The 144,179-nt window shown below is 42.1% G+C and overlaps 1 protein-coding gene across 1 annotated transcript; it reads left to right on the forward strand.

Annotated features, from left to right (window-relative positions):
* The first annotated feature begins 19,816 nt into the window (after positions 1–19,816).
* On the forward strand, positions 19,817–105,849 carry nlgn4xa (neuroligin 4 X-linked a). The gene is made up of 6 exons (XM_053854848.1): positions 19,817–20,141; positions 34,219–34,901; positions 59,347–59,499; positions 93,027–93,212; positions 95,337–96,126; positions 103,621–105,849. The coding sequence occupies exons 2-6, from the start codon at positions 34,463–34,465 to the stop codon at positions 104,513–104,515; spliced, it is 2,463 nt and encodes an 820-aa protein (XP_053710823.1). The 5' UTR covers positions 19,817–20,141; positions 34,219–34,462; the 3' UTR covers positions 104,516–105,849.
* The last annotated feature ends 38,330 nt before the right edge of the window (positions 105,850–144,179 follow it).

Consider the following 144,179-nt stretch of genomic DNA (forward strand, 5'->3'; position numbering starts at 1 on the left):
TCGTATATTTCTCGTATATACTCATGTAAATACAAAGAGCGCTTGTGTAAAATACCAGGGGAATTTCCAAACTTCCGTTGCTCTCATTGAAATGTTTCTTTTTCTCCATGTTTGTTTTGAAGTTGTATGTGTGTATTAATATTCTTGGATCAATCTTTGTCATGACACTGATCTTACCAGGACATTTTGTTTTGTGAGGACATTTTGGTCGGTCCACATAGAGTTTTATGGTTGAAGACCTTAAAATAACTGGGTCATTATAACTGGCTTTCAGAGGTCCTCATAAGAATCCATCAGCATCCACTTGATTTATATATTTATATATTATTCTATATATTTAAGTGTTCATGGGGGCTTAACAGAAATGGAGAACTTGACAGTACAACAATGATCAGAATCCAAAAAGATTGCAGCCAATCAGCAGTCACGTAGGACGCCCTCTCTGCCAAACAAATAATCCATCTTAATCCAGAATGGCAGCTGTGCGACTGTGGCCTCCCACCCTACCACTTACTGTCCAGCAGATCGAGCGCTAATGCACCTATAATGAACATTTGACATAGTTTGTTTGCTCACTCAGCTGACTCACACCGCCTGGAGACATGCGTGATTACACTAACTAATACCCAGCACTGGTGATTTTATGTGATTAAAGTGTTCCCAAAAAAAAAAAACACACACACACAGCCAGTAAGAGCTGGAGCTTCAGCCCGCCAAATACTAATGGGCTCTGAGACAGCCGGCGGTCGGTGAGGGGAGCTGCCAGGCGCGACCTGCTTTCACATGTCAAGGTCATGGACTCATTTTGGTCCCCACAGGCCAGCTTTGCTTGCTGCTCTCTTCCTCTAGCAGATGCTGCTAGCTGCTCACAGCATGTCTATATCTACGCATGCGTTTACACAACTAATGCATGAGTGGTTAGAGTCATAGCTTTAAATCAATATTTTCTTGCCAGACATTTTTTTTTTTTTTTAAACAAGAATGAGACTCAATTTTCACCTTCACTAGCAATCCTATTTATTTCCTCATTATCGATTTTTACTATTAACGTTATATGTCTGCATGGGTTTTTATTCAGAGACGGTATGCTTTTGGCCCGATTTGATATTTTTATGATGATGCTGATTCGATTTCTATCACGATTGTGATAGAATATTGTGATGAATAGTAAAAATGCCCATCACATTTTCACACATCACGGTTTCCTTTGGGTCAAAGTGCTGTCCGTGGTTGTCTCTGTGTATTTATAAAGAGTACTGTTCACTCTTTAAAAATATACATAGCAGCTGATGTGCAATAACTAGGTGCCAGAACTTATCCAGTGAATGAGAGCCTGCATCATGACAGACCAAAGTGCCGATGCTGCAGGAGAGAGACGCAGTGGGAGCTGGATTAAATAACTAATATCCAACTATTTCCCGCACAGATTTACAGCACAGGACGACCATCCATTGCGTAGATGCGGCTATTCCAGTATCTACAATCCTCCAGAGCTATACCGAGCAGTGGTTAGCAGAGAGCGCTAACATGTTAGCACAGGGCTGCCACTTAAAAACGTAACTTAAACGTAAAACTCTAGCAGTTTGTCAGGCCTTACTTCCCATTTGCTTGCCCTTTCTAGCCAAGTATATATAAGATGAATGCAGTCCGTGGGGCACTTGTGAAATGGCACTGTGGCGTGACAGTTGCTCAATGCTAGCACCAGCTACGTGAATCCAGCAACGAGTCCGTGTTTCTCAGCCGGAAAACATTGCAAGCTAATTCCATTCAAAATTGGAGTTCACAGTAAGTTTTTAGAAATATTGATCATGGGACTAAGAACAAATGTTTTTGCTTTGGGGGTGTGTCCGAGTGTCATCTGGACCCATGAATCCTTTAATAGATTTGTCACTTTCTGAGAGTTGAAGAGCAAGCTGGGGCAACTTCCTTCTTCCTCCCTGCTGTGTGCTTTTTGCACAGCGCTCCTGCCACCATTAATATGATCTATGATATTTATACAGGTGGAAACATGGTGTCTAACTCTACAGTCTAGTTTCATGTATATTTTTCAAGCTTAACCCTGCCAGCTTCACTTCTGAGCCTTAGGATCTGAAGTCTACCTCCTCCGATCATGAAACGGAAATTGTTCTGAGAGGAAGTCACCTATAACAATGTTGATGTATAACAGTGTTTATTCCGCTCACTTGCTTCTCAAGTAATGACATACTTTAATTTCGCTGCACAAAATGCAGCAGATGTGCTGCTAAAATATGTGCCGCTCACCCCCGACGGCATGACATCCCATGCATATTGTGATCCATGGCACTCCATCTGTCTTCTGTTCAATTCGCCATTGCGGCTGCCATTTACGATTTGGATCAAAAGGGCTCTTGGTCAGCAGATCACCTGGAAATCTCCAAGCAGCAAGGTCAGTTGTGAGCAGCAGCAATTCAGAGTCAAAGTCATTCATACTGAAACTGGGTGGGGACCCAGTGGGGGTGAGTGGCAGATGAAAGGCTGGTGAAGGTATGTGAAAGCAAAAACAGTGCTGGTTAAAATGTCTTTTGTTGAGTTAAACAGTGGGGATGCATCAAAGATGAGCGAGAGAGAGAGAGAGAGTAAAAATGATCCTGCCAGCTCCCGATGCAGTGATGAGCCAGAGCGAAGTCTGTGGTTTGATGTCAAGTCAACGCAGTCTTCGGCTCCTCACCACATATTCCAGCCCCATGTTGTGCTCAATCCTTCTATTAAACTTCAATGTGTTTCAAGTTATGAAATGTGTGCTCTCTGTGTGAATTATCCCCTTCATTAAAACGATAGAAACATCTGCAGTTTTACTGTGGGGATTTTTTTCCCCCCCTTTTGTTCAATTGTCACTGTGGCAAACCGTTGACCAGGGAGATGAGAGAAATGTAACTCAACAATGATGCATCCTGAGCAGGGCTGCGACGACTAGTCAACATAGTTGACTATAACTGACTAATAAATTAGTCGGCAATGGGTTCATTTGTACTCTAGTCACGATGTCATCATTCTTTTAGTACAATCCACCCTAAGAGGAGAACTGTCTGAAGCTCAGGGAGCACTGCGACTGTGAAAATTTGGACCTAAGGGACCATTTCACAAAGGACACATCAAAGGACACACACCTTTCACACCACACTTTGAGCAATCAAAATTGAAAACTAAAGTTTCAAGCATTTATCACTATGGAAGCCTTTACAACATTTTACACACATTTTTTATTTATATTTATTTAAACTGTACTGTACGGTGACTAGTCATATTCCAAAATAAACGTTAGTTGCACCTTAGTCCAGAGTTCGTTGTGTGGCACAAATCTTATTTCAATAACCAGTTTTCAATGTTTACATTTTGTACAAAATTAAAATGTTCATTTATATTATTTATCATCAAAAGTGCGGTTGCATTGAATCAGAATCAGCTTTATTTGCCAACATCAGTGGGGATCCCACCAACTAGGAAAGTGCTTTGGAATAACCTGCAATCATGAACAAAAACAAAATAAAATAAAGTAAATTCATGCATTAACGTGGTACACATCTATCATGAAATATTTTTACACGATTATAACTTGTGTCTCTATATTATGAACATATGCAAGACACTTTACTTTGAGGAAGTGAAATGGAAAAACGGTTTCACCGACACAACAAGCTCTGTAGAAGTCCACCACATGCCATCAGTGAATGGAACTCCACTGGAAATTTAGCACGTTTCATCAGCAAGTACACTGTAACTCTGCGACAAGTCATCAAGCTTGTAATCAAAACATATTTACTGGTAAAATAACAACGCAAACAATTCAGGAATATTTTTACATTTCAACGTCACCTTGAATAGGGAGAGTGGAATAACGCAACTTGACAACGTTACTTCCTGTGTTTGTTGTTATATGCTCATCACGTGTCCGAGCCAAAACTTTATTTCAAACAAAACAATATCTGTCATGTTATTATGATGCTGTGAACTTCATCACTCCAACATGTGAAGACATGGATGTACAGTGTGAGCCAAAAGACAAGTTCCTTCACAGCTTTCATTCTCCACTACTTAACCATGAGCATGTAATGTCCTTGGTCGTCATGGTTACTGTCTCAATGAGAGTGTCAATTCAGTGGAAAGGATATTTGCGATATCAACGGTAAAAAATAAATGAATGTAGTGTTCTGTCAGGAATTACAGCCGCCTGATGCCTGATAACAAAACTCAATCTGTCATGAGCTTCTGATTAATGTGGCGAGTGCAGCGCATTTCTGTTACACAACCCTCAAGCAATACAAGCCAGCTATTTTTTGGGATTTAATGCCTGTGACCATTCATTAAACTAAGGCTGAAAGTGTCGTTTTGTAAAAATTTAAGTATAAACATACCTATATCTTAAATAGATTATAGATCTACTATATATATGTGAAATTGTTTATTACCTATAAATATAAATATGAACAATATCACAAAAATAGCAAGAAGAATAGACTCATCTTCGGCTCTGTGGCTTCACACATTTTGTAAACCTCCAGAGACTTTGTATCCTCATACAGACCACTACATACTGCAGACATACATACTTTGACCGAGCAGTCAGAAGTGGCAGAGTTGAGGTTGGACATGTTTTCATTGGGAGTGACTGGCAAGGACAACATTAGAAACTTGGGGGACAGAATCTATAGGGATGTTTGGAGACAAAGATAGACAGGCCAGGCTAAGATGTATGGTGAGGAGAGACATATTAGATGACAAATGTTAGAAATGAATGTATTGTCCAGAAGAACGAGAGGAAGACAACTAGTGAGGTTCATGAATGAGATAAAGGAGAATATGAGGAGGCAAGGAGTGACTAAGAGGGATGCATGAGATGGCTGTGGATGGAGGAGACTCTTTGTCATGGCTCCGCTTCCAGGCTCCGAGTCCTGGTTTTGCTTTTCTCCCTCTGTTCCTTTGGCACACGGCTGGAGCCGATTACCCCCTGATTACTCACTTCAAAAACACCTGGGCTCCAGCACCGGGTGCCAGATCGTTGTTTCCTGCCAGTTCTCCTAGTCCCGGTGTGTTTCCATGTTCCCTGTGATGTGTCCTCTGGTTCCTGTGATTTTGGACTCCTCTCGTTCCCCTGTGGTAAATCCTGGTTCTCGTGTCTCTCCCTGTGTTCGGCTTTTTGTTCTGTTTTGTTCTGTTCTGCCAGCTAGCTCATTTAACTCCTGGTTCTCTCTGTTCTCGGTCTCTCGTTCTGTGGCTAGCTTATTTTGGATTTGTCTGTTTAACTGTGGTTCCTGAGTTAATGTTTTTTGGTTTCTTGCTGTTTGCCGTGTGTTTCTTGGTTTCTTTTGTAGTTTATTCTCGGTTTCATTTGTGATTTAAGTTCGTTTTCTCCCGGTTCGGTGACGCTTTCTGTTTTGACTTTTTACTCATGTTTGTGCACTTGTTAGTTTCGTTACTGTTTTTACATTCTGCGTTTGCTCTGTTTCTTCCCGGTTCGGTGACGCGTTCTGTTTTAGTTTAATTATTAAATATCTATAATTCCCTCCTGCCTCCTGTGCCTATAACCACTCGCACTTGGGTCCTACACCACGTCCTCTATACGTGGCTTTAGCTCCCTCGTCCCTTCGTCTCGTGACACTCTTGATGGGAAATGCCAGAGGAAAAAAGAAGCCATCTTGTCGTGCATTAAAAAAAGTGAATTATTATAATTCGGATGGTCGACCAACCTACCTACTGGGAAAGAGGCGAGTTGGCTGCCGCCAAACGGGAAAGGGGCGAGATGGCAGCCGCCCCTACACAATGTGGTCTCTGGGTGAAGGTTTGGGGTTTTCTCTGGGTCCTACGGTTTCCTATCACATTCCAAAGACATGCTCACGAGGTGAATTGGACACCCATTCCTGCCTCTTGTCCAATGACCAGAGGGATAGGTTCCAGCACTCCCTGCAACCCTGACCAGGACTACCCGCTGGTTAACTGAGGATGTATGTATTATGGTAATAATAATAATTTATGAAAACAGGATGGCTGGACTGCTATTAAAATTACAATGCTCAATCCAAATTTCCTGTAAGCTGAAGCTTGATTGCAGAGTCTTCTATGCTCTATGTAAATTTCCTACATATTTCTTTCCAGCGAACAACGACACAACGGTGCACCATCGGGATCTACAAGGGCAAACAGGTGTTAAGTGTCAGGTACACAGTGACACACACATCGAACTGCCAGCCTCTCAGTCACGGGCCGACCACACTACCATCTGAGCTATGTCGCCTGCAAGACAGTACATTGGCCAGAAATACCACCTGTTAGGTGATAACAAGTCACCCCAACACATGTCACACTCATGGCGCCTGTCACCAGTTACAGGGAAACAGTATGTTCTTGTCTAGAGGTGTTCCAGAATGATTGGATTGATGTTTTTGTAAATAAACAGTGGATCCCCACATAAAAATAAAAATGCTTTGAGCTGCTTGTTTTGATGTCTAAAATGAGTGTGTAAATAACTCTACTCACACTTGCTGAAATGTCGATTCATGATGATGAATACTCATTGGCCCACTGTAAGTGTAAGAGCCTTGTAGGAAGATGAAAATACACATTGAGTTGAATTGCTAGAATCACAACCGAGCACCCATGGCAATTGTCAGCTGAAAAATGTTGCACCAAATGTGTGACAAAACTTCAGTTACGTACATATGTTATAAGTGGTGATGGGTGGATGAGATTTCATGACACAGTATTGAAGGGGTGATGAGGTTTCATGAAACAGTGTCCTGATTTTCAGAGGCCACCAGATGGCACTGTCTGCTGTAAAACGTTTGGACTTGAACAACAAATTCAATGAAACTCCACATCATTTCTAAACCAGGAGCACCATCCAGTGGCCTCTGAAAAGTAGGACACTGTTTCATCAACGCCACAATATTGTTTCATGATACCTCATCTTCTAAAACTAGTCATCGGAACAGGCATAGAAATTCATGCATAAAGTGTTTTGTAATATCCATCAGTGCCACAAATGACCCACGGGCCCCAAGTTTGAGACCCCTTCCTAAAGTCTGTCTTATCCTAGATAAGATTGGGTTATGATTAGGTTACGTAAGCGAAATTGAGGATTTTAAATCACATAAATGTCTGTGCGGCAACAGAGCCATCCTCCCAGCAAGCTGTATTGACTTATGTAACAGACCTGTAAAGTAACAGCTCTTTTAGGTGACAGGAGGAAAAAGAGCCCTCACTTGTTGCAGAGTATTTGCGAACTTGACGCCAGCACTGAGCATCATCCTCCTGAAGAATCCCATCACTGTGCCCCGGTGGTCCCTCTCCTGCCTTTATGTGTGTGTTTGCCAGCCTGAGGCGACAGCAGCCGTCTGTGCTCAAACACGGCAAAGACGAGTCCTCACCGTCTCAGATCCCCTGTCTCTGTCTCCCGGCATGCGGTGACTGCCACTGTTTGTCTAAATCATCAGAGGCCAGCTTGTCTTCTGTGAAGTATTTAACGCGTCCTACTGCTGGAAGTGTGCAGGTCTGACAGTCCATCCATTCTGCCATCGAGCGCCATGTATCCACTCAACCATTCATTCATACATGAAGTGGAGGTTCATATTTCAATCTAATCATAACAGCTGACACTTGACCTTGGTCCAGATTTTTACCTCATGCTGTGGTGTTTTATGAGCTTTAGGAAGATGTCATGCAAAACACACAGGGTAGCCCTCATAAGGTGTCCATAGATTCTTTATATTCTCCACACTTCAGTTAGCACTCTTTATAAAAATGAGACCTCGCTGATCTTGTCCATTCATCCGTGGTAGCAATATGGTGTGCCATTGCATCACACGCTATTCACATTAGATTTGCACAGAGTGGGAGTCGCTCTGATAGCAAGCCGACTTTCACTTCAGATATGTCCGCTCACATATTAACTTTATTCCACCCATGTTTCACTTTTATATCAGATGGAAAGTGTCCATTGGCACACAGCACTTGATGAACTGTTGCAATGGTGACCATCCGTGATGGGTGGAGGAGGCAACAAGAAACAGTAATGCAGGGTTAATGGAGGTTAATTCACAGGCCACTAGATGGCGCTCTCTGCTCTAAAAAGTATGGGTTTGAACAGCCAATTCAATGAAACCTCACATCATTGAATCAATGGCACCACTGACTGCGCTCTGAAACAGAGGGCACTGTTTCACGAAGCCTCATTAGCGCCCTAGTGATGGGCAGACAGTGATTCATGGAGTAGTGTTCTGATTTTCCAAGGCCACCAGATGGCACTGTCTGCTGTAAAATGTTTGTTTCATAATACCTACTCAGGCACACTCAAGTATTCAACCAAACTACACAAAAGACGATTGTGTTCTTGTAGCTGAATTTGTTATGTCCACCTCAGTGTCAGGGACAGAAAGCTAGATATGCCCTTGGAAGTCCACAAATACGCTTTATCTTCGGATTCTAAAAAAGTACGGCAAATATCAATTTTCCCAGTTTGTTTCAAAACAGTACAAGTTGATCATGGATCAATTACATGACCAACTCTGATACGTTTGACCTGTAACGCTACTTGTTTAATTCAAAGCCTTGGAGTTCTGGTACGCTGGAATTTACATATTTGCATGAGTGATTGGAAGGTGTCTTGTCAAACTACACAATCTGGTGAGACATTATCTTTCATATGAGCTTTCAAATAAAAATGTTTCATTTGAAAAGAGCGACAATGATCAGAGTTGGTCTAGCTGGTGCACAAATTACACAATCCTTATTCACTTCTTTTGCCAATACATAAACATAATCTAACCATGAATTACCATTATACATTTCTTGCATGGACATGTCTTCTTCATTATCAACTAGTTTTAGCCTTTTTTAGGTACAGCATTCTTCTTTGGAAAGGGATATAATGCAGGCTGACCTTTAAGAAGTTTGTCGAGGATAGAAGGTAAATGAAACTAACCTGTTGAGGTTGGTGTCGCTGATACATTTATATAAATGTAGCCCATGGGATCAAAGCCCGAAGCAAAAAAAAAGTGAACTGGGTATTGATCAGAGTCGGATGTGCGAGGTTCAATGATTGTTAGAGTCAGTGGGTAACATTTTTGATAACATTCAGGCTGCTTAGGTGTTCGCTTACTGAGGCTGAATCCTCTGAATTGCTCATAACCATAATTAAAGCTGTTAGGGAATGGACTGGAAGTTTTTGCACATATACACAGCATCATTTCGATATTGATGATTTCCATAGATGTGACGTGGCCCGTCTCCTTCTTTATGACCCCAATAATGATCAACCCACCATAAACAAGAGAGTGTATCACAAAAGTCAAACTGAACAGCAGCAGTTATTCCCTCACTGAACTTCAAAATCATTAACTGTGTATGCCTTGTTTCTTCAGATGATTTATATATCGCAGCCCTTATGAACGCGCTGTAAGGAAGCAAAAGAAGGATTGTGGTTGAATAGAAACAGGGTGTTTGAGATTTGTTTAGAGCTGGAACAGAGGCAAATCAAAGGAAACTCAATGATTATAGACAACAGTCCTATCTGATTCCTTGTTCCTCGATGACTGCAAAATCTGGGTGAGGGGATGCCAAAATGCGTTGTTTAAATCTTTCGTCGTACATGATGAAATGGTGTCGACTGGCCAAAATTGGCTCGTTCTTCAATGACCTAATTCGCCCTTCTATGACTTTGGGGCAAGAGGTTACCAGTACATTATCCCCATGCAACTAACAGTGTTTTTTGTCATAATGTAACTGTAAGGTGACCCAAGAGCAGATGGGTTTAAATTCACAGAGGACTCGAGACAAGCGAGGTTTCTGTTAAACAAGAGATTTATTACACTAAAACACAAATTATACACGAACAATAACGATGAACTGAGGGCGGCGACACCAAAGTGAAGCGCGGTGGACACAACACGAACGGTGGGGGAATAACATACAACAGAAAACAAGGTGTGAGATACACTGCGCTGTAAAACGGGGACAACAGAAAACAATGCACTCGGTATAAATACTCACCAGGCAAAATATAACAAAAGACGCTCGGTAGAGGCACAAAACAGACACTCTAGCCGAGGAAAAACTATCGAACAAGCTAACAGAAAGAGCGAGTATACAAACACTCGAAGAAGCTAACGCGGAGCTAAGGAGAGAGTAAGCAGACAGTGGTATAGACGAAGAGAGAGTAGAGAGACGTGGCGCGAGAACGAGAAACAACAAACCAGGGACAAGAGAATCAGAATAATTGCGAGAGATCATACCACGTGTCGGCAGCGGAATCAGTCCCAGCTGTGTGTCACCATTAAGATGGAGCAGGACAGATGAAAACACGGAAGCGGAGTGACAGGAAGTACAACAATAAAAGCACATATGAACACGAAACCTAACATTTTCTAACAATCGTAGTGTTTTGGAGAGTGGGTGTGTGCGTGTATCTCTCCTTGAAGCTTCCAACCCTCACTGTCCTCAACAGATGAACCCTTTGCTGCTGAATGCCGTTATCTCTGTTGGTTGCTGAGCCATCCTCCGGTGGGAATGTGTCAGGGATGTCATCGTTTGGTTTTGGAGATGCGATCACCTTGCAGTGTAAAACGTGGACCGAGGTTGCTCTTTCCTGGACCTTGACTGGAGTGTGTGTCTTCAGCTGGACTTGGAAGGCACCCAGCCAATGGTATCTGGCTGCCTTATGTTTGAAAAAAGTTTTTCTTGTTCAATACAATATTTGACCACATTATGTTCACAAAGTATCAAATCCAAGCCTGTCAGGAAGTTGAGAGATGACATTGTTAGCAAAGTGTGAACCAGATTCTCGAGAATTCCCCATCTAGAAATTACTTCGGTCAATAGAGCTTTTGCCTCAGATGATGCAGAGGCATGCTTTGTAGGAAAGACTTCAACCCATTTAGAGAACATATCAGTTCAATAATGTCCCTCATTAGATGCGCAAATGGTCTGATTGGAGATTTTGGCTGACCTGGATTATTTTGTGCACAAATTAAACAGTTTTTACAAAACTCTGCTGCAAAAGTTGACTGCCCCTTGGTAAACCCGTGTTGATGGATTACAGTAAACATCCCTCGCTTTGACACATGATCTAATCCGTGGGTCAACTTTGCAAAGCGATCAAATATGCTCCTGGGTAAGCAGGGCTTAACATCAGGACCAATCCAAGTGCCACCAGGAGACCACAAGAAGTTTTCGCTCTGCAGGAATAGAATCTCAGCAAAGGTCTGTGCACACATGATCAGAGGCAGGTGAGCAGTGGCTTTACCATCTGCATCTGCTCTAGCATTGCCACAAGAAACAGAAGGAACTGAAATGATCGATGGCAACAAGATTGCGTCCAACAATGCATCCAACAAAGGCTCTCTGAAAGCAGAGCCATCTACATAAAACGCATGGTCAGGATTTAAAAGGGGAGGATCTGACAGGTTGGGTGTAGGTGAACACACTTGTTGAATGAGGATTTCCATCATCTGGGAGTGGTAACAGGGTTGTCGGATTCATAGTAGAACACATGCGGAAGTCCCAACACACAGTAGTGGAGTATCTCCACCAGCAAGATGCTGACCAATGACATACGTGTTGATCTTGCAAAATGTGAGCTACAGAACGAGGAACAAACAATGGTAGAGGAGAATATCCAACAAATTCACATGCTTCATCTGGTCAAAAGCAGCAAGAGCCTCGTCTGTCCAGACAAACTGTGACAATGACAACAAACCTTTTCCCAATACAAGCTCTCTGGTGGGGCAGTCAAGTTTAGAGAAATTGAGGATAAATGGCTTGTAGTAGGAACACATGCCCAAAAATGGCAACAACTGCTTCTCCATCTGCGGGAGTGGAATGCTGCTAATTGAAGTTATAAATGTATAAATACTCTTTCCTTGTGGAGTCTGCTTCACAAACTGCCGTTTGGAGAGTGAGGCTTTGTGACCCTGTTCAGCTCAATGTTTGATGGAGCAACAGCGTCTCTTTCACACTGGTCCTTTGTTGGAGCTGCAGGCTGGAGATGAATGAGGAGGAGTGTCCTTAGTTCAGGGCCGGTTGGGCGCCAAGCACGACAAAAAGTCTCAATTGCTGCAGACAGAGCAGTGCCTCCTTGATCCAGGGAGGGCCATTCTTTAATTACTTCTCTCATTTCAGCATCCATTTTATGCATAAGAACTGGAGCTCCGTCACCACCAGGATATCCTGTCATTGGAGCCGTCATTGCAGGAGCAGTGAATAAGTTCTCATTATCTGGATCAAGCAGGCCAGCTGCAGCATTGGGTCATACAGTCTTGACCTTTGACCTAGTGATCATATGATGGCTTGGAGTAGAGGGGAGAGCTGGTGGCAAGCCTGCATTTGACTTTCTGCTCGCTCTGGTAGATTTGTCAGTTGTGTTTTGATGAGACCTGACTGTGGAGTGGCAACAGGTTGTTGTTGAGATGGCTGTATGATGACAAAGGGTTGAAGCAAGTTTTACTGAGATGGCGGTGCCTCCGGCTGAGGTGGATGATGATATGGTGACGGCTGTTGAAGATTTGGTGGCGGGACCCAGTCATCCATTCATCGGCGTCTGGGAGAAGTTAAGATGTCTGGATACAGACCAGAAGCACAAATATCAGTTGCACTTTCTAAACACTCTTCCTGTCTTTTTTTATTTGTTGCTTTTTTCATTCTTTTTTTGTTTTTTACTTCTATGTTCACCTTTCACCACAGTTTTAAATATTTAATTTTTTTCCAACAATCATTTTTCTTTTTCATCATCATTTTCTTCTTTTCTTTTAACTTAGTAATTTGAACATCCAATTTTTCCCTCAGTTTATTCAGAAATCATTCACCCACATAGACACACATTCTAAACTCTCGCTCCCATATTTCCCTTTCATAACATTCATACAAATTGAGTCACAATCAACTCTTTCATTGGATTTCTCGCTATTTTTAGAACCAATTATTTTTTTATTTATTTGTAGTCTTTTTTTAATTTTCTTAAGCTGTTACCGGTCTTGAAAATGTTTTCACATGCATAACAGCTTTCACAGTTTTTCCGGTCTTAGAGAATCTCTTCACGGACTACACGATCTTGAGCCAGTATTCCTTATGACTTTTTCATTCTTGGTGTTGAGTCACTGAACTGTCATGTCAACTAAAGATGTATTTTAATTCTCATGGATCTTATGCACTCGGTTTTGAAATATGCTCTGACTGATTGAGTCTTCTCGTGTAAACAAAATTCTTGAGCACAGCAATCTCTCACACACATGGTCGCGATTCTTGAAGGTTGACTTTGAAGTTTGAAGTTTGAAGACGCTTGGGCTGAGCATCAGCATCCGGGGACCCCTGCCTTTGTTGGTCTCTTCCTTCTGTCTCCTGTACATAATGTCAGTTGAGTTTAATGATGTCCCACAGTGAATCCTAGTACTATTAATAATCTGTAACAGGACAACAATACTGTTAACCAAAAGTTATGTCACCTTGTCAGTGCTCAAATGACGTCATACAAAGACATTTAATAAGAAGTAGAATAGTACTAGGAAATGCTATTTGTACATACTTGGAGGACCAGCAGTGGATGAGGAGGGGCCAGTAGCAGGTGGCGGAGATGCAGCACCAGGTGAGGCAGGAGGAAGGTCCGTCAAGAGAAGTTCCATCATCAACATCATGAGTGGCTCCACCATCCGAATCTCATTAATGACGATATAGCGTGATTACATTGTTGTACTTCTGACGCTATACAGAAAACTATATGCTTTTTAACATTCAGCCAGCATTCAGATTGTCACCAATGAACTAAAGTCCAAACCTACCTCATGATTCACCTGTTGCTGCTGCTGCATCTCCAGTCAACTCCATGTTGGCCAGGGTCTCTCTTGGAGATGAAGGGCACCAGGAGAGAGAGGACGGCGAAGAACAGTCCCTTCACGGCACTAGGTGCCACTAACCACTCCGCTCCTGCGTCACCATCCTCCCCTCATATAAACAGACCCTTGCACTTTTCCAGGACGTCTCATCTGAGTTAAATTAAATCAGAAACTGTAATTATTGATCCTGTTGCATACGTAGTTTCCATCGTCGCAGCAGTACATTCACGATATAAACTAGGTAGATACTGCGTTTAGGCAAATATAACTTGAGAAATGTGAATAAAGATCTTAACTCACCAGGAACGGCACCAGTGTGGCAAACGTTTCCTACGGACAAGATTCTTCCTATTTAAGTAAAAATTACAAAATGGACAATTTGTATCACTCACGACTAGGAAATGGTATTTGTACATACTTCAGTATGCAGCGTGACAGGCCGCAAGTAGTTGGAAAAAAAACAAGTTTTGAGGTGATAATTGGGGGAGGCCCGAAGTCATCTATTAACCGCTGTCTGAGTGGCCAGAGGAAACCCACGCAAGCATGAAGAGAACATCCAAACTCAAGCAGCAATATTCCCTCAGGTTCCTTCGGGCTGCACTTAAACCTATGGCCTTCTTTTGTTACGTTGCATCATGAACAAAAGAGCACCATCTAACCTGCATGCGGACATCACTCTGGCCCACTGTTGCTCAGACACCGCGTGAGAGTAATCACTTCAGTCCACACTTCCCGTGGATCCAAATGACCGTTGTTTTCTCACTGATGGACAATTATCCACCGCGGGCCTGTCTGCCAGGAAGCAAAGTGTGGGCATGTGACACACGGCAAAAAATAGACGCTTCAATTTCACAGCAAGAATCAAATTAGTCTGTGTTTTGACTTTCACTCAATGGGACTTGGGAAGCTGTTGAACATTCTCCATGACCGTCTATGAACTTGTGATGTCCTCGGTCACCATGAATTATTCATTTGCCAAGACAAAAAGGAGAACTGTGTTTATTTTTATCCAAAGGGAGAGCATGAACATACATTCCATGAATTGCGTGTTCACTGGGGAAGGAAAGTAGATGGATCAATGTTTATTCTCTCGCTCTGTGCTTCTTTATTAAGTCTCTTGTGAGTCGAATGTATTATGTCAGCCTGAAGGGACTTCATAAAAAGCACTGTTCGAGTTAAAGAAATTGATTATATATATATATATATATATATATATATATATATATATATATATATATATATATATATATATATATATATATATACACACACACAAAGCAGTTGATGTGCAGTGTGTCAGTACAGGTTATGGACGTAAACCTCCGGCAAAAGATGCTTTCGTCAGGTCGAACTTTACTTACCATTTGTTTGGCCTTGCTAGCCAGGTCCACAGGTGTATGAAGTCAAGCACCAAGGCCTGTAGACTGTTTTGTGTGGGGCTGTTTTAATGGAGTTGGGCTTGGCCCCTTAGTTTCAGTGAAAGGAACTTTGAATGCTTCAGTTGGAGCGGGCCCCTTCCTCTTCCAACATGGCTGAGGACCAGTGCAAAAAGCAAGGTCCATAAAAACATGGATGAAAGAGTCTGGTGTGGACGAACTTGACTGGCCTGAACCTGATAGAACTCCTTTGGGATGAATTAGAGACTGAGAGCCAGGTCTTTTCCACCAACATCAGTGTGTGACCTCACCAATACGATTTTGGAAAAATAGTAAAAAAAATTCCTATAATCACTCCTCAACATTGTGGACAGCCTTCTGAAAAGAGTTGAAGCTGTAATAGCTACAAAATGTGGACCAACATCATATTGAACCCTATGGGTTATGACTGGAATGATATATAATTTGGTAATATATATAGTGAATATTATGAATGCAGTCTATGGTGCGCTCGTGAAATGGCACTGTGGTGTGACAGTTGACTGTCCGACGTTAGCATGAGCTACATGAATTCAGCAACAAGTCCGTGGTGCACATTAGACAAGGGTTGGTGGTGGAAAATAGAGGTTGTCGCCCTGACCAGGAATTGTGCTGCCCCGTGGTTTGGAAGGGGACGTATCCTTGTGATGTTGCGCGGCATTAAACTGCCTATGAGTTGTTGCAGCCAATGTGGTTGTTGAGCATCATACCAAAATTCTTGCCGACAATCGCTTCAATCATAAATAATCACTGAATGAATGTGTTACCTACAAAATTAGTTAGACAACACAGATGCACAATACATAAAACTGAGTAGTCAGCATGTACAGTACATCAATGTTTTGTTAGAAAACATATTTATTCAGACATTCAAACATGGACGTGTTATATATAAGTAGTGTAAGGTTCTTCTCTGCCTTTTGAAAGTTACTCGGTCTGTGCCGACCCTTCACTGAGGCAGATAGTGGCTTCTCAGAAGGGAAGGATGGCTGACTGCTGTGGGTTATGATGTGAGGAGAGGGAATAAATGATGATGATAACAAAGAGGGGCCTTCCTTCTGTGCTGCTCTCTGTCTGTTCTGTCCTCAGGCCCTGACTGTTGAATTCTGCCAGAGTTCTGCTGTCACTGACGTGTCCAGTCGAGCACAGATGGTGCTGTTTTCAGGGGGAAATAATGTTTGTACCGAACAGAACTTGTGAAACAATGCACCACATATGACTTCTCAAAATTTTCATACTGTCATTCTCAACAGGAAATCAACAAGTAGCTCATTTAGTTAATAACAAGCCTATGCTGAAGGAACTTCAGTTGGTGGAAGACTTTCCCACAACTGAAGGGCGAAAAGGCTGCGCCAATAGTCATAGTTTGATCAGCACTTGAGAAGCAAAGATGAGGAGTGAAACAAAAAGGTTGGTTTCTGGTAATTCATTGTTGAAATACGAATGTTAACTACCGTAGCCTTCAAGTTTCAACAAGCCAAGACGTCATCCATGTACTTCTACCCATCAAGTGAGGTTGGAAGAGTGACGTCACTGCTAAACACTGACCATGGTGCAAACATGCTGTCATGTTAACCGCTGCACTCCTGGCCGCTTCAGAAAAACATTGGTTTGCAACCCTTTTTTATGGAGCAAGAGTCCAGGACTTCCGGGTCTCGAAAGTAACAAAGATGTTACTCGAGTTTAACATCTTAAGTTCACGACATACTTCACAAATGTTATGTTTATTACATGTTTATTATCTAGTGTTGAGGCCAAAAGTGATTGCTGTCAATTAATAAGTATTTTGGAATACATGTGGCCCTCCACGTTTCCTTCACAAACTTGGCGTGTCGGGCATAAGTGGCGATAGTCATTAGCAGTCTGCCCGAGTTTATCAAATTATGGCAGAAATCGCCAAAGGCAGAACAGTCTCATGTCCCTTACCGGCCAGCGTATGGGACACAGGAAACACAGAGTTTGAACAACTGCAAATGCTACACGCAGGTGGCCTACTAGCTAAGCTTACCTGTCATTTCAGGGGAAAAATATATATAAATAAGCAACAATAATCTCCGAATCATTTTATATATAATGCATTTGATCACAAGACAAAACGCTATAATACTCATCAACAATTGCTGGCAATGTTCTCCTTTTGTGAATATTTATTGGGCATTGACGAAAATTGTAATAACAAAATATTAATAATAATAAATGACTGATTTCATTAGGCAGTTCCATACCACGCTAATGAGACGATGAATCATGAACAACAAAGAAAATAGCTTCGTAGTGTATTTAAAGGGTTATAATAAACTGTTCAAATAACAAACAGAAATAACAAGATATAAACAGTAAATCACTCAAGGCTGCCTTGAAAGGAGTTATGATAGTTATGACAAGAAGGCCACATGTTTTCAGTCTTATGTACGAGGCAGCACAAAGCGCGATTGATAACCGCTGTCGAGTTCCCGTCATGTTTAACAGGTGGCATGGGATGATGATGGAAACTTGTCATTGTGGCGTGGAAGCTCACACTCAGCAATGTTATTTGTTTAAACACGATCATGTGGCGATGGACTGACGGGCTGGTGTGTACAAGGCGGCTCTTCACTGTCGGCCCTGTGCGCTGGGATGTTGTGATGAATCTTGTTTGGAGGACAATGATGTGAGGGATTTGTTTTCTCTCCTGCCAAAACCCTCTGCACGGACTGTATGCATAAATAGCGACATCAAGGATCTGACTGAGCATTTCATCGAAGCAGGTACTATACATACCAAAAGAGAGGCAGGGAGCAGTGGAGGAAGACACGTTGACCCTTTAGACAATCCTCAGTCAAGCTTTGGCTGAGGAAACACTTGAACTCTTTATAGATTGAAGAACCAGTTCTGTTTGGGATTGAGTGCAACAGTTTTGAATAAATGTCATTTCAGCAAAATCATGTTGATAACTGGCCTATTTGTTGATTTTCTGTGGGTTGAATGTGAGCCTGTCTTTCTCTACTGACACACTTCAGAGGCTTGTTTGTTGTGTATTCCACTCATGAATAAAATATAGGCATGAATTATTAACTGTGCCTCATTCCCATCTAACTTTGGTTTTAGTTGGTTCAACTTAATTAATTTGTTTGTCTCTCTTGTGGGTGCTTATGCCACAGTGGAGGCGAAGAGAATTGCTGTTTGAATATGTGCACGACCATAGGACAGGCTTAGAGTTGTTCTTGTGCTCGATTAACAGCTGGATGAAGTGTGTCAGTCACATCTCTGTGCTACTAGTGGTGTTGTCATCTGTTAAGCTGAGTCGACCATTGATCGGCTGACTGAACAACACATCCTCACTCCAATGGCGTCATTCTACACTAGACTTATGCTGCGTTTAATAACATGTCAAATTGCTATTTTCAAACTTGCTGCCACTCTGGGTTTGAAACGCTGCATAATGTGTCGAGTATCTGTAAATGAACGCACACATCTTGGTTATGGACACAAGACATGAAGTTTTCTGAAAACTGAAAATAAATATGTTTCATGTTCACACATTACTAACGTTCTTCAAAAATATTTTTGGTTATGTTGACAAAATAATAGCAACCTAATATTGACTGACAGCTATTTGTACGTGAGCATTGCCCAACCCTCAAGGTGTTGTTGTAAATATTAAATTAGAGTCTCATTTTAACTTAAGTTCACAGTAAGATGAAACTGTGTAAGAATGAAGCACTTTTAATCTGTCATGTGTGTTAAATATTAAGTATTGATCATGTTTCGAATGTACAACTGGCTCAGCATTTTTTTTTTCACCTGCCACAACTGGTGGCGATGGGGACTAAACCAAAAAATAGATGAAACTATATTTAAAATACAACAAAACACTGAGCAAATTTTAGTCCTCATCTTTCATTTTTCAGAACACAAACTCTCATAACAACTGAGCAACTGAGACAGCAGAGAGAAAATGACACAACCACAGTTGGATGGGTGAAACCATCAGTGACATTAGTGTTCTCGGATTTTCCTTCAAAATAAATACTTCAGTCCTGCACTGAAGCGACACTTCCCAGCGAGACTTTTGTATTCTTCTACTGCACTGCTGACAAAAGAGTATATAAATGTTGTTGTTGATGGCGGGGATCTCAAGAGTTGGACGTCTTACTCAGTGCTTTGTTACACTGTGAACTGATCCAGTGTGTGGTGAAGGTCACTGACAGGAAAGAAAATCCAACACTTTATCTGCAAAAAGCAGGTGTTTAGAGTCCTCTGGTTATCAAGCTGCAAACCTTTCAGGACAGCACAACTTTCTCTGCTTCCTCTAGTGGGGGAGACTCGCACCTTTAGGACCCCGTCAGGTACCCAGACAGCGTTTTAGACGGCTGTGGACTGCTCCCCCTGCAGCAACACGCGCCAGGACGCAGCTGGTCCCGAGCTTCCAGAGCACACATGCCACAGCACAAAGGCTGATCAAGGCTGATGGAGAGAATGCGGCAATCTATTGGCTGCAGGCTTAGTAAATTTCACCCGGTGTAGTCCAATGGCGGGAGAGAGAGGGAGCGAGAGAGGGAGAGGGAAAGAGAGAGACCTGGTTTCTCCGTCACTAATCGCGTCCTCGCAATACATTCGCTGTATGAGAGCAATTAGAATCAGCATCGTCTCCCTGCAGTGACTCAGTGAAGCATCTCTGCTTATCACGCGCGCACTCTTTCTGCCGTTTCAATAATCTCTCCCTTTTTCCCTCCCACACACACGTGCACGCGGGACGTCCGTGCGTCCTCCGGTGCACACGGACTCCGCTTCTGACTTTGGATTTGCACGACAGCGGTCTGGACGTGGACTTTCTTTCTCCCCCCCTTCCTCTGTGAGAGCAGTGTATTTGGCTTCATCTGGCGACACGGGAGCGTCGGATCCAGTGGAGGTGAGTCCCACTTTGGAATCTTTGCCATGTAAAACGTTATTTTCATCCTGCGCATATGTCGCGCCGAGTCGCGGGAAAAGTGGCGTCAAAACTGGTTTAAATCACACCCATTTTTCATTCTTAAGTTTGGCTTTCATGAGTGGAATCGGTGCGAGGTTTGTTTGTTTTTTTTCTCCCTCTAATGTAGTCGAAGCCTGCAGCAACAGCGGCACCTCGCTCTTGCGCACTTTCCCCAGACTCCAGCTGAGGTGGGTTTACGCATTCCTCAATCAGTTGCTGGTGAGTGACGCGGTGATGAATGGGTCGGAAAGCGCTAACGCGATGGACTGAGGCGATTCGCGGCTCCAAACTGGTCCCTCCGGCGACTGATCGGGTGCGTGAGGCTGGACTACAGAGAGGATGAGCTCCCTCTTTTCTCACCTGTTTTCCCACAAGTCTTCAGGGTGTGTGAGTAAAGGTGCGGCAGGATGGCATCGCCTCTGCGAGCAACCACAAGATGGTGGTGTGGATGTCTGGATGTTGATTTTGTTCCACCACATCTGCGCGGTTCCTGTTGGAATTTTCTTCTAGTTTTGCTCATCCTGAGAATGTTGGATGACCTTGTGTGTGTGTTCTGAGCGCAGGACTTGTCTGGGATTAAAACAACATGTCCACTGTGACATGAAAGGTCCTGTCAGGTCACGCAGAAAAACATGTCACATTGTCTGACTCTTCTGAGGTGTGCTCGTGTCACTTGTCCTTCAAGCCAACCACAGCTTCTCCCATCATCCTTTTACCATTCCTTTGACATCATTATTCCAGTCCTGCTGTGATGTCACCGGTTCAATGGTGGGCGTTTCAAATGATTCATGTTCAGCGGCCGTGTATTTTGTCAGAGAAAGCCAAGGTTCCTGTGCTGCAGTTATCCAACCAATCACACAATCCTTTTTCAATCATTGTTTCGCCTCAGTCTAAAATTGCCCTCTAAGCTTTTGTCTGTTTTCAACAAGCTTTCAACCCAGATGAAAGTCGTGTCAGTTAAAATGAAAGGCTAACCTTAACAAGAGTGGCCCCATAATCCATCCACGACAGCCCGCATGTATGGACTAATAAGAGTCAATGTTTCGTGCCTGATATTTCAGAATATCTCCAGGTCAGCATGTAAGCTCTCAAACCTCCTTATTACTTTTGTTTGTCTTTTAATCCTCTGTTTTTTCACAGTAACAACATGTGAGCATTTTTGCTTATCTTAGTACAACCATTGATTTGACTTCAGCTACATTTTCTGTGTTTTTGACAACTTGACTACATTAATGTTTATGATACAAGACATTTAAGTTTTCAGAAGAAGATGCCACTCTTGGTTTGGAAATGATGTCAGGTTTCATTGAATGAGTTGTTCTAGTCTAAACATTTTGCAGCAGGCAGCGCCATCTGGTGGCACTGTTTCATGAAGCCTCTTGACCCCTCTAATACTGTATGATGAAACCTCATCTACTCGTCGTCGGTGTTGACTGGATCGGATTTCTTTCGACAATCTGTCCAATCTGACCCAAAAGCCCAAATATCCTCCATTTCACTTTGCATGACACACTGCAGTCTTTTTGATTTCACAATGGTGCATCAAACAAGGTGTATTGTCTCACATTTTTCAGCCATTTGTGCCACTGGTGTGGTGTTTTTTTTTAGGTGTCAGTACTGAGCAGTTTTTGAGTGACAAATAGATTGTATTGGATCAGATTGGTATCCTGAAGGCAGTGGAATTGGTATCAGTATTGTTGTGGTGGTGATCCCCAGCTCATGAACCAGGTTTTCAGGGATTGCGTTGTGCTCATCAGATGATCTCAGTGTGTCTTAGCTCCAGTCATGGGATGGCTGTCTGGATGTTGTAATGATGGATTACTATGTCCTGAATGAAGTCACATGCTTGATGGAATGGTATGGTATGGAAATTTCTGTTGATTCACTTTTTTTTGTGTATCCAATACTACCCACCGTTGCACTTGAAAACAGCATATGATCAAGCATGGATCTCTTCTCACATGAAAATGTCCTTGTCTTCAACACAAATAACACTTACAAACAACTCAATAACAGTAGATTTATTGTGACGCTAAGACCATGATTTTGGGAAGAACCACAGAGCAGAAGACATTTTTCAACCTCCACGGACAGTTTGAGACACTGACTCACTTGAAATCTGGCCACCGTGACTGTGCAGTGATGGAGCAAGAGCCTGAGCGGGATGTAGTCATTTCATTCTCCCTTCTTCTAGGAATGTGGGCGAGTAATTACTAAAATAAGCTTCCATATATAGCTCCTCACCAGATGAAGAGTTAATGACCCCACTGCCTATTGCTAATATTCCTGGTTATTACTCTGTTGTCTCTTCTGCTGACATTAGCACTTGAGGGTAATTTATATTTCATTTCTGTAATGTTCACCTCTCACTCTTATTGATATTAATGATAGGAAAATATGTATTTGAGATTTTTTCACGAGTTATTATTCTGTTACGGTAGTGTGGGGGACAAAATACACTTTCAGTAAGTGCATTAAAATTAAGTGTCTCATGTCTCCGTAAGATCAGACATCCCATCCTATGACAAAATATATTGACGCTGGAAAGTGGACTTTCGTGAGCCAGAGGTGTGTTGGGAAGTTTGGGGGCAGGCGACGCAGGGAGACTTTTGGAAAATCTCTTCAATGAACTACGTTGGATGGCGCTATAAGCCATTTACACTCAACATTATGAACGGATCCAGATGGAGCTTCCTGTCGGTGCTCTGCCTTCGTATCCTACATATTTCTGCACATTTCCACTTACGGATACGGTCCATGGAGCAGTACCACTGGAAACTGTGGGGGGCAGTGTTGCTGTTACTACCCTACGCAGCTCACATTAGACACAAAGAAGACATAACAATTGTGGAAATTCTCTGTCCTCCAGTTGCAATACATTTAACGGCCTCACCGACCACCGCCTCCTGCAGCGCTACCTTCGTAACAGGTACATTATTAATACCACTTCACAGTCGCCATGTTGGTTGTGGAGTTTCTGTTTCTGTCTCTGGGCCGGTGGATTTATTGGTGAGCAGCAATACCAACATAAAGAACTCATGGAAGCATTAGTGACGGTAACATTGTTTAAAGGGGGTGGGTACATTTTCTTATGTAAATGTATGCTACTTGCTCTTTCCACCAAAAAGCCCTGTACAAAACTCAAAATCGACCATTTACAGATGCACAAACTCTTGACCCAACACTCACGTTTTTGGTCTTCCCTGCAAGAAAGCAGTGTGTTTCGCTGCATCAAACCCCAAATCCATCTGAGCCGCCAGCTGTTTGCTGTCAGAACCATATGCACCCAAACACGTGACTGACAGGTAGAGACATTCGGAGCTGCCTTGCATATTGTGTTCGCCAGGCACAACGATCTGCTATTGATATATTTAATTTGGTGTAAGCAGAAGCACTTGAGCCGTGAACGAGCAATTACTGCTCCCAACATCCTGTGGTGTCTTGCAGACACACACACACACACACATGCACGCACACACTCACACACACTCACACACGCACACAAACAGACGAACACTAATTACTCAGTATTTCCTCCCTCATGTTTTGTCTTCGAAGCAATTGACTGAATTTTATGTTTTGAACTGTTTTGAAAGAAAAAAAAAACATTCACGATATGCATCACATTTGTGATCAAATCGACATAATCCATTCATTAAAAATAACGATCATGAAACTAAATATATTTCAGGGGCTCTGGTTCAACTCCAGCTGAATAACTGCTGGGATCAACATCATGATTATCAGGATGAATTTTTGAACACCTGACAAACGTTAATGATGTGTCTCTTGAAGGAATGTAGACGTGATTGGCTCTCCACTTAACATAACCTTCTGTGTTTTACCTACATGGTTGATCACACACGAGTGCCTTTCCTTCACTTTTCACTTCAGGCTTCTTCTGGATTTGGAGGACATTCTGCCAGAAAAAAGAAAACTCCCCACCCCCAATTTTCTGACATGTTTTCAACAGTTTCCCAAGTATTGACATCTTTCTTGCCATCTCAGGCTTGTAGCTGTGGCGCTCTGCTGTGTGCTTATTCGTCATTAATCAGTCATCTTTAAAGGATGAGGGTGACGTTCAAAACTACATTGTATGTAGTGTGTGTATTTTCAAAGTTGTAATCACATCAACCTGTGATTCTGAAAAAAGAAGCCAATTAATCACAGTTCGGTATAAGAATATTTGCCGCAATTTGAATGAATTTGGTATATTACTGAATCAAATGATGGACCCAGACATTTAAACAACACAATATTGTTTGTTTGTCATCAGTTTGACAATAGCACAATAAATCACAATGGTGGCCACATACAAGTTTTTATATCACCTTACAGCTCTTTTAATGTCTTGAAAATATTTGTATAAGAAATTCAAGTACATTCAGAGTAGAGGAAACCCTGGCCATTCTGTAGTGAAAAACCTCCCTGAACCAAAGCAAACAGAAGCTCTTGTTTGCTTTTGTTCAGAGATTCCTCCATGTTTGTTGTTGTGGTTATCATCCTAGCTGCCACGTGTCTTGTGCGACAGTGTGATCAGTGGACCAGGAACTTCTGCACTGACAAAGGTTCCCTGTTGTCAGGAGAGCAAACTGTTCCATATATATATATATATATTTTGTAATTAAATAATTGTAATTAACTTGTTAAAATAATCAATACTATGTTCTGTAATCCATAAATTGCAGTGCCATTTGCTCATCTCCAACTGAAAGATTCTTCTGTAAGAAGATGAGTCAGTCAACACAGTCAGGTGAAAGGCGAAGTTTCTGGTACACAGAGGTGACGTTGTGCAACTTTAACGACACAGGGAAATTAGCTCTCGGTTGTAATCCACCACAATGAAGGATCAGCGTCAACACTGATGGAGTTTGCTTGTCAGTATGATACAACTTCATCTTCAACTACTTCAGAAACAATAACAATGACATAAGTAAATCAAAGCTTTATGCATAAGTACAAATGTGTACTGCAAATAATTTACATGCCTTTTTGACAATGCAGACAAATGTGAAGTCGCAAAATCTCACAAAGTATGAAAATCATGGCCTCTTTTGCTTCTTGAATTAGCCTACTATCTCCTTCTTTTGGGGCCATGGATTTGAGAGTCATTTCCTTCATTGGAAGGATCATTTGCTTTGGTAAGTTTAACATGTCTTGTTTACTCATTTTCTAGCTTTCCCTAGGAGGCGGAACACTTGATTGACACTGCCTTCTTGGCGGTGAGGTTCACTGTGTGAGTCTGTGGTCTGAGTCCATCAATTTGCCTTACTGCATTGGCAATATTTCGGCGTTAGCCATGGCAACCGTATGTACGCTTGTGTGGCTTTCATACGGAGGGTACGTCAGCAGCACAGCATTCTAAAGCTACAAATCGGACATGGAGTGGTCCGTCACAGTAGTTGCAAGTTGAAATGATTTTGACTTCCCAATCTATGTCCCACATGTTTGGTGTCATTTATCAAGGAAGCCGGCTCTAACTGTCGTCATGGCGACGCTTCTGCGTCAGTGTAAAGTGACGTGTAAAGTAAAGTAAGAGTGATCCACTGCATCATTTTTCAACTGATGTGCCGCGGCCGTCTACCGTGCTGTGAGAGTGTCAGGTGTGCCGTGGGAATGATTTGTCCGGATATAGAGGTGCGGGATATGAAGACATTAAATCATGAAGAATTAGAATGTGTTTATCTACCAACATGAGGAGATCACATGGATTCACTCACACTCGTTCTATACACTATAGCTGTATAACCATGCGTTGATTCGTTCATCAGTTGCAGCAAAGCAGCTCATGACATGCTGCAATCCTCTTCCCACACACTCACAGCGAAGAAGCCAGTCAAATTGTTTTCAAACCTGATGCACCTCTAACTTGACCACACACTGTCACCACAGAAGGATGGAGTGCTCCTTGTCAGATTCGCCATGCCAACGACTGTCTGCACTGCAGAGCTAATGGCCAACTTGCCGTCTCTCTTCAGAACTTATTGACACTCGTGGACTAGTATGCTCTGCTGTGTAAAGAATAAATGTAGAACCAAATGAAAAATGGGAAGAGAGAATGAGTAATTGTAGTTATGAGGCAAGATGATGCAAAGAATGCAAGATTTGTTTGGAAATCCTCCAAAACTAAAAGTTCTTTGGCCTACGTTGTCAGAAACTTGCACATTTATCTCAATAACACACGCGCGATTTTACTAATAAATCATGGTATATTTTGCCATATTGCTGACCCCTTTCTGGTGACATTTATAAACAAATGCATTTTCTGCAAATAGTATGTCAAAACAGCAGACAGTCAGTCGCTAAAGAATTGCACAAATTAGTTTGAGGTTGGCGCTTTGTCCGAGGTTCCTTTGGTGATGAGCGTCTGGAGTTTTCAGTGATTTTTTTCAGTGTGCTGCGGCTTAAAAAAGGTTAAAACTGATTTACTGAACAGCAGTTTTGATCAATACTGCCCTGTCTAGTAATTTAATGACAGTCCCAGTAAATAACATCACTAGTTAAATATTCTTCTTCTTTGAAAAGGTTCGGATTCTCTCTGCAGTGTCTTGACTGCAGAGTGGGTGGAGTTATGACAGGGTTATTGCAGTGGACTCCACAGCTGACTGGGCACATACACTTCATGCAGTCCTGATGTCAAACTGGAAGTCTTGTGGAGTTGTCAGGTGGGTGTCATTGCTGAAACTGAAAACCAGAGCGACCTCATACTTACATGTCATGTCGAACAATAGTTCAATATTCTTAAAGTTCAGCGAAATGCAGAAACACTCTCAAACATAGGGAAAATTTAGAGTTACCGGTTATGCTCTGTATGTTTTTGGAGTGTGGGAAGAAACTGGAGTTCCCTTTGAAAAGCAGCAGAAGGCGTAGATGGAAGCTCCACTCGGAAGAGACCAAGGTTTGCTCAACGTATTGCCTGGAGCTGGAATCGAACTTGTGACCTCCTTGCAGTGGAACTTCAACGCTAAAAATGACTCGCCCTGCTGCAGATCATTTTACAGAAAGTAAATTATTATGATTCTTGGATGGTCTAAACCCATGTTTCAGAAAATCTTACTGTAAATCAATGTTTTTTTTTTAATCACACATACCTATATAAAATATAACATTCAACATCATATATATATATATATATATATATATATATATATATAAATACATAAATAAAGAGAAGTCTGTGACTCAGTGAAAACAAAGGAGCATTTCTTTGCCTTGTGTTTAGACATTAGACTCCTATTGCCCACAGCGAAAATATCCAGCAAATGTGCATGATATTCATATATGTAGATAATTACCGGCTCAGTGGTTCAAAGTGTCAGTGTCATTTGGAGAACAGGATGGCACACACAAGATCATTTTATATTGAAATGCAAATGCCAGCGAGCAACCTCATTGGTATTCAGCAGACTTATCTGCTATAATCATTTGGAGTGAGAACAACGTTCACAATCTCTCTGCCAAGGGGAGCGGGGTTGCAGCATTGAGCCGGCATCATCTGAAGGACGGTTTGTCATAAAACACCACATTATTCCAAAAACGCTGCTCACTGTCAATTCATCAAAGAAACATTAGCGAGCACATAACATTCCTCAACATTTACCTGTGTGGAAGGGTTCATGCCTCCATTCGTTCCAGCATCTGATACTCTGAAAGCAGCAGCCTGTGTTTCCTTCTTTCGATGACTCTTTCATACAATCATCATTGTCATGATCAATCCCTCTGCTGCCGGTCACAACCACCCAGGACTGGTCTTCTGTCTTAAGCATCCTCCCAATGTGGAGAACATATCCGGGTCGTTGTAGATCCAGTCGGCAGTGGTCAGAACCTGGGTGGTGCTAGACCGCATATGACAACACTTGTGTTTTACTTTACCTATTTTTAATCACGCCAGCTTCACAGTGCTTGGCAATTTTTTTCTTTACAGACCATCACTACTCCCATAGTCTATTATATTGAGGTTGACGCTGAAAGCAGGCTTCAGTAGGGATGGGAATTGATAAGATTTTAACGATTCTGATTCCATTATCAATAGTGAGATACTCAATACTTAATCATCCATACTTCTGTTCTGCGATTCTCTTATCACTTCTCAATGGGAAAAAGGAAAGAGAACTAGTTCAATTAGTATCAGAGTCAGAATCAGAATTATTGCCTTGGTCAGTGGGGATCCCACCAAGTGCTTTGGAATAACGTGCAGTATATATACTGTAATTTCCGTACTATAAGCCGCTACTTTTTTCTCGCAGTCTGAGGTCTGCGGCTTATACAACAGCACGGCTAATATGTGGATTTTTACAGGCTGAAATCAGATTAAATCTGAGGCGATGCATTCGATGAAATCAGAGGCTTTTTATTTACCTTTAAACCACTCAAAATGTGCTGTTTTCATCTGCGTGTCTGCAGCTCCAGCAACAGAGTTGATCTCCTATAGGTCTGGAATCGAGAAGCAGCCGCTGAGACCAGCAGTGGTGTCGGAACTTGAGGCACGCGGGCAAAAACAGCGCATAGTGAAATGAATTTACAACATTTCAAACACATTTTTTCAGAAGTTTGTAAGTGTATTTCCAAATTTGTCAATGTGTTCTGCATTTAGTCGATCCCCAATGGCGATCCCCTGCGATTGGTGGAACATTCCAGCAACCACTTCCGGATCAGGTCCATAATTTGGTCCCCTGTCTTTCCGCACAGTTCTTTGGAAAATGTTCATGTACTGGAAACACATTTACAAACTCTGAAAACAGTTCTAGACCTTTCTGGGTGGAGTTTGCATGTTCCTGTGCCTGTGTGGGTTTTCTCCGGGTACTCCGGTTTCCTCCCACAGTCCAAAGACATGCTCACTAGGTTAATTTGCCCCTAAATGTGTGTGTGTGTGTGTGTCAATGGATGCGATGGACTGGCGACCTGTCCAGGGTATATTCCTGCCTTTTATCCAATGACTGCTGGGATAGGCTCCCGCAACCCTGAACAGGACCAACAGTGGTTACCTGAGGATGCTTCAGGTTGGATAAGGTTGGATGCTTGAGGCTTGCATTTAGATTGTGGATACTTCAATGTGTGACGTCCCTTCCCCCTGATGGTGAGCAGGAAAACACGATTCAGTCACCTACTGGTTATCAAGTGGCTTGTTGCCATATGAATCCAGAAAATGAGAATGAGTTTCACGAACAAATAGAGAAAAGTATGCCCTGCTTTATACTAAGGTCTGTGTGTTAGTGTCCATCTTCGGACTGCTCGGAGCAAAGACCAGCAGTTGGGCTTTTGCCAGTGTTAGTTATTACATTTACAATTATAATGTGCTATAATAATTTTTGTTTCAATACCTAAATGTTATAAATGTCATATATCACTTTTTGAACTGCAATCTGAAGAAAAACGGTTCCCTTTTGCAAAGACTTTTGTCACTCTTTTGGAGGAAGGATACCAATAAGTTGGTAGATGACTTCAGGCCCGCAGACTACCCCCCCATGTGATCGCTCTGTGGTGCCTCTGGGCAAGTGTTTCATCGGGCTCGTGAATACCACAGTAGTCCTACACGCAAAATGTATGAGCTGTTTTAATCACATCAACGATGTCAATATAAATATATACAGTAAATGACGCCGTTTAATAAAGCTGTCAGCCTCCATTTCTCTTCCACACGCTGGTGTGTTTACAACCACCGCGTTTTCCATTTTAGCTGCAGGTCTTAAAGCGTTTAAGACTCATTTCAGGTCGAAGAAAATCATTTCTCCTTTATTAATATGCAAAGGTGTGTAACGTCATTAGTGCAGATAGCAGAGCCGGTGGGGTAAAAATGGAGATTCATTAGGTTTTATATTCAGTTGCACTCGGTAAACCCCAGCCGTATTAAGACTGAGTGGAGGCACTGGTAATGCGTGTTTTCCATGGTCCGAATATAAAGAAGGGCATTAAATGGCATTCAGGACTGTAAAGTGTACAGTTAAATGATAAGGATATTTAGTTCCCTCATTCCCGTCCCAGGTTAATGCTTATGATGACAACATTTTTTTGTTCTTAAATGTGTTTCAGTAGCTTCCCAGGTGAGGGCAATGGGGAGGGTATACATAAAGATACTCTACACCTAAATGTGATATGACCCAGGTAAATCTGTTGGACTTCAATCATAAAAAATGCTTGATTTTTTTGGAAGGTTGTAAAAAAAGTAGCTTGTGTTTATATCCTAAAAAAAGCTGTCTTGCAAAAAAAACCCAAAAACAAATCAAGCGCAATGAATGCACAAAATAAATATATAAATGTCTATGCTAAATAAAAACTGATGGTAAAACAAGTGCATCTTTTTATGATGATGTTCCATGAGTAGTTTCCGGGCTGACAGCGTGTAGTGAGCGCTCCTTGTTTTGTTACGGAGCTCCTCACAAGGACACTTGGGTGGAGCGGAGTCTGAGAGGTAAAGGTGGGGAATGTTAGTGTGTGTGTGAGTGGACTTGTTCAGCGGCAGTGTTGTTAAAGTGAGCAGCTTGATCACAACTGCTTGTCGCCATGGCAAAAAAGAATGTCATATGATAACAACAGTTGTTGATGTTTTTGGAAATAGGAATGCAACATCATTGGCACCTCTGCAAATGATTATTGATGACAACAACATAGAAGCCTTGCTCAAAAGAAGCGCAGACATCCGACTGTCATTAAGGCGAAGCTGATAGAGAGCAACAAACATCCTGGAGCACTCTTGCTCTTGCACACACCCACTATTTAACCCTGATATAAAACTGACAGAAGAGTCTGCGGTGTTACAAACACTATAAGGTGGTTCAGAGTCAGTTGTTGTGCCTCGTCTTTTGCTGTCTGCAGAAGTGATAAGGGGCCACTTGCAGAACTGAGACGTGTACTGCATTGTTTCTATCTTGTGTGAAATGCACAATCAAACTTTAGCTGCAGTCACGACTCTTGCTGTCCCAATGAGACTGTACTGATCCCTAGGTTTAGCTTCAGATGAGACCAAATTTGAGGGCAGAGTTGGGCAGACACACCCTTGCACAACCTGTCAAACAAAACAAAAACTAGTCAAACAAAACGGAAAGTTCACAAGATTTATTAACACAGCTACAAAAGTACGAATAGTTGGGGCCCAAAATGACGAGTGACCAATCACCAAGAATGCACAATGAACTGGGTGGAAGAACTAAAGCGAGTATGGTACAAAATGTCTTTACAAACTTTTCAAACAAATTTACAAACTCTTGGAACAAACACATTAACAATTTAAACAAATTACAAACTTCTTCAACGAACGGTTTCTTTTCCTTGTAAGAGTATATTCTAGTTTGTCAATGTGTTCTCACAGTTTTTTAATGTGTTTTCACAGTTTGTAAATCTGTTTTCAGTTCCACTTCTACCAGTCGCAGGGGATCGCCATTGAAAGTCTATGCTCTGTCCATTTTACCAACTAACTATAGTAAAACACACCTGTCGTGTGTTGAGAGCAGTTTTTGTTTTGCAAGTTTAACAGAAGTGTTTTTGTGACAGACAATGTCACGCCTATTACAACAGTCACCTTAGCTGGCAACTGCCGATTGCTGCGTCGTCCCCAGCACAACACAAAAACCTAGGCTCAACTCTAAAGGTGATTATCATTTTAGCCACATAGATGTGGCCCCAGAATATCACAGAGGTTTGGACCAAGTCAGATAAATACTGTGTACTCTACTGGAATGGAATGTGCTCAGTTACACATCCCTTGCCCTATGAAGTCCATTCACCATTTTAAATATTTCATATTGCACCTGTGTGTGTTTCCCTGCGGAGGTGTTCTGCAGAGTGTGTGGGAAAATAAGCCAGGAGTGTGTCGTTTTGGGTTGTGTGAATAATTGAGAAGATGGGGCTCTTCTGCAGGCAGTTAAAGCAAGAAAAAAAAACAAAAAAAAACTCAACCTCGCTTCTAATTGAGCCACAATGTTTGATTCAAAATCAACTGTCACCTCAGAAAGGTCCCATATTGTCAAAGGTATTTTGGTGATGTCAGATCTCTGTGAGGCACGTAAGTTTGTTTCTTAAATCCTAACTTCCATGCATACGTTTTTCACAGCTCAACTCAATTCCTAACGGACACAATTGCGAGTCAGTTAGATCCTTGAATATGAATGTTGAATGTTCGTTCAGAAATCCTCAAAAACCTACAACTCTATTTCAGCGGTTACATGCATATATGCGAACCACCAGCACCACAAATAACAATCTCAAGTACCAGATAAAGTCAGTCAACAATATGGGTCATTTAAGTGACAAGTAGATGGAACACATGAATATATAAAGCCCCAATTAACATGTTTACGTGAGAGAGATGAAACACATGAAATAAGGCTCATGGATGCCCCTGCGTGGATTTGTAGGTCTTTTTCTTTACATCAAATGAATATTCAGGAAGAATCTCTTTAAACCTCTGTTCAAGGTTTCAGCTGCTTGTTTACTGACCTGGTCACGCATGCCTCTTCTCAAGCGTGACCTTCCACATTTTCATCCAGACATGCGTTCACTTCATTTTTAGCTGCAGCGGTTGTGTTTTAAACATTCCGTTTCAATTTCTGTTATGAGGTCTGTCGACATTTTTGGATCCAAAAGCAGGAGACAGAACAAGGTCGCAGTCCAACTATGGCTTCATCCAAAACAGCAACCATAAGGGGTGCCACAGAGTGAGAATGGACAACGACTTCATTTGGCAGTGACTAGAAGAGACTGGATTACTGGACTAGACTAGATTATATGTCCTGATATGGAGACTTGACGGGACAAGATGGGACTTGACAAGACAGCCACGTGACTTGACATGGAGACTTGACTTGATAGTGCAAGATGAGACAATAACTTGACTAGACGGTAACTTGACATGGACATTTGACTTAACTTGACAAGACAAGACAATGACTTGATGCGATCTGACTAGACAGTAACTTGACATGGAGAGTTGACTTAACTTGCCAATACAAGACGATGACTTCACGAGGTAGGACTCGACCAGATGGTAACTTGACATGGAGACTTGACTTCACTTGACAAGTCTCGACTACACGGTTACTTTGATGTGGATACTTTACTTAACTTGACAAGACGAGACAATGACTGACTTAACTAGATGAGATGGCACTTGACCAGACTGTTACTTGACTTGACGTGGAGAATTGAACTTGAAAAGACAAGGCAATGACTTGACGAGACAAGACTCGACTAAACATGCCAGCAGACGAAACAAAGGAACACAAGAACAGAGACACCAAGTGGAATTAATCGAAGCATTAGTGCAAGATGCTGCACAGGAAGACCAGACTACGCTCACGAAAATAAAACAGGAAATAAGCAATCAAACTAACAGACGACAAAACTCACCCTGACGAACCATTGGTCGCGGTGTGACAATATATTTCCATTTAGTAAGAGAAAAATCTGCTGAAATCATTTCCATCAATACGATGCTGAATCCATGCATCTGACACCCACAGTGCTTTTTATCCATAACTGACATGAGAAGTTGTTCCTTGCGGGTCAGCATCAGATTTAAAAATGAATCCGCCTCGACGTGGAGTGACACACAATCTAATGCTAGTGAAAGGGTAATTAATCAAGTTTTTTGCCGGAGCACTGAGGCGTGACAGTTGCCCCAGCTAAACCAGTTAAATAAATAAAATCATACACAGATGAAAAAAAAATGCATCGGGACCCCGGGGCAGCCGAGTTAAGCAAAAGCTCTCACATGAAATTAAATTAAACTGGTTGCATGCCATCTGGATTTGACATTAAGGTCCTAGAGACACTTGTATAGCCACATTTAGAAGGATGAGTGTGGAGCTACACGTGAAATGGAATTTAATAATGTAAGCAGTTGTAGCTGTCCAATGGGGGTCGGATGTATTTACTCATCCTCCAAGTCACCAATATACAATCTTTGGTGTCATTATCCATACCTTAGATTGGCAGGTGGACTTTAGAATTCCCATGCATGAAGGGATTTCTGTCTGTTTTTGTTTATTTTATCATTTACTTTTTTCATGTCCTCTTCTCTCAGGGTTTGATCTGGTGGTGCAGGACACAGCATCCCTGGCTGCCCTTTGGTTTGGACTTGGGACTTTAGCGCCATCACCACTCCCAGAATGGGGACCTCTAAGGAAGCTGCTTGGTGTGGCTGGATTTCCGTCTCTAAGCGGGTAGTCTGAAGAGAAGTGGGAGACACACACAGTACCGGGAGTCCAGAGGTGGAGTCAGCCATCGGGACCAAAACCACAACCTTTTTGGCTCAGCACATCGGGAGCATGTCAACGCGTGGAGCCTTTCCATGGATGTATCCTGCCAGCCTGCTGATGGGGATTGGGCTCGTGTCCATCTGTGTAGCTGCTGCTCAAGCCCAGCAGCACCCTGTGGTCACGACGAATTATGGGAAATTGCGAGGTGTCAAGGTGACGTTACCGAATGAGATCCTGGGACCAGTGGAGCAGTATTTAGGAATCCCGTATGCGCTTGCTCCGTTAGGGGAGCGGAGGTTCCAGGCACCGGAGCCACCCATGTCCTGGCCGGGCATTAAGAACGCCACACAGTTTGCCCCGGTTTGTCCTCAGTTCTTAGAGGACCGTTTTTTAATCAACGATATGCTCCCGGTGTGGTTCACGGCCAACTTGGATACAGTGGTGACTTTCGTGCAGGAGCAGAGTGAGGACTGTCTCTACTTGAACATCTACGTACCAACAGAGGACGGTAAGTCCAAAATATTCCCTTCTTTTTATTAATGTCTGTTGTGTTTTCTTCTTCTAGTTTGCACAAGTTGATTGTGATTCCTGATTGGTCACACTCACACTTGGATCAAAGGGTCACTTCACTTCACTTCACGACTGTTTGTCACTTCAATTTGACTCTGAGCTCATTATTTTTCCAGTCAGCCTCCTCGAGATGTGCTCATGAAGTCACTTAAAGCAGAAATGTTCCAGATCTTTCAGCACCGTTTTGCATTCACAAGGATCAGCAGAGTCTCATTCACTTTAGTGATGAGTAAAATAAAAAAAAAAAAAATCCTACTGACGAATATTCAGTGGCCGAAAATAATTGCCTTCTAATAAACAACACAAAGTTATAGAATGTGTTTTTCAAGTACAAATTTGCCCCACAAGACCTCTGACAAAGTTCTGGCAACCCACTCCTCCGTTCTCAGAGGCACCATGGTACAAACCTGCCAATCCAATCTTCTTTGTTGTCCATTGTTGGCCATGTATCAAGCGCAAGAATAGAACAGCGGTGTTCAGCCAACCAAACTATCTAGCCGTTGACATTACAAGCCTGTTCACTGTTGCTAAGCTCATGTTTTGTTTGAGGGACCAATATAAATGAAGGACTTTGCTGTGTTTTTTTCTGCTTTCCTTTTTTTTAAACAAAGGTTGGAATGATATTCAAGAATGATGATCAAGATATTCAGTTATCTAAAAATGTATTTTCTCTGACAACATAAACAAAAATGCATTCTAGAATATTTATGCGCTATTAAACAAAAATCACACTGTATACTCTACATTTTTTGCCACTACAAAAGGAGATGCTGAGAAAATCTATTGTTCCACATTCAACTTTACTTTACTGCCCTACTTCCCCTAAATACACATCAATTTCCGGGCATCTGTTTAGCCAATCAAAACGACCCTGAAAAGTTTTATGGCCACTTTAAACCTAATTATTCTCCTTGTTTTAAATCAGTCAAGCTGTTTGAGTTTGACCTACTTCCCCAGCTTCATTTTTAAATAGGGAGCACTGATACCAGTATCGGGTATTGCTCCAATACTGCGCTTGCGTACTTGTCATACTCATAGAATGGCCGTCGATACCACGAAACCAATGCCACTTCAAGACAATTCGCAATTTTTGAATGTCTGTTTTTGACAGTTTTGCTAAATTTGATTTTGCAGTGAAACTTGTGACTGTCACCCATATACAAGAAAAACATGGGGAGGAATGCTGTTCAAATAACAATATATATGGAGAAAAACAAAAGCAAAAACCCAAAGTAACTTTATGTGTAATGTGTAAGTACTCGGTATCGGTATTGGTGAGTACTCAAATGCAAGTACTGGTGCACTATTGGTTTTGGAAAAACAGGTATCGGTGCATCCCTACATTTAAATATATACACTATTCACAATTAGTTAGGGAAATTGCAAGGTCTTCTTCTTCTTCTTCTTTTTCTTTTGGCTTCACCCTTCAGGGGTGGCCACAGCAGATCATCGTCCTCCATCTCACCCTGTCTTCTGCTTCCTCTTCTCTCAAACCTACAAACCTCATGTCCTCCTTCACCACCTTCATCAATCTCCTCTTTGGCCTTCCTCTCCACCTTCTGCCTGGCAGTTCCAACCTCAACATCTTCCTACCAATGTACTGGCTCTCTCTCCTCTGTACATGTCCAAACCATCTCCATCTAGCGTCTCTGACTTTGTCTCCTAAACACCTGACCACATGTGCTGTCCCGCTGATCTACTGCTTCCTGATCCTATCCATCCTGCTCACTCCCAAAGAGAAGCTCAGCATCTTCATCTCTGCTACCTCCAGCTCTGCCTCCTGTCTTTTCCTCAGTGCCACTGTTTCCAAACCATTCAACATTGCTGGCCTCACCACCCTTTTTATCTTCCACTTGCTACCTGCTCTCACCACAGATCACAATGTCATCTGCAAACATCATCGTCCAAGGGGCTTCTTGTTTTACCTCATCTGTCAACCATGGCAAACAACCATGGCAAACAAGAAAGGGCTCAGAGCTGAGCCTTGGTGCAGTCCCACCTCCACCTTGAACTCCTCTGTTACATCTGCAGCACGCTTCACCGTTGTCTTACACCTGGCATACATGTCCTGCACCACTCCAACATACTTCTCTGCCACTCCAGACTTCAGGAAGTCTGAGTGCCTCACATGGTGTGGCCAACAATGTCGCCTGACCTAAACCCCATAGAGCACTTCTGGTACCACCTGAAGCAGCAACTGGATGCCCGTACCCCTGCCCAATGTGACTTGGCAGAACTGCATGTAGCGTTTGTGGAGGGCGCAACACATTGCCTCAGAATGACATCTAGGGACTAGAGAGACATCACTTTCAAGCTGGTGGAAACATCCACTACAGACCTTTTGGTTATTTGGAGCAATCTTCGTTTGTGAAGTTATTAGCTTATTAACTTATATATATATATTTTAATAGCTGCATTTGACATGCTCAGTGAATATGCTGTGGTTTCAAGTCAAGCCTGCAGTGGAAAATTCAGTAAAGGGCTTATTGTGTTCAACAAATGGCTTACAGGGGTCAAAGACGAAGCATGGTTTTGGAAGCGGTGGTGGGGAGGAGGGGTGGTGAGAACGGCAACAGGAAGCACTTAGATGTGTGTGTCAGGCTGACATCTTTGACAGCGCTGTACTAAAATTAGTTTTGTGGCACAGGCTACTGTAGATTAGAGAGTGCAAGGGACAAAGCAGATAATCTCGTCACTCCCCATTTCCTTTTTCGTCAGGTTACAGAGCAGATCCAGAATGCTTGGCTGCTTTTCTTTTCTCTCGTGTGTTAAAATCGGTCTTTCTCTGTTGCTATTATCACTCTTGCGATTGTACTTTTGTAGCCTGATAGCGTAAGACAGATAGATATTGCAAGGCATTGAAATAAGTCTGATTCGCCAAACTGATTTGGCTCACTTCTGAGAGTGCTGACAGGGCAGGAAAAGACGTGTTTGTTATGAATAAATATATGGTGTGTAGTTCCTCCCCACCAGAGGATTTCTAAATAGCAATCCTTAGAGGCCTCCCAAATTAATGAGGCACAGACATGACTAATTAATTCTTGTGAATCAGCAGACTCAGAAGTTGTTCTCACTTGTTAAGTCTTCAAACTCAAGAGGCTACTCGGACTCGTGGGACCGAATCCTACACATTTCAGGGCATCAGTGAAACGCATGCAGAGGGGGTAAAAAAAAAAAGGAAAGTCGACATGTGTCGACAGAAAATAAGCTGCTAAAATGAGAAAAAAAGAACAAGCCCCTTTAGGAATAAGTGTATTTTGAAACGGCTTCTTCAGCGGTTGAAGCTCTTGTGTCGACGAACTCTGCGCGTCACTGACAGATTTCACTCCTGCCAGTTTGCGCCTTGATCACATCAAATGATACTAGACATTGACAAGTTGCTGTGAGAAGGGACTGCCAACTGAACAAGAGGTGTTTCCCATCTGCTGTTTCATCTCAGACGGTGTGGAAGAAACAAACACAGCGAACAAAGAGCCCACACGTTCCCTTCGTTTTTGTGCTTGATTGATTCAGTCAGTTTTGAATCACCATCACTTCAATAGCAAGGTCATCCCTGCCATGTAAATCTACTGCTGCTTCTGAGTCTCCTATTAATCCCCTGCCTAACTCCTGTGTTAATGCTTGTCATGATTGATCAACATTTTAACCTCGGTATGATGGAGGGATTTAGTTAAAAGCTACTGTTTTGTTTCCTTTGAAGCAGCTCACAAGTCTCTGGAGAGGAACCCGACGAGTCTTGTCAGGAAAGTCTGGAGTTGTCTGAGCCATTTTTGTCCATTCCTCTCTCTCTGAGACTCTACTTGGGAGAGTGGTCAGGAAGCATAACATTGTGCAGAGACTGTTGGTGTCCTACTACTGCTGCTCCATTGAAAACACCTGAACATATTGCATTGGCATCTGGTTCAGCGGTTGCATAGCAGCGCAGAAAAAGGCCGTACAGAAGGTCATCAAGACAGACCAAAAAATCATGAGCTGTCTACTCTCCCAACGTTAAAGGAACTGCACTGTGCAAGGTAGCTAAAAAAAGCCACAGGACATCATCAGACACTCCACCCATCCTGGCCACAGTATGTTTGAACTTCAGGTCGACGGTACAGATGCATCCAAGCCATGACAAAGAGGCAGTGAGAGCCCCCTTAGGAAAGGTTGGCAATTTTTGACGTACATTGATTTAGCATGTGTTTTTTTGGGAGTTTGTAAAAATGTTTGCAACAATTGTTTTCTTCATAGTGGGATGTCATTCAATGTAGTTTTCTGATTCAATTCGGTACTTACGGTGTGGTATAGCACCTACTTGTTTTTTTCTTTTCCTGCTTTATCTGCTCGTATTTTACATCTTTAGTCAACACATGCTCAGCCATTCTAACATAAGGACGTTGAAGATGATTCAGGAAAATAAAATCAAAGAAAAAGTCACGAAAGAAGCCAGCCTTTGTGACGTCGCTGGAGGTGGATCCTGTCGGCGCACCAGTAGGACGCAGGCAAAAAAGCTCCTCAGCTTCAGGATCAGAGGAGAAATGGCGAATATGACAGCTGTCTGTTGTAATGGTGCCATTGAGCATGGAAGTCTGTTCTTCTAACCAAAAGATCAAGAGCGTCACCAGAAATAGTTGAATCAAGTTTAAAGAATGAGGCATGAGTGGCAACCATCAGCGTTTGGCTTTTTTGCAGGATTATTTTGCGCTGAACGTTCGTCTCAAACGGGTTTGGAAACTGACTGTAAGCCATGATAGCAACCTATCAAAACACCAGAGAAGCTATCAAAAACATGGGGAGGAGGCGTCAATACTTGGCAGTGAGAGACCCAGTCAGTCCCACTGTTGACCCAAACAAATATGTTTTGTACTACTGACCCTTTTGAAGAGAGTTTTACATTCCATTTACATTAGCGTTCAGTGTAGCCATCTGTCCCTGATCTGTTCAAACACTTCATTCTCTCACAATAGTCGACTCAATACAACTTCTTGGTTTCAAAGAACATGGTCTTCTTCCTCAAAAATCATTGACAAATCCCTTGTTATTAGCTGATATTGCCTCTACTTCATCTTTTTAATCATGTATTGTAGAACAACATAGAAACATATAATGTCTACGGTGGAAGGTGGATAATTGTGTTTTGGTTGTTTAGGTCTGTGAAAAGTTGTATCAGGCCTCAAGGTGGAAGATACAGGTGCAAGTTGTGGGATAAAGATGATAAAGGCAATGAAGAACAAGCAGGGAATGTTGAACTTAATCTCATGATATAGCTCAGGTTCCAAATTCTCATCCCATCATGAGCAGACCTGACGCTATTTACAGAACACTGAAGTTTTTTTTTACAAATTCTACAGAGATCCTTGTTGAGCCTGTGCACGCTCACGCTATCCAATAATCCAGTGGGGATTGAAAAGGTTTTCCTAAGAACATTATTATTGTGAAACATGGTGCATTACATTTGTCCAGGCTGCACAATAGTAAGCTCCATTTAATGGATTTTTAAGCATGCTCTGATTGAAATACCTGACATACCTGTCTACCATGCCTGTTTTTGTTGGTGAGTGTTCCAAATACTATTTAGCAAGTGGAAATACATTTTATTTTGGAACCTTTTCCGACTCTCTAGAAAGCAACACGTGCCATCATGGTTACAGATGCACAGTACACTTGTCACAGCCGTGTCTTTGAAACGTCTTTCATCAGAATGTAACATGACCTTCTTGGTTTGTATATTCTGGAATGTCAAGTGACATTCCAGAATGACAAACAAAAAAAATGATAATCAAAATAAAAAAAATAAGTCTGCTTTTCAGTACTCTTTTATTCAAAGAGAATTTTTTTTAACCTGACAGTGGTACCCCACTTTAATTTTGTCTTTTTAATGTCACTGCAATGAGCCCAGTTGGACAGCAGGTTACAGTAATTTTACAAAGCTCCAAAGTGAAATCAAAATGGGAAATTTTCAGTACGTAGAGAAGAAAAACACTGCTTTGTCAAAGTTGTACTGCAAACCCCAAATTCTCATTTCAAACCTATTGAATAACAATATTACTGAACAACACAGTACAAAAAACATTGCAGCTTGTAATGCCAAATAAATAACAATAAGACGGCAAAGTGCTTGGTGCTACAGGTGTGCTGTAGCTGCTGAAAGCTCCAATCTTCCACAACTTAACTCAACTGCTCTTCCAAAAAAATAAACTTAGCATCGGTTTTGTCATGGTTCCTGAAGAAGGGACCCAAGTGCAGGAAGAGCTGGTCGACAGAAGGCACAGGAGACGAGTAATTTACAGAATTAAACTGATGAATGAAACAATAAATCAGACCGACAAATAACATGAACAAAAGATGCCGGAACCAGAACGCGGACACGCAGGGACTGGGGAAGAATCTGGAACACAAGAAAGGTGAATTTGAATTCAAGCCTGAATTACTAGGAGAACACAAAAACGCACTCAGAGTTAAGCTCACAAGGCTCAATAAACAGAAAGCGCTCGGTGGTGGAAACACACACACACACACACACACACACAAGGAAATAACTACATCGAAGAGAAATTAAAAGTCTGGAAGACAGGAAAACTGCTCACACGCGAGTGCGATACAACCATCTGGCAACAGGAGCTGGCGTTGACAGAACAACCGAGGGTAACAAAATAAAAGCACAAGACAAATCACGGAAAAGTACAACAATGAACGGACAAACAAAGTGCGGACATGACAGGTTTCGCCTGAGGTTCCTCCGGTTAGCTTTTGTTTTGTTTGCGTCTTGGTAGCGCTCAAATTCGGTGCACTGTCTTGAGTCCAAGTGTCTTGTCAAATCCATGGTATTGAAGGTTTTTGTGCTTTAACTTTGTGCACATGCTGCGAATTGCAAGAAGTATCAGCAAATGACCACCGTCGCTGCTGACAAGGTAGAGCTTTAACAACATTGTTGCATCACACAATACACATGTACAATTTAAACAAGTAAAAAATCACTCATCATGCAGGAGTGTAAATAGTATCTTCCAAAAAATACAAATGAAAATCTGGGTATATTTGCCATCTTATTGGCCGATCATGATGATGTCATAAATTGCCACATCGGATCGATCGGTGCAGACGTAGTAATAATCCATTATCCTCTGCACCGGCTGGGGATTATCCCACCAGGAGGGAAACTAGCGTCTATTTTTGCCTCATCTGCTATTTTAAAGTACTTCTCTTGCAAACACAGTAGTGTGGCTTCTCTTCCTCCAACAGCATGAACTGCTTTATGCCTCAGCTGCTGCCGTGATTTATTCCTGTCCAGCTCTTAAATCACAATACCTCTTCCCCTCAGCATGGAGTTAGTGCTCACCTAATTCATTATGCTCTGCTACAGTTTAGCGGACGAGAAAAAGAAGATCAAAAACTTGCCCCATCTCCTCATTGACAATTCAGCTTGGTTTTGTTCATGTAGTTTGTGAATTCCCAACGTGATTATTTATTGAATTATAAGATTAAGCACTGTAGGATTTTTTTCCACCGAAACTTTACATTTAATAAAGGAAACAGCTGTAGATTAGTTGAATTTAAGACTCTCATGTGATTAGGGAATTCTTTTTCACAAATGTATGCCTCTCGATGCGTTGCTATTGCGGTGTGACCGTGTCTAAGTCCACACCCTTTGTCAGTGGTAGCTACTTGAATGCGATAATAAATATTTATTTCTGGGTAAACATCACAAAATCACTAGCGTATGTCATCAGCAAAGAACCCTTTCTTGAAAAATGAAAAATATATAGATATATATAGTTCGCCCAGTGATCATTAAATCGTTACATTTCGAGTTATGCTAGCTCCTGGGAAAGAGTGGCACTGAAGAAAAGACAGGAGTCAGAGCTGGAGGTAGCAGAGATGAAGATGCTGAGGTTCTCTCTGGGAGTGAGCAGGATGGATAGGATCAGGAAGCAGTAGATCAGAGGGACAGCACATGTCAGGTGTTCAGGAGACAAAGTCAGAGAGGCTAGATGGAGATGGTTTGGACACGGACAGAGGAGAGATGGCCGGAACATTGGTAGGATGATGTTGAGGTTGGAACTGCCAGGCAGAAGGTGGAGAGGAAGGCCAAAGAGGAGATCTATGGAGGTGGTGAAGGAGGACATGAGGAAGCAGAGGACAGGGTGAGATGGAGGAAGATGATCTGCTGTGGTCACCCCTGAAGGGAAAAGCCAAAAGAAAAAGATGAAAGCAGAAGCTAGCTCCTGGGGTTGTGTTTCAAAGATGTTCCCCACACACCAGATGGGAGGGTCACAAACAGCCAGAGCTCCTGAATGAAACAGGCATATTGATGAAAACGAAGATATGATGCAACCGTTTTCAAAAATTGAAGTAGGAGGGACCGTTTGAAACTGGTGTGATCACTGCCTAGTCTACCAAACAGGGGGCACAGTAGGAGCCTTCTGGCCTATGTGGTTGCCCATGGACATGGTCTGTGGCCTGGCACATGTACTGCCTTGTTTGAGGTCCTTTTGAGTAGATTCGTTTGGACGCCTGAAACGGCTCCATTTTTAGGGAGCACTTGCTTGAAACTGGCTGGGAGAAAGATTGGCTTGGTACATATGTTGTAGACTTAATCCCCGAGAAGAACCGTGTCAGTCATTTGAGAGTGGTTTGAGGCTACTGCAGGAACTCCATGGGTAATACTTCCAACCTCAGTATTTCCCTTGAAGAACCACAAGACGTTTCTTGAGAGTTCTGAGTCTGGGACTCTCTGCTGCCCCAAAGACCCAGCTACTGATAAGCAGAATCATTGAGTGAATTATTACATTCAAGGCAGATTAGCTCTCCTCCACTGACAGCTGGGAAGAGCTCTGGCACTGGGGCCCTTGCTTATCAAGACCTGCTTCCCGGAAACGATGATTGAGGAAGATGAATTTAACATAGTAACACACTCACTCTCGGTAATTATACTTCATTAAAAGCTACAGTGGTTGTCAAGCAAACACTGTGAAATCTTTCATTGATTTAATAAATATTTTGGTAGGAAATTGTGTCAAGAGTTGATTTTTACATTTGCCAACATTTTGGCAACATTCAAAGCAGTAACTTAATTTCCTTTGACTTTTCTTTTTTTTTTGCTGTTCTAAAACTCATCTTGATGTTTTTCTTGCTACACCGCGTTCACATCGTTCTGGAGGATCATACTGACACTGGAAAGTCCTTTCCTCAAGGGCCACACTATAAACTGACTGTTGTGAGGGGCCATGCCAAAAGGCATAGATCACTTGCAAACATCATGAGAAAAATCCAAAATATACTGTTAAACTAAATTTCAATAGAAATCATAATTTATAAACTATGGACGTTAAACTTTCAACTTTCTTTCAATGTATTACGAGGAACAAGAAATCATAAAAATGTCAAATGAAAGAAAGGAACAGTTGAACTAGCCAGAATTGTGAGAAAAGTAACTCCATATCAGTTATATAGTCTGACCTCACTCTGGCCGCAAAACTATGGACAAAGGGCCACACTTGGCACCCGCTTTTCCCAGGTTCTATCTTGACGAACAAATACATGATCGCTTGCAATGGTCTTCAGGATTGCTGTTTGTGTGATGATACTGTATGAGCTTAGCAATATCACAAGAGGAAAGAAAGCAAAGGCTGGTCTCCGTCAAATTCGATGAGACAGTTACGACCACATGATGTAAAGCACAAGACAAGCGTGGGCGCACGGGACCTGAAGCTGCTTGATGAAGTCATCATGGTGTATGATCATAGAACTTCCAATGAGCCTTATCTCATGGCGTTACAAAGGCAAGTCAAAGACCATTTTCAAAACAAACATTTTTATTGGCCGGTCATCAACAGTCATTCTGTTTAACCAGCGTGGCGACAAACACCACCGTGCTATTGATTCATAAACTGCTTGTTGACATTTATTGACTTGGTCTGATACACCAGAGCTCTTGTGCTGTAATTCTCCTTTGCCTTGGTGTGACGGTCAGAGCAGATGCGGACGTTCACGCTTGGTCAGCTCACACTGACATGGCACCGGCCACTGTTTGTGCAGCTTGTTCTCACAGCAAGAGCTACATTTGTGCAAACACTCTGCCAGCGGAGCAATGATGCCATTCGTGTGCCTGCTGAGACAGTCTCTCCACTATTTATTGATCCGTCAATGCTGCAGTGTAATTGTTGAGGCATGAGAAATTGAAACAAGGGCACAATATACTCTGAAGAACACACAGCCTGTGGTAGCAGAGACAGACACTGAGGTAGCGCATTATGCTTCCCTGTTGTGCGTGGGAGATTTTATTTCATCGGTCCTCTGAAATACTTAAATTTTACTTTTAATATGTGTGTAGTGCCGAAACAGCTCAGTGGGGAGAGCGCAAGATTGAAGATCTAAAGGTCCCTGGTTTGATCCAGGGTTTGGAGTGACATGGGAGATTCTGTTGGGGGTGCAGTGAAGTGGCTTGGCTGAGGTTTTATGTGCTCTGAATTCACTGTGGACGTGGAGCGATATATTAGGGATGCACCGAATATTCTGCCTACAAGTCTGGCAACCCAATCCACCATTCACAGACCTGCCACTGTAGAAGTGCAGTCAAATTTGGCTCAGCTCTGAGATGCGTTTTTGTATTGGAGAAATGCTATGCTGCATCGCATTGCCCTTTTGAAGCAAAGCAAAGACTCACGGCTGCTTTGCATGTCAACCCTGCAATACTGTTGCATGATAGCTCATCTACCCAGAACTAGTTATGAGAATCCTAAAAAAACCTTATTATTTTACTCATGCATTGTTTGTATTTTACTCATTGTTTAAATATTGAGTTCCACTCCAAATTTTTCGCAATTCATCTTGATTAGATTCACAAGATCTTGTGAATTTATGACTTTTTTTCAGACATGCGCAGGTCGTATTGAGAAACAATGACATTTTGAAACCCTCTGAAATTGGCAGTGTGGGGCGTCTTTTCAGCATGAGTAAAGAGTGGTCTTCATGTGTTTGATCTTCCCAGCAGAACCTGCGCTGTGATATCTGGTGTGTTGGAAGAACAGGATCAATGCCTTCTACGATTGATCTCCTGGTGATCATTAGAACCCGGTTAAATGCTGACTTCAGCTGTGCGCATGTTCTCAGAGAAACATCGGCGCTTCAGCCTCGGCTGATCTGCTTGTTTGATGTTTCATCGACAAGCGAGTGAATCACTCCATTGTCGATCGAACTGTTGACACCTCATCGAAATTTATCAGCCCTGTGAGAGTTGTTTTCTCCCCCTGCTTTTTTTCTCATCTTTGACTGAAAATCCTTTTGTGGCTTTGCTTTGTTTTTTGCTGTCCTCAGTGTGCAGCTCTGGAAAGGACTTCTCTTAGCCTTAATGTGTGGCTGTAATCTGGTAGTTTTAACATTTGGAGAGCTCGTTCAGCAAAAAAAAAAAAAAAAATGTCCTATGGCAAGGAATAAAGAAATTGGACATAAGTTTCTCTTTCATAAACGGACACCTCATAACAGGATGCAGTGATAAAAACTGGCCATATGAGCTTGTCTCAAACTAATACGTGTCTAAATGACCAAATTCCCTTTCTGTATAAGTCAGGCAAGCATGAGTATTAGTTCATGTTGTTTTGACTCTGGGGTCGGTTCATTTGAGCCTCAGAGAAGTATCTGCGCCGTCACCTCCTCCCTGGATGAACGGTCCTGTTACATTTTGCAACTGAGAATAATCTGTTGGAAGAAGAAGAACCGGGGAAGGGGAGACGTTTCTGTTAAAGGGCACCATCTGTCCACTGGGAGGGAGAGACAAGCAAGTGCCAGAAAAGCCGCTGACATTTTGGAATTACTTTATTATGGCCGGTTGTTCCATTTTTACAGAGGCTGCTCTAGAGAGAAATGGTCTTCATCACGTTCTCTTCCAGCTGATTAGTCAGGCACTAGCGTCAGAAGGAGAGCCTTGCTCTGCTGACCCACCTCAAGATGCTGATCTGGGCAGAGCAGTTCAATCCATTAGAAGGAAACATACAGTGACCACATGGCTTTTTATTCACTTGGTGTTTTTTTGTGTTCGAGGGAAACCAGCATGTTATAAACATGTAGCTGATGTGCCATCATTCTTTTATTGAAAAACATATTCAGCATTTCCTATCATCATGGAAACAGCTTGGCGTTATGAACCATATTTGTGTTTGATAGTGCTAGTTAACATAATGACATAAGTGATCACTCGTGATGGGTAGATGATGTATCATGAAACAGTGTCCTGATTTTCCGAGGCCACCAGATGGCGCTCGTGGTTTAGAAATGATGCAATGTTTCATTGAATTAGTTGTTCAAGTCCAAACATTTTACAGCAGACAGTGACATCTGGTGGCTTCTGAAAACCAGGACACTGTGTCATGAAACCTCCTTCAATACTGTGTGAAACTGCATTTATCCATCACTGGTAATTACCACTGATGTCTGAATTCATTGTGAATGAGTTTTTATTTGGCTTTTTTTTATTTGGCTGAAACATTTATTTATACTGTAGATGTTCTGCATAAAGAATGTGTTGTCATGTTAATATTCCATTCATTGCCATTTACCATGCATCGTAATTAGTGCTGTCAAATGGCGACAATCTTTAGTCTGATGAATCTGTTGCTGTGGATTAATTTTGATTAATTAGGCGCACATTTTCAATCTGTATTAATTGCATTTCAGTGTTATGAACTCAATACCCAAGAAAAGAAGCAAATATATTTGTGTGTGTGTGCGTGCTTGTTTATACTGGCCTCGTGGGGACCAGCTCTTGACAGAACACTATCCTCGTGGGCACCTTCTGTCTTTGTGGGGACCTTTTGCTGGTCCCCACAGGTTCAAACCTCAATTTGAGGATGAAGACTGCAAAATAACAAGGTGATCATAGTTGGGTTTCAGTTTGCTTCAGAGTCCTGCTTAAGGTTAAGAACGTGTTTTGGAGGGTTATGTTAAGGGTGAGAAGCTGGGGAAAGGGTTATGGCAATGAGAAACCTCACAATGTCCTCCATAGGGAAAGCAATACAAACGTGTGTGTGTGTGTGTGTGTGTGTGTGTGTGCGTGTTCATGTTCATAGAAGTGTCAATATATGTTTATCTTACTGAATGTGTACCCTTTTGCCCAGTGTTGCCCAGTCAGAAACTCTCAATGTTTCTTATTTACAAAATGCCTGCGTAGCATGAGTAACAAATAAGAAGCGCGTGTAATTGAAATTCAAACGTGTTATACACTTGTCTATAGACCTGCCTCCAGCGACAACTACACATTTATGATCCTCTTGCTACAATTGGATTAGATGCCCTTTTTGAGTCTCACATTGGGGAAATTCAGTGCAGCAACAGCCAATGTCAAAGACCCAAAAGATGCCCAAGCTATTAAAGAAACACAAAAAAAATCAAAGTTCTTCAAAAACCATCAACATTCATAAAACACAAAGCTACAAAAAAATAAACATTGAAGTCAAGCTATGATGACTAAAAGAAATAAATTAAAAATAACTCTCTAAAAAATATCTCCTCTCTAGTGGGGCATCTTCTGTATTCAGTTGGTTCTGTCTTGATCGATTTTTCGCTCGATTTTGTCAGTCCATTAGAATTTCTGTCCCCCTTAAGATTTGCCAGAAAACAGCAAAATATTTAATATTTACCACCACATAAAAGACATCTAATCTGATCCAATCTAATCATCTCTGTGAGGACCCTTTCCCCAGCCTCTCCCCCTAAACCTAAGCACCTCAAAACACATGGCTGACATTAACCAGAACTCTGATCCAAACTGAAACCCAAATATAATGGCCCAGTTATTTTGAAGCTTTAATCGTCACATTGCCGCTTAACCTCATGGGGTCCAGGCAAAAGTCCCCTCAAAGTCATACACCTCCTTACAAGGACTGTGTTTTGTCAAGAATTGGTTCCCACAAAGTAGGATAAAAACGCCTGTTAACATGTAAGAAGCATTTGTGAAACACAAATATTGACGACTCTATGGGAGCAGTGAGTCGGGCCTAGTTTGACCACAAACCACACTGCATGTGGAGGAAGTCTGTTGTTAAGTGTCCCACTGCTGTTTATTTTCTTTCTGGGGTTTTCTGTGAAGTGTGTCTGCCTTAGTAACACAGTTATATTTTCTTTTATCTGTGGTAAGCTTCATCATCTTCTCTTGCTGGGAAAGAGGCAGAATTAATGCAGTTGTGGTCTGGCTGCAGCAAAAATAGACATCTCCTGTAGACGCTCTGGAGGGCTGTAGCCAGCCGCAGTCGAGAGCCAGCCTGTTATCTGAAGGGACCCCTGTGAAAAGATGCAAACAATTCAGGGATATAAGAGGTGAAAGGTCTTGGATCTTGTGTCGTAATCTTAAGGAGGAAAAAGCCAAGTGGAAATCTACAATGAATATTTTTGACATTTTCCAGACACATTTGAAGTCATGCCATATTGATTTTCAGACCCAAATCATGTGCTCTAGCATCCTGATCAATACACAAGGTCACAAGAGACGTGGCTGATTGTAATCGCGTTCACACAGACTCTTGTTTATTCCTGTCTGCTCCTATCTGATTGAGCAACTTTGCAGTCGGACACTGGGGAAGCCCAAACTCTACCTTAACTACAGGATTTCTACCATGAAGCAAATTTAGAAGAGCTTTATTCTAGTCATCCTTATAAACACATATCTGCGCTGGGTGACTGGATGTATTCATGAAAACTTTGTCTTGACTGGTTTGGCATAGCTCATCAATAATTGGCCTCTTGAAGGCTGAACTGCGGTGAAGTTTAGCTCCAGGTGTGGATCTTCCTGTCAAAACAGTGCAGTTGACTCATCGACCCAAATGCTTTATTAGTCTGAAGTAAGAAGATAATCCGAGCCAGATGGTAGAAGTCAACCAAAAACACTGCACTCAGTTGTCTCAGAGTGAGAGTGCTTCGGTCCGTGATCCAGGATTTCTCTGAATCGTGAGGGCATATTCATCCCGTCCCGTTCATGAGTGAGTCTGTCACCCCAACTCTGGAAGCATGAGAAGTGTTTATGCTCACTCCCATGGTGTTGACCTTGGGAAAGTGGACTTTTGTGTCCTATACTGACGACCGAGGAGGCCTTGAGCTTTGCATCTAAGAGTTTCGATAATCGAGCACAACACGACACTAATGTTCCACCTCTCGCTGATTCATGATTGTCAAGGCTCTGTTGTCAGTGCTCCACACCACACCAAATGCTGCCACTGTGCACCTGTGTCTGCAAGCAAAGCAACGGACCCAAAGAGCGCACGCACACACACACACAATTGTCTTCCTATCTTCGTGAGTACCGTTAATGAGATACATTGACATAACCCGATCCCCCGCCTCTCCCCCTAAACCTAACACATAGCTAAACCTAAGCTTTGCTCTGAACCAAACTAAAACCCAATGATAATAACCCAGCTATTTTGTAGTTTTAACCCTCCAACTGAGGCTAGACAAAGTGAGGACCGACCAAAGTGTCCCCCCTTTGCGAAGATGTCCTCTCTCTGTTGATTAAAAACTCATACAGGCTCTCGCAAAGATAGAAGTACAAGTATACACATACACACACACACTAAGTTCACCAATTTGTGAACATAATCACACACTGGTAGCAGTAGGCAGCGACGCGGCACGCCATCGGAAGTGGGGTAAGGCCCAATCCTATTTCACACCCTTAACACGAGCACTTGGTTCTGAGTTCCCTCCACTATGAAGTGCTCTCCAACCACAAAGTGAGAAGTGATTGACATCTTGACAACAATTGGGACGACACTTCTTGACACTACATCATGACGTTTTGGAAATGCAGGCTCCAGTGTTTCTGGCACTGATAATCTGACTTTGGTGAACCAGTCGAGAAGAAATCTGTGGTGCCGAAGCCGGCTGGGGCCCATAGTTGGGCTACGAGCGCCTCCTAGAGGGCCGCTCAAAGTTTTTTGGTTTTACACCTTTCGGCCGTGAGACGCTCAGTTTAATACATTAGCCCCGTATGGTGGCCGTATTATTATTTTTTCTATGATATTTAGTCATGGTTTTATTATATTTATTTTATTCAGGGATGTATTCAGTTTTGCAACAGTTTGCATCAAGTGTGTTTTTTGTTTTCTTTTTTTCTTCAGTAAATTTGATGAATATGACTTGCACCTGGTTCTGCTGCTGGTTGGACTTTTCAATGACAAATACATATCTTTGCAATGATCACATGGTTTCATGTCATTTCACAAGGTTTTGGTTTGTTTACGTGTAAGTAGGTTAAATATGGTAATTGATCACAAATGAAAAGTAATGAATCAGTTCTATTACTTGAATGGCCCCGGGTCCTGGCCCATTTGTTCTGGGAAAAGTGGGCCCTCAGATCAAAAAGGTTAAGAAGCCCTATTCTATTGTTAATTTTGTTGGACACGGTTAACCCTTTTTCTCCACTAACATGTGATACAAGGAGAACGTAAACAAACGGAAGAGTAGTTATCTATGTGCACTTAATCTTCCTACTTGGTTTCAAGTCAGCTGTGGAGCCCCCTCAGTATGAAGGGATCATTTCAAGTGATGAATGGCGAGTGTCCTTGGTCTTAGCAGTATTGGGACACAGTACACTTAGACGTGACCACGCAAAACCCAGTGTTAGGGTGAGAACTGGGACAGGCCTGAAGTGTCTTACTCAATGACACTACAACACTCCTGGAGCCAGGATCGAACCTGCAACCTCTCAGTCACTCTTTAGTGTCTGACTAATTTGGTGAATGCAAATAACACTGTCAGTTGGCAATGATGAAGAAATAATTGTGTTTTGTGAAGAAGGAATGAGATAAAACAGTAGGTGGAGGAAATTGATCTTTGGGTTACGGAAACAGCCTCCACTGAACTCTGCACCATCCCTGAATGAGCCACTTATCTGCTCGCACATACATTTGTCCGAGGCCTTTCCACCATTTACGGCATTGTCTGTCTGTGCTTTCAAACCATCAACCAGTTCAGGTCTCCCTCCACTTTGACGCCGAAAGGCTGTTTTCGCATCAGTTTTCAAAAAAAGCAAAGCAGAATATTTCAGTGGTGCTGTCTCTTCGTCGTCTCGTTTTTGACATTGAAAAGGGCATCATTGATGAACATATTTCATCTTATGTGATGAAATTAAAGCTAGTTCTTAGGCAACATTCTGGCTTTAAAGTGATGAGTGAAGTTTACATAGTGGGTTTGATCTGTTCTTTGGAAAGGGAATATTTTTTTTTTTTAGATAAAACACTTTTCTATTGTTTATTTGTCATTTTATTTTGCTGCAGAAGTTGCAATGTTATCTTTACAGTGTTGTTATTTATGGTTTGTCTAATTATATGTGAAGAAAAAATTGTGTGTTATTTAGTTGTGGAAAAAAAAAATCAGCAAAAATCGGTGTGCGCCAGACAGGACAATCAGTTTTGGCCAAAAAAAATTACGATACACACCCCCCCATTCAAGATCCTAAAACCAGTGCACCAAAGACCGGCTGACACCGCCGTCACATTTTTGATGCGAACACAGATGAATTCATGGTTGGCCTTGTTTAAAAGACAAACATGAGGCAGAGTTGGAAAATGTTTTTGTAGTCTCAACACTGCATTTCGCTGGCGAGGGGCATCCATAAAATGCCTGCTATGGATTTGTGAAGTGAAGCTCTGAATAGCTCATGAGCCTACTCGAGCCCCCACTTCACAAACTAGAAGGGTCAGCTCTCACTGCCATAAATTTTGGGGAGCACAATCGATTGCTGTGGCTTTGGGACTACAGTGAGCAAAGTTTTGCGTGAAAAGATTTAGGCAATATTTTGACAACAGACACCGGGGAAGAGCCTTTGTCTTGGTTAGATTTTGGATGTGGCCAAATGAGACTTTCCTTTCCAGACAGACTCAAGCAGTTATCTACACATGTTTACGTTACCATGTCAGGTTCATCTTCTAACTTAAGTTATTTAGTGTGGGTTTATCTTTCTCTGCTACTTATTTCACTGTTCCATGTTAAGCATGGTGCTACAATGAAACAGGAGACTTCATTGTGCATGTTGTACTGGATTCATTCTCAAAACTTGAAAAGGACTATCCTCCTGTTTTTTTTTTCCATTTGGAGTTGTTGTGAGAAGTCTTGTTTGTTTTGTATATGCTTGTGTTCCTTCCATGTTTTTCCTATCAAAATGGCTGTACTGTTTTATTGTGATCAAGTCGAGCAGGGAGTGGCCCTAAATGTGGCTAATAGATCAGCATTTCAAAAAATGAAGCACTATGGTGCTGAAACGATGTTCCCATCACTGATCACATGCATTCTTTGCATTGGTATTGCTGTTCACTAATGTATCTGCCAGGGGAAGCAGCATGGCGACTGTGGACGAAGTTTTGAAAATGTACCTCTTGCGCGAAAGAGGAAAACTGAGGCAGCCTTGTAGCAGGCAGTAGTCAGTGAGGCTGTTTATATCATTGTGACTTGAGGTTGGAGAATTGTTATGTCTTCTTCATGTCTCATTAAAGCTACGTTTCAGATAGTAACAGCAACAATCCCCTCAACTGTTTCAGTGGTACTGCTCCATATCGGAAAGCTCTGTGGAAATGTGGACAAAATGAACGCAGAACACAATCCGAAGGCTCCGTCGGTGTCCGGTTCCGTACATAGCGTTGAGCATAAATGGGTCTCTTTACCAGGGGTCCCAACCTATTAGCAACTGCGAGCTACTCCAAGGACCCTGTGTGATCCAAGGGCTAACTATCGGTTCAGCACAAACTTTTGAAATCACACTGTATGATGGATGATAAATTATATTCCTCTCAAATACTTGTGTTGCTGAGTTTTCACAATAATTCCCAATGGTATAACAAAAAAAAAAAAAGAATCACAAAATCAAACATCAGATAAGAACGGCCCATGGACTACTCCTTCCGTCTCAGCGGGCTACCTGGTTCCCATGGGCAACATGTTGGTGAGCCCTGCTCTATACTGTGTGTCTTTTGGCCAACTGCCTTAATCTTTCTCTCAGATTTTTTATATGAACATTTAAAGAAATATTACAAATCGCTCTTAAAAATAGGCTGTGAAGCACACTTTAATGAATCGGTGATGTTGAAGAAAATATGTGGACGTACCCTGAATACAATTCATATTCATCTGCTTTGGTAATTTTGGAAAGGAAAGGAAAAACAGGAGATTAGCATAATTACAGTGTATAATTTATGTGATGTATTCATACTCATTGATATCCTGGGTCAGAGTGTGGCTAAATTTAGCTGAGTTATGATACAAAAGCATAAGGGCTTTCTGAGAGTGGGAAGATTTCATATCTGTGTGGAATAATAAGCACATGGAGATAAATGAGTGAGAGGCTCGAAATAATATCTCTTTAATTTCGGTCCTTTTGTGCGATTCCACTGTTACAGAGCTGCAGTTTAATTGAGCATCCAAACTGCGGTCTGGAACGATTCATTAATCCCCTTCTGCTTATCTGTTGCCGGGTCGCGGGGGCAGTAGCTTCAGAAGGCCGCGCGAAACGCCCTTTTCCCAAGCAACATCCACCAGCTCCGACTGTGCAATCCAGAGACGCTCCCAGGCCAGTGAAGAGATATAATCCCTCCACCTGGTGCTGTGTTGACCCCTCGGTGTCCCCCCAGCTGGCTGTGGCTGAAACACCGCCGAAAGGAGGCGTCCAGGGTGCGTCCTCATGAGATGCCCAGACCACCTCAACTGACGCCTCTCAACACAAAGAAGCAGTAGCTCTACTCCGAGTCTCTCCTGAGTGACAGAACTCCTCACTTTATCGCTACGGGAGACGCCCGCCACCCATCTGAGAAAACTCATTTCAGCCGCTGGTACCATTGCATTTTTGGAAAAGGCACTCAGAGATAGCGTGATAAGTCGAGACAGACAAGCGACAAAACTAGATCTGTTTTTATTTTTGGCATGTCTGTGAAACTGGGCAAGCCTGTGTTTTTATTATTTTCATGGGCAGACGGGGTCAGATGCTGGTGATAGAGGAGAGGGCATGGGAAATGGCTCTTAGCATCCTCCCCATTAGGAGCAATCTGTATTTGCCTGGTAAAGAGCATGACTGAACATAATGGGAAATTGAGACAGAAGCCGACGATAAGACCCCCTGCTCCCTCGGCTCAAAACACCATCTGAACCGGCCTCATCCATGCAATTGTTGAAATGCCGCACAGTCAGTTGAGGAATATATTATTCCCACTGGTCCGGGTGGCAGTGATGAATGTCTGGAGCAAACTCCCGGAACAGTCACCCAGGCATTTCCGGAGGCTCCAGAGAGTAGAAAGACAGAGATAGTAACAGAGAGCCAGAGAGCGGAGCACTTGGAGCGGCTGGATTTCTTTAGATTTAAGCGCACTTCACGCTGACAGGATTGGGACACGGTGCCCTCAGACCACCTTCTTTTCTTTCACTTCAAAACAGGGATTTCTAGACCTGATGCTCTTCCTGCAACACTGCTGTTGCATAGCAATGTTGCGCGTGACGATGCGTCGACAGTGGAGTGGTGTGAGACCACAGAGGCCTCCAGTGTCTGTCAGATGTATATCAGTTAAAAGCGGTGACAATCTCAGAGCATGACTCCGGTTTCACGCCCATCTGACCCTTTAAGGTTGTCTCCACTGTCTTTAATGAGCCAATGGCCGTCCTGATTTGGAAGTGAGTGACACAAACCAACCGTCGTTCTTCCTGTGTAATTACCTAGATAGTGTATTGCCAAATATTTGGCTCAGGGTACTACAGTGCCAGGAGCTGGTTACTTTCCTTCTTTTAAATGACAAATTAAATTATGTCAACAGAATAAGTGTGACTTAAGATGGTTGAGAGTCACAGCCAATTAATACCAGGAGAACATTTCAGAGGCAGATGAAAGGTCACATGCTTGTGCCACTTCCAAGGCCAGATTTCAAGACACACATGTTGTGTCTTGTTTTTACAAGCCTCATAACAGAGGCTGCATCTGAAGGCCCAAGCACTTTGGTTTGCTTTTGTTTGAGTGCTGTTCCTTGTGTTTATGTCTGGGATTTCTATGGTGCAGTGACCTGAGGGTTGCATGAATGTTGAGTTAACCTATTAACCTATGGACATGAATTGTGTGGTTTGGCCAAAAGAATTTGCTGCGTAAATGGAAAAACAGGTGACTCATGTCTTTGACAGTATAATGACACTACTGTTCAACTGGGGAGAATAAAACCTGTGCCACTCCACTCAGTTCATTTTGACTTTGACCAGTCCCTCCAGGAGATGGCAGTCACAATTATTAATGCATTTCCTACCACGAGTAGAGTACCTCCCCCACGAGTTCAGAGAGGCGCTGCAATTTTGTCCTATCACCACGACTTTCCCGCCAATTCCACCAATCACTTTAGTCTCCTTTTGTCCTCCCCTCTACGTGGCATGTGCAGCATCATATTCCCTCCCTCCTTGTTGAGATGAAGTCATGTGCGACGCCAAATGCTCACATTTGGCCACAAATGTTGTTGCCAAAGGTTGCGATTTGGACGTGAACAATTCTGAATCCATTCAAAAAGCTCAAATTCCCTTGACTGAAATGTAGAATAGACAGAACTAAAAAGCAAAACTCACGAGTGCAGTGTGCCGTCACCCGAACACTTTACAAACAAACATGGCTGACCATGAGATTCATCTCCCTCCAGGCTATTTCTGACACTTTACATCCCGACCCTGTGGAACATATCAGCAGCTACTGTTTTAATTGTCTGTATTAATGAGCTGCTGAACAACTCCAGCCACACACACAAACATTCCCCACCTTTACCAGCCAGTCTCTGCCCCGGTGAGGATCTCCGTAACAGCTCCTGAAACTACTCACGGAACACCATCATAAAAAACAAAACAAAATGGGCTTGTTTTATCATCATTTTAGATTTAGCATCTGCATTTATTTTGTTCTTTATTTTGTGTTCTTTTCACTTGAAATACTTGAATACATATTCACCTATTTGTTTTAAACCATTCCAGGCAGAAGGTTTTTTTAAGCTGTAACTAAAACTATTTTTTTACATGTTAATTTACAAAGGTCTTCATTTCCTCTCATGTTTCAGAACCAAATCACATGATCAATAAAAAAAGTCTGTGAACTGATTGACATCTCCTTTTGCACCTTCCTCTGCCACACATCACCAATCCAGCTGTTGAAAATCACCTGTCTAGTAACAGTTAAGCCGTTATCTATTCTGTAGTATGGCATCCGTGGGTGCTTCCATACTTCCATACTAGCTGTGCCATGAATGTCTGTTTTCAGCTTAGAGACATTAAAAGACACGTCGTGAATGTCAGCTCCTGTGGAGCTATAATTGTTAACGTCACATGTGTTTCCGGATTCATAGGAAGTTCACTGTGTCAATTCTGAGCGACAAGGAGTCAGTGGGATTATTTCCGGTAATGCTTTGGCAACACAATCTATGATTCGTGCTGCCAATAAACCCCATTAAATGGCCCAGAAAGCCCATGAGCTGTGGCTGATACACATTATTATTTGACTTTTTCTTCCCTTTGCGCTGGAGGATCTTCAAGGAGCATGTTAGAAGAGGAGGACATCCATTACCAAGCATCTACAGTGTTGGCACATTTTAAACGTTCTGCAACCCTCAGCAGTGCCTCATAGAAGTATAAAAAAATAGCTTACTGTTGGGTGCTCAAACCTGTTCCTAACTGGTTTATCTGTATTTGAGGTGATTTAAGGCTTCAGTGCATGCGATAGCAGAAAGCAAAATTCCGCAGCTTTGAATCTATCACACTGGGAGCTCATGAGCCCAGTGGCTGTGCTCTTGATTCTTCAGCAGATGCTCACATCCCAAATGACATTTGAGAGACTTCCAAGCAGCCCCAGTCTGCAGCTAATGGCTTCGTTCAGCTGTTGCTTTCAGGCGGCCTTGCTGTAAAGCATTCGATCAAAGAGATATTAGGCCATGTGAGGTCATCGTGGTGAGTACATACAGTCTTGTGAGCAACTAGACCTATAAAGTGAAAATAAGCTGCTCAATTCATTCACATACTTTCATGGAGGAGCCTGCAACAACATTAATCACTTCACCACATAAACAAGGTGTTCATCTGGTATAATTGTGTCGCTTCCTGCCCATTACGCTGAGAACAAATGGAGCAGGAAAGAGAGGATATTGTGGGCCAAGAGCCATGGAAACTCTTCTCAGAGTTGACGGAGAAAGCCAGGCTATTACCGGGGTCCACATTTCTCCTCGGTTATCTGAGCGCCAGTTCATGTGGGGCAGTGACGGAATGATCAGTGTTTAATTTAAAGGGCCAAAGCCTTTTTGTGTGGAGGACAGTGTGAAGGTGTTCAGCAAGCTTGATGTCCATTTCAGTACAATCATCTCAGCTGCGGTGAATGTGCTCATCCTCATTCTGGACAGAAGGTCTGGTTAAATAACACCACACTAAACACGTGTGGATCAGTGCTGTTTCTTGGGCAACTGCTTAGTCATGGGTACGCGAGGTGTCATGAAGCAGTATTGCAGGGTTGTAGGGTCAAATGAGCTACTTCGAGTTGTTTTTAAACCTGATGTGACTGCAACTTAACCATGCACCTTCACGACAAAACAATGGAGTGCTCCCAGTCTGACCCGTGACGCCAAGACTGTCTGCCCCGAAGAGCAAGCAAAGCTAACAGCTAAAGCTTCAAAACTTGTAAACAATCAAAGTTGGCTCCTAAATACTAAACTAAATACAGAATCGAACAAATCCACTCCAAAATGTGAAGAGAGAGAGAATAATTGTAGGCAAAGAATGTGAAAGATTTGTCTGGAAATTGCCCAAACTAGAATAATGAATTTATTTTGCCTGAATAGTCAGATGTTTCTTTTTCCTTCCGCACTGACCAGAAACTTACAAGTTAGTCTCAGAAACATGTGAGATGTGAGATTTAATAGAAATAACTCCTGATCTATTTTTGCCATATTGACCATCCCTTTCTGGATACATTTTCAAAGAGAGACATTTTCTGCATTTTGTTTCAGCACATATCAAAATAGCTGAGTGTCAGTAGCTAAACATTTTCGCAAATAAAAAGGACTTTTGACTCAGCACAAGAGCACTTTGGCCAACGTTCCCTTGGTGGTGGGCCTCAGGATCTGAGTGTGCCATAGCTTAACAAAGTTTGAAAAACACTGCAATGAGATTACAATTACGGGATCACAATGTCGTTTTTTTGTTGTAAATTCTTACATTTATTTTGGTGAGTAAAGCTGCATCTTTCTGGCAACCACAGCTGCTAGATATATTTTTTGCAGTGTGGTTATTTTTTATTTATTTCATATTTTACGCATCGGCCTTAGCGTTAATTTTATTTTTGACTTGCTGTTTCGTCACAGTCTTTGGAGCAGGTGTACACACTCTCTCAGGCAGTGTCTGCAGGTAATAAACCCACCACCTCTCTCGCACAGATATCCACGACGAAAACGGCTTGAAGCCAGTCATGGTCTACATCCACGGCGGCTCTTACATGGAAGGCACGGGCAACATGATCGACGGCAGCATCCTGGCCAGCTACGGGAACGTCATAGTCATCACTATCAACTATCGTCTGGGAGTTCTAGGTGAGTGCAACTGTTCGGACCTTTAATTAGTTTGGGGAAGGCTGATTGAGTCCGTGTCAGATAAGAGTATTGATTAAGTGACGAACTGGCTTTCGCTCTTTCGCCAACTGGCTGACGCCACTGTTCAGGGAAAGACTGGCTGAATGAATTTTTTGACCTTTGTCTTTGTGCTTATATGCACAGAGCTGGATGGTGGAAACCGTTCTAAGCTCTTGGTGATTACAATTTTCAGTCTTTGACGTTTTCAATTAACATGGAATTAACCTTTCTCAATTGGACGTTGTTGATGTATGTTGTAATACCTCTAGAGCTTTCATTTCAAAGGCTAACTTGATTTAGCATCGACTATTTTTGATGCTCCAATCCTGTGTAGTTGCTTGGTTTTCTTGCGTTCAAACTGTTGCATGTGCTGTTTTGCCACCACAAACAAGCCACTAAAAGGTGGTCTTCATATTTATTTTTTTCATTTATTTAAAACAGCAGTTCTATCTAAAATAGAATATCACTTATTTCAATGCAAGGCATGGGTTTATCCTGTGTTAAATTACTGAATGCTGAGTAGCTGCAGGCTCAGAATCTAGCTCTGAGATGTAATCAGCCGTGGAAGATGGAACACACACCATTTTACATCATGTTTCCCTCAATCCAGGAATTGTTTTTGTTCATGTAGGGATCCCTTTATCTTTCCATCCACGAGCGTGTTTGGTCTGTTCTGCTGGTGCTCCCTGAAGTCCTTGAACGCTTCTCTCCATTGTATTTTAACATAAACTGGTGTCAAGGTCAGAAGGATGGAAGGAAAAAAAAAATGTGTACAGAGATGAAAAGGTTGTATTCATCTGATAATGAGAGGGCACTGTGTTGGGAATTATTTGCCTATATCGTACTGTTGCCGCGTGGATACACTCTGTGGCACCAGCCAAGGCCAAATTAACTGTATTCCTCAAGATGAGCTGCTATTTTGTTTCATGAAATTGAACAACAACATGATGAAATGCTGAATTATGGACAATTAAAATTATATATATATATATATATATATATATATATATATATATATATATATATATATATATATATATATATATATATATATATATATATATATATATATATATATACAACAAAAGAACAACTGAATTGAACCAATTGAATTTGGTTTCCATATCCCATAAAATACTGTGACAATTTTAAGACAGGAGACCCAAGTGCAGCAGGAAGGAGACTGAGACCGGAGTCAAGTCCAACAAATTTAACAATAAAACTACCATAATTACACTTCTACACTAAAAGGAGGCAGGAAAACAAAAGTAACAAAATACTATAAAAGACCAGAATTACACTCGACTTCTACGCTAGAAGCAGTCAGGAAAAAGAAACGATGCTAAACCTCAACACCAGATGGAACACAGAACAGAAACAAGCATCCATGACTGCAAACGGAAGGGAAGAAACCAGAGTCCAGGGCATGGAAATAAGTCCACAGGATTGTGGGAGAGGAACAAGGCAGGAGCAGGCACAGACACACTGCAAAACAAAGGAGATCAATCAGGAATAACTCACAAACTCAAAGCGCGTGGAAAAACGTCCACGGTGAGAGAAAGAACCACCCACAATACGATTACGGGCACCGAAGGTCATACCAGGGCGAGCAAAAGCAACGAACTGACACCGGTTGTCTTCTGGCCAGCGTTCAAGTAGAGTGGTTTGTGATTCGGAGATTGGGCTCGGAGTGTATGTGTATCTGTGAAGCCTGTTATGGCGGGAAGAACGCCCACAATCCTGGAAGAGAGGAGGAGAGAAAAACGGCAGCAGGAAGTTGTCCAAAACAAATAAGACCAGACGGCAGGGGATCGTGACAAATACGCTGTGATTCTGACAAGTTTATCATTAGTGGGTGAAACGCTGGCGCCATCTTGTGACGTCAATGGAGGCATCATACCCCAGTGCACTGAAGCAGTGGAAGTAGCTGCAATATCAGCCAATAGTGAGGGATTTGTCATTGATTTTTGAAGAAGAAGAGCAGCTTCATGCAAACCAAGGACATGTTTTGATGGGAGACGGGCGGCTACACTGAACGCGAATGTAAATGGTATGTAAAATGCATTTTAGAAGGGTCAGCAGTACAAACGTGCCATGTGTTTGGGTCAACAGTGGGACTGACAAGGTCTTTTACCAGCGAGTATTGATGCCTCCTCACCCATGTTTTTGATAGCTTCTCTGCTGTTTTGATAGGTTGCGATCATGGCTTGTTTATGTTGGAAAACCTGGGCGTTTGCAATCGGTTCCAAACCTGTTTGAGGCAAACGTTCAGGGCAAAATAATCCTTCAAACCTGCCAAACACAGATAGTTGCCACTTGTCCCTCATTCTTTAAAATTTCTTCACCTATTTCTGATGACGCTATTCATCTTTGAATTAGAAGAGCGGGCTTCCCTGCTCACTGGCACCATTAGAACATCCAGCTGTCATGCAACACTTCGCCCTGTCTCCTCTGACACTGAAGCTGAAGAGCTTTTTTACCTGCATTCTAATGGTGTGCAGACAGGATCTACCTCCAGTGACATCACGAAGGCTTGGTTCTGTTTCTGACTTTGAGACTCACTTAGCACTAGATCTTGCACTTATTTGGTGTAAGTCAACAGAACCACCGTTGTAGACATACAGATGTGGTCATTTCACATGCATTTAACATGTACATTGCATGTTTGCCTATTAGTACCATGATGCTTGGAGTCAGTACACTCACTGTCATGTACAGTAGTAATATAACGCTGTACCCATTCAAGATAAAACAATATGACCAAATTTTCGGAAAGGAACCAATCTACATCTGGATTGTCTAGTTAGTATGGAACAAAAGTTTGCCACATTTGTGAGTATTATTATGTAGTAATAACACCATAACAGTGTAAAAAAATAAGTACATTCTTATTGACTACTACATTGCAGAAATGCACAGTAGCATCAGAAGTTAGGACCAAAGGGTGAAAGTCTCATTTAAGTTGCATGGATCAGGTAGATGGAACAAGAATAAACTGAACATGATGTACTGTAACAATGATGGTCATTCTATGCACAAGATGACACTTGAATCTGGCTGGCCGAAAATTGTAAATTGGAAAATTGAAGTCCAACTGATTTTTGTATCTACATGTGCTGTTAAAGGCAACCCAAGTCGGATTTACAGACTCATGGATGGACTGCCCCAAAGGTCAACAGCAGCAGAGACAGACAGCCGCAATGACGAATCAATGGTTCTGTTTGCGGCCAGTCCCCACGGAAGATGAAGGACCTGCTTATCTAGCGATGATGAAATTACATCAATGCGATAGTCGAGTGACAAGTGCAGACCTAGAATAAATAGATTTAGGACTATAGTACTGAAAAACAAGTGGCTCTGTGGGACATGACACAATGAAAGGGAGTGATTATGTGAGTGCTGGACCCACTTTCCTGCCATCCCAGATATGATTTTGAAATGATGCCGTTCCAAATCCACTTCTTTGTGCCTTGCACACAGCAGAGGATAAAGCTGAGGATAAAAGCTTTTGTAAAGATAGTTTAATATTTTCAACGAGGCAGTAAACAGCCAAGTTATTAGCATTAGTTGTTGGTGCTTTGACCTCAGGCGGGTGTTCTATATGTTGGCAATAAAGCTGATTCTGACACACACACACGTTTGTATTGCTTTCCCTGTGGGGACATTGTGAGGTTTCTCATTGCCATAATGCTTTCACCAGCCTCTCACCCTTAACTTAACCCTCCAAAACACACTGAACCACACTGAAACCCAATTATGATCACCTCATTATTTTGAAGTCTTCATTCTCAAATTGAGGTTTGGACCTGTTGGGACCAGCAAAAAAAGGTCCCCACGAGGATAGTGTTTTGTCAAGAATTGGTCCCCACTTGGCTGTGTAAACACACACGCACAGGAATTTGAATCTTGTTCTGTTCACTGTCTTTGCCGCAAGAAACGATGAGACTCTATTTCAGGAATGTCACTCAGACTTGTCCTATGTTCTGGTCCAAGACAATTTCAATGCCTTAGAAAAATCCTCCGTGAGAAGGATTAGGCTCGGGTTTGGGCGGGTCATTCATGGTCATTAAAAGAATATTTGGATTTTTTTTGTTTTTTAAACAACATTCCCCAAACACTGCTAAAGTTAACGCCGGGCATGTACACACATCCATGTATAGAGTCACAAAAACAAGCAATTAGAGACAAGAAACTTCAGGCCCACAGGACTCACTGGGCCGATAATCGGTACAATGCAATCTCATCAGAGCAATACAGCGTGATGGTGTCATTAAGATGCAAATTAAAAAGCCAGGTACTGTCTCCGGGTAATAAAACTTGCAAAATGACCAAACTTATGAAAAACACTCTCAAAACAACTTATCTCCACAGTTGTAATGCGACACCACCGTGAAAGAACGTGAACTGTTTTCAATGGATACAATCAAAAGAGAATTGTCAGGTGCAGCTTGTGCACATGATCCAAGTGCAAGTGGTAACCAGCAGCAAAGCGACTCGATCACGAGAACACAAGTAAACAGAACTGAACGGAGGGAGAAAGCTGAAAGGAGCAAAGAAGAATCAGAATGCAACCACAATCACACGGTGAAGACCATAGACACAATATGCACATGACAGTGAGACACGTGGTGATAAAAAATAGTCCAGTAAAAAACGATAGGTGGAGGAATAAGGAATAAACAAAACTGAGTAACTGAGAGACGACAGAAAACATGTGGCAGAACAGAACTGTCTCACAGATAAAGTTGACTATTAAAGCTCAAGGACCAAAGAAGCGAACACGAAGGAAAACGGACGAGGAATAACCAAAAAGGAGCCAAGTTACCTGCATGGGAGCAGTGAGTCAAGTGCTTGGTCTACATTTCACAATAGTAGATGTTTGAATTTAAAAGCTTGTGTGTTTGATCAGACCCACATGAGCTCAGCTTCCCAACTGTTTACCAGGAAACAAATATGACGTTCCGTCTTGCGGCCGTCGTCATGTGGGAAAAAAAAAAAAAAAAGATTTTTTTATGTTGCTGTTTGATGTTTTGCGCACAAACGTGTTATGCTACATGTGTAATGCCATGTTACACACGTGCCATTATTAGAGATACAATCTTAATGTCTTTATTCTTCAGCATCGTAGTCAGCTAAGGTGTCATGACTTCCACTGCTGTTCTTCTTTCCTCTGCGCACCATTAGTTCTCAGGATGAACATTCTCCCTATATTTAGTTGCTGTATGAGCCAGAGGGAAAAGGTGTGCTGCAGAAAAAAAAAGAAGTGTTGCACTGCAGAGAGAGAAAAGGAGAACACAGGTACACAGATGAGGATTTAGATAGACACAACAGAGGGCAGGAGAGCGGAGGATATGACAAGGAGCGGCGGCCATTTCTTCTGCCTGCTGCTTCTTATGTTGCACAGTGCGACCAACTGGTAAACATGCTCCATCCTGACTAATTGACATGCTGCAGGTTCACCCTGTGTGGTCGCCTTACTATCTCCCACTTGCCAGGGGCGGCTGCTCTGTACTCTGTACTGTAGTTTGATGACCTACTGGTCATCAAACTGAGTTATCGAGCATCATTCATCTTGCACAATAATCTGGCTGTAATAGCGGGGCTCCATGTGTTCATAGTGCAGTCGAATTGTCAAAGTTAGAAAGCCAAGCCCAGAAATATAACCGGTTTAAAAAAGTAGTTGTTCACATTCCCCGAAAACCCAGGTGTTTCACGAGCCCCTAAATCGTCCCTGTGTTCAAGGACTGAATGTGCAGCATGTATGGATTCTCAATATCTCTGTGGATGTCACTTCTTGAGCATTGTGTCTTTCGCAAAATTGTTCTTCCTTATTCCAAAGGCTGAGCTGCTGGTATCCTCTCCTCAGGGAGCAGCAACATCAAGTGTTGATGTGAGCCTGCAAGTCGACAAATGGTTAGGTTTTTTGTTGTTTTTTTTTTTTTTAACCCAGTTTCTCAAACAACCTACAGTGGAAAGCAAATTCACAAAATGTAAGTAAAGCAGAGTGTTGCTGCATGCATATTTATGAGATACATCACAACTGTTTGGGAGGGAGGGGGTGTTATGACTGTAAAATGGAGCAGTTAATTGCTCTAAGCGTTCTGAGAGCCCAATTTCCTTAAAATAGATTGGATTTTTTTTGTTTTTTTTTGTTTAATGTTTCAGGTGATCTGGGCGATTTCTTCCTTCTCTGACAGTTTCCATGGGGAGTTCTCTCAATGTAGCCTCAGTTGTTTGGTTGTTCAAAGACATAGCTAACAGGGTTTGAGCCAGGGTTTTTTGTGGCTGAGACCCCACCGCCCCAGTCAACAAGCATGTGTCAGAAAACTCTGTCTTAGCCAGTGTTTGCAGTGAACACATGACAAGCCTGATATCACTGCAACGATCTCCACATTTGTCTTCAACCTCCTTCACTCAAGGGGATTAGAAGACTGTTTAGAAGATTTGTTGGATTTAGGAGACGATATTACCACCATGTTGGCAACATAGTTGCTGAAAAGCGAGACTAGCGAGATCTAGCGTTTTTGTTATACTAAGACAACAGAGTCTCCAGAATAGATCTGCCGAAAGTAGCGTGTAGACAATTGTCACAGCTCTGAAGTTAAGATAGCTCTTCAGTCAGCACGATCGGCGAGTAAAGAGAACAATGGAAGTCTGTAATGGCTCCTTGCTACCTGCCTGCTTTGCCTGTTTTTCTACGGGCGGCAGAACCGGAAGGACTGTAGTGCGCACGCCGCCACCCCTCGTCACAGAGGCGCATTACTCAGTTATCCGCTTTTATCAGTTTATCTCCACAGCATGTAAACCAGGAGAACATGACACAATTGGACTCTGCAGCTAAATCGAGCTATTGCCTTAGTGGAGCTACTCTCTGCATGGAACCATACTCACTGAAGAAGAGGGGAAAGTTTTGACATTTACTGAATTAGTGACGATAAAAACACAAATTTTTAATCATGTGGAGTAAATCTCTCTCCGATCGGCAGTGATCCGAGCAGCAATGGTCATCATGATGCTCCTTGTGTGATTTTACCGTGAAAAACACCTTGAAAACTCCACCTCCGTGAAGAGGTTTGTTTTGATGTTTCCACTTTGTTTTAATGCATTTGGTCACGTGAGAGTTCATCTTTAAAAAGAGATGTTTTTCTGGAGGCGTGGCGGCTCTCGTGGTGCAGAAATCCTGGGTTACAATTAGCACCATCCCTGAAACACAGTCGCTTTGGGAAGTGTAAAACGCAGCCTCAGGTTTGCCTCCATGATTGTCAGTGATACTCCTGTCAAACACCACGCCGTGTAGATGGATGTTATTTCACTGGATTGGTCGTCCGCCAATGAATTTTTCATCTCATCCCATAAATTCGTGATTGGATTGTGATATGGGATGCTTCCGTGGGTTTTCTGCTAAATGTTTTCCATTCATCTTGCTGCCTCTGGCAAAAAGTGCAACACAACAGTCCCATTGTTGGATAGAACACTTGGTGGATGTTTATATCCAACCAATTATTGCACAGAGGAAAAACAACTTCACGGTTTGAGGATGGATTCTGTGTGCTTCCGTTCGGATTGTTGGCACGTGTCCTTCGTGGTTGGCGTCAGATGTTTCCTTTTTCATCCACAATTTCAAGCAGAATTCCTGACTAGAGTGGCAGAAAGCAGTCTCACTGACTGAACTTGCTAAAAGTCTTTGCCAACCTCAGTCCTACACTGGAGATCTTGTTGATGCCGGGGAAATATTCTCTAGACATCCACTGCTGTTTCATTTGAAAGACATACAACATCCAATCCTGTGTGTTTTGAACTCTGACTGTACAGTTCATTTTTCATCAAAAGTCCTGATGAATGTGTGACTTGGCACATGTTCTCTGCTAACTGTAGCCAAGTTGATTTTGTGCCTTTTGAAATCAAACCTTTTTATTCTCCAATCTGCTTCTATATTTTAATGTTGCGTCAAGTGACGAGTTGGCGAGGTTTCATGACACAGTGTCCTGATTTTCAGAGGCCACCAGATGGCACTGTCTGCTGTAAAATGTCCGGACTTAAACTACTAATTCAATGAAACCTCACATCATTCCTAAACCAAGAGCGCCATCTGGTGGCCTCTGAAAATTTGCTTCAGATCACCATAGTTGGATGCCGTGGATCAGTGTGTGCAGAAGGACTGTGCTACCTGCTTGAGCTTAGCAGACTGAAATGAACAAGGAAATAACCCAGCTCTTTAACCAGAGCCTGCTCCCATCTGAGGCACTACTTGAGGTCTATGATGTCACTTGTGGACAATGTTTTTATGTGTGAAAAATGCCCCAGAGGCTCTTCGTTGTCTGCCGAACGCTCGCTCCAGCGGTGCCCGTGTGGGTGATGCTGTGTCTCACATTCAAATGATTTTTGTGAGTAGAAGTACGAAGTAAGAAGTAAGTTTGGGGTTGAACCTCATATCACTTTTAAAAAAAAGTGACTCCGACTGGGGTCTACAAATGAGGACACTGTTTCATGAAGCCTCATCAGCCATTCAGTACTTGCATCCATTTTTTCCGTCGCTGCCACGTTCCAATCCTCCTTCTGTGCCTTAGCCCGACTTCTGTGCCTTAGCCCGCCCCCAAACCCCATCATTGGTTAAGAAGCATCATGACACAAATTCAACTTAGGCCTTTCCTCCAGTGAGGCAGAGGAGTGATCCAATTTTGACAAAAGCAACACATAGTTAAGGAACATTTGTTTTTGCCAGTGCTGCTGGTCAAAGAGTGTAATTGCAAACTGTCATAAAAAACTGGGTCTCTGGGTCTCCGTTTATATATATATATATATATATATATATATATATATATATATATATATATATATATATATATAGACACACACACACACACACACACAGCTCTCTCTCTGATTCTCTCGGACTGTTTATACAGTCTGTACCGCAGATCAAACACACTTGGCAGCTGAGCACTGCCGGTGGGTTGAAGGGCAAAGGTTACATTTCTAAAAGAAATTCACATTTTGATTTCTGCCGTCAGCTTGAGAAACCCGGCGCTGCAAAACAAGGTGTGAAAGTGAAAAAAAAAAATAAAGCAGTTGTGTGTTCATTCAGCTAGGATGTGTTTATTCGCGGCATGTGGAAGCTAATTCTGTGTTTTCCTCTGCGGTCACAGTCGGAGCCTCACAAGTTTCCTCTGTATTCCGCTTGGAAAGATTCAATCAGATACCTGGAGCTGTTTGCAGTGAGGCGCTAACCTGTGATTCTGCCAATGCAGTCGTGAGTGTAGAAGCGGTGACGCAGCTCGAGCAGACGCGCTTCGCCCACAGAGTTGAGGGTGTATGTGACTGGAAACTCAAGGAGGGAGTTTCAGTCATTTTAATGATAAAAAACATTTTTAAAAATGTATGGATGAAGTAATTACTTTTTGGAGATGACCACAAGACGCTTGCCTTCTTTTGATTGCTAATTAATTTTAAAATGGTGGGTAGTTTTAACAAAGCAATATTTGAAGAAAAAGACTGTTAAACACTAAAGAAGTACATGAACAAATACACATCACACACATCATGCTTTCTTTCTTGTAAACTGGTATGTCAATCATGCACCTGACATATACCCCATAATGAAAATAAATGAATGAAAAAAAAAAAAAAAACACCAAAAACAAAATAAAAATTACCTGAATTTGGAATACAAAACATTTTAATAAAATAAGAACTAAACCTAGTAAAAAATCCAAAACCTTGCACCTTGCTAACATATACAGGGGTTGGACAAAATAATGGAAACACCTTAAAGCTTAGCTTTAAGGTGCTTCCATTATTTTGTCCAACCCCTGTAGCTCTTAACAAATGAAAAAGCCCAATCGGGCCCCTTTAAAATATTGTATTACATTTCTTAAAACGACTTTGACAAGTCAATTTCATTGCTCTTTCAAAATAGAAAGAAGTCGATCTCTCGGCTCTTTAAAAAAACACTCGTTATTTGTGCTTTTCATGCCCATTTGAGATTTGGTGCAATCGGGAAAAGCTGCTGTTTGCAATGAAATATTCAAGATTTTCTCCAGAAGCCAATAGTTCTGCTCCACCACAATGAATATCAACGATTGAAATCAAATATTTCTCCTTCGTGGGATCAGCTTTTGGTGACGGGCCAGGAACCACCAGCCAGTGTTGCAGCTGATCTTTGTTATTTCAACATATTTTGAGGAAGGTTTTGCCGCTGTGTTCCAGATGGCTGGGTTTCTTTGATGACTGCAGTGAGAGTGAACTTCTCTGTCTGAGGAAGTCCCAATAAATCCCTCCGTGCCGTTTTAATGAATGTAAAGTCCCACCATATCACGGCGTGGCTGTGTCTCTGGAGCGGGACCCGTCGTCAGCAGTAATACCGGCAGGATCTGGTCGTCAGATAGGCGCCAGGATGAGGCCTCTCAGATAAAACGGCCCACCATCTGGCTTCAGGAAGCTGTCACATGAGTGGCGGCGAGAGTCATTACATTGCGGTGGGATCTGTCAGTGGCACATGGCATCCTAACACTCACCATCCCCTCCCCCACCCCCCGCCCAGCCGGCACATTGTGGACAGACGTGAGGCGACTCGTGAAGGAGACATGTCAGTGATTCCGGCTTCCTGTTTGTAAGACCAAAGGAAAGAAAGAAAGAGTCTCTGCTCTTCAGCAGCTGCCTTGAGCCTTTTTTACAAGAGTGATACTATCAATCTATTAACTAAGCATATCGAGCAGTTATTACAGCCTTCACATTGTTCCGCCTTGTTTGTGAGCGCAGCTGACAGCTCTCTCTCTCTGTCTCTCTCTCTCGGCCTCATCATGTCTGTCTTGTTTGTCTGAGATTTTCCTCGCAGGGTCACTGACTCACACCACACGCAGCTGATTGTAGTGTAAAGCAGAAACTTTATATTCATCTTGTCAGTGTCGCTGTCAGACTGAGGAACATGCTTTCCGTCACAATGTGACAAACCGTGCAGCTTTGGATAAAATTAAAAGGCCATTTCACTTTGGAACTGGAAGGTACTTGCATGAGAAACACAAGTGCGATGCAGGGACTACTGTCCATATTTTCATTGTTTCTTTGTGTCAGTGTCTAAAGATATTATTCAACAAATTAGCTGATAATATTCTAAATATTTTGTCTTCTATTTGGATACAGCAGTCCCAGTACAACCCAGACCTCTATATCGTGCTTAATATTCTCTCTTGTCTTCCATGATGCAGTGCCCCAACCTGCGTTCACACATCCCTCAGATTTTCATTTACCCTCTTTCATTTTGCATGTGCGAGCTATGTAAACTGAAAGTGAGGGACATGGAATGCATTCAAACCCAGAAATACATGTGTATTACATTCAAGGTATTCCAGTCCTGCACGTATCAACAGGGAAAACACTCATCACTTTTTTTTTTTCTGAATCTGCGAGGACATCAATAGCTGCGAGGCAGCCATTGCAACCATAAAGCCGGCTTCACTGTGTGTGTGATGACAGCATGTGGGAATAGGACGCTGTCTGAAGAAAATTGTCAGAAGGGGATTTCGAATCAGACAATTAGATGATGTCTTCTGACAGGACACAGAGACTGCCAGCCACAGTTCCGGTGCTGCTAGACAGATAGTTACCCACTGGAGGGAGTTGACTAGTTCTGGTCATCCACTTTTGATGAATAAATATGTACTAAGAGATATTATTTATATACAACAACTTAACCATCAGAATGTTGCCCTTTCGTGAGCCAGACTGCCTTCGATGAGCAAAGAGGCCAGATTTTCCTCTCTCCTGAAGCCTGCTTCAGCTCTCTTGGGATTACTGGCCAGTTTTTGCTGTCTGCCCTGTGGACTCGTCCTTCGTGGACATGCTTTGAACCATAGAGCTCTCCAACAGGCATTTTCAAAAGGTACCTTCTTGACTGCCTCCTCTAGGGCCCAAGGCCTGGGAGAGAGCTCTGTCAGTGAGCGTTTGGCAGCTGGACTTACATACTCTCTTTTGGGCAGTACTCGACTTGAGGGGGAATGGTATAAAAAAAAATAATAATAATTAAAATAATCTGCCTTTAAAACCGCCACTCCCCCTTTTCATCACTCTCTTTTTAACAGTAAATTTTGGAATCCTAAACTAAGCTAAAAAAGGAATCTTATGTGTCACTCCAAAGTCCCTACACCCCCAGCATCTTGGGAGGCTGGAGACTGAGCTGTTGTCATTGAAATAATGAATTAGAATATGTTCTCCATAAAATTGTTTTCCCTGAAAAAAATCAAACAAATGGGTTCAAGAAGGGCCACTTTTATAATTCAAGGGAATAGAGGGGTAGAGAGCTGGTGCTGGAGCAACGCTGTGGGTATCTCGATGACCCCTAGTGGAATGCAGCCCTAAGCCTTTTTCAGTGGTGGAGAATAGTTGACCACCGGCATTTATTTTGCAACCCAACTACTGCGAGGTGGTTCAAAATGGTTGGGTGTAGAGGAGATCGAGCATGAGTCTGAGTTGAGGTGTTGGATCTTGAAAATCATGGTACTTGTTGACTACTACATCATATTTTGAAAATGGTGTGACTCCAAATCTGACGTTTTTTCTCATTCGTTTCTCTGACTGTCCTACTCTTGAGGTGAACCCAAGTGTAGAGGAAGAATCTCAGTCTAGTATCAGTCTTGTAAACAAGTTTTAATCGCCAAAGGAAAACAATAGATACATAATCGAAAACTGGTCCAAGTGTCTAAAACATGGAAAATGAGGCTGACACTGGCAGGGGGCACAGGAAGCAACTTACCTGAAATGAGCAAAAGAGAACTTGATTAAATAAGATAGCAACAAATGAATGTAGCAGTAGGAAACAGGTCTGAAGATTCTGTGGTGTTCACAGACCCCTCGCTCCTGGAGAAAGCCAATGCAGCAAATTGACTGTGGAATTGCCTCCAGCAGACGCTCATCAACCTCTGTCAAAACACAGAAGATCAGCAAGGGAAGCAAAAAAAACCCAAAAAAACAAAAAATCAACGGGAAACAGAACTAACTGAATCTATTCTTCCCTGAAGTGATGGGTAAATGATGTTTCATGACACAGTATTGAAGGATTGTCTGCTGTAAAATGTTTGGACTCGAACAATAATGCAATGAAACCTCACATCTTTTAGAAACTAAGAGTGTCATCTAGTGAAGCGTTGCCCTTTCAATACTGTTTCATGATACGTCATCAACCCATCACTGCCTTCTACAGTACATAATTTTCCTCTTCTACATTCACCATATTTAGTGAACCTTCTATGTAGTATATTTTAAACAGACTTGGTAGCTCTTGTGGTACTTTTCAATATTTTATTTCCTTCCCAACACTGTGTTGAGTATTTTTTTCCCTCCTGTTTCGCCGTTACTTGCTGATGTTTATCTCTTGTGACTCCTGCATTGCGACTGCCACTTTGGAAAAGGCTCCACTCCAAACGTTGCTGTCTGAAATATACATAATGAATAAAAACATTTAAGCAAACAACAGCGTTGAGAGGATTGGATTGTTGGGCTGAGCACTGAGGAGAGACTGCAAATTCAAGCGTCTGCAGGCTTTTTATTGTGAAAGCTGACAGACAAATGGCTGCAACAGAAGCAAAGGAGGGATTGTCAAGGCTTTCTCAGGGAGGAGAGTGACTTCCCTGCTAGATTGAAATTTTATGGTCCATGGCGATTTTCTTTAAAGAGTTTTAGTCATTTCTACATTCTCAGGCTGCGTTTATCATTCTCTTATCACTGATGAGGTTCCGCGGCCAGACTGCAGTGTCTTGGAGCCTGAGATTTTCTCCTAGATGAAGTGGATTGTTGACATAATTACATACTAGACAAGATTTTTATACAATTACCGCCGCAATCTTGTGCTCATTGTGCTCAATTTTTTACATTTTTCACAATAATTATAGGGTGCAGCAGACTTCAACGGAAGCTTTTTAGCACACAGAACACACAAGCGTAGAGTCCAAACATCCGCAATAGAGCTGCATACAGTCAGTGGCACCAAATAAAGGACACCTTTGCAGACGCTTTTAATCGCCATGTGTCACAGCTGTGAGTCAGGAACTTTTCTCTTTTGAGGTGTCAGCGTCATCGGAAAGTCAGTAGGAACCACTTCTCCTCCCTGCAGGGAGTGCCAGCACTTTTGTCGGCCACATTTCTGTTCAATCATTGCTTTAAAATGGAAAACATAAAAAAAATCCAATTTCCCCAAAACAATATGACATCTATGGAAGTCAATCAGCAGAACAGTCCCTGCAGAAAGTGACACTAAGAGACACTGTCTGTCGGTCTGTCTATCTATCCATCCATCCATCCAAACATCCATCCATGCTTGTGGAAGTTTCGCTGACACAGGTCTTATTCCTCAAGAATTCAGTTTTTGTTGTCTCTTTTCTGTCTTGTTTCTTTCTTTGTCTTTTTCTACGGCAGTTTCCGGACCGTTATGAATACAAAAAAACATTGTCTAGTTTTCGTTGAAGTGTTTTTTGAATAAGTGCAAACACTGAAGCGTCTTTCTTTCCACAAAAAAAATGGCATAAGGGCCACCAGGAGGTGTTTTCCCCAGTGTTGCACCTCACTTGGATAGATACTGCACACTTAAATACACACACACAAACACACGTTTGTTTTGCTATTTTCTGAGGACCTCTCATTGCCATAATGCTTTCCCCAGCCTCTCACCTAAACTTACCCATCCAAAACTAATAGCTGACCATAACCAGGACTCTGAAACAAGCTGAAACCCAATAATTATAAACTACTTTTACCGACATTTTACCCCTTTAAACCTAGTGAGGACAGGCCAAAATGTCCTCACAAAGCAAAATGTCCTCACAAGAAGGTGGTTTGTCAAGACTTTGTACTCGCAAGTATGGCAAAACATGCCCACACAGACACACACAAACCCACAAATCATCTTTGTGTAGACATTTCATTGAGTTTCCATCAAAAACAAATGGCTGAACTAACCATAAAGCAGACCCAGGCAAAGTGTGGCCTGGGAGCCAGATGCAGCCCATTGTGTGTACTTTTGAGGCCCTCAAGAGGTAACATCAAAAACTCATTTTTAATTGCCATTTAACTCCATAAAGTTGGTAGTTTATTGTAAAATAACAAAAATAGTGAGAAAAAAAAATCCCAAAATGAATGTACTCTTAACAAGGTAGGTGTTTCACTTTATTTTAGGATAGGTATTACCGGCTATAGGGGAGGAAAACCTGTAACTAATGAGTATTTGGAATTATAGAAGCAAGCATTAATATACTGTTTATATATTTTGTGGCAGGCAAAGGGTCACATTGGTCCCCTGGGCTGTACTTTGCCCAGGTCTGCTCGTGAGTCTTCTTGCTTGCCTTGCTTCTCAAATGCCACGGAACTATGTTGCTCAAGTTAGCGTGGAACTCTCCGCCAACGAGACAGACTGTAGGAACCTGCAACATTTAAAAGTGAATAACTGATAGCACACCCACACGACTGTGGAGTCTGAAGCAGAAGAAGACGCACGTCTCTCGTTCTGTGGCTTCAGAAAACAGCAAGCTCCTCTGAGACCAGCACAATATCAGATTCTGACTTTGCTGAAAAAAGCACAAGTGCAGTCTTATGTAACCATTTCAGCTGGCCACACAGCAGCGGACCACCAGAAAGTCTAAGTCTGCAACCAAAGAGAATCAGGCTCATTTGCATGATGTCTGAGGGGTTGGAGTGTTCCCCAGATGCAAAGCTGATTAAAGGGTGATGTCGCCCAACAACTTCAGGACAGAGAAGGAGAGGAATGAGATGGCCGACCACCAAGCCGACCAGCAAAGCCTTTGATGTTGAAACACAGGCGGCGGCTCCTTCTCCCCCTAATTAACCCATGTTCATTCTAATGAGTGCCTCCTCAGTCGGATACCCCGTCCTTGCAGTCTGCTGCTTGCCTTGAACCTCGATGCATCGCCACAGCGCTTGACTCATCTTAGAATATCTGTGGCAGTGCTTGTGTTTTTATTGGCCTACTGTCTTTGTTGATCCGTGGGACACGTGGGGCCAGGAAAGGTGCTGTTGTGCGTGTAGCTGCGGGAGTGAATCAAATGTGCAATCCCAGATATTGACTGTTTATTGCAGCGCTCTTCATCACGTAAACCTGTCAGGTGCTGAATGCTGCATGGCTGATCTGCGTGTGCAAGAACATGTGGAAGCACAATAGGCTCGAGTGAACAGACCAGCCTTCTCATCAGTCAAGAGCTGATTGTTTAAAAAGCTACGTGAGGACGATACACGATTTATTTTCCACCAGCGAAATGCTGTGCTGAGCCATCATCAGCCAAAGCTATGCTGTAATACCGGAGCATTCCTCTCTCTGACTCCTCTATGACCTGCTCTCCTTTTTATGGTCACTGTAATCAGTCTTTGTGGCAGTAGCGCTGCAGACTGACCAAGAATGGTCAGAAGACATTTCTTGAACAACCAGCAAAAACAACAGAAGTATTCTCGGTATTCTTTTAAAACATTTCAGTGTTGTCACACCTTCCCCAAACCACAGAAGAGGCAAAGCGTAAAATGGAAAACAGAATCAGAATTAGGGAAACTTTATTAATGCCAGATCCTTTACTTCCTGGCATTTATCATTTTGTGTGGAGTTGCACTGTACACGTAGTTTACTGGTTTGGACAGACAACAGCTGGGACCGATGGGGGTTGGACTGTTGAAAAACACTTTCAGCTCGTGGGCACTGCGCTTGCCGTCCTTGACGTCCTTGTTGCCTGTAGCTGGTCAATAGTAAATGATAGTTTTCATGCCCTCCAGACCTTCTGCATATTGTTTGTCTAGAGTTTGGACTCCAGCCTCCTCCCTGATTTTTAATTTCAGGTCACGCTGAATATTCCTCAGCTGCTCCTTACTGCCCTCTCTGAATACCCTCTTTTTATTATTTAAAGACATCGTTTAAAACAGCATCAATTAAAATCCAGGAAAATAAAGTTTTAGATTGAAGTTTAAATCATGAGTCGCACATTGCACTGCAAGCTTCAAAGTGCATCACCTATGATATGAAACAGGAGTCCAATGAAGGGCTGCCACTTGCCAGTTTTTACTATGCAACTGATATCAATAACAACAAACTGTGGCAGTCCTTTCAGTATTTTAGCAGGGGTTTTTTTATTGTTGCAGCCAAAAATGCCTGATTTTGCGTCATATATACAAAAAATTCTAGTGAAAGTTGCAATCATTTATAGTTCTGGCTCAATATGATGGGAAACAAGGACCTTTTCAAACTACCTTGTAAAAAGTAGTGTCATTTTTTTTGCCTAAGAAAAAATCCAGGCTGCAATGATTTTAACCAACTATCTTTTATTTGCAAAAAGCAACGAGTAAGTGCAAAGTACACACAATAAATACATAAACAAATCTTGATGCTAAATCAAAAATGATGCTAAAATAAGTCCATTTTTTTAATGATGATCCGTGCATAGTTCCCGGGTTGACAGCGTGTAGTGAGCATTTGTTAGTCTCTTCTATCCTTCCCAAACAGAAAGGGGCTCAGAACTATCAGTCTGTGGGGGTTTAGCTGGAACTTCGAGGGCTTTTTAGTTAAATCCACATTCCTGCTGTTGTAGCTCAGTAACATTCTTGTTTATTTTTAGGCAATGAGGGTTAAAAATGGAAGTTCTGTCTTATTTAGACAGAACTATCCAAGCCCAAGACGAGCATGAATCTTCACTCAAACAGATTTCAGCTTAGTTGAGCCGTCATCTGGGTAGCTCACATGTGTCTGGCTGTGGTCTGTGACCTGCTAGACCCCGCTGGATTTGATAGGTCGGCTGTTGGAAGACAGATGGTAAACGGTGAGGTGACGGTAGTGGTTTACTCTCTCTCTCGCTCTGTGTGTGTGTCAGGGCAGCTGATGAACAAGAGGATTTAATGCCTCCTGACCCAGATCCAGGCTAAGTAGTGTTGTGTGTCCGGAGTTGTGTCCGGGTGAAGGGTGGATCTCTGGAACCTGATGCTCTTGTACCAGAAGTCCTGTGCATCGTATTCTGCTCCACCCCAGTCCCACAGTTCCTCTAACCAAAGTGTTTGTTGTCATTCCTCAGTCAAGAAAAATACAGTTCAAATAAGTTGTGCTCTGTTGCCCTTCTCTTAAAAAGATAAAAAAATATAAGTATTACACATATATTTTTGCGGCGATGTCAACTCATAAACGGCATAATTTGTCACTTCAACTTACAAAAAAAATAAACACCATAAACTTCCAAACCACTCAAGATGCTCCTGGAAACTTACGTTTAAAACTATGGCAGAATCGCATTTGTAATTTACCTGGAGATGAGGCAGCAACAACCTTAAAACCTGTTGCTGGACTCATGAAGAGCAACAGCTGGGGTCTCTGTCGGAGAAGGTGACAAGCTTGATTATTAGGAAGTCAGACCTCTGCTTCCCCGCGGTCAAGATGAGTAGTGGTACAACATTGTTTATAGCGTTGCCTATTAGATGCTTCCCCAGAGAGGTGTCCAAGTCCCTGAGGTACACACCGGAGAGACTGCCTCGTTCTGCTCTCCTTGAAAGGAGTGAGGCGTTTTCTTGCAACACTGGCCCATTCTGACGCAACGCAATGCACTGACAGCCCTATTGGCCGCGCTTCTTCAAGGGTCTATAATTACATAGTCCACCAGACAGGTCCGACCCAAAGGGGAAGATCTCAGACCTGGTAAGAAATAGTTGGATATTTATACTTGTTCACTTTGTTGCCCAACTTTATTGGAAGAGAACGAACTGAGTGTTCAAACACTGCCATGCATATTTTTTCAGACGGCTGCCGAGGACTGTCCTTGTTCTTGCATAAGTGTCCTGACAGCCGTCCTCCCTTCTACATTGTGACTCTTTGACTCTGCTAAACTCTGCTTCCCGCAGGCCATCATACCCAGAAACAAGTTTCGTTTCGGAAACTCGTTCCTTTCCCCCCTCCGTGCCCTCATTCCATCCTCTGCTGCATGCAGATCTGTCACGGCTGGCTTGGTTTCAGGAGCAATTTGGAAAACTAAGAGAGAGCTGACATCCACTCAGCCACATGATGGAGGAGGCAAAGGCAGAGAAGGAATATTTGGGACTGCAGCAGACCCTGCAGCCCTGCTTTTTCTTCAAATGATGTGATTCTTTCTCGTCATATCAACATATGAGCGGACTGTCACGTGGCCCATGGTGATGAGGCCATAATGACGTTGTGTCAGAGCCGCAGCAGCTCTGCCTGGAGTCTGCCATCGTGGCAAGAAAGACTGGAGCTGACTCACGCTGATACAGGGTTGGACTGTGTGACCTGAGTGACGGTCAGATGCCTGGAGAGTCGAATCCACTTGATTCTCAAGGTGCCTCCTTGGCTATTATACTTCCCCAAGCAGCCTGCAGTGTTTGTTTGTTGCTCACTCAGTCCCACAACAGGAGGCAGTGCAGCGTTAAATAAAGCCCAACAACCTGTGAACACGTGATTGGCACTTGCGCTATCAGCTAATACAGCATCTCAGTGTGACGCGCTTAATAACAGAGCTGATATTGTTTTGTCTTTTGACTAGATCACGTAAATAATATTATAATTATAAGAAAATGTTGCGTGTGTACAGTAATTAATGATGCTGTAGGCTTAAATAAACACCAGACTATAAGTAACGTTTGCCAAATAAGAGAATGAAAGGTTGCCATGAAGCTTTGCAGATCATGAGCAAATCTGAAGAATTTTAAATACATAATTGATGTCAAGTACTAAGGGGAAAATATTGTAAGTAGGGATTTTAAAAAAGGTTACAAATAGTTGAACTCTTTAACATGCACAATAGAAATTAGAATTAAAAAGTGTACATGATGATTTGACTGAAGGAAATAAAGGGTTATATGAATATCTGCAACTCAAACTAGCATGTATATTTACCTTTTTCCTTCAATTATTTGGAGTCCGTTTGAGTACACAGCTATAGATTCTTGAAAGGAGAGAATTATGAAGGGGATGATAAAGTCCTGACTAACCCTACATACATATGTAAGTCAATAATCTGACAGTTCAGTCAAGTGTGGCGGCCATCGAGCCGCCGACCTTCTCGCACTTGAGGTCTGTCACTTCTATTTAAAGTGACATAACTCGTGCTTTTGTCCTGTAGTGGAAGCCCCGATGTGTCGCTGTGATTTGGTGATCTTTAGCCAGCGAGAAGGTGAGTCAGCCAGAACAGAATGCAAATAATGAATATTAGCTGTCGGACCTGTTTGTATGAGCAAAGTAATAGCCCAAAGTGTTTCCAATACAGCAAGGTTAATGAGACATTTCTAGTATAGGAAAGTCGCCGGCTGTATTTATTTTAGCACAATAATACCGCTGGTGCTCTAATGGCTTTTTTTGCCATTTAAATTGCCTGCAGTCTGCACGGCTGCTTGTGCCCGTGAATTGTTTGTGCACTTCTGCAAGCTGTGCAAACGTCTCCCTACGGATGTCAAATAGATTCCAATTAAGCTTAGCAGAATTTAATGAACATGCGCCGGTGGGCCGGGGGGGTACAGCGGCGTGGAGGATGGATGTTTGGCTAGTCGCACTTTTACACACTCCAGATCTGCGTGGTGCCCTGGATGTCAGTCAAGGAGCTCTCCGAGTCGAGGCTTTCCCACTGCTGACCTGGGCGGCGATTCGAGCACACCGCAGTTGGTTCACTCTCTAGTCGCACCTGTCAGAGACTAGTGACTAAACCAGAGACAGGCTGCTAAATGTATTCTGAATAGACTGCAGTAACGTCAATGATATTACATAAATACAGGGCACTGTTTTAACAGGGTTTATGTGACAGTTTTATAACAAGAAGAAGAACAGGTACTAGTTGTATGATGCAATCACTGTTGGCTAAATGTGTCTGGCCAGGATTGGACTGGATGTACTCTGAGATCCGCTCCGGATCCAGACCACCTGCCATTTGATTCAGATCTGAAAAGAATGTGGGCCAGATCTGGTCTGGAGTACAAAAGCAAGTTACTATATGACCCACTGTAGATTGGGGTGAAATCTAACGCCCAGAATTAAATCATAAAACAAAAAACACCCAGTTTTGTCGCGCTATCCTTGTGAGGACCTCTCATTACCAAAACCCTTTCCCCAACCTCTCACGCTTAACTTAACCATCCAAAACAAATGGCTAAATGCAAGCCGGACTCTGTACAAAGCTCGCGCCCAATTATAATAAACTACTTTGACACTTTGACGTTTTAACCCTCCAGACCTTGTGAGAACTGGCCAAAATGTCCACACGAAACAAAATGTCCTCACGAGAAGGTGGCCTGTCATGACTTGGCACTCACAAGTATCCAAAACATGCACACACACACACACACACACGTTTGTATTGCTGTAGCTGTGGGGACATTGTGAGGTTTCTCATTGCCATAATGCTTTCCCCAGCCTCTCACACTGAACTTAACCCTCCAAAACACATGGCTGACCTTAACCAGGACTTTGAACCAAACTGAAACCCAGTTATGATCACCTCTTTATATTGAAGTCGTCATCCTCAAATTGAGGCCTGACCTTGTGGGATACAACCAAATGTTCTAACAAAGTCATAGGGTCCTCACAAGGATAATGTTTTGTAGAGAATCTTACACAGTAGGATAAACAAACCCATGCGCACACATACAATCGTAACACAGCAAAATGTCAGACAGGAAGAAACATCCACCTTGGCAGTGATGGGGCTTTGTGAAACAGTGTCTTCGTTATCAGAGCCCACTTGGTGACACTCTCTGCTCAACGTTGTAGCAGTTTATTTGCACAGTTGAGCATCCCACTGGAAAGTGATGGTCGTTGGTTAATCACTGTGTACAGTGTTGGGTCTGTGTGCCTGTCTTTGATCACCGCATGAACCCCTGTTGCTCGCTGAAACATCTGCGCCCATGAGAAGAGAACTTCTTTACACTAGACATTTTGTATTTTTGTGAGGCTTATTTGTAATTCTAGTGTTTAATTGCTCCAGTACATGTCTCTAATTGTGATGCATTTCAACTTCTTTTTTCTCTATGTTGCATTCACATTTATTTATTTATTATTACTATTATTTTTTTTAAATCAGCTTTTCCTTTTTTGTTGTTGTTGCTTATATGTTGAATTTACCCTCGGTGGGACAAATAAAGGACATCTTATCTATTATTTTGTTCCTTATGTCTTTGTTCTACCAATAGCATGTCAAAATCTTATCTTATTGATTCCTACGAGGGTTCAACAGCGACATGCAAATTGAATCTCTTCAGGTTAGAACTTACTGTATTCTAAATTAATCCTTCTTCAGTCACATTTCAAAGGCTTGAAGAGCTCCAGCGAACACTAGTACTGTGCTAAAATAAGTACATGAAGTGAATCACAAATGAAATAATCCAAGGAAATTCTGGATTATTAAAAGAAGAAAATGCCTCATGCTCGTCGCATTTTCCCATCCACGCACTTTATTGATTTGTTTTACATGTCGCTCAAACTTATTTGTGTGAAAAAAGAAAAAAAGTGTCTGTCAAGTGGTGCACTGTATTAGTCATGCAGACTCTCAGTTTGAAAGGAAAGTGACTCAGGGTGTCTCTCCTGCAGCTGCCTCCCACTGCAAGTCAAGACAAAATGAATTGCTTGAACAATAATCATCATGTAGGCTGTCATACTTCCGTAATGCCACAGTGCAGACAATGTACTGATTTTCATCTCACTGAGATTCATGTACATTTTATATCCTCCTCATACAAGCAACTCTCAGTGGGAAAAGCCTAAAGACGAAGAACAGAATTGATTTCTATAGAAAGATACTCAAATGTGTACAAGCTTCTCTTGGCACAGATGCAATCTGATGTACTTGAGAGGATGAAGTCCTGAAAGACAAGGAACTTTTTTATCACCCTCTGTGAGTCTCGCCGAGCTGAGCAAGTGGTACAATGGCCCATTTATCTTCAACGTTCCATACGGAACCGGATCTGGATCGGAGCCTTCTGTCCTTGCTCTGCCTTCATTTCGTCCTCATTTCTGCATGTTTCCAGAAAGCTTATGGATGTGGACCAAACAGAGCAGTACCACCTGAAACTGCGGGGGGCAGTGTTGCTGATGCTACCCGACATAGCTATAATGAGACAATGGTGGAATGTCTCTGTCCTCCACTGGCGATATATATTTAAAGGCCTCACCGACCACCGCCTCCAATTACGCTGCCTCCGTCTTCCTCTTCTGTGCAAGAGGTTCATTATCAATACTTCTTCTTCTTCTCTCTCTTTGGGCTTCTCCCTTCAGGGGTGGCCACAGCGGATCATCTTCCTCCATCTCACCCAGTCCTGTGCTTCCTCTTCTCTCAAACCTACAAACCTCATGTCCTCCTTCACCACCTCCATCAATCTCCTTCCTCTCCGCCTTCTGCCTGTCAGTTCCAACCTCACCATCTTCCTACCAGGTTTTGCAACAGGTGACATGAAGCTCATTAAGATGGCAGAGGGTTTGCAGCGCAGCCAACAAAGCAAAAGGTCGCTACCTTGAGTCACCTGAAATATGAAACTTTTTTTTTCCTTGCCACGTAATTCCACATATTCTGCTCTATATATCTGATATCTTCAGTCTGTATCTACAACGCAGAAAGTAGTAAAAATAAATAAATAAAAAACTCACAAGGTCTACCAACTCCCTGCTACTGGATTGTGACATGTCAGTTCTCAGTCTTTGATAAATGATAATCCATAAGGGCGAGGCGGATCCAAAACTTACTCCGCTTGACAAACAAAAGCTAACAAAGTCATAATCTGTGATGTTGTCGAACCGACAGAGGACTGAGAAAGTTGCGAAGCACACAACAGGAGGCGGGGCACAGCTGGAGGTGGGACTCACACCGGTGAAACAAAAATGTGGACAAAAGTCACTTGAGAGGAACTTGAAACCGCGCAAGACAGAACATGCATTTCAATTGTAACCCTAAGCTTGAACACACACTGCATATGGCTGAATTTGACGTCAACATAGGACCCAGAAGACACTTGAAAATAGTCGCTATTTGACTGAATGTGTTGATCCATTTCACTCCTACTCACCAATATGTAGGGAAATATTTGGCAACATCTGGTTGCTTGACATGTTGGTTGACTGAGATAGTAATATCACCCATGTTGCCTAGATTAGATTAATAAAAATACATTAGGTTAACTGGACGGCATATTTCACCAAAATTCCGAAATGTGAGGACCAAAATATTCAATTACTATTTTGGTAGCAAAAGAAATAGCACGTGTCCAGACAATAAAAATGGTTTGAGGACTTGAATTTATCGCTCATTAACAGTGGGTTGTTGGAGTATCTGCATTCTGCGACAGTTAAGTCAGATTGCTGTCACTTCATTGTTGTCAAGTGCGTTTAGGTTAATTTCACTCTGCAATTTGCTCATGTTGGCACATGTCATAGTTTCATCTACCAGCTTAAAAGTCACGTTGTAGCTCTTGAGACTGTAGTGACATGATCCTAAATATTATTAGGATTTCTCACAGACTCTTAGCCTAAGGCCTGCTTTTTTTTCAAAAGCGTACACAAACCCGTCTAGACTGAGTGCAGAGACTTAGCTGAGCATCACTAATCTGCAGTTTAACCCTATGAACCACAGACAGTTTGGCTCCTGTCGCGCTTATTCTCACTTCCTATTAGACTGCGCAGCATATTTAATAAAAACATGTCATGAATGCAAGTTCCCTGCTGCTGGTGGACAGAATTTTTTTCAGGATTCATAGACGACATTCCTCTCCGTGAATGCTTCTGCTGTAAAAAGTGGCCCTCAGGATCAAGACCATCTTCAAAAGGAGCATGCTGAGCAACACAGAAACAAAGGCTGCTCCTGAGAGGAAACAAGATGAAATGTCATTAATGCTATTAATCATGACGATCTGCCACAGACAGGAAGTGCCTGCTTAAAAGATGCTAGACAATGGTTTGTTAAAGTCAATGAAAGAAACTGAAGTCCACAAAAGGAAAATATTGAATATAATATTTAAGACAAGAGGAAAGGTTGCCATGTGATCAGATTCTTACCAGTGAGTGGCTGAGCTGCAATATTTGTTGCACTCAAGAAGAATAATACGTCGACTTGATTTCCCCAAAAAATTATTCATATGTCATATGTTGTTGTGCATTTTGAACTCCTGTGAACTCAGCCAATGGGTTGGGGGCAGCGCTGCTATTCTGTTGATTTCTGTTTTGACTTGGAGGTATTTTGTTTTTGTAAAGCTTCAGTCTTACTTTGCTGTCAGAGACAAATGTTATTTGATGTTTCAAGAATTTGTAGTCACGTTTTCACAAGATCCATTGTGGAGAAAGTCACTCCTTCAGTTTCTGGCGAACACTCCCTCACTCCCTTGGCGTAATATATTGATGTCGGGAAAGTGGACTTTTGCGTCCTATATTGACACCGATAGCGTTACATCCTGATGCATAGGTCGTGATAGGTTTCATGACACAATGTCCTGTGTCTCATTTTTAACCCCTTACGTGGCTCCCCTCCTCACTGACGGTCACTGTGACTCAAACGCCTCGCTGTTTCATGGGCTGTACATAGCAATTGACAAATTGTAACCTTTAGAACAAAAAGCCCGCCAATCCATGGCTTACCTAACCCCAACCTCCGTAGAAGGTGGAATATGTGCTTTAAGTGAAAACCTAATGTGTCAACATGCAACGCTAACGGCTGCCTTCGGTGTCAGGATAGGACGCAGAAGTCCACTTTCCCAACATCAATATATTATGGCATGGGAGTGAGGATGGGCCGGTCCTGGGCTGCTTTATATGGTTACTTTGGAGGGTTAAGTGCCTAAAGTGCCAAAAAAATGTGCCTTTTCCAGTGCTTGTCTCTGCGGCTTCCATCTTGTCAGGTACATTCCAGTGCGTTCAAGTGGTGTGGGAGTTGGCAAGCATCAACTAATATTTTGGAACAGATTTCTGATTTGTTTATACATGGTATAAATTAATTTTTATTCTCAAGAAGATTCCTGGATCCAGACAACAATCCTCAGCAATGTCACAGTCATTTGGTTCTTGTTCCATTTTTAGCATTTCCTGAAAATGTCTTCAAAATAATTTGAAATGTTGTAGAATAGTTTGGATGAAATTTGCGGAAAATATGTTAAATTATTTTTGAGTAAATTGCGTTGCGGTAGACCAGTGATGGTCTGATGACACTTTATAACAGCGTCCACATTTTTATAGACCAGTAGGCGGCGGTTTAAAAGTGATGTGGGGTTTCATTGAAACAGCTGTTCAAACCCAAAATTTTTAGAGCACAGAGCGCCATCTAGTGGGTCCTGAAAATGTGTTTCATGAAGCCTCATTAGCCCATCACTAGAGTGGACTGAAGGTGCTTGGTTTGCGTTCTGTGTGTTTTTCTAGTTTCTTTTTTTTTAAATTATTTTTAACACAGACAGAGACATGAAAGCCCTCGAAAACACAACCTGCTCTGTGGGACGATAAACTCAAATGAGTTGGTGTACTGGCCACTCTGTCTGCACCCAGGACATGTGCTGCGAGGCCATTTGTGGACACTGCTACTACAGCTATAGGGGGGACTTTTATCAGCTTCTGGACGTATGATGAATGAGCCTCTTTCATCCTCAGTTAAGAGAGAAAGTTTCTCCATCTCATCCTGAATTCACAAACACTCAAGCTGGTCGACACTTGCAGGCTCAAATTCAGCATGAATTATCCAAACCAGTTTGGCTGCATCTGAGTAAGAATCCTCTCACTGTTTCAACTGTATATTTTCTTCTTTTGCTGCTTTGTCGCTGTGTAATAAATACTGACAAAAGGTCAAAATCTCTATTTGAGAAACCTTTTCATGGCTAATGTGAAGTGGAGCATGTCATTGCTGACCTTTTGGTTACAATGGACAGCCGTTGTATGAGCCAACTTTTTTCAGCTTTGTGTTGAATGGAGATGTTCTCTATGTGTCTTGTATGGGGGGTGGGACCACGTACCTATGTGTTTTCCTTCACACCAGTGGGAAATATTCGACAGAATGGTGATACTATGGAGACTGAGGGTAACAAGAATTCAGAATTCAGCATTTCGAAAGTGTTACACATGATGACTGGGCAGCAGGGTTTGTGAGAGTGAGGGTCACAGTGCTTGTCAGGTGATGGGGCAGGAGGTCATGTGGGGAGAAAAGAGTGAAGAGAGTTAGAGTGTTGAAGATGGAGCACAAGCCATGGCTCGGGTGACATAATGTATACCGCTAGTGATGGGCAGCCTAAGCCACGCCCATTTGCTTCCACCTCATGGCACCTGTGTTAACAAAAAAATATCAACTGGAGTCAATGAAGAGATGAAAGCTTTCTGATCTGCCGTATGATGTCTGTGAATCTGAGAGGTACAGTCTAATGCTGTGCTGCAAATGGATTCTGCTGTGGTGTCATACATATATACATATATATTTTCATAAGCAAATAAATCTTAAATGACTCGACAAACGTAGTGGAAACACACATAATTATTTATCATTTAAACAACATATGTGTGAGCCACTGCTTGAGGCAAAGTGGGCTAGACAATAACTTTGATCTCCCCATAGACTTCCACTCATATTTTTTCTGATCCTATGAACTGAGCGAAAGGGTCGGTTAATAAATAATTGATCAATTTATCAAGGAAGATTTTGAAAATCTGCATCCAGTAATCCGTAATTATCCAAGTGGGTCAGATCAAGGTAGCAAGTTGAAATCCATGCTCTAATGTTGCAAATCAATGGATCATTTTATGTTGATTCGTGTCTCCAACATCAACTGTATGAGTCGTCCACTGACTCTCCCTTATATTTACATTTAAACACTGTGATTACCGCTAAATTCTCAATCTGATGGAGGTTTCGGAGCCAATTTCCACCGGAATCAACCTTAATCCCATAAAGCCATCATTCCTTTCATGAGGCATAAATGTCAGTCTCCATGCTGAAAAGCGGATGGATCAATCTCCCCGCGATGCTCGCTATCTCCTCTCAAAAATGCAATGATGTCACGCTCTGTGGAGAGTTTCATCCTTGTAGCATGAGAGTATTTGATTGCAGCACCCTCCTACTGCGGCGTTCTGACAAAGGCTGCTGGAAAATACAGTTCCGCAGTAAATCAGAGTGCCTGATTGCCATTGTACTGAAGATGAAGTTCAAAATTAGATTTAGTGAAATGGACAGTATATTATGGCCTTTCAGGAGCTACTGAAACCTAGACATGTGAGGACCAAGAGTTGCGGAACATTTCAAGCAAACGTTAAATCAATTGAGCCTCCTTTTACCCATGCCATCAAAAGCCAACAAAAATGTGTCTTTCAAAGAAGACGTTTTCTGATGATGAGGAGAGTGGTTGCTTTTCTTCTCAACATGTGTTCTGAAAAAAGAAGGCTAATGGTTGTAGCCGCGACAGAAACCTTTCAGCAGTTGGCAATGATGACTGGTCTTCCTAATTAAAAAAAAAAAAAAACGGACTTAATAGTTTGCTTGTCAACTCATTTTTTGTGTTTACCGTGGTTTTTGGTGTGTTATCAAACATGGGGAACCTATTTTTCAGATGCTAACAAACATCTCAGTGTCTACTCGTCATTTCATTGATGTATAGTGTAAATATAGCCAGCTAAACTGGTTGGCAGCGACATAAGCTGTTAGCAGCTAACGTCCATGGGCTGCTAGCATTTATCAGACAGAAAGGCGTGTTAGCTGATTCAGTACCATCTGGTTTGGACAAGTGTGTCATGTTCCATCACCACTGTGTCTCTGCAGCTGCCAGACTCTGAAAGGCGCAACCTGTCTTTTACGTGGGGACATGTGTCTGTCTATGTGTTTTTGTTCACACCAATGGTCAATATAATGTTTGGTGATGCCCTGTGATGGACTGGCAACCCGTCCAGGGTGTAGTGCCGCCTCTTGACCAATGACCCCTGGCATAGGCTCAAGCACTCCCTGCAACCCTGAGCAGGACTAACTTACTTACTTACTTTAGGGACTCGGGCTAACAAGAATTCAACATTTCAAAAGTGCTACACATGAAGACTGGGCTCCGGAGTTTGAGAGATCGGGGGTTACAGTGCTTGTCAGGTGATGTGTCATGTGGGTCAGACGGGGAGAATAGACAACAGAAAGTCTAAACTCGTATATACCACTGCTGAAAGACGTGACAAACATTTCAATATCCCTAGCAATCGATCTGTCTGACTCAAAATCAAACTATAAACACATGTTTTGCGTCTTTTTGATTACTGCTTGTATCTGTTTTATTCTATGTTCATGGTCTTTTGTCAGTGAAGCTATTTGTGAACAGCTTTCTGAAGCATGCGGTAGAAATAAACGTTTAGCATCTGGGTCAATCAGTCCTTCAGCTTCACAGCAGCTTGGAATTACATTCTTTTACCAGCAGTGTCGCCAAAAACAAATATTCCAACACAGCCGTGAAAACTTCAGAGCCTGTCAAAAAAAAAAAAAAAAAAAAAAAAAAAAAAAAAAAAATATATATATATATATATATATATATATATATATATATATATATATATATATATATATATATATATATATATATAATTTTACCAATATTTTCTCTTCATCATGTGACAACAGGATGTTCACCCACACACAGTCGCACATTGAAGCCTTTTCTCTGTTCACACTTCACTATCACACTTTACAATTAATATCAGTAACTTGGCGCACCATATCTGTGTCATTCTGTTGAGTCTACACTCACACGCACATAACTTTTTTTGGCTCTCTGGTCACCTGCCAAGTGCCAAAAGAGGCAATGTTCTGTTCAACTGCAACACATTCTGAAGTGATGAAATCACAGTGATCAATTGCACAGTATGGCGAAATTGTTGGGACGCATACTACGCTCAAAAACTTCAGCAGTATCGTTTTTATACGACATTTGGCAGTATCACAAGTGATTCTGAACCATGTTCGATCTCTGACTGACCTGCATTGTTGTAGAAGTGTTTTTAATACCACAGGTTTGGTGTCAGAGCAGGCACTGAGTGGAGGGTTGGAAAGAGATCTGATGTGAGAGATCACAGTTGGACTGACAGCACCGTGCTGTGTTTATGGAGAGGAACACAGCAGGGATTCTCTATGAACAATTTTCATTGTTAGCAGAATGTGTTCCTTCATACAGGATATGAGAGTTCTGGAACATATTTTTGAAGTCAATCACAGTAAACTTTCTTCCAGCTTTTTTTGCAACTTCGGTATCTCACTGTTGACCTTGGATTTCCACAGTTCAACTTACACCGGGTGATTCTGTTTATTGATTAAAAGTAGAGTGAGGCAGTCATTGATTCATATAAAAAGGTGATTGTGGTCAGATGGGATGCTCATTTTTTTTATCTAACAACTTTCTAGGCTAGGCAGGGGGTCCTTCAACAGCAGACTAATATAGTCACGGCAGCACCTCCTGGCTTTGCCAAGTGGTCTCTTGCTAATTGAAACAAACCTTTGACAAGAAACAGCAACGCTGAGCTCCTGCTGGTTTTTCAAGCTGAGGCTGTGTATAAGGAAATAGTTTTGCCGTTACTATCAGTCCATTGTCATCGAGCGTCTGTCAGTTTCACAAGATAAAAGTGGACAGTCATATGAATTCCTTTAGGTGTCAGTCACAAAGATGGTGCCAACTCGACGAGATGTCATTTCTGAGTCTGAGTTTGCTGCAGTGTCCGAGATACAGTATGTGGCCTTGTATCATGGGAATAACAATAACAAGGACCTTATTTCTGTCTTTTTAAAAATGCACATTATTTATTTTTGCAGTGCTAAGAGTTGTCAGACATAAACAGTCCTATTCAGCTTCTACTTCTCCTCAGACATCCTGGAGAGCAGCCGGTAAGCTGTGTCTTTGTGCATGTGATGGAGGAGGAAGGAAAAATAAACAGCCAGGGACAGGTGGTGGAGGAAACTTATGCCTGCGGTCAGCCTATAGGGTGTCAACTGTGCTGCCAGAGGTCTTGTAATCCTCCACCCAGCATCCAAAGAGCACTTCTCTATCATTTCTCTCCCTCTGCATGACAAACCAGTTCTACTCTCAATCAAAGCGCTGCAGGCTAACTTTTTTTTTTCTTCTTTTCTTTCTTCCCCTTCACTCCTACCCAGCGGTCCTGATCCCATTTGTCATTTTGCACTGGCGGGTCGTGGTAAGCTCACAGAGACAGACTGCGACTGCCAGGCTCGGCCAGTTTGTTTCCAGAGCTGGCTGTGTCATGCAGGCCCGCGACTCCTGCAGCAGAGAGAGACAGACTTAATGGGTTCAGGCGGATCTGCTAATTTGTCAACAAGTTTTTGAAGCAAACGTAGCTGCCAGGCCGATTCCTCTGGGCCTTGACTGTTGGGGCTCTGTGTTGGCATTCCACTTCTCTAGCCCCGGGTGGCCTTCAACTGTGTGTATCGATCTGGGTGTGTGGGCATTTGATGCAGAAACAGTTGCATCCTGCCCTCAAGCACCATGATCTGTGGCATTTGTAGTTACTACCAATTTTTATCAGGTTAATTGGGATGACGGTTTCTCAAGCAGGGCTGCCAACTTATGACAGTAGTTAGGGTTTCCGTTTGGCTTTTTTAAAAGTGTGGCGGAGCTGAATGAAAAACAGCTCCATCTCCATGATGTGCTTTGTGTTATCCGTTTGTTTCAATGTTGCCACTCTGTTTAAATACATTTACTTACATAAGATTTTATCTTAAAAAATAAAGGTAGGGTGCCTCTCATTTAAGCTGTGGCACCACCATCATTTACATGTAGCGGAACCCCTGGTTGTGATGCGTGAGATGTCGAAGATCTGTCAACCATGGCATGAGGGGGCGGACGTTGAGTGGAGGGATGTGTGAGGTCAAAGTGGGTAAATGCCAGTGGAGCTCAGTGCAAGCAACCACATTCTCTTCTCGTTGTGGAGTACATTTCTCACATGCTGTCACTCATCTACGACTGCGCGAGAGCGTGTGAGAAGCCCCAATTGTCTGACTGTCCCGCCAGATGCGTGAGAGGTGGCAGCATTGCTATTTTGGCAAGTAAACATTTCTAGGATTAAAGAGGGCCAGAGAGGAGACATCACACCGCAATGCTTAGTGAGCTAGTGGATCAGCTGCAGCGTGTGTTTACAACGCTGCCAGCTCCCTGCGCTCGTCATTTATTAAAGTTTGTCTGTTTGACTTTGACTTTGATCGAAGGTACTTTGTTATTAACTGCCACACTTGTTCCTTCGACTCAGAAAAACCTTGCAATTTTGTTCCTTGGATTGTAGATACTGGAATCACAGCATCTATACGATGGATGTAAAAATGTGGGGGAAGTAGTTGGATATTGGTTATTTAATCCAGCTCCCACAAAGTCTGTCTCTCCTGCTACATCGGCATATTGGTCTGTGATAATGCAGGCTCTCAATGGCTTGAACAATTTAGGCCCCAAAATATTACTGGCAGAACCTGTTCTGACACCTTGTTATTGCACATCGACTGCTTTGTGTATTCTTAAACAGTGAATAATACTCTGTATAAATACAAGTAACATCCGACTTACTCGACTTACGTCCACCCATACTTACGACCACGGCCACCATATGCTTTTTTTTAAATTTTATTCAATGTCTGGCACCGCGGCACTTAGCAGCCCGGCAACACATACGACAGTTACGGCAGCACAGTATCCCAGCATCTCACTCTCACACAGTGATCTACCACTACAGTAGCACCTATAACCCTCACGTCGGCTATTTTGAATGGCATTCGACTTATGTTCAATTCGACTTACGACTGGTTGGTCGGAACCGATCCCGGTCGTAAGTCGGATGTTACTTGTACAGAAATACAACCACCGTCATCACTTTGGCCAAATGTCTGCAGATACTGCAATGTGCATTTATTTTTTAATTAATAAATCACAATGGCTCTATGAATTGAATTGGACAAAAAACAAAAAAGCAGAATTGCGATATTAATCAAATCCCAAAGTATTGGGAAAATGTGGAATTGGGCCAAATGCATCTCATCCCAGCTCTAATGTCCACTTCATCATGTTGACGCATGGATATGGAATTATTTGTACTGGTGTGCATTAAGGTACAAAAGTCTGGAGCCCTCTGCAGATGTTGGAAGACAAATAAAGGAATGCATGTCTCTGAAGTGACTCCCTCTGTCTTATTTTAATCTTGCCTGTGTCCATGTATTTTCCTCCAAAGGATCAGTAATCACAATGACAAGAGGCTTCCTTTGGTTTTGCACTACTCTTTTTCTGGTCAAATTGGCAGCATCCAATGTAAATGCTAAAAATGGTGGTGCTATACAGAGTAAATGGAAAAAATCTCTTCTGTAATAGACAGCCTGCTGTGGTTAAGATGTTGTTTTCCTTTTTGATTGATATACACAAGAGCAGTCGGCTGGTGAGGTTGAGTCTCTGAAAAGATCGTAATTCACACTAGACGATTGTGTCCTGTCACCCACACAGTGAAGCCTTTTCAGAAAAGGAAGTTCTGATCTTTTTTTTTTTCTTCTTTCTCTTCCTTCTAGGGTTCCTAAGCACTGGAGACCAGGCAGCCAAGGGCAACTACGGTCTGCTGGATCAGATCCAAGCTCTCAGGTGGATCAAAGAAAACATCCAGGCCTTCAAAGGAGATCCGAAGCGAGTGACCATCTTTGGTTCTGGTGCTGGAGCGTCATGTGTCAGCCTGCTCACGCTCTCGCATTACTCAGAAGGTACATCAAGCTCCATTCTATTTCCAGTGCCTCTGTTGTTGTTTTGTTTGTGATCTTAGCACCAGCAGCACTGGCAGCTGAAATACATCTGCATGTCTTGCTACACAAAGGAATACATTATTTGTTAATCATAAAAAAAAAGATCAGAAAACAAACGAAATGCTTGGTGTCAGCTCTCAACTGAATTATTATTCTGGATTTTGAAAAATCACATTTCATTTCACAAAAACTTATAATGCCTCATTTTCACCATTTGATGAATCATTTCTTGAATTTACTTAAATGTGGCTTTGATCTTCGAAAAGAACGGTCACATAAGCAAGGAGCACCTCAACAGTCACCATGAAATCAAGTGAAAGACGGCTTTTCCATGATAATAAACGACTACAAAATGAAGAAAGAGTTGCATAAATAAGGAAACGCCAAATGAAAATGCATAAGGACAGTAGTGGCATGAGGAAGGCGAAGGAGTCGAAGCTAGCAAAGTAGCAACACTGATGCCAACATGACAACAGGGCACCGACTCAGAGACTGAAGTTAGCCAGTTCATGGAAGTGATGCTGAGGCGTGAGAGAACCATAATAAGTTGGTCAAGATCGGGGCTGAATTTACCTAAAACAAGACAATATTTCACACTGTAAAGGGCTGATTCCAATAGACTAAAGAAAACTGATGCGGCCCTTTGCAGCTGTGATCTTTTCACAGCCACCTCCCCTTCCCTGCAGCCTCCCCGCTCTGCCATCTTCACCAAAAATCTGAAATCGGTTCTTGCAGTTCACAAACTACTCATCATGTCCCACTGCTTGAGTCATCGCGGCAGTGTGTTTGTGTATAAATAGCAGCGTGAAGCTCACAAACTTAGACACGCTCCTTGTGTATTGGGGCCAACTTACTAATTGGCAATGCATGAAGTCGTGCAACCGAATATTTGCTGTCTGTGGTCTCAGCCTTAGGTGTTGCTATAAACAGCAGATATGTTTTGTGTTGTTTTGGTTTTCTGTGTTCAATCCAATCCTATATCATAATGTAGAAACATAGTGGAAAATACTGCTCCAAGTCTCTGAAGGAGATGAAATCAAGGCTGTTGTCATGGAGAACATGGAGAACACAGCATAAACAACTATTGATCAAACATGGTTGCTCCAATCACACAATACATTCGTCTTCTTCTAATTATTATTATTATTATTATTATTGAGAATTATGTTGGTAGAATCATACGAATTCTAACTTCAATTTATTTCCGTAATTCTGAGGTTAAAGTCAGAATTCTGATTTTAAAGGGAGGAGCCTGACTTTAAGCTAAGAATTCTGAGATTCAATTCAGAAATAATTCAATAAATTCAATTAAAATGAGAATACTTCCAACTTAAATCCCTGAATTGTGAAATTCAACTAACTCCTCTTACATGTTATTTACAATGGAAGGTGAAGAAAGGAAATAATTGAAATTACTAGTGTTTAATAGTGAAATATAAACAAGTGTAGTATATGAAGTTGATATTTAATTTAATCCGTGACAGTGAAAGAAAAAGACTTGTTTAAAAGGTGACAAATTGTAAGAAAAGACACAATTAGATTTTAGGACATATTCCAAACTGTTAAACTAACTTCTTGAACTCATGTTCAAACCTATCACCATTACTAGAACCAAGTGAGGTGGAAGGCGTGAAATAGTCATTTGAGCTGGGGTCCATAATTTATATTGCATTTCAAATGTTCCTCTCGTAAAGAATGCTTGCGTGCCTCTTCAATCAACTATTTATACAACTTGCTTTTCATGTTTTTCGCTGACATTCCTGCTCCTGATAATGAGATCATTCAGTGTGGTGTGGACGAAATGATATGATCGTCTCCAGCAGAGAAAAGGCCACTGCTGACATTCGCTGTGTGACTTGTTGGTGAATTATCTTGTCAGTTCCATAACATTAAACGGCCTTAAACATATTCGCAAATGTCATCTTTGCCAGTACAGATGGGGGTCAGGTCTTTCTTGACGCTGTCGGCTTCAACTGTCTGCTCACCTGCTGAGCATCAACTCAACGTGCCTGCGCGATATTAAAATCCATGTTTGTTTTTGTTTTGCTTTGTTGGCCTTTTCATTAATCCCAGCCTCCATTGCAGATCTGTTTCAGAAAGCGATCATCCAGAGTGGCACGGCTCTCTCCAGCTGGGCCGTCAACTACCAGCCTGCCAAGTACACGAGGGCCCTAGCTGAGAAGGTCGGCTGCAACATGCTGGACACCATCGACCTGGTGGAGTGTCTGCAGAACAAGAACTACAAGGAGCTGATCGAGCAGTACGTCACACCTGCCAAGTACCACATTGCCTTCGGCCCAGTGATTGATGGAGACGTGATCCCAGATGACCCTCAGATCCTGATGGAGCAGGGGGAGTTCCTGAACTACGACATCATGCTGGGGGTTAATCAAGGCGAAGGCTTCAAGTTTGTTGACGGTATTGTGGATAGTGAGGATGGAGTGTCTGCCAATGATTTCGATTTTGCTGTTTCCGATTTTGTGGATCATTTATACGGCTACCCAGAAGGCAAGGATACCCTTCGTGAGACCATCAAGTTCATGTACACAGACTGGGCGGACAAGGAGAACCCCGAGACACGCCGCAAGACACTGGTCGCGCTATTCACTGACCACCAATGGGTGGCACCGGCAGTGGCCACGGCTGACCTCCACGCCCAGTATGGATCCCCGACCTACTTCTATGCGTTTTACCATCACTGCCAGAGTGAAATGAAGCCCAGCTGGGCCGACTCAGCGCACGGTGATGAAGTACCCTATGTGTTTGGGATTCCTATGATTGGCCCAACGGATCTCTTCAACTGCAACTTTTCCAAGAATGATGTGATGCTGAGCGCCGTGGTCATGACCTACTGGACAAATTTTGCTAAGACTGGGTGAGTGTTGATTTGCTTTACCTTTCAAAACATCAAAACTTGCGTCACTTAAACTTTTGTTTCCTTGGTATTCATTTCACTTTAGCCCATCAATTAGTGTACTTTTTCTCCCCGTGTTGATGATAAAGTCAGCGTTAGCATTGCATGTTGTCAGAGAGTGTTGTAGTCAAGGCCACACCAACCGAGACCCAAACATTGTCGAGACAGGTATCGAGTATCAAGACCGCGACAGGACTGAGGCGTTTGGAGATCACAACCAGATAAGATATTTGGAAGTCGAAACAGAGACAAGACAGTATATTTAAGGAGTCTCAAACTAATCCACAAATGCGCAGTAGTGGTTGCAGACAGACATTGGTTAACCAATCGGGTGTCTGTTTCACGGTTTCAGACAGCTCATTGGTGCTTGGGTCTCCTCCTGATAAGTTAGGATCAAAAGTATGTGCCCACTGTGACTCTTGTGGACCAGTTTGAAACCCCCGATAAATTTCAATGAAAAAGCAGAAACCTTCTTTTACTTCGTTTATGAGTGTTTTCTCTGTTGCTCTTGAATGGTTTTGAATGGAAAAGGGGAGTTAAACTGTATTCAAGACTAAGACCAGACCAAGACCCTAAAAACACTATATGTATGTAAGTAAGAGCTTCAGTGGATACTAAGTACACAACAAAGTACAAAATATTGAGCAAAAGGAGTGTTATCCCTCGGCAAACCCTCTGTGTCATCGACAGTTTCAGAGCTGCGCTGAAGACAGAGTCAAGCGCAATGAGATGTAACATTGCACAGCAAAAACTTCAAAACAAAGCAACAGTGCAAAGCCCCGGACTTAGACTAAAACTTAGACTAGATAGGAAGACTTCAGTATTTGAAACCTATGCATGAGTCGGGAAGGTTGGATCATCCTCTTTAACTAGCCTCTTAAACCTGCCTGCAAAAGGCTCTTTTAACTGGCTGCTCTCTTTGGATGTTTAACTGAGAGAAGGTTGCATTCAGTGCCACTTCACCACAGATGAATTTAAAGTGACCAGAAAAACAGCACTAGGGCTTGGTACTGAACGTCAGTTCCTTCATTGCACCGGCCGATATGTCTCGCTAGTATTGAGTGTCAGAATGTGCTCCCTCATTCAGTGCGAAGTTTCGGTACCTTGATGACCGTTCTGAAGGCTCACGCATTCAAGAGTGTCACCTGCTTTATAATCATTTCACACACTCACACTGGTTTCTTTCTTTTTATGTCTTTGTTTTCCCTGAAGTCACTTGTGGTTGGTCAAAATGGACAGCAACACACAAATTGTGAGTGGGAGTGAGACTTATACACTAGTGATCGGTTGATGAGGTGTCATGAAACAGAATTGCAGGGTTGATGAAAGAGTGTCCTAATTTTCAGAGGCCACTAGATGGCGCTCTTGGTTTAGAAACAATGTGAGGTCTCATTGAATTAGTTGTTCAAGGCCAAACATTCTACAGCAGACAGCACCATCTGGTGGCCTCTGAAAATCAGAACTCTGTTTCGTGAAACCTCGTCTGCCCATCATAGTATATACTCTATGTATATTTTAGATCGAGTCTTTCACCAGCGATTTCAAAATAAAGTGGCCTGTAGTGGACATAAAGTAGGTCTCGTATTATAATGGATTCATGAGCTTTATTTGTCAGTGTGAGTGAGGTTTCTAAAAGTTGCTTTGTGTTCTTTAATATTCAACACTTTTAAATGCGTAATTTCAATTTCACATATCAGTTGGCAGCCAAGATTTGCCCTTCAACTGGCTGTTATAGAACTTGAGCGGATGGTAAACAGATTGGAAAAAAATCCCCAAAACTGATGCAGATAAAAAAGGATTTGATTAAGACGGATGGATTTCTGTCCTTCAAGAAGATAGATATACTCAAGCATCCAGTAGCATCACAAAACACAAGTGGGTGAATGTTAGAAAGGATACATAGAAGAAGATAAAAAACATACTCAACTAGAGAATAGGAAAACACTGAAGAATTAAGGAAGTGTGAGGATGGATGTGTAGGTCATGCAAAGGTGTTGAAAGGTGCTTACAGGTGGAAGAAATCTTATACATAAATGTCCATTAAAACTACCAAGGATGTCTGTGCAGTGGTGGCCTCTTGACCCTCAGTATAGAGGGAGTTGTTTGGCGAAATGGCCAGGGATACGAATCGTTTTCTGAGCAGCAGCCTGGGAATGAATACACTGCTGTGCTGGGTCAGAGTGCTGTGCAGCGGGTGGGAGGAGTTGTCCAGGATGGTCAGGATCTTGTCCAGCTCTGTGTCCACCACAGTAGTTCCCACCCTTCAGATGAGTCTGTCCAGACGTGTTGCGTTCTATTACTTAGTGCTGCCTCCACAGCACACCGCAGCATAGAAGAGGACTCTGAGAGAAAATCAGCAGGAGTTCGATGTTAAAGGACCTCAGCCTCCACAGAGTGGTCTCGGGCACACCTTGTCCAGACCTGCTCCCTTACCAGGGCAAAGAAGTTGCAGCTTACATACTTGAGCATTGATGTGTTATTCATGATCAAAGAGGTCTGTTGGGTAGGTCCAGAAGGGTAGTCGAGGGTAGTGTAGTAGATGAGGTTTCATAACGCGATATTGAAGGGTAGATGAGGTTTCATGAAAACAGTATCCTGATTTTCAGAGGCCACCAGATGGTGCTGTCAGCTGTAAAATGTTTGTTCTTGAACAAGTAATTCAACGAAACCTCACATCATTTCTAAACCAAGAGCGCCATCTAGTGGCCACTTTTTTGTCAACCCTGTACTACTGTTTCATGACACCTCATCTACTCAACACTGGTAAAGAGCATACAGTAGTTGATATTGCTGGGCAGAAACATTCCAAATCAAGAAAATATAAATGGTTGAAATTAAGTACCAGTTTAAACTAAGGATTGAACATTTGAGGCCAAAGCTAACTAAAAAATGTTTTTAAAAGTAAAGAATGAACCACATTGGATATTCAAAATTCTGAATATCCAATGTGGTTCATTTTTTACTTTTTTTAATATTGCTTAAATTGTTGGGAACACATTTACTTTTTACTATTTGTTTGTCAAAGAAAATTCATGTTTAGATGATTGAATATTTTTTTGACATATACATATATACATACAGATTTTTATTACATACAAATAATAAAATAATAAGAAGAAGACAACGAAAAAATAAATTTTTAAAAATCGTGTAGTATGATAGGCTGTCATGTCATTTATTCTTGCACTCCAACACTTTAAAAGAACCAATAACCATGATGATGGTCAGAACCGGCACTTAATACCTTACAACTGGGACAACAAAAGGAATTATTAAATAAACAGGAAACGTGTGATACACAGGTCATAAAGTCAAAATCATTTCCACTTGTGTTGAACTACTGCTGCTTGGTTCCCAGCCAAGTTTTCAATGGCACCACTGAAGTGGGGGATTGTGTTGCCAGGTTTTCATGGTGCTTCCATCATCTTCCATGCTTCATTTTTGTGTCTAAAAAATAAATGCTATTAAGTCACATCGATTTGAAGTGAAAACCATTGTTCATACTGCACTGCACGGTGTTTGATCGCATCTCCTGCCACAATTCAGCTTCAGTGACTCTTCGCCACCGAAGCTGAATGTTGCCTTTTTGTCACTATTCGGGCGAATACACTTGACCACCAACCCTCCCTCCATCCCTATTTTAAACCATTGAACAGAGCTGTGAGAGTTATTTCATATCTGTCTCAGAAACAAGTGACTTTAATGATGAATAAACAACATCAGCACACTAGAAGTCAGTCTCTCCCCCGCTCTCTGCTTGGCATCCATCTGGCTGCTGCCTTACCCGTGGGGGCCCCGGCTGCCTCGTGGACATTTGGGAAAGTTCTCCTCTCAAGCTTCACTTTTCTTTGTGCTTCTGGCAAATGAAAGGAAATTCATCGCTGGAAGTGTGACCATTTTTCAGAAAGTGTCTTCTTGCAAAGTGCCCCTGCTGTGTATCGTGGTGGCTTGATGATAAGAAACTTCACATGAATGTGCAACGTGATGAGTGATGTTGCTGTTCAGAGAGAAAAACAGGAGACTTCAAAAGATGCCGTCATGTCTTGCTTTTTGTATTCACCATTAACGCAAACAGGAAGCTCAACACGTGGATGCAAAATCATGAAGACCAAGCTTTGCCATTCTGCTAGATTAAAGGAGACTTATATGGCATTTTTCACTTCTCTGCCTTGTGGTCAGAATTCTTGTGGGAGTGTTTCATTTGTAGTTAGACCCCATTCATACTATCAATAACAGGATGGTTCTTGGTATTGTGCACACTTGCAAACTTGAACTGCACCAATGACAGTGTCCTGATTTATAGAGGCCACCAGATGACAGTTGCCATGTTTGTTTTGGAGTTTGTCGCTATCATAAACCTTTGGGCAATGCCGACATAAAGTACACATGGAAGCATGTGATCAGTGACAGAAACGTCGTTTGAGGACGAGCACATTTCAATACGTTAAAGAGCCTGTATGGATCTTAAAGATGAGGACACAGATTCATGAAGTCTCATCAGCCCATCACTAGTAGCAGGTTCAACCACAGCTCATTTAACCTGAAGAAATGATGCACTTTAGCAGAGGCTGCTTCGAATGCAGAAGCACTACACGATGAATAAAACAAACATATTGACAGATTTGAAGTCATCAAATCTGTTTGTTGAAGCTAAACTAAATCATGTGTTAGTCAGTTGATACGAATGAGATGTATTGCACGTTGCAACTGCACTGTCACATGAATCCTCCTCCAAAGCAGGTTTTGGATCCAGGCATTAGGAAGTGAGCAGACCTTTATTCATGCGTTTGTCCGTGAGCATGTGCGCTATTGTCTTCATCGTAGGTGGAGCCATATTGTTGTAGCATATGTTTGCTCTGAAAAGACAGGCCTGAAGAGGAAGCCCAGCACATGCCAGGACTGATGTATTGCTCCGTATGTAGTAACAGTTGGAGGACAAGCCGTGAATTAGTAGGTCCAGTGTTTTAATGAGCAGAGCATACTCGACGGAGGCACAGGTGGCGCTTTGCTTCGGTGATTCTTTAAAAAGCTGTAGCTCATGCAACAAGTTGTCATCTTCAAGGGCCATATGCTTATTCATTTAGTGGTATCATTTCATAGTAATTAAAAAGCAGAGCTGGCTTTAAGGCATCTGCTGACTTAAATGGGCCGACGCTTTGAATTAGAGGAGTGTGAAGGAGCCAACTGTAAACATAGCATTGCGCCAATACTTTTTTTTTTTTCTTTACTTTTTCCAAGGCGGTAATACGTTCAGGTCGTGATATCATAGACACCAGACGGGATGGTCTTAAATGCCAGCGCTCTGGAGAGATAGTAGGATATCAAGACGGTGTGACACGACCGTTTTGGAGATCAGTGTTAGGAGAGCCCGTTGGAAAGACAGAAAAGGACAGGTAAGAGTTGATCAGAGAACTAGTGTCGCCGGGAAATATATAAATAAATCAACCTGCCAGCAGCCGTCTGATCCTGAGCTGGACATGAGCCCCACAGACAACACCACTGCGGTACGTCTTTGACTGGGAGCCTGCAAGGAAGCAATTAATGAGGAGCATTGATGGACCGAGAGTGCCATGTTCTAACACGTCTGAAGTCATAGAAAATGGTCAAAGGATGTAACACTGTCAAAAACATTCCTGATTAATAATTTATTCACGTGAAATTAATCCGCATCTGTGGTATCATTGGTTTCATCAATCTACACTTAAGCTTACTCACAGTACTCTGGACATCAAAATGGACTGCAAAAGAAAATACAAATAAAGGGGCAGCAATGATCAGAAGTGCTCTTCTTTCTGCTCCTTTCAGTCCCTCAAGTCATGTTGAAAGACTTGTAGTATGTATGTCTGATGTGGGGTTGGAATACTGAAGAAATATATTAATATATACATATTAATAACGTCAATACAAATATCAACACCAATATTGTAACAAAAATGGATTTATCTGATGTGTCTTATGTCCACTGAATGTTCACAATAACTTTGGGCCCTTCTGAATGGGCTTTCTCTGAGCGTTGTGATTGGTTGCCTTTTTGGCACATATGTAACTCTGTGCCAGTCTTGATCAGACCATCCCTACTAAAAAAAATGTCAAAAACAGAAAATAATAAAGGCTAAAATAATAATGACTCATGAATGGATGACGTCACCTGTTTTTTGGATACCCAAGTATCAGGCTTGAGGTGGGAGAGCATGCCTAAAACCACTGACTCGATAATGTGTCAGTGGTGTATGAAAGATCTGCAAGAAGGCAGGAGGGAAGAAGAACAAAGCCTCTGAATACTTTTGAGTAATGACTCATTTGGCGCTGTCATAAATTAGCGCTAAGTGTGGCTAATGGACAGTTACATCATGGAATAATCCTTTGAATTCAAATGAGTAGGGAAAAAAGCCTGTCTCAAGGTCTGAATAAAATCTGACAGTTCAAAGAAATACATTGTAATGTGTTTTTAAATGATCATCCAGCTGTGAGTCCACTGTGCGTGTCTAGTACTTTAAACTTGCATGGTTCGAAGGACCTGTTAAAGAGCAATCATTTTCTTGCTGTGGGGAACTAAAGAGAATGTGTTTTTTCAATAGCATCTTTAATAATTTAAGGTCACAGTTATTTCAGTATGATGAATCCTCTTTAGACATTAGACATTATTCACTCAATTTTAAGAGCCTGTGCTTCTTATTCTTTTAAGACCCATATTTAATGTCAACTCCGGATAGCACTACTGATGTTGTCATGGAGAGGTGTGGGTGGGTACGTTAGTAATTTTTATGCTGCATCTAAACTGGAGGGTTTGGAGGCGCCAATGAGAATTCTGCAGAAATTATAGCATGATGGATATAGGCCAGCTATAGTATTTCCAACAATAAGGTTCAAGTTTCTTTGAAACAACAGGGTGTTGTTTGGAATCACAAGGAAGTTTCATTTGTGAGTTGTGTGAATTTTTGTTGACACTCACTCCCATGGCGTAATACAGGTATATTGATGCTGGGAAAGTGGACTTCTGTGTCCTATATTGACGCCGAAGGGTTGCATATTGACACATTAAGTTTTCAAGAGCTTGGAGTTAGGTGAGCAATGGGATGGCTCTCGCTTCGTTCTATGACTATGTATATGACTGTCAATGACAACATCACTGAAGAGGAAGTATAAATAGTCACTTACAAAGAAGTATAAAACAGAGCAGAAAAATGTATTGTTTTGTTTTATGTGACACAACATGAAGATAAAAACAAACTGATAGGTGTGGAAAATGAGCGAACTGCATCATTACCAGAGAAAATATCTGAAGATAGGACATACATTTATTTCTTGTTGCGCTAGCTGAGTATCAGAAGAACATTTATTCACCATCGATGTAAACCTTCCATGGTTAAAGACTGTGATGGCAAAATATTTTGGCTTAGTATTGATGTCTAATTTATGTTTATGGTTTTTTTTTTTGTTTGTTTTTTTCTCCAGGGACCCAAACCAGCCAGTTCCACAGGACACCAAGTTCATCCACACTAAACCCAACCGCTTCGAAGAGGTGGCCTGGACCAAGTACAACCCGAAAGACCAGCTCTATCTTCACATTGGCCTGAAACCCAGAGTTCGTGACCACTACCGGGCCACAAAAGTTGCCTTCTGGCTGGAACTAGTTCCTCACCTTCACAACATCAACGAGTTTTTTCAGTATGTGTCCACCACGACCAAGATTCCGCCACAGGACACCACCCCATACCCTTACACCAAACGCTTCCCTGGCAAAAACAACTGGCCCTCTACCACGCGGCACCCTGGTGTCCCATCTGCCAACACCAAGCAGACCACTGACCAGCGGAAGAGCAGCGACCTCACCGATGAGTCTGCGGTGGTGATCGAGACCAAGCGAGACTACTCCACCGAGCTCAGCGTAACCATTGCGGTCGGAGCCTCCCTCCTGTTCTTGAACATATTAGCCTTTGCCGCGCTCTATTACAAGAAGGACAAGCGCCGACATGACTCCAACCGTCGAGTCCCAACACCCCAGCGCAACTCTGGCCCCAGCAACACCCCGTCAACCGCTAACGATGTTGCACACCTCCAGAGCGAGGAGCTGATGTCACTACAGATGAAGCAGCAGCAGCTGGAGCACGAGCACCATCACGAGTGCGAGTCCATGCAGTCTCATGACACGCTTCGCCTCACCTGCCCGCCAGACTACACGCTCACGTTGCGCCGGTCGCCTGATGACATACCCCTGATGACGCCAAGCACCATTACTATGATCCCAAACACGCTGGCTAATATGCAGCCTCTGCACAACTTCAATACTTTTGGTGGTAGCCAAAACAGTACCAACCTGCCCCACGGCCACTCAACCACGCGGGTATAGCTTTGCCGGACCACCAGCACCACTGACTCAGTGATGGCAAAGCCACTGACTCAAAGCACAGACTCTAGCCTTTGGTACCTCGCCTTCTTAAAAACACATACTACAAATAAATCTCTTTGCAACGTGAGGGATGAATAACTATGAATGTTACAATCGTGAAAAAAAAAAATGTTTCACCAAACAACAAAACAGGCTACCCGGGGATGACTGGAGGTGTCCTTTTGGAAATTTGCAGTTGCAGTCTTTCTGCCACAATGAGAGCGATCCTTTTCATCAGACTCCTGACTCGGGCACATCATTCTAAATCCCAGCCTGAAATGTATTTATGAAAACTTTGTTTAAAAAAACAAAGAGGAAAAAAATATATTGTTGTATGTGAAGAAAAAAATGGAAAATGTACTATAAAAACTTCTGTTTTTTTCCTTCTCTTTGAGGAGTGTACATATATTTGATCATATTCATTCTCATATGTTTGTTTCGATTCATTGTTTGGATAATTTGCAGAATGACCAAAATGCGAACACAATCTCATCAATGGCGAGTGGCATCTTGTGCATCAACGGATCATTTGACTTAATTTCAGTGTTCTTTTGTCTTCACTCTTTAGCCTCTGCATGTCCAGGAAGAGCTTTTTACTATCATGTCAAGTCAACAACTTAGGACTGAATCTCACCTAGTCTCTTCCTGTCGTTTTTCTTTGCAGGCTTTTTTTTCTGTCTTTCTCTCTCAGCATTGCCTGAGCTTAAGATGTGACCAGCAATGTATTAAGTAGTAATTACAAAAAAAAAAAAAAAACAGAAAAAAATCACACAAAAAAGTGGCAGCAACTTTTATTTTGTAAGACTCTGAGTTGGATATGTTTGTAAAGAAATATGTTAGATATGAACTGTCATATGCTAGCAATATGTAAAGTATTGTGTTGGGCTTGTGATATATTTTGGGTTTCAAAAGCAAGTGAATGAGTGTAAATATTAATAATATTAATTATTACCACAGAGATTCTGAGATAATTCTTTTTGTTTTGCATCCTACAAAAATATTAAAAGTACATCCAAATGATCTAAGTTTGTAAATTTAAAAAAGCAGATATATTCTTGTCATTTGGTCCGGAGCTGGATACAAGTTACATGGATTTTAAAGCAGACTTCTAAAATCCTTATATTATCTTATAATTGTTTGCAGTTTTGCCTTAAGTGGTTATAGAGACATTTCTGGCTGGACATGTGTATAAGTTTTTCTGCAGCATTTTTAACAAAATATCACAATATTTTCTACAAAAAAATAAAAAATAAAATGAAATAAAAATGAGAGAGAAAAAAACAACAGCAAAGGTGAGTGTGAGTTTTTCTGTCTCTGTTTGGCTTATTTTATTGTTCTGTCTTGGTGGATGCGATGCGGTGAAGCGTAATGAAACTGGGTCGTCATTTTAAGAGCCCACTTGATGGAACTCCCTGTTCTAAAAAGTTTGGGTTTTAACAGCCATTTCAATGAAACGTCACATCATTTTTAAAATGAGAGCGCCACCAAGTGAGCTCTAAAAATGAGGAAACTGTTTCATGAAGCCTCATCAGCCCGTCACCATCCAAAGATGGATATTTTCCATCAAAACATTAAAACTGTGGGTGAAAGAGTTTAACTTTGAAGGGAAACCCTTCCTCCCTCCCATGGCATCATATATTGATATTGGTAAACTGGACTTTTATGACCTATACTGATGCCGAAGGCAGCCATCAGTCTTGCATCTTGAGGCATCAGCCTGTAGACCTAATGCAAATGTATTGGCGGGGATATTACCAAATCCCGGGGTCGGATAGGTAGACAGATACGAAGGCAGAATTCACTTTTCCTTGGCCATTTATGAACATATAAGGGTTACTAGTGGCATAAGAGTGAGTTTTTTCGTTCACTAGTAGCTCGAGTAAACATTTATGTCTACCAGTGCCACTAGTAAGCATTGTTCAGCTCTACTGGTAGTACATGTGACACTTATTGCTTTACTACTACGGCGAACTTGCACACTAGTCAAACAAAATTGAGGACTTGTAGAGCTGGGTAGATGTCGACTTTATGGCTAAACGGCTGCAAAAACCTTCACTAGTGATACTGTTTTAGGTCTACTAGTAGTTCTAGAACAACAAAAAATGTCAGTTACATGAGCAGACAGTTTCTGGATTACCAGCATTACTAAACCTGCACTATTAGTGCTAGTAGACCCAATACAAATGAGGCGGTGGGGATTATAGGCAAATTAGGCACTCTGATAATTTCAAGAGCCAATAGGCCATATAAGAGTTACAAGTGTCACAACTGATTTCAACTGTAGTAGTCGTATTAAAATGTAAATAAGAAATATAGAAATTCAGACTCATTTCCTAATAACTAATTTACATTTATTCAATTTTAAGTTGTACTCTCAAAAGTGTGTACGTTTTTTTTAAGTTAAATAAAACACTGCCAGTCAAAAGTGAAATAGATGCTAAAGGAGCTGCTGACCTCTGCGTAGAACAGGCACATCGATAAGCCGTCTTTTTTTAGGTCTCTCAAATTGAGTATCAAAGAAGCAAACCATTATTGATTTGTCAGTTCTCTTCCTAAACACGGGATGAAAATGAAGTCGATTTCTTTACTAAATGTAAAATGCACTGCATTATTTATTTCAGTAGTCTCGATGCTGTTTTTGTTGGTTTGTTTATTGTTGTCATTCATCAGCAGTGGAGTGTTTGTTTTAAGATCGAACACTGGCTTTTGCACAGCAGAGAATTTACAATATCTTCCCTCCAATCTGTCTTCTCTTCCACTAAGACTATCAGGGGTCTTAGGTTTCCTCACCTTAAATTACCTTCTGAAGTCAGCAAAAAACCCACAGAGCTACGAGGGTACTCCTCTACTCACTCAGCCAGGTAGATTGACTCTTCTCGAGGCAGTGATGCAGTTGTTGTGAGCTTATTGAATTCGACAAGATCAATATCGACAATCAAGCTCTCCAAACTTTTGAGACATTCAATTGCATCTTCAAACAGTTTGGTCTGTGAAGCTAAGTTCGCAGACATTTGCAATTTGCTGTTGCGCTTTGTAAGGGAATAGCAGAGGCCGTGTCACTGTGTGGGTGCTTGCCGGCACACTCGGCTCCGTTGCTGCATCCTGTAGTCATCCGGCCACCAACACTAAACCGTTTCACGCTTCTCGATCTATCGATCCGCTTAGCGATAAACCGAGAAAATTAGCATTTGACTTAAAGCTGAAGTGACAGGAGGAAAATTGAAATCTTTAATGGAGATCCGCTCAGGTGGAAGAGACGTCTCCATACGATCCTCCACAATGACGGCCATTTTGAAAAGCATTGTTTGAACACTTTTTGTGGAAATAAAACTGATCCAAGCCCATTGCTCAAGTTTTGGGTGTTGCTGAGCGTGGCGCAAAAATGGAGTCAGTGAACATCAACCAGTCAATCTCTAGAATTGTCATTCAAGTGCACGCCTCTCTAGGCAGCCATTACCAAAGTGTATCGATCCTGAGGGTGACAGTCTAAGCAGCCAGATGGAGGCAGGCTGAGATGGAAACTGTGTGTGTGGGTGCTAGCCAGTGTGTGTTAACGCATTGTTCCGATTGTGTGTGTTTCTGGAATGTTAAAGAAAACCTTCGAGAGCTACTGCTGTGCAAATCTCCCAAGAGTTCCCCAAACATGAATTTGAAAGTAGGTAAATAGCTCGGTGGCAAGGCCTGGTTGATTGCATTCGGCTCCCTGGGCACCGCCGGCCATAATACACACGTTTGAAAACTTCAAAATCAATATATATGCAGTTGAATAGTTCACAACAGGTAAGTCGGTGGCAATAGCTTCTACAATCACATTGTAACTTTGGAAAGTAATTTCTCCGACTCACAGACTCTTTTAAGAGAGGTTTCCACTGTGGCCTGGAACCTGGCTGTGGCACATCTCATTCATTTGATTCCAGCATCAAGTGGTGTGGACCTTCCAACAACATTCAAGTTTCATCTGATTGGTTCCTCATTCTCCGTAAATAAGAGTGATGGGCGGATGAGGCCTCATGAAAATGTCTCCTCATTTTCAGAGCTCAGGAGGTGGCGCTCTCGGTTTAAATATGATGTGTGAGTTCATGAAATGGTTGTTCAAATCCTAAGCTTAAAGAGCACAGGGTGCTTTGAAATGAGGATGTTGTTTCATGACGTCTCATCGGCCCATCACGAGTAAATAGTATTGAACAACACATCCTCACTCCCATAGCGTCTTGTATTGACTTGAATATTTGACGCCATGGGAGTGAGGATGAGTGGAGTAGTGACAGGTTGAGGAGGTTTCATAAAACAGTGTCCAGATTTTCAGAGGCCACCAGATGGCGCAATTCATTCAATGAAACTCCAAACCAAGAGCGCCATCTAGCGGCCTCTGAAAATTAGGACACTGTTTCACCAACCCACCAACACATTTTCACGATACCACATGTAGCAACTTAATAGAAATGATTGTGGTTTTAACAGAGACACCTGCTTCCATCCACAGTTTGTGAAACTTTGATCTTGCATATTTTTATTGAGTTTTAGGACACCAGTCATTTCCATGATGAGAAGACACAATGTGCATATGCCTCCTGAAAGCTATTTTTTAGGAGATGCTTTCTTTTAATGGTCATCATAGTGTGACATCTTTTTCTTTTGTTTGGTCATCTATACAGGTGTCACCGACGCCAATCATGTAATCATCTACCGTGCTACTTGAAAGCTGAAGACAATCCGCATCAGTTTGTTGCTTGTGCTTGGTCTGGTATGACCCTCCGTACCCGTACTGATATCATAGATGATTCTTCTCCTGACCGTTTTTTTTTGCCATGTGCTTTGAGTTTGTGAGTTCTTTCTGATTTGTCTACTCTGTTTTTCAGTGTGTCTGTGCCCGCTCTCTGTGGTTCCTCTGCCCCCAATCCTGTGGACTCATTCCATCTCTTGGACTCTGGTTCTCCACCGTTATTTGCGCTCATGGATGGTTGTTACTGAACTATTTCATTTTATTTTCCGGACTCTGTCTCCTTCTGGTGTTGAGATTTTTGTACAGTTTTGTTTCTCCTGCCTCCTACTTAGAAGTGGAGTGTAATTCTGTTTGTGTATCGTATTTTAGTTGGCCTCCTTCTAGTGCGGAAGTTGAGTGTATTCAGTTAGTTTTATTCGATTTGTTGGACTTGACCCTCAGTATCAGTCTCCTCAGTGCCGTCTGAAGTCGTTACAGCTTCTCACCCTAAATCTAAACATCCTTAACCAGGACTCCTAACCAAACTTAATCCCAATTATAATGATCCAGTTATAAAGATCCAGTTATTTTTTTATTCTGATGTCTGCAGTGAACACATTGCAAACCTTATATCAGCTGTAGTTTGGATCTCACCACAACCACAATCTGCAAATTTGTCTTCAACTTCCTTCACTGTGGTCGTTTTGAACGTTAGTTCTCATAAGAAGACCTGATTTACTGGTTTAAGGAGACGACATTACCACATTAGCCACTGTTAGTATGGTTGCCAAGTGATCAATCGTTCTTGTGGTACATAGACAACACAATCTCCTATTCAGAAACTTGCAAGTTTATTTTAAAACCTGCTGAAGGAAGCGTGACAGCTCCATGATGGCGCCATTGCTCTCGCGCCATCACTGTCTACAGTCTGAAATGGCTCCTCACCACCTGTCAGCGTTTTTCCTCAAAATTGGACCTCACTTGGGTAGATATGCTTTAACACATACTTTAACCTCACGTTAAACTTGGGAGGACCGTCAAAAATATCCCCACAAGTAGATGTTTCCAAGAATTGGTCCCCACATGTACTGCTAAACCAGGTGGAGTTATCTTTATTTCTTCAAGAATTGAAATTTAAAGTCCATACTTTTATTTTAAACCTCCCCATCAGTGCGGTCCAGTCTCTGAAGCTCATTTGTGTGCAACACAGTAACCAGCAGGACCCTGGCTGGTGATCCTGAGTGGATTAATTCGGTAAGCCGGGGGGCATCTGGAGGAAGCAGCTGCTCCTCTCTAATGTCCTCGTTTCTCTTCACTTGGTCATTGTCTCATCACAACATCCAGCTCATCACGCTCACCTCAAACATTTTCAGGGATGGAAGAGGAAGTCGGACTGCGCTGTAATTAAACCGACCAGCAGATGTTTTCTGCAGCAATTGTTTGTCGGCTAAGGATTAGACACAAAACTTGGCAATGAGATGGCTATTCAGCCGTGTTATTGCTTCTTAACATTCAAAACTCTCTTCTGATAAACGATTCAAGTTCTGCCACACCGGCTAATCATTTACAAGAACATGACAGTTCAAAGGAATACTTTCAGGATATGTGTGAATGAGTCCAAGGTTTATTATGAAATTAATTTCACAGTGAATCAGTTTCCTCATGATATTCGCTTTAATAAAAAAAAAAAAAAAAAAAATGTAACATGCAAGCCATGGAAAGTTAATGGAGATCTCACTCTGATTCGGGTCCCAGCCTCATGCTTATGAAATTTAATCCAGCCGGAATATGGGAGTCACCTTAAACCAAAGCAAAACAAAATGAAACTCTGAACTCAACAGCTTCAGCGTCTGCAGTCAAAGAACCAGCAGCAGACCCGTTGTGACAGTAGCTCTCGAATATATGAGAGTAGTCATTATTGAGACCTTCTCTGATACTACCAATTCTATTAAGCTTGTATGAAAATGAGTTAATAAAAAAAAAAAATAATAATAATAATTCAAAATGGGGTGTAAGGGTCAGTACCTCTGTTTTTACGGTTAAGGCCGTGGCTTAACTCACTACAGTCAAAACATTGCAATCACATGAAATAGCACTCAAGCTTCAATGAATATATTCTATCATGGCTGTCTGTGGAGTCAGACCCGGTTGCTGTGTTGTTGTTGGCTGACAGAAGGCTCGGGAGAGCAAGGTTGAATTCACAGATATTTACAAAAACGACTAATACAAAGATGAACAGGAACGGAGAAACCAAGGGCGTCAACACCAGAAGTGGAGCGAGGAAGACCAAACACTTAGGGAGAGGGTCAAAACCAGGAACAGAAAACAGGCGAAAAATTAACTCAAGCCTGACTAAGGGGAACAACGAAAACGCACTCAGAGATTAACTCACTAGGCCTAATAAACGGAAAGCACTCAGCGGAATAAAACACACTTGTATGAGGAAATAACGATCACGAGACTGAAACACAAAGTGAGTTTTACAAAAGATTCACACACGATCTAAGACGAGGAAGAAGAAAAAAAGAGCGAGGAGAAACTAAACTAATGAGGCAGCTGAAAAGGAAATTAAACACGCACACATTTTAGAAAGATTCAGGGAAATACACCCGAGATCAGTCACAGGAGAGTTTACTGTCGGAACGCAAAGTAACCATCTGGCAACACGAGCTAGCGCCAAGTCGCTCTGGAAGCTGGAGGAAAAAGGAAACAGAACAGAACAAAACCGGAAAGAACAAAAATAAAGGCACCAAAAAACAAACATGACAAATTCATTGCTGATGCCACTTTAGTGACAGTGGCAATGGTAGCCAAGTCATCAGACAGAGGTGCTTCATAATGACTAAAATTGCATCTTGTCATGTGAATGTTGTGTATGATGTATTTTCTGTTGTTGTTCAGGTGATCCTTTCACTAAGCTGACTCTTACACACCCAAAGTTTTGAATCAATCAATTGATTTCTTTTTAATATGTATGTCCTGCACAACCATAAGACAGTCCAGTTCAGGGTCAGCCCTCGCACAAGTCTCCCGGGACGGCGGTGGAGCTAACATCTAATTTGGCGCCGACAGCCGTCACATACAGGACGACGAGGTCAGAGCAGGATGGTGTTTTGCTCTGCTGCTCCATAGATGGATAAAACAGCACAAATGATTTATGTTGGCAGTCGTGCCACAGCGGAGCCGGCGCTGTGTCTTCCACCGGCCCCCGCAGCACACAGAGCCAAAATTGGGTTAGTCCCAAAATGTAGAATGCCTGTCTGAGACTAACAAATTTAATCAAAGTCTCCATAGCCGCTAGGTTTTTCTAATACTGCTGATATATTGAAGTGGTTTATGTTGGCTGTGATTACAAACTCACATGAGCTCCTGTGGTGCAAACATCAGCATCCTCTGTAGAAAGAAAAAAATGTACATGCTCAGCTTCACTTGAACCTTTTGTCTCAAGATGATACATTTTAAAAAGAGTTTCAGTGAGATGCAAAACATTGTGCCCAATTAGATAAACCAGTCCATCCATGAGATGCCGATGTTGTGACCACAACTATAAACCCAAATCCAACCAATCCCTGCAAGTTCTGTGAGACGCTGCAATTTTGTCCAGTCATCGCAACTTTCCCACCAATTCCACCAATCACTATAGTCTTCTGCCGCGAACGCTGCATGTGCTGCATCCTATTCCCTCCCTCCTTGCCCACAAATATTGCGGCCAAAGGTCGTGATTCGGACGATTCTGAATCCGTTTTCCCATGACTGAAATGTAGAATGGGCGGACCTAAAATGCAGAGCTTGTAAGGAGCTCTGTAACAAAACTACGAGCGTTCACACGCTGTCAGCCCGGAAACTACCCATGAAATATCATCAGAAAAAAGATGCACTTATTTTAGTATCATATTTGATTTAGCGTCTAGATTTGTACATTTATTTATTCATTTTGTGTGTGTGTGCTCATCACTCTCTAATGCTACTTTTCGCGAATAAAGCATATTTTGTTGAAATCATTCCAGCCTGAAGCTTTTTTTAGGCTAAAAATTGATACCATTTTTATTTTTACTTACTTTAGTTTTTAATGTGCAAAGGTCCTTACTTCCCGTCATGCTGTTCCAGAGCCATAAATTATGAAATTCTCTTTTGGATATGAATGGGTTATTATTTCCCAATATAGACCTGTAGACTGCAGTGTAAATGCATTAGTATAGGTTTAGCATTGTCCATGTTTCGACAGCACCTTCAACACATATCTTTATATAGTAACAGTTGTACTAGATGTACTTTATTAATTCAAAGACGGGAAGCTGTATCAAACCATCATCTGCCCTCTTGACTGCTGATCTATCGGACCTTTTGCATGTGACCTGGGCTTTGAATCTTGCTTCGCCCCTCTCTGCTTTCTTGGTGTATTTAGATAGTGTGCAATAAGGTTGGCTGGGTCTCTCCTGTCAGAACTGTTCTGCATTCTTGCTGCTGTTAATGGATGTAAATGTCAGTGGGAGCCTGCGTGAAGATAAAAGCTGGATCAATTAATTTGTCTCGCAGTCTTATTACCACCAAGAGAGATACTGTCATCCCAAAATGCCATACTGTCTGGAATACCCCCAAACATTTGGATGATTTCGTACACACTCACCACCAAGTCTTGTGACCTCACATAACCCCATCTGGTCCCCATTGGTGTTTTCTATCCATTATCCACTTGTCCTCTGCTTTTATTTACGGTGTGGAGAAACTATTTGCGCCGCGGCTGAGTGGTCTCTGATGATTATTCCATAGGAAACATATGTGAAAGCTTGGCATCTTCTTCGGCCCTTTGAGGCTCAGCTTCTCATCTTGACTGAACTGCGGGAGCATGGGAAGTCTAATATTTGCTTAATTTGCACAGAGGCACTGCAGGATGCTTTTCTGCTGTACATCAGCAGGAGGCGAACAAAATAAAAAAAACATGAAGGTACTCCTCCGCATGAGGCAGGATATAGCCTATATTTATTTCTTTATTTACAGCAGTTCTTCCCCTTGACGGTGTTACACTTTGACTAAATTCATTGTCTTTAGTAATGTTTATACTGAGGTAGACCGCAAAGAAACCTTTTTCTTTTGTTTGTTTGTTTAAGTTAATGTACAAAGTCTTCATTATGTGAACAGCGAAACGTCCAGTCAGTCCTTGGATGCAGTTTCTGTCTAAGGTGTCAAATGCTGACTACATTCAAGTGGACTTTTGGATCCAAAGCTGAAGCCAAAGCCAGCCTTCCATGTTACGTGTTGGGTCATAAGTGTTACTGTGGGGTTTCCTCTCCGACATGACATTCAAAAAGTAGGGGTTGCTATGAAGAGGCACACTGATCACTACTTCAATTTGGATGTCACTTGGTACGCATGGCACTCCATGTGTTTGAGGCAGCGATGGGATGATTTCCTTAAACAATGTCCCCATTTTCCGATCTCAGTGGTTCCTTGGTTTAGAAATGACGTAAGGTTTCATTGAATGAGTTGTTCTGGTCCAAACATTGTACAGCAGACAGTGCCATCTGGTGGCCTCTGAAAATCAGGGCACTGTTTCACGAAACCTCATGAACCCTTCAATATTGTGTCATGAAGCCTCATCAACCCATCACTCCTTTTGTGGAAAACAGCTTCCTGTCTACTACATACAGTTTGAAAGGGTTGTATTTGGGTAAAACAATTTGCTGAAAAACATGATGCGATGTGTCATAAATGTGTGTGTTACATACATAATACTCAAGTACACATTTATATATTTGAAAGATGCATGTATCTTAATGTAGTTGATGGAGCTACATTTATTTGTGTAAATTGGTAAATAATTGTATCCTAAGGTAAGTAATTGTATCCTCATAAAAAAGGTGGTGGTCAAAGGTGAAGGAAAATTCGCAACTCGGGGTGAAGCGTCTGGGTGGGGTTTGCATAAATGATAGTCGAACTACCTTTTGTGTTTCATAAAAAAATCATCAGAGACTCTTGCAAAGAGACATTCAGCCTGAGTAATTAACAAGCTCGGGTCATGTTCATTCAGCAGATCTCTTTCAAAACAACACCACTTCAGACGAAACAATGTGAACAGCATTGTAGCTGAGACAACAAACATGGTAGAATTCGTCAGCTCAGAGTGTTTTGTTCAGGCTCCGGGAGATATCAAGACTTTAGAGGACGGGGATAAAACCCCACAGGTGCAGTGATCTGCCTCCTTCCAAACCACACTGCTACTGGCCTCCAGCATGTTCTCCTCAAAATGGAGAGAAAGTCTGTCCCTGGTTGACAAGCTCAGCTGATGCAATGGCTGCCAACAATAAACCCAATAGCTTCTTCTCACTCCAATCCCCCTCAGTGGTTATGGGAGAAAGGGGCACAATAAACTTTATGCAATTGTCCCATATTTTAAGCCTAAACTATTAAACTATTATACAAAACTACGCTCATTTAGGCCTGACACTGTATTTCATTCTAAAGGTACGTTCATACCAAACGCGACTTCCGCGAGCGACTTGACTGATTTGCATACAAAGTCAATGGAGTTGGGTCATTGACGGCGATCAGCGTCGACCAACATGGCCGCGATGCGACTGGAGTGTTCGACGCAATGCGATTTGAGCTATATACGGCAATTCCGGCTACTTGAGACGACACAACTGGGCTACTGCGACAGTCGCACTAGTTCTATTTTTTTAACTACTGCGACCAGTTGTGGTGCGTTGACCAATCAGAGACCTGATCCGCGAGTGACGTGTCCCGGAGGAGGCGAAGCTCATTGCTGCGGTTGTATACGTGCAGACTTTCCGCCGTCTTGTCGAGAGTGGCACAAATTGTGCATTTTTTAATTTCCACCGGAACATAAATAGGAACAATCTTGTCCGGAGGGAAAGTTCGCCACAACGGTGGCGTTCCTGGTGAGTTGACACCTTTATTTACCAAAGTTTACTTAACTTATATTCGCCTAAACGCAATGTCCACCGAGTTTACGTGGCGAATGTACTGCTGCGACTGTAGAAACTACACATGTATGGTGACAGGATAAATAAGTACTGTTTCTGATTTAATTTAATTCAGATGAGACGTCATGTAGGGTCTGTTTATATGAGGGGAGGATGGTGACCGAGGAGCGGAGGAGTGGTCAGCGGCATCTAGTGCCGGTAAGTGACCGCAGAGACCGTTCTACACCGTCCTCTCACTTCTGGCGCCCTTCATCTCCAAGAGAGACCTTGCCCAACATGACTGGAGAGGCAGCAGCAAGGTAGCAGGTAGGTTTGTACGTTCATTTCGTGGTGACATTCTGAATAGTAGCTAAATATAAAAAAAAAACGTATGTAGCTTTCTGTATTGCTTTTTTCTGTATAGCTAGTACAATAATGTAATCACGCTATGCTGTCATTAAGGAGAGGAGGAGGATGGTTCCACTCATGATGTTGGTGATGATGATGAGGAGGAGGATGGACCTTCCTCTGCCTCACCTGGTGCTGCTGCATCTCCTCCACCTGCCACTGGCCCCTCCTCATCCACTGCTGCTCCTCATGTATGTAGAAATAACATTTTCGAGCATTATTCTATTTTATTATTAAATGTTATTGTTCTATCATTCAAGCACTGTCATAGTGACATGACTTGCTTTAGGTTAACTATTGCTATCCTATACAGATTTTATTTATTAGTACTCATCACTATCACTATTGAACTCAACTTCCATTATGTGCAGGACACCGAAGGAAGAGACCTACAGAGGAAGGGGCCACCAGATGCTGAAGCTGAGCTCAAACATCTACTAATGAGCGCCTTCCACAAACCCAGCTCAGAAGATGGGATAGTTTTCAAGGTCCTAGTTCCTTCCAGGTTTCACATAAATTTAAAATGTACATGTTACTTTACCAAGCAAAACAACAGCTGACTGAAATTTGGATCATTTGGACCCGTCATTTATTTTCTTTGTAGCCACAGTCTCATTAAAGAACCGGACGCCGCCCCACTTCCTCCGCCTCTCTTGACCCTCGTCCCTCCAGGGAAGATCCTTCAAAACACAGCTACGTAGTCCACTTCAAGTTTGACTGTGATTCTGTGTGTATTGAATGAGTATAAATGAATGAGTTACTTTATTTTTGCAAATAAAGAGTTTGACAATGAACATTTCTTTTTGTGGAAAATTGCTTCACAGAAAAAAATAAAATCAAAAGCACTTTGCTAAATGTCAAGAAATTGAGTTGAACACAGCTTTGTTTTATTGCAGAGATTAATTATATTTGCAAGGACCTATGCTTTGTTAAAATCGGTCAGTGACTCTTGAACAAGCAGTTGTGGTGCACTGATAACTGTTTGCGACGAAAACATATGCGGTCGGTGGCCGTGGTCCTCTGGTCAGCTCCTGGAAGTGGACCGTCACACCAACACAGAAGCAGTTGGTGATGAGTCTCCTGTTACTGAAGGCCTGCAAAATATAAAACATACATGGATATGTAAAAATACAGTATATATGTTGGTGATAATTGAACAAAGTATATATCAACCATACAACAGTATATCAACTACAGGATAAATAGTTTGATCACAATGCATTTAACTGTTGCATTAATTGTGGCGCTTACTGACAAGAGTCAAAGAAAATCTAAATATTGTTTCAAATACTCTATAGTTTTATTGTACATATTATTGACGATGACAGATTACGTATCTCCGAAAATTACTTCAAGCATACAGCAGATACAACCGCGGAGTTGATGAATTGATGACAGTTCAGAAAGACTTGGACACAAGTCCAGTCAACAACACATCGAGTTGCTTACCGAGGACAGACTGCGGGCACTTGGTGTCCTGTATTCAGCCACTGATCCGGACCAACAGTCCAACTAGCGGCTGTTCCGCCTGAAGTACCGCTCGAAGCGGCCCCATCTGGGTGACGCTGCTGGAGGAGGAAGTTAAATTCACCAGTGTGAGCGGCTCTGGCGAATGCTACGAAACGAGAGACGTCTCTTTTTCCGTGTTTTTGTTTAATAAGTAGCGAGCACCGGCTGCGCCATCTTCAATCCACCGTCCACAACAACTTGAGACCACGCCCCCCGGCGACTGACTACTTTGGCGACGTGTTCGATCCGGGCAGGTGGCTACTAATCACAACCTGAGCAAGCTACTAGCTATTGACGACTGGCGCTACCGCGACTGAAAAGTCGCATTCGGTGTGAACGCACCTCAAGACCGCAAAGATGCTTTGCTAGAGTTGAGTCATGGCCCTCATGTCTAATTCAAGCTATAATTGTTCAGTAGTTGAGAGACCGATTTCATTCACACATTGTGATGTACAATATAGACTATATTCAGGCAGGAAGTATTGCATGAATCCTAAAGTTATGATATGATATGATATATAAGTTAATTACGATTTTCTCCTGGATACTGACATGCGGCCATTTTGGACTTTGCTAAGTCATATATTGGTCATGTTAACAATAGATGGAAAAACTCAGAGACCATGGAGGACACAGACGGAATTCAGCATTTTTTCAGCATTCAATTCAAAAACATTTAAGATGTAAATAAAACTCAGGGAGGATGAAAGCGCCCATTTTATGCTGGTGAAAACAATACCTCATCTACCCATTACAACTACTACAGACAATTGAACTGGTAAGATTAAAGAGCTCATTGCCCCATCCCTTTTCATGGAGTAGACATTACTAAATAGCTTGATTCTCTCTCTGTAGCATGCAAACCAGGACAACCCCAGCAATCGGACTGGGCATTCAGTTCAAGTCCAGCCATTAGTGACGCAGGTTCTACAGTTCAACTGGATAACTTCCTGAAACTGACTTGTCGTGACCATGCTCAAAATAAAGTAGCCATTTTTTACGATTACCATTGATAGATAAATGAAGAGGCTGTTTTGATCGTATTTTCAGAAAGCTTCTTTCATCCTGTATTTAAAATATTAACTTTCTGACAGAAATGTTCCTGAGGCTTGGACGAGTAGCAGCGCTGTTGTTTGCAGCAATAATTCATGAAGGACATAAAAACAAACTCACTTCTCCTAGATGTCTTAAATTATTTATTTAAGCAAAAAATGCTCTTCCTCAGAATTCAATACATTTTACAAATTCATTAAGGACCAGTCCAAATAGGTGGTTTCAGTGAGGACACAGCAGATCAATTTGGTGAGCATGGGTTGACTTTGGTGTAGAGGTCTACCCATATCCCAAATGTTCACACAAGTGAGAAGCAGCGAGTCTGGTTTGGGGTGAACAAGGCTGCCTTTGTGATGGAACCCGGCGGAGTGGATTCATAAGAAGACTGAAAATAAAATAACCAAAAGTCAAAAAAATCTGGGAACTGGGTGATCAACTATCTGACTATAGAAACACAAACACGATGGTCAGAAACAACAAAATGTGGTCGTGGTAATCATGAGTGGGGAAAAACAGAACAAAAAACAAGCAGAGATCGTAAATGACACACACAAGAATAATGCATGCACCAGGGATAACCCAGGCATTGGAAAAACAGAGACGCAATCGACTGAATAAATGAACAGACAAATGAGTCTATCTGGCACACGATTCTACAGGCAAGGTGCTAAAGAGAGCTCCGATGACGATTCGTAGATTAGCTCCAGCCGTGCGCCATTACCATGGGAGCGCTCCAACAACCAAGGGAGAAGAAAAAACAAAAACGGAAGTGACAGGACAAAATAACAACGAATCATGACGGTGTTAATGTCATGATGGCGGGTGGATGGACCCAAGTGCAGTCAGTGTTGGTCGACGGAAGACTCGGGAGATGAGATTAAATTCTGCAATTTAATCGAAGGTGTTACAAATAATATAGACAGACAAATAACTAGACAACTAAGGGCGCCGGGAACCAAATGCAGACCGGGATCAACACACAGGGAATGGGGAGAATCTGGAAAAGAGGAGAGGCAGATTAGAATCAACAACCTACTAAAATGGGGAGAGCAGAAAACACACCCAGAGTTAAACTGAAAGCGCTCGGTGGTGGTGACTACACACACACACAAGGGTTAAACTTCACGGAATAATATGAGTGAAAAGTGAGACTAGGAAAACACGCGGACTGAATCGATAGGAGAGAAGCGAGAGTGGAACGAGGAAGAACGAGGAAGGGAAGTTACTGCTGAATGGGAATTCAAGCGCGCAAAGAATGTAGAGATGGTCAAGGATAAGAGCAAGATCGTGGAAGTCTTGAAAGAGTCATCTGAGTGGAGACAAACACTACCATCTGGCACACATACCTGGCGTTGGGAGGAATATATACATGGAAGGAAGATTAGTAGATGGGCACCAGCTGCGTATGCCTGTGAAGATGGAGGGAGAAACAGGAAACGAAAACGAGGGAGAATCACAAAATAAAAGCACAAGGAAGGGACGCGGAGGAAATACTACAATATAAAAACAGACGGATAAAAGTGCGGACATGACAATTAAAAGCTAATGACTGGGGTATACTGGGGGATGTAAAGGCTCAAAGTCAAAAGAGAAAGTGAGAGAAAGTGATTTATTAGTCTGACTGACTGACCATGGTAACTTATTAGCCCTTACTATTGTTGTAACTGGATCATTTTATCATTCCATTCTGCCACTCTCCCAAGTCACAAATGGATTGTTTCATTGTTGAAGTACATTACACAGACAAAGGTTAAAACTGATTCTTAACGTGCACTCAGCCTAAGAGAGCTGACTATTCTGGTTCATGCCTTTGTTTCCTTCAGTTGTTGGAAGTCCTCTCCATGATGCATTGAGTCCCTCAACATGATGATGCTCCATTTTGAAGTTATCGCTCTATGATACTCACACCAAAGTTGGTTGAAGCCTTAGGCTTTCAATTGAAGCATGGGGTGTCGCTCGTTTTGTTCTACGTGTTACGCTGTGTTAGTTGCCATGTAACGACCCTCAAGCAGCTGTGTATTTCAATCAGAGTGACCTCTGTCAGAAATACATGTCCCTCGTGTCCCCCTTGGCTGGAACGCTGTGTGTTTTACGCCCAAGTGTCAGCAAGTAATGCTGATGGCATGTTTTACACCTCAATATGAAGAAAAAACAGGTAGTAAATGTAGCTAACGGGACACGCCTACATACAGAGGCTGCGTTACACACAATAACAAAGCATGTTGTGGGTCAGCTGATCGGTCCGCGCACGTTATGTTTTTTTCTGGCTTTTTTCAGGGGCGTTCGAGTCCTGGATTTTGGTTCGAAATCTGAAGCAAAAAAATCTCGAAATTTTTGTTCGAACGCCAATTTGTCGGGGACGTTCAAAAACCGACGTACCACTGTATAAGGCAAAGGTCATATCATCTCGCTAACACAGGCCCATTAGATGTTGGATAACAGATACTAACTGATCTTCTCTTCCGCAGATGGCCAGACAAACAAATTTGATCTACAATCCAATGTCTGGTGTAGACGGAAATCTAATATGCCTGCTGTCTGAGCCAAAACCTTTGTGGTCACAGGAAGTTTAGAAACAACCATTGTGTTTGCTGAATTCCTACAGCTGGCCAGAGACAGAGGCGCTGGTTCAGCAGTCTAGTTCAACAGTTGGGAGCGCTTTCTGTAGTTTTCAGAAACTCCATGGAAACATTGATGATTAATTCACAATATTTCTTATTGTGCCCACACAGTCCATGTTTGTTTAAAGCTGGAATAAAACACACCAAGTCAAACATAGATAAACTCTAACTGGAAAATGTTCTCCATTGCAAAAACACGACCACGATATTCCGTGAAACGTTTTAAACAGCCGACACTTCAGCACCTGTGTTGGACATCTGCTCCAATCGCACATTTTAATTAGGCGCTACATCAAAAGCGCCACAACATTCTCTCGTCCTTGTCTCCCACCCACTGCATTAATTATGGGAGTCTATTACCGGAATGCTCTATAACGCAATAACACAAGGTCTCTTGGGTGACTCCTTCAGCGGATGGATCAGCGTCTCAGCAGTTCAGGTGAGGACAGAACCAACCCACAACGTCCAGAGAAGTTAGACTGGTCCGCCTCTTCAGAGTTGATCAGCTGTTTTCTGGGCCATTGACCAAATTTCATCTTCAGCGACACTGTCAAACCAATACATTTAAATCTATTTTAATTTCCCCAAATTAAAAATTCCCATTGCTGTGTATTAGTCCAGGCATTTCTTCTTGAAGCTTTCACTTTGTGAATATTTTGACAGCATCACTTGCTAATTTGACAACATTCCAATTGGTAAAGGGATCAAAATCATTCAAAGACATACTTCATTTTCTGCGAGTTGGGAAGGTTTCTCATTCTGAAGAGAGCTCTTTTCACATTGACATTGTCAGCGTTGACTGTTTTCAGTATTCATTGCAAAGAGAGCCACTCTCAAAATCATCATGTCATCAAGTAGTTTTTAATTATTTGTTTGAGTTCAAACCACTAAAATTATAGAGAAAACCACTCACTTCACTTGTATTTAAAACCGGGCTTTAATGTATTTAAACAGTTTTCCACTTACATGTCTGGAACCAAGCCATATATATATCTAGAAATATGATTCACCTTTTTTATATTTACACAGTGCCTTTGGATTCTGGCTCTTGTTCTGTCTTCAGAGGAAGTTGCAGTCTGCACTGCAGTCCATGGCTGCAACTGCTGGGGCTTGAGACATTTTTCACAGCTCCGTATGACCTTGGTGCTCTGTTTACAGGGAGAAGCTGGTCGCTGCTGCACAAATGCCCTCTGGAGCCACCTAAAGAGACAGAGAAACATGGAGGGACATGAACACACTTACTGGGGATATGAATGAAGTCAGGAAAAGCTGGTGGAATCAATTTTCAATCTGCTGTTTTGCTGCTGAAAGTCCGATCGAGAGTATAGAACACTGTGGAGTAACCATGGGAACTGTGCGTCTGACAAACTGTCTGCTTGCCAGTAGGATTCCTGCTATCGGTCCTAAAATAACAGTCAGGACAAAGACATGACTCTTTCTTCCTTGTCTTTCAGCGTATCCCATCTGAGTTGCCAGAGCTAGTCAGCCTCCCCCTCTTTGTCTCCTTCTTCACCACATCCATGAGTCTCAATGGTTATCTTCCTCTTCTTCCATTTCTAGTATTAATGTCTAACATGTTCCCTGTCTCTCCTCTACACGGGTCCAAACCATGAGATGAGTATAGAAACAACTGTATATGTATGTATATGTCATGGAGCTGTGAAAGAGTTGCCTCAGTAAAACCATATATCAACAAACAGTTCACATTCATCTGCACAAGTCACTTTCACTTCTCCGGATTGGTGTATTGCACTTGTGTCATCTTCTGTTTATTGATTTATTTCCCTTTCTCTAGTACCTGCATGCATATATATATATATATATTTTTTTACTATTAACTGTGCGCTGGGTGGATTGCAATTTCATTTATACTTGATGTCTCGGATTCAGTAGAGTAATAAATTGACTTTGACTTTTTTACTTAACATAGAAAGAGACATTTATTGGGAGTTGAACTGCTCTTTATTTAGCAAAATATTTGTTAAAAAAAACTAAAGCATATTGTGAAAGTAGCTGCAAACAGTGTCTGATATCTGATATTTCATTTAATATTCATTGTCACTTCATCACTATCAACATCATGAATCACTAGGTGTGTTTCAATCTATGATGATCAGCTGATCAAATGACAAATAAACAATAGATGCTATTTATATTCTTACACGATGAGCAATGTTATTACTCTTAAAATAGACGTGAACATGACAAAACAAAGCAGGCATTCACACTATTTTGTTGTGATGCTGCAGCAGACAAACTCCCAACGAGCCACGATGGTCATTTGGCGATGCTTCACCATCAAAGAAAATGACAACCGCGCGACATGTGCACTCACAGTGCCCCACTGGTAAAACATCAAGTCACTGCACCGACTTCCAGTGCTACCAAGAGGCTAGCGAACGAAAGCTAGCCGGAGCAAACCTCAAGCGAAGCCAATGCTAATGGAGTTTGTCGTTCTGGGTTTATTTTGCTTTAAAAGTTGCAATAAAGTGTTTTCTATGCAGTGTTGTTCAGTATTATTGTTATTTATTGAGTTTGTGTGTCATTTAGTTGTGGGGAAAAAAATAAGAAAAAAATCAGCAAAACTCAGTAAAAAAGTCAGTGCACCCCTTTTTTTAAAAACGTGATAAAAATAAATAAATAAATAAATAAATAAATAATAATAATAATAATAATAATAATAATAATAATAATAATAATAATAATAATAATAATAATAATAATAATAATAAACCTATTTCATTTTCTTAGTCTTAGCATCATACCGGGCACACCGCTTGTTGGCATCATTTTTCTTCCCTGTTCTTCTGTTTACATGAGCAGTCTGATCTTATTTTCTCCTCTAGCTACACTGTCTAACTCCTGGCCTGACTTTTGACCCACACATTTTGGAATGGAGTAGTGTTTCTGCACTATCTGGGTACCAGGTGTCTCAAAGGAACAGAGAAGATGCTGCTTCATATCGTTTACACAGATGAAGTGAGTGTACTATATATCAGTATATGAAGTTGTGCATGATTCTTTGGTTTCAATTCTTACATTATCATATACTTAGGGCCAGAAGGCATGTGAGATGATGAGAGCCTACTGAAGGACAATGTGGGAAACAAAGACGACTTTGTCATTGATGCTGCACCGCAGATTGGAGTAGGCAAATGGTGTCGACTGGCACATCACCAAAGGAAGCAAGGAATGGAGAGTCATGACTGAGACTTACACGTTCAGTTGTGAAGGGTAGATCAGGTTTTATGAAACAGTGTCCTGATTTTCACAGACCACCAGGTGGCACTGTCTGCTGTAAGATATTTGGACTTGGACAACCGCTTCAATGAAACTTCACGTCATTTCTAAACCCAGAGCACCATCTAGTGGCCTCTGAAAATTAGGACTGTTTCATTGACCCTGCTCCACTGTTTCATGATACTTCATCAGAAACGTTCAGAAACCTTGTGAGAGCATCAAATCAAGGACAAAGACATGTAATGGCATAGTCAAAAACACAAATGAACCACTCATATTCTTAAAGTGATCAGCATTTCTTCACTGAAGTGGAACTGTGGAAAATGGGGAAAATGGAGACCATGAAGAGACACCTAAACCTGAAATACATTAGAGAGGGGCAGAAATAACATTAAGTTTAGATGCATGACTTATGTCTTCTTCTATACTGTACACATGGAAGTTGATTAATTTCACAGAGTGGACTGTACATTGTGTTTTACAATATTCAGTTTGAGCCATTAGCAATAGGAATGAGTGGAGAGCACTCGTAAATCCAAATCAACCACATTTCTGGGCTGGATATTTCATTTAACCTGTCCAGAACTTTTGGAATTATGTTGTACACGAACTGAAAAACAGACAGTCATAATCTGTTCGATTTTATTTTGTTCATCCACTTCCTGTTTTTCTGTTCTCGGGTTGTCTGCTTTAGGTTAGAGTTGAACAGCTAGCGGTACCCGGTCTTTATGCACCCACTGGGACTCTTTTGTGGATCAGTTTGAGACCCCTGATAAATAACAAAACTGACAAAAATAGACTGTCTCACTTCCGCTGTTTGATCTTCTTGGATGTATAGATATCTTTCATCCAATGCTAAAATTAGCATTGCAAAATTCTACAGGACTTTCAAGTTTGGTACTCATTCACTTGGGAAAAATATCTACGGTCAATTCTGGATTATAGAGTGCACAGGAATATTAGCCCTCTAAATTTAAGAAGAAAAACAGATCTTGTTCACACATAAGTTGCACCAATCTATAAGCCACAGGTGCATTGGTAAGAAAGGTCAGTGGTGCACCCATCTTAAAACTGCGGATCAGTTCTAAACTAGTTTTGAGCATGGAGATTGACTCATGAAACAAACCGGGCAATGTTCTGAACTTGAATCATGAACTCCTCACAACATTAAAATACTTAAAATGAGCTGTCTTCGCTGGCCCCGAAGTTCTGACACCATAGCTCAGTCGCAGTGGCCGCTTCTCGTCTCCGGTCCTCCAGGAGATCGGATCTGTGGGCGGAGCTGCTGAGACGTGGATGAAAACAGCGCATTTTGAGTGATTTAAGGTAAATAAACGACGATGACGTGATCGGTTTTATGTGACAAGGCTCAATATTTTGGCAACGTGACGCTGTTTAGCCTGTAAAAATCCATATATTAGCCACGTTTGCTGTATAAACAGTTCCCCTCATCAACATGAAAACAAGTGCAGTGATGTTTGAGGAAGTCATGTGTTCTAATCCAAGTGAGGTGAGTGTGGTGGGCATGTTGGCACCGTGGTGGACACACTCGGCAGTGACTCTAATAATCCAATCTCTCTCATTCTCTCCACTCGAAATTCTGTGACTGAACAATACGTAGATGTGATGACTGACATCAGCATTCTGCTTCAAACTCAGAGTGACTTTGCTCCGCCTAAGACTCTAATGTTCACAAATGAGCTGCCATCCAAGAAAGAGGCACTTTGCTTGACAGGCACAGAAAAAAAAACGCAAGGATCATAATCAATCAATCCGTGAATCACTCATCGATCTGGCTGGCTGTGTGCGTCAATGGCTTGCATCCCACTGCTGCACAGCCCGTGGGAGGGGCCGGCTTGTAAATGACACATTGGTAAATTAGTCCCACTGGGCCGCCAGCGGAGTCAGTTGTGTATTCACCCAGCAGGAATAATAATCCTTGAGTCTGAGTGCCGCCGTCCCTGAGCACTGCTGGGGATAGCTCTCTGAAGCCCTTGTGATCATGGAGGCACTGTCATGTGACTGTTTTGTTTCGCTGTTGCTGGAAATATTGTGATGATTGCTCAATGACACCTGCTGTAACATCACTTTCGTAATGCATCAAAACAATATAGTATATTGTTTAGTAGTTTATTGGCTGTATTCCTCTGTGTGTGTGTGTGTGTGTGTGTGTATACATATATATAGAGAGAGAGAGTTAAGTTGTATCATGATTTCTAAGCATCTTTAAAATTCCAGGTGGCCACACAAAAGGAATCAATTGTTGAGCATTCATGTTCGTCTCTCAGTACAGTCTTGATCAAGACGTTTCACCAGGGAGCAGCAGTGTCCGAGGGTTACTGCTACCATGGTGGTGCACCACCACGCCTTAATTGAGATCGGCTAAAAAGATCTCTCCGGATCAAGCTTATTGAAACTAAGGGGAAACATTGTAACAACCGGTTAACATGTAATGCATGTAATGTCTTTTCACAGACAAAGCCCAAAATAAGGAACACGACTGAAGTCCGTTGCTCACGGAACTCATTGATTCATGAATGTGCATCTAGAGATGGTCGGCAGGAATCTGCCATTAAGTTTTATTATAATTTCTAAGCGTCCTGAAAATGCAGTTCAAATCTGCGGTTACATCCGACATGAAGAAAAGAAATAATTTCTTCTTTGATTTTTGAAGTGCACACGTCTTTTATGAAATTCTCTTCAATCTCGGGTTTCAACCCAAGTTTCTGGGTGAATTTTAAACCTCTCTGATCACGGCTTGTCGGAAGCCTGCGGGAGGACAAACAACTGTCATGCATTAGAAGTTATCTAGTTTTTTGGAGTCACTTAAGACAGCTAAAACTAACCCCAGCGCCTGCTTTTTGAACATCACACTGTAGGGGGAAATATTTAGTTCATCAACACGCGACAGGGGGCTGACTTCTGTGTCACAATAGGACAGAAAAGTCCGTACTATAGTTTTTGCCGCATTGAGATTGAGAATGGGTTGCTTTGCGGAAGGAATTTCTTCAATTCTTTTTTGGTGCCCTTAACTTACAAGGCCACGGTGTTGCCAACTTTCATTAGTGAGACACTGCAACAGAGCCTCTCGTTCGTCTTTGGTTGGCGGAGACATTTCTCGTCAATGTTTGCTAGTTTCCATTAATAATTTCCCAGCTTGTTTGTGAAACAAACAACAACAGACATTAATCGACGAAAGCAGCTACTGTGCCAGCAGCATTTAAATGACAAAGTCTTGGCAAAATCCAAGATAAACAGAAACAGTATTAGGAGCTGGTAGCTGTTTACTTTGTCCCCCTGTTTGAGTAAAAGCAATACAAAAAGAAACTATGAAAAATAGTGATCGTTGCTGAATGGTCTCTGAAAAATAACCTTAAAAATGGATATAATGTCACTGTGTGTTTGTTGCTCAGGCAACTAATCAGGAAACTCAGGTTTTGTCATCATGGATTCTTACAATATGACTAAACCATGGAGAACAGAGACCTAAACCACAGTTGGATGAGTCCAATATAACCTGAGCTGAAATGTTCCAGTTGGAGTCGTAAAACATTAATTCCTTGTGCCATTTGTCTTACTGTCCTATGGGAGTGTAATTAAAACATGGTGTTAAAGCATGGGCCTCTTTTATGGCATCCATTTCTTGTCAACCCATCCTCACTCTTACGGTGTTATATGTTGACATTGGGAAATTGGACTATTGTCTTCTATACTGATGCCGAAGGCAGCCTTCAGCCTTGAATCACATTGGATGTCAGTTGCCACTTATAACAACTTACTTGGCTCTTCTCCTGACTGTCACTGAGTCCGAAATGCACGCGGCTTAAAATAGCAAATAACATGTTGCTACGTGTGGAGCCATCCCATGGCTTACCTAACCCCAACCTCCGGATAGGGATATGCAGCTAGAAGGCGCAACATCTGCCTCAATTGAAAGCCTAAAGGCCCTTTTATGCTCCCTCTACATACAAAAATCCACCCATCAGTTCCAAACGTTATTACCGTCACTGATCACATGCTTCCATGAATTCTTAACTGTGCCACTGTGTCACTGCCTGATGTGGTCCGCCTGCCTGAAGAGGTCCGCCCAAAGTTCAATGAATTGCGTTTACTGGTTATATTACGTAAAGTTGTAATTTTTTATTTAATAATTGTTAAAATAGTATATATATATATATATATAGCATTAAAATCTGGAAATTACAGTGGTACCTCGGTTCTCGACCACAATCCGTTCCAGACGGCCGTTCGAGAAGCGATTTGTTCGAAATCTGAATCGATTTTTCCCATTACAATTAATGGAAAAAGAAATAATGCGTTGCAAGCCTTAAAATAGGCTTTTGTAGGAGTGAATGTAGAGTGTCTGCTGTAAATGTGTGTGGCCACTGTGGTTGCCGAGTGAGTCAGTAAATGTAGCTAACGGGACACGTCTGCATACAGCGGCTTGAATTTTCGCTCAAAATGAGAGGCAAAAAAATCTCAAAATTTTTGTTCAAACTCGGATTTGTTCAAAGTCCAGTTACGTTCAAAAACTGAGGTACCCTGTATATGTTTTCACGCGCATGCATAAGTACGCAATATTCACTGTGTACACACGCGTTATTTAGTGGATGACGTCATTACGTTGTCACAATATACATTTAGAAATTGTATGTTAGTATCTGATTTTCTATTTTTTATCCAGCAATAATCAATAATGCTCCGCCAATACATTTAACCTGCCCAATGCATTTTTTATTGCTTCCGATACATTGTCATTATTGTATAGGAAACATTTCTCCTTTCATTTGTTTCATATTTAACAGGACTGAGCGCTTCTGCCCCAGAATGAGGTTTATGTCTACCGTGGTGCGGTGCTTGAGTTTATTTATGTTGTTGGATAAAAAAAAATAATAATAGAATATCAAATTTAAAAAATGTGCAATTTCCAAATGTAGACTATTTTAAATAAAAAAATATATTTTAGTACGTAAAATACTTCATCACCTTTGGTGATGCATTTCCAGATCCAGCACTGGAATTTCCGGCGAACCACATCAGGCAGGTGGACCAGATCAGGCAGTGACACACTGAAGGGTGGAGAATTTGTCATGTCTTCTTCATGTCACATTGGAGCTACGTATCAGTAACAGCAACAATGCTGACTGATGCAAAAGTCCACTTTCACAACATGAATATATTACAGTGAGTGAGGATGTGTTGTCTCTGTAGGAGATCCAAGCCCAAGAACAATTTAGGTGACTTTCTCGATAATGTATTTGGAAGGAGCCCTCTAATTAGTGGAGTGATACATTTTATAATGCTCAATAACTGCATGCACATCACTCTTCCAAGTATTTTCCTCGAGGTGATCATTACTAAATTCTCACAAGTGCTGACTTCCTATTCTGTCAGCAGATATGACTCCATAATCACAGAAAACTACTTTGACTCAGGTAAGTTGTGAGCCAGAGTGCTGAATGTGTGGAAGCTCTGGGCTCAAATTCAGAGGGTGTTTTGTGGGTCCTGACTTCTCTTGGTATCCTCATTGTCACAAGAAAGTAACTGCGAATATAGAGAGACTGGACAACACGCCTCCTCAAACCATGTGGACGAAGCCAATAATGATGCAAATCTGCAGACACTTAAAGGGGGTTTCTGTTATGTTGACAATAAATGTCAGCTCCCAAACAAAATAACTACTTCAGACACATTGTTGTTCTCAACAGAATATGAGAATCGCTGACTCCAGTGCCACTCAGAAGATAACTAGGTTGCATTTCCTGGACACCGCTTTATTCTACACATAGGAAGGTGAAGAAAAGGGACAAGTTCAATCACTCGGAAACCTTTTCACTCCCAAGTCCCAACCTATCTTTTTCTTTTCTTTTAAAGCATACTGTCTGTTTCAAAAGTTGTTAACGCTACTGATCACATGCTTCCATGCGTTCTATATGCTGTCAATATAATGAGAGTCTCACTACAAGTACTATGAGAAATGAGAAAACATTTGTAAATGGAGTATGCAGCTCTCAGTGGTGAGTGTGAAGGAAGTGTGGATGAGGAATATTTTCTAATTTGGTCCCATTTTACCAGATTCAATATAGGGTCAATGATATACCCAATACAATGACACTGAAACAGACTTGCTAAAAAAAAGTTCTTCATCTATGGTGTGACCCCACAACAAGAGTCTTGAGTCTATGTGAAGTCTAAAGACTGGATTTTTTATAGGCGTCTTGCACACAGGATGCATCCCAAAGCACTGGAGGCCATTCTGAATAAATCATGCAAACTGTGACTGATAAAGGAACAGACACCAGGTATCTTGTGGCTTCTCAAGCTTTACCAGGATTTGTTCTCACACAACCTTTGACTACAGCAGTCAGGTGGGATTACCAGGTCTTTACTCCACACTAGATCGATGTGACCTGAAGCAAATGGGTCAGAAGTCAGTCCACATCCCCATCCTATTACTGCACTGACATAGCCACCTGAGAAACAACTGGTCAGCAACCAGAGGTCATCAGCTCACCTCTCAACACCACTGTAACCATCGCCTCCCTCCCCCCCCGGCCAGCTGCTCAGCTGAGGGCCCAATTAAGACACTTGCTCTGCTTTATCGCTGTCGGGAAAACTGTCTGTACCTTTCCGATAATGTATGCTCAAATGGACGGTCCGGGCCCCCACTGGAGGGTTCACATAGGTGCTCAAACACTGATGCAGCTATCAGTTATTTTACCACAAGTGAATATTTCTCACGTTATACCAATAGAGGTCAGGGTCAGTGGCTGTTTGCCGGATAAATATTTCAAGATCAATAGTTGGAAGGAAAGAGAAAGAAAGGTCCACAAGGAGAAAGTCAGATGAAACCTGAAGTGTGGCATGGAAAAAAAAAATCACAAGGTTGTTAGTTTGGTTGTCGCATGAATTCTACTTTGAAAAGAAAGACATGGGGATGTTGCTTCTGAAAGTACATCGGATTATTATTATGTATTAAGACTACAAAAAGAAGAAAATGAATATGAGATTAATCTGGTATGATAAGAGGATGGTGCTCAAGATTTTTGATCCCGTGAGAGTGAAGGTTCGGCAAGCATGGCGTCTCCAACGCAATAAGACAGTAGGGGAGTCAACACACTGTGGCATATGGACTGGTATGATTAACTGCCTCATGGCATTGCAATTGATGGTTTAGTTGCCGCATAATGTGGATCGATGCACACTATGGCCAAAAAATTATCGTAATGTACACTACGACAAAAATCAGAGGCTGTCCACAGCGGATGAGAGCTGACCCTGGAATGGAAAATGGACGTGTTTTCTGTAAAACACTCCCCTGACTGCTGGGCTGAGGTTGCAAACCTGCAGTTGAGCTGGTGGGCGGCACATCGGCAGACCGTTTCCATCATACTGTGATGTTCAGTTTATTAAATTCGTCATAAATAATGTTTGTTTCTTCTTAATGTGACCTAATACGCCATTGTATAAATGAGATGCAGTGTTTTTCTTTTTTTACTGTGGGGTTCATTAGCCGTGTGTTGTCCGCCACAAAACACTTCTTGCTGCATTTTCCTCTCATCTGTAACCTGAATAGAAGGATGAAGTGATTTGCTCTCATGCTCGGATTTGTCTCTGGCTTTGTGGCGCTTGATTTTTGTCACGGGTGTGAGTAGATTTATCCACAGGCCGTCGTGCGGATCCTCACCTTCAAACCTAATTAGAAAGCAAATCGATTGGATCAAGAGCAGATGTGCTTCTGCACCGGAGCAAATCTGAGCGGACACAGTAACTGATGGTTTATTTGTTGAGTTTTTCCCTCACAGATGTTCTAATCTACTCCCAGTCTAATTTGACCAGTAGAGCAGTTATTGTTGCGGACTGTTTGTCTTATCCCGTGTTTATCTTGAGGATTACTAGGTTGGTGTGTTGAGCAGAGGGACATTTGTTAGGTTCCTTATTTTCAGTTTTCAGCACCTGCTCAAACAGTTGCTTAATCTTTGCAGACCCCGAATTAAAACACCCAAAACCCAGTGAAGGAAGCAGATTTTAATTCGTGAAATACTCTTGCAGTGTTACAGCCGTCTTCATGAGAGTAATTGTATGTCAAACAAGTTTCTGATGCTGATGAGTGATGTTTTGTTGTACGTGCGCCACCCACCCAAAATACATGGCTGTCTGTGATGAAGCATGGCTGTGTCGGACCAAATGCCTTCCCCCTCCTGCAGTGCTGCTTTGTCTTGTCATCATTTTATCTGTCTGTTCTGTGGCTAAGCACCGCCCCATGTCAGTCACCACAGCTGAAAACATGTTCATCTGACCATTGCCTTTCTCTAGCCAGCCCATCATCATCTTACTGCATAGTCGTGCTTCAGTCCATTCTAGCATACTAAGAACTGACACAGTCCTGAGGCCCCGCTTTGGCAGGGATTGCCCCTTTCTGAGCCCATTAGATGACACTTTCTGCTCCAAAATTGGGTTAGAACACAGATTCGGACGATACCTCACATGACTTTTATTCCAATAGCGCCACCTACTGAGTTCTGAACATAATGACGCTGATTCGTAAAGACTCATTAGCCATTCACTACTTGTAAGCCACATTCCCTGAAATGGTTATAAGTGCTTGTTTTGATGTCAAAAATACCCAAGAGACTTTACGTTAAAGAGTTTACTTGAATAAATACTCGAAGACATGATGATTTATGACAATGATGATGAATCCTGATGATAGTAAACTGAATCAACCGAGTTGGCCGATTAAAATCTTCTGTTTAGCACGGAATATCATGGAATATGACAGTGTGGCTGTTGAACTGTGTCAGAGACATTGAGGGGAACTTGCACGGCTACTCTGGGAGGCACAGTGAGCCCGCTACACAGAGCTGTCATAGTCAACGAGACAGCTGGACCGTCTGTTTACATGGAGTGGGGGACATTGGTATTATTCACTGCTTAGTACCAACACAGTCTAAAATAATACATAAATGTATTATGAGATTGATCTTGTGAAAACAAATTTATCGCAACATTGATCCTGTACATAAACTAATTTATTAGGAGATTAATCTCATATTGAATTTAGTATTTGTACATTGTCAGAATGAAGGCGCTCCTCAATAGTTTGGATCCCGAGGGCGTGGATGTCTAGAGAGCATGGTGTCTCTGACGTCTGCCATACGACCCAACGCGCTGTGGCACATGAACTTGCAAACTGAAGCCTTGTGGCATTGCAATTAATTGTTGCATTGACGGATTAAAGGATTTAATTGTCACATAATATGGATGGAAGCACGTCACACCAACAACCCTCGGAGGTTGTACATGGTGGATGAGTGCTGACCCAGGAACTTCTCAGTTGAAATGGACTGATGAGGCATCATGACACAGTGTCCTGAATTTCAGAGCTCAGAAGGTGGCACTCTTGGTTTAAAAATGACACGAGAATGTGTTCATGTGGTTATTGAACTCGAAGGTCTTTAGAGCAGAGAACGTGAACTAGCGGAAAATGAAGAGACTTGAAGAAGCTTGAGTAGCCAATCACTACTTTTCAGAGCCTTTTCTAAACTTCAGAATACATTCTGCACAACGTATCGATCGTGGGTGCTTATTGTGCTGTGACTTCCCTCTGGTTTCTTCTAAAAACTTCAAACACACAAGTCAATCCAAGTGTTCCAGTCATCCTGGGTAGCCGTCTCCTCTGGCTGCTCGTGTCGGGTGTCGCCCACCTCTCACTTGGTGACCGCTCAGATTGGCTTCTGCGACACAATTACCTCGTGGCATTATTTTAATTAGTGCTAAATGATCACGGGGTTCAAATCGTTGAAAATCATTACTCCAGCACTCAGACTTAATTTCCTGTGTAGGTCCAGATATTGCTGAAATTTGATTTTGAGTAATGTGAAAATGGGATGAACACGGTATTATTGAAGAAGTAAATGAAATGCGGCCCGGTGGATGTGGCATCAATAATGCATCGGTCCTGGTGGAGGCATAATGACTTTAGGCAGCCAAGCGTCCTTCAGTCACGATCAGCTGGCCAGTGATGGAAAATCATAAGGCTCATTTAGCCCTGCCTGTCTGGTGACACTGAAGGACCCTCATTTACATGTCACAAGGTGATCTGAGCTCTCTATTGACTGGCGCGGAGAACAACTGATGTGTATAAATTGCATCTGTAACAGGTATGGACGTTTGGTTTCTGGCCCGGTTACGATGCTGAATTTGCGAGGGCTAATGTGCGTCTGGTCGATGGTGAATTCATTTCACCATTGAGAAGGGGTCTCTTCCTATTACGTTGCCGAAATGAGAGCCTCTTTTCATTCTGTCAACTCAACTTAAGGCCGGCTAGATATGGGCAACGGTTAGAGCTAAAAGGTGAATGTGTGGAGTCAGGCAAATCAAGACGGATTACAAGGACGGGGAGTGTGGCCTTGGTATGACGTGCTGAGATTTTACTTGCGACTTCCCGCTCCCAGTCACATGAACTGCTTTATGAAAGAAACATCGCTGTCCTTATTTCAACAGTTGCAGTTCAAAGACAAGTCATCAGCACTCACAGTACTAAAAAGAAAACTTTCCCACACCTTCTATTTTTGTCCACGAAATCTCTCACTGTTAATGGTTTCACATAAATGTTTCAGCCACTTCTACTGCCACCCATGTGACAAGGGGCCTCTTTTGTCATCCTATTTTGTTTCAGCTATTCCAAACCTTTTCAATAAACATTAAAATTTGTATCCATAAAGTCTGTCTAAAGGCTCATTTACACTCACTGTTACGAATGGATCCAGATCCAGTCGCAGCCTTCTGTCTGTGCTCTGCGTTCATTTCCTCCTTATTTCTTCACTAACTTACGGATAGGGACCAAACGGAGCACGACCACGGGAAACCGCGGCGAGCTGTGTTGCTGATACTACCGAATACGGAGCTCTGATGAGACACGAAGAAGACACAACAATGGCGGAAATTCTCCGTCCTCACCGACCACCGCCTCCTACAACGCCTGCCTCTGTTTCCTCTTTTGTGCAAGAGGTAAATTATTAATACTTCTTCCACTGTCGCCATGTTGGTTTTGGAGTTCTATGTGGTTGATGGTGGATATACTGGAGAACGGCAACATAAAGAACGCATGGAATGTGATCAGACTAGGCAACATCATTTGCAACAGAGGGGTAAATTTTGGCACATAAAGGGAGCAGAGATTGGCCTTAGGGAACTTTCCAGAAAGAATTCAACTAAACATTTGTTGACATCCAACCCCATTGTATTTGGCTTCAGATATCAAGAATGGTTTGAATCATGTTTTGAGACAATGTGGGAGGATAAGACAAGACATTAAAAATATAAATGATCAATAAACACATTCAAATAAGTATCACAAGAAACATGCAGGACTTTATGGAAAACAGGAATTATAGAAGTCTGATTTCATGGGGCCACACATAGGGATTTTCTTAATCTTAAAGCAGCATTAGGTAGTTTGGCGGCGCCGCTGGTAAATGAGTGTAATTGCAAGCTGTTGTAAAGCTGTATCTGTTCCCGCCCCCCATCGCACATTTATTTGTTTACGTGGAAAGACAGTTGTGAAACAGCGAAATATGTAATCACATATGGCAATATACACAACACTGTCAAGCCTACACTTGCAAAGGGAACATTGAGAAACATCTATCATTCAACGTCAGAGATCGGACACCGTCATTCGGCCAGTGAGGAAAGCCAGGATCCAGTGAGAGGCAGAAGCATCTGGGACCGACAGACCCAGATAATAAAACTTTCGACTGCACGTTTCAGAATGAAGAAAAGCGGAAGGTTTTTGACATTCACTGAATTGGTGACAACAAACAGATATCAGAAATAAATCTGTGAGACGCAGCCGTCGTCACAGGTTCGTCTCTTCACAAGTGGCTGGAATGCACTACTTGAGTTCCGTGAGCAACAGACCTCAGTCACTGTGATGTTTCTTATGGGAAAAACATGCTGAAAACCATCACATTCATCTCCACCTCCACGATGTTATGTGCGATGCGTTTGTTTCAATGTTTCCACTTTGTCCAATAAGAGATAAAAGACATTTTTTTCTGATGGCCTAGCGGCTCTCATGTAATCCATGACGGTGCACCACAATCTTTACAAAACTGTCATACTTATATTTCGACTGTGGACACAGATGTCAGAGTTCAGTTTGTGTGTTTCAATGCTGTTTCATGGGGCCTCAGAATAATTTACTGCTGCACGGTATCTGGCATCAGCAGGAATGAAATGAATCACTAGCAATAGTGATGGGCTGATGAGACTTCATGAAATCTCATTTCTCAGAAATCAGTAGGTGGCACTCTGAGTTTATTTTTTTAACAGAACATTTGTATTGCAATGCAAAGAAGTAGATCGCAAAGGAGAGAAATGCATTGGTTATTTTTATTGCTTCATAACTCCATTCTGAGCCTTGACTTATGCACAGAAGTTGCAATCACATCCTCGAGGGTCTGTTGTGAATACGAGTGCGCAGGTGAGCAGATGTTCCCGCACTATTACTCTTCTCTCATTCTGCACAAATGGGGATCTAAAATAAGTGGCAAATGTAACACTTCAAAGCACTGACTGTCTCTTTAATTACCATAAAGCTCACATCGGGGACTACTACGTCTACAATTAGAGGAAATAAACAGGGGTAAGTGGGTACTAATGTCTAATACGACAGGAATAAGTCTCTACACAGCTGCTTATAGCGGGATGTTAAGACACCCACATAACTGTTGTCTGCCAAGTGCAGAAGCCACAAAGTGAAAACACAGAAAAACAGGCAGCTACATGGAGGCAGCAGTGACCACTAATGGAACGTCAGCAGGACTGTGTCCATCGCCAACAACAATTTTACTTCTTCACTTGGGCAAATTTGCCAAAAGAGTTGAGGGGATCTGTAATTAAAAACGAAAAAAGAGTGTCGGCATGGTTCAGCCATCACTTCTGCTGCCAATTTGAAAAACACACTGCATCATCCAGGACAGCTGGTATGGGATTAAATTCTCATTAAGACTAACGATTTGATGTGGCAAAGCGACTGGAATTGAAAAAGTATTTGCGCCTTGTAGTGGATAAATGGCGATCAAGGCAGCGGCTGGATGAGTCAAGTCGTACTGCGCGGATTGTTTCCAAGCTTCAAACAGCTGTGTGCTTATCAACCACTGTTTTTCATTTGTTTAAAGCTTCAAAACAAATTATTACTCAATTCTCTTGTGTTATTCTTTTTTCTTTCTTTTTTCTTTTCTTTCTACTAATATCTTATTTCTGGTATATTTGTGAGGGGCGGGAGTATTAATCTTTCCTTTGAAGATAAGTATTTTGCGTGCATATGTGCATGCCAGTGGGAACTAAGCGCTGGTTAGCTCAAGGTGTATGTATGTAAGTGCATGCCAAGTAAATATGATTTTGCATCTATTTCCAGACTTTTTCTGGAAGGCATCACCTCAAAATTCTTGTGATACAGGTAACGGATCCCAAAGGACTACAAGGTTTCATTCCATTCTGCTAGGCCTCTCTGAAGATTGGATCTCATATGACATGTGAATCTGGATGGAGCTGGTGCTGTCAGAATTTGAAGTCGTGATAACAAGCATGCAGATTACCACACATTGAGCATGAGGGCATTTTTAAGGTCATTTATGCTCCCTTGAAATTGTACCTGTTTGTTTCAAATGATGTTGCCGACTCTGCTCACATGCTTCCATGTGTTCTTTCTGTTGGTATTGCTGTTCACCAATATATCCACTAAGGGTGCAGCCCAGAGTCAAAAGTTTATGACAACAACAAACTCCTGTGGAAAAAGTACCTCTTGTACAAAAGAGGAACACGGAAGCAGCCTTGTAGGAGGCAGTGGTCGGTGAGGCCGTTAAATATTGTAATGGTTAGGATGTGTGTGTGTTGGGGATCTCGCGAGAGCGGTGAGGTGCCGGGCTTTTGGTTCGAGTTCCGGGTGAAAGGTGGTGCGTGCGACTTGAGTTTTGGAGTGAGAAGCAGCAGCACGTTGAATTAAGAAGCATCTAATTCTCATCCGTCTCGTCCCTGAATCCTCCGCACATTACAATATATTGCCGCTGCCATTGAGCCAAGTATCGAGTAGCAACAGCAACACTGCCCCCTACGGTTGGTGGTACTACTCCATTTGGTTTGTACCCGGAAGCTTTTTGGAAACATGCAGAAATACAAAGGATCCGCCCGTATACGTAACCAAATGTAGTGTTGAGCATAAATGGGGTTTTGGGACAAGCTAGTCATATCAAGCACTCAAAACAGGAATAGCCAAGGGGGATACAAACGTCAAAATGGCACACATATTGTAGAAATGTCACACTACACTGTGTGCACACTGTTTCTTACAAAACCAGTGAGAGCTACACTTCAGCGAAATGGTGGTAATGATGAGAGTACTGGCCAGGTGATCACCCAACGCCCCTTATTTGCTGGATCAAAATTGTGTTTCTTATGAAGCCACAAGGCAAATTATGAGAATGAATTAAACGCTGTATTTTTCCAACACAATTTGCCTCAGGTTTGTAACAAAAATAACTGTTATTTTCTGACCGTATATGTATATGCATAAATGGGCAGTAGCAGCAGTTTCATCTCAGACTGTCGTGTCTCGAGGCTGGGCTCGTACAACAGGAACAGCAACACAACAAACCTGAACACACACTACCAGTTCAGAAACCTTCTGAAGTCATCAAATAAAGGTGGTCTGTTGAGGCTTTGGACCTAAAAGAAGGAGACAGAGCAGGATGGCCGTTCAGCCATGGATGGTTTATTCCAAAACAAAAACCATGAGGGGCAACATGAAAGGAGGCAGAGGACCAAACTTCAAGAAGAGAACAGACTAGATGTTGAAATTGCAATGACTTGTCAGTGTCTTGACAAGACAAGACATGGCTTAACTTGACCAGATGAGAAGAGGACTTGACTTGATGGTGACAAGATGAGAGTAGACAGACAGTTACATGACATCATGAAGACTTGACTTGACTCAACAAAACTTGACAAGAAGAGACGATGACTTGACTCGAGAAGACGGTACTTGACCAGGTGGTTTATTGACTTTTCATAGAGACTTAACTTGACAAGACGATGGTATGATTATTTGACGAGACGAGACACACAGATGAGACAGCAGACAAACATGCACCAACACTGGAACAGAGGAACAGAGGGGCAGATAAAAGGGGGACAAGGCAAGACGCAAGGTGCAATCACTGAAGGGATTTAGAGGGGGGCAGAGACAAGACAGAAGAGGTGCACACAGGAAGACCAGACTAACCCCACCAAAATAAAACCAAGACAAGAACGAAACAAACCCAGACTAACATAACATAGCTAGCGACGTGTGGCATCGTTTCCTTAAAATATTTTATCTGTCATGAGCCAAGTATTGATAATATTCAGTTATAATGATGAGAACAATATGTAAAATAAATTGTAAAGTGCATTCCCATTTTTTTCCCGGGTGTGGTGAACATAATTCATTGCCAGAGAATCGTTGCAAAGTTTCTGCCACTGGTCTCTAAAATCCCATTATTCTCAAATATTTCTGTATGAGCACAAAGCACTATAGAACCTGCCTGTGGAAGCTGCAGCCATCCCCATTGGAAGTCCGGATTTACATCTGGATGAATTAGCCCTCACTTCTTACTGGGTGGAATATGAAGCCATTGATCACCATCTTTGCACACCTGTGAGTGATACTCTCAAGGGGTCACTGCTCTACTGCCTGCCAGCCAGCTCTTTCAATAAGCACAGGAAAGTGAAGGAGCGGCTGTGATAATTCCTTCATGGCATCACACCTCCCTGCAGTTGACCCTGGGAGTATTGGTTTTGGCAGCGAGCGACAATTATCATTCAGCAGGAGTGAAGGACTCTGTTTGATATCTGCCAAGGTAATTTAGTGCGAAATATTGAGCGCGTTTCTCCTCTTTTTCTTGGGATTGCGCTGACCCCTAGGTGTGGTGCGGCAATGCAGGAAACGTGATCATTTCAGAGGCGACGAGTGAAAACCAGGACCGCTGTAAAGAGAATAGCGTTTCATTTCCATAGTGTTAATCATCCCTGGTGCATCATCCAAACCCAGAGGTTCTCTGTTGCACCTTCCGCCGCTGCACATTAATCATTTCCACATCAGCCAACCTGGCCGCTGGAGCCAGAGCCGAGCTGGAGAGCTATATCGCTGAGATGTCGCTAGATTTCACCTTCAGCGTCTGCTGCACCCAAATGACATTTCATAAGCGATGAATAATTCAGTCCCAGTGCTTCTGCAAAGAAAGCCAGTGTAGAAACATCAGCCCTGAAAACAATTAGCAACATCGGTTGCATTACAGCATAATAAACACACAGGCAGCCACACTGACTGCAGCGCGTGTGACTGGAAGTTGCACCTTCCCCCAGAGGGAACACTAATCCCTCTCCACTGAAAGCTTTCCCTCTCCTCAACAGCCTATTTTTGCTGCTCCACTACAAGAAACAGAGCCTGGCTCGGATACTACTGTCAACTGAATGGTGCACTGTAGCATCGTTACTTACGAAAGTACTTTTTTGTTCAACACCTTTTTTTTTGTTTATATTACTACGACTGTTCCTGAGTTTTACGCTGCACTCAGACAGCTATGCCTTTCCAGGCATCTGATTTTCTATTTGCACAGTCTTTGTTGGGCAACCCTCTTCCATTCTCTCCAACAAAGTGTTTTTTTTTTTTGGTTGAGACAGTATTCACGTTTTTCTTCCAGTAGGGGGTGCAACTAGATGTTTGGAACAGTCAGAGTTACCATCTCTGAGACAGTGACTGAAGGCTGCCTTCGGCGTCAGTATAGGACGTGGAAGTCCACTTTCCCAACATTAATATATTATGCCATGAGAGTGAGGATGGGTTGGAATAATACACAATTAATTTGGAAAAACACAACAGTAGCTAAATTAGTCATGAACTCCATTAATGGAGACACTGTAAGAATCAGTCTTGATGAAGAAAAAACACTTGTTTTACTAGTCATTTGTCATTACTAGACTGGTTGTATGGTCTCAAAAAAAGGTTTCCTCTGTTGCATTGAGGGTCTCCTCAGGGCTGTGTTCTGTCTCCATGGCTCTTCCCCCTCTACACCAACTGCTGCACCTCCAGCCACGAGTCTGTGAAGCTGATCAAGTTTGCGGATGACACCACCATCATCAGGCTCATCTCAGATGGAGATGAGTCGGCTTACAGTAGTGATGTGTGGATCGATCCTGAAATATAGATACCTCCGATAACGGATCTTGATTCTCTAAAATAGACTCTCAATACCAAAATATCGAAACTTAAGGAATTTGAGGTAATGTATATCCTTAACAGGAACACAAAGAAAAGAAGAAAACTATTCAGATCCTGTCTGGACACACGGTTGGTGGTAACTACTTTTCCTCCGCCCGTTATGTATTAGCGCAGCAAACAATAAGATGCTGTGGCAACACAACAAACATGGTGAAACACTTCAGGATAAATCACACAGTTCAGTACTGTGCATCGATGAGGTCGAGGGAGGAGGAGTGTTCACCGTCCGCCTCAGGTGCGGCTGCCTGGGGCGAGACAGAGTCATTCCATGCAGCAGTCAGACAATATCCAGGTAAAGTTAAGTGATAAATAATAATAATAATAATAATAATAATACAGTAATAGTATATGTATCTCTAAAATAATATCACCCATCCTAACTTTAGCCTAGATTAATTCATGTAAGCATTCCTAGGTAGTTCACCATTTAAAGTAGATCTTTTAAACAGTGTAATGACAATAAAACAGCCTTGGTGAAAAATGTACTAACAACATAAGTTTAGCAAACAAATATTGTATTATTTTCATTTTCAGGAACCCAAGTTTAGGGAACAGCATTGATGAAATTAACAGTTAAATTAATACATATAACTTGAATTAATACTTTATATTAATTTAACTGTGCAATTATTGTGGCATTTTTTGTTGAAATATTTTACAAGCAATTTCAGTTTTTAGTTGCCAGTTTATTAACTGTTTGTACCCCCTTTTTTAGATAGTTGAAGTTTTGTCTGTGACATTTCAAACTTCCATGTGCTTGCTAATCCAGCATTCAGTGGTCTATGTAGTGAGAAATGTTTACCAGAAGGACTTCTCTCAGGGCGTTCTGGGGGGAAAAAAATAACCCCTAACAAGGTCAGTTATCACAGGGAAGGCAGCGCTGTGTGGAGGCCGCTAACATTGTGTTCTGCAGCTCATGGTACATCTAGATCATGTCAGAGGGGGCCAGGTTTGCTTGTCAGAATCACTTTTCTCTCAGTAATTTGGTTATTTAATAGTGTTATTAGGTGTTCAAGCCAGCAGTGGGCTGCAACAGAAGCAGAGTCGCTCGCTGGGGTTCACACTTGTTTATCTTGAGATATAATGAGATGTGAAAAGTATGAGCTCCTATTCTTTTATTTGTCTTTTTCCATGCGTATTTGTTTTGGTGCTCTGCCATGCGCATATATAACATTTTCCTACTAGTTAACGACTGGTATTAAATACAGTGGCAAATCATTATTTTTCAAGTTATATTTACGACTACAGTACTGTCATCAGGGGAATTATAAAAAGACATAATATCACAACTTCAAATACACTGCATAGATAGAGCTCAAACTCACAGAAATAGGAAGAAGTAAACGTTCTGCACCCCCCAAATTACAGCTCTACATAACACTGTAGAGCTGTAAATATGTTAACATTAAAGACAGGACAAAAACAAAGTACAGTAATGGAGATCAACAATAAAGAATAACTTTATTAACATTAAGTCTTTTCTGTTGCAGACAAAAACAAATTGCATCAATTTGCCTAAAATACGAAGAAGAAAAAAATCATGAGTGAATGTGCAATTACACTTTATTCTAGTACGGCAAAAAAAAGTATGTTCAGAGGTTTCATGCGCCCCCTATGGCATCGCTCCACACCCCGCCAGGGGGCCCGCCCCACTCTTTGAGAAGGACTGGTATATAGAAGTGTCTGCATATACACACACACAGGTTAGTTGTGAAGTCAGTTTGTGGTGGGCGGGGTGGAGTGTCAGCTTGTGTCCTCACTCAAAGCCATCGTAACCCCGGTCATTTTCAGTAGCGTAGAAAATCCTGATGCCGATTGCTTAAAATGCTATTGAGTTTAGGTC

The sequence above is a fragment of the Synchiropus splendidus genome, chromosome 1 (assembly GCF_027744825.2).
Source record: "Synchiropus splendidus isolate RoL2022-P1 chromosome 1, RoL_Sspl_1.0, whole genome shotgun sequence".
NCBI lineage: Eukaryota > Metazoa > Chordata > Actinopteri > Syngnathiformes > Callionymidae > Synchiropus > Synchiropus splendidus.

Bases quoted from the DNA above. Each gene is read 5' to 3' on its own strand.
- nlgn4xa (XM_053854848.1), top strand. From the start codon at position 34,463: ATGTCAACGCGTGGAGCCTTTCCATGGATGTATCCTGCCAGCCTGCTG. The intron at 34,902-59,346 runs GTAAGTCCAAAA...TCTCTCGCACAG, and splicing joins CTACGTACCAACAGAGGACG to ATATCCACGACGAAAACGGC. The intron at 96,127-103,620 runs GTGAGTGTTGAT...TTTTTTCTCCAG, and splicing joins ACAAATTTTGCTAAGACTGG to GGACCCAAACCAGCCAGTTC.